At 43.9% G+C, this 144179-nt stretch overlaps 2 protein-coding genes across 7 annotated transcripts in view; one reads left to right on the top strand and one right to left on the bottom strand.

Moving 5' to 3' along the window:
* Positions 1-30534: 30534 nt before the first annotated feature.
* Positions 30535-104991, top strand: NR3C1 (nuclear receptor subfamily 3 group C member 1). 5 transcript variants are annotated; one of them, XM_041119300.1, is made up of 10 exons: positions 31884-32116; positions 32564-32711; positions 33234-34422; positions 74283-74446; positions 78527-78643; positions 83414-83692; positions 86702-86846; positions 96201-96331; positions 99517-99674; positions 100609-104991. In XM_041119300.1, exons 3-10 carry the CDS (start codon positions 33248-33250, stop codon positions 100759-100761), a joined length of 2322 nt encoding a protein of 773 aa, XP_040975234.1. In that variant the 5' UTR covers positions 31884-32116; positions 32564-32711; positions 33234-33247; the 3' UTR covers positions 100762-104991. The 5 variants fall into 5 exon arrangements, with proteins under 5 accessions (XP_029853857.1, XP_029853858.1, XP_040975234.1 ...); XM_029997997.2 differs by lacking the exons at positions 31884-32116; positions 32564-32711 and adding an exon at positions 30535-30852; XM_029997998.2 differs by lacking the exons at positions 31884-32116; positions 32564-32711 and adding an exon at positions 31676-31842.
* Positions 104992-120386: 15395 nt separating this feature from the next.
* The window catches only part of ARHGAP26 (Rho GTPase activating protein 26), a 155695-nt gene continuing 131902 nt past the window's right edge, over positions 120387-144179 (bottom strand). The window contains exons 21-23 of one of the 2 annotated variants that reach the window (XM_029997867.2): positions 129843-129953; positions 126962-127053; positions 120387-122168 (exon numbers count right to left, since the gene is read on the bottom strand). In XM_029997867.2, the coding sequence (XP_029853727.1) occupies positions 122080-122168; positions 126962-127053; positions 129843-129953 (292 nt within the window). In that variant the 3' untranslated portion in view covers positions 120387-122079. The remainder of the gene's footprint in view (positions 122169-126961; positions 127054-129842; positions 129954-144179) is intronic. The other variant, XM_029997869.2, reaches the window with a different exon arrangement.

Genomic DNA, 144179 nt, shown 5'->3' with positions numbered 1-144179 from the left:
TTCCCTGATCCAGTGGGGACTGGCTCCTATGGAAATATTTTGGGCATTAGCCTCTCTCAGTGCTCGGGAGCTGGAGGCAAACACGCTGATTGCTGAGCTTGAGTCTTCCCCTATCTGCAGCTAATGCCTTTATGCTGAATGAGTAAATAAAGTGTGTTTCAGACTTCTGACCCTCCTGGGGGCTTTTACCTCATAGAATTTATGGAAGGTAATTCTATGGGAGGGTTGGTTGCACTCAAGTCTTAGTGTGGTTATTTATGAAGCCAAAAAACAAATACATCTCTAGACCGGTGTGTACAGCTTTTCTTTTTTTTTTTTTTTTTTTTTCTTCCTCCTTTTTTTGGCCTGCTTCTTGCAGCTCTAGGCAGCATGAGCTGTGCCTGCTGCATGGCCAGTATGGCACTGGGATCCTGAAAGGTGACACTTTCTATAGCATTACTCTAGCGATGGGCTTACCTGAAAAACAGTGGTAGGACACTTTAGAAATAATATTTTTGTTTAAATGACTAATTCCACTTAATTCAGAGTCCCACTGACTTCAAACACATGTAAAGCCTTCCTAAGGAATGAAAGGCATTGCTGACAACTTCAATGTTTGGAAGCATCTGTTACCTTACGCTTAAACTAAAAGTATTTATTTTTGGACGTAATTTGAAATAATGTATTTTGGTTTATATCTAACTTGAATAATTCTTGTAAATGAATCCGTGGTAAATAGTTTCTTCCAGTGTCAGTCTTGTTCCTTTGGTGCTGATAATACTGATAGAGCCAAAGCTTATTCAATCTCATAAACCAAATGAATGATTCACAGGCTCTGTCTCTACACAGCAACTCTATTTATATGATACGAGAATATTATATAAATACCATGTCGTCTTAATCATACATCTGTATTCATTTTGATGGGAAGGCAATTATTTCTCTCTAGCACAGTTCCGTTTAGTGACTTCCTAATGTGACAGAGATAAATTATTCCAGAAACAAATGTTAAAATACACTTTCAGTGGTCAACGATGTATTGCACCACGTTGTCCCCATCGCTCCCCCGGCAGAAACGGGACGTGTCCCTGCAGTTCCGCGCTGGGGAGGTGAGCAGGGGTGGGCACCTCCATCTTCTGGCACTGCAGTGGCGGCACACAACGGGGATATCGCATCAAATAATCTTTTTTAGAATAGGAAGGACTCATGGGTGGGTTTATATAATAGACCTGGGGGAGAGACCAACAAGTTCAGGAAAAAACTTGCATCATCCTCTGCAAAGCTGTGTCGTACCAAGCAGCACCTGGTGTGGGGGACCTGAGGGTGGCAGGGTGCTGTGTCCTCAGCTGGGGCACGGGGGCCTGGGCTTTTATGGCTTCTGCCATCACCATATAATCTGCTCCTCGCCACAACAGATGCAGAGGAAAACAGCATCTGGTAAATCCTTAAGCCCATAACACATGTCTCGGAGTAAACAAGTGCTTCTATAAGTGGTCTTTTAGCCATTCGAGTTAAAGCATCTCTGTGTCTTCTGGAGTCATTATGCTTGTATAAACAAATATTCAGAGGCAGGGAGGGATGATCCTGACTGATGAGGAGCCCAGGCTTGGCTTGTGGCCTGAACTATGCCTAGAACTAAATGGACAGACTGAAGAGGTGCTGGAGACATGCACAAGCTAGTGTCTGAGTTTTCTCCCACGTTCTTCTCTAACTGTGCCAACTGCTGAGGCATCCGGAGCCGATTGCTGGGGAGTTTTGCCATTTTGTAGTTCTCTGGAGGACAACAGAGTCCCACCGCTGTGCTCGCATGCCCCAAGTGCCGGACCCCAAATGGGAAAAACAGTAACCGCAGCCGGGGTCGTACGTGGTTGTGCCTGTCCTGAACGCGCCAACTGCCCCGCGCCGATTCCTCAGCAGGGGACGGCACCGGCGCCGCTGGTTGCTCCTCTGTACAGAATGCACATGATGAGTCAGAAGGACCAGTGCAAGAGCAAACCAGCCGGTTGGCAGTTAATTGCCTCTACTATCAGCAACTTCAGCAAGAAGCAAAAAAAAAAAAAATCAAACCCATGTAGTTTGTATTTGCCTGTTCTGGGGCTGATGCACAAAATGTTCTCAATGTTATTTCTACCCTAAGTAGTGGTGAGGAGAGTTATTTCTCTGACCATCGCATGTTTGAGGGTCACCAGTAAGTGCCGAGAGCATCGTTCTTGTGGTACACCCACTCCGGTGAAACGCAGGAGCTTGTCCCCTTGCGGCGACGGCTCCTACTGTGCAGGTCCTGGCTGGAGGGTGGGGGGGATCCCGGGGGGGTCCAGCCCCCCTGGAGCCATGGCCCCACATGCTCCCTGTTTTGGCCCTTTAGTTTCTGCTGTGTGCTTGCCTGCTCTCTTTTTTTTTTAAGTAGGATTGGAAAAGGGAAAATGAAACTACATAATTGTGCAGGCTCAGGGAACAAAGTCAGGATCAGTGAGTGTGCTCTATCATTGATATTTTTAAAAACATCAAAATGGCTGTGAACAGAGGAGTGAGTTTGCAACATGGAGTCAGGTTTCATTTTAAAATATTTTTTTTCAATATACTAGAATTAATGTTAGTCTAAGGCCAGTGACAGATGTTATTTAAAAACACTTGGGTTTGTTTTCTGAAGACCAAATTGTAGATACTCTAGATTTAAAAGATGTTTTCTCCCAGAGTCTGTGTACAAAAATACTAAAGACATCTTCTGGGCCAGTTTTCTGGTTCCCATAATTGCAATTCCATAATTACAAGCTAATCTGTAAGTGCAAAAGAAATGGAAATACAAAATAGATTCAGCTTTAACAGCTGAAGGAGACCAGGGGGATGAAAGGAAACATGCAATGCTTTAAATATTAAAAAAAGAGAACAGGGTCTCTAAGAGCTTGTGAGAAACTTCTCACCAGTCACATTGCCAGTCTGCATCCAAGCAGAAGGCTCCTCTTTTTTTGTGTTTTGCAGGAGGTTGGTATGCATTTTCTCTTTACATTTCTTGTTATCCTGTAACTCCCAAGCCATCCTCAGTGTGCAAATAAACACCTGCCTGGCAGACACGTGGGAAACGCCAGGCAGCGAGTGCTGGGACGGCAGCTCGCCTCCGCAGACACCACTGCCCACCCACCTGAACCACAGCGGTGTCAAACGGGAACCGAGAGGGGCCAAGAGCTGCTTTCTGGGTGCTCTGGGTCACCTTTCGGGTGACACCTCAAACAAAGCAGTCTGGCAGCTCTGAAAAATTTTCTCAGCTTAACCCTTACAGATGCATTTCTGATTTTTTTTTTTTTTTCAATTATATAGCTACTTGCCAAAGCAAACGTGTATGGAGTGTGCTTTACAGCCCTCCATCAACAGAACAGTGATCCTTTGCTGTGCAAGCATCCAGCGAGAGCTGGGACACTGCCCCTTCAACAGCAGCACCAAAGCCGTGCGCTCAAGCCCGCTCTCTTCCAAAGGCAAATTACTCCTGTTGATTGCTGTCATACGTGGGTAAGGAGTTAATTTTCCTTTGTTTCAGGTTACATGTCATCTGAAATCCCAAATACAGATTTAAAGCCCAGGTAAGGTTCTTGTTGAAGTTTATTGGACCAGAGTTTGGTCTGGGAAAGCCTTGTACCTCAAGCGCCTGAATGCTGTGGAACGTCTCGTGGCAAAAATGTTGCTGTAATGATGCTCTTGGTTGTTGACGTTTCCATCCCTGAAACTTCTTCTTAAGCACTGAGATCTGTCATAATTATGTTTACTCTTTTCATTACCCAGTAATATTGTTTTCAGATCTAAAGCATCCTACAGCGTGCACCTGCCTCACCTCCTCCTGCGAGCGATGCTGGCAGGCACTGTGCACTGAGGGCTCTCCGATTTTGTGCAGAGCTGTCTGCTGCTTTTCGGCAGCAGAGCATGATCACACTGACACATGGATTGTTTCTTTTAAAGATGAAAAGAGCAGTTTCTTTAGAAGTTTCTTATTAAATGCATAATCTTGTTGAGCAAACCCATCTTTCTTTTAACTTGTTTAGCCTTTCATCGCACATTTGTTCATGCTTGATCTACAAAGTGTTTTAACTTTTGCAAAATTTTGTGAGTGTTGTAGTTTGTTCTCTCTTAGTATTTGGCTTGGGGAAGTTAGAATGGGATTTACTGCAAAGACAAAGCAAATGACACAAAGCCAGGCTTGTTCTCCAGACAGTTGTTGCCTCCGACTTTGTTGTGTTTCCTTCTCATAGTAAATGGGCCGGGGCAGTAACCAAAAAACAGGGTAAGGACTGGAAAACTCCTGTGCTAGACCCCGGGCGGTGAGGAAGATGGAGCTAGTTTCCAGCCTGCATTTTATTGTAAACTGTAAAATACGGGACCTAGAAAATTCAGGATGCCAAGCTGTTAGGATTGCTCCTACGGTCGCTCAGGCAGATAATTAGCTCACTCATTCATGACATTAACAGTAGTCAGAAAATTTGCATGAGTTAGTCACTGCGGGTTGAATGTCTCTGTTTCTACAAGGCAGGGGCTGTCTGGAGTCTCTGTGTATCCTGGACGGAGCTCAGGCAGAGCCGGGGCACGGCGAGGGGTTGCCCTTTGCTCTCTGTGTGCGTTCTGCGGTGGCCGGGACGGCGCTGCGGCTTGCCGGGGTGCTCTTTGGACTCGGATGTGAGCTAGTTTTTACCTAAGGAAAAACAGATTGTCAAAACAGACGGGACACATAAGGAAAAAACAGATGGGTTGTGTAGCTGCCCAGCTGCCTTTCCCGAGCGCTGCCCAGCGAGAGAAGTTTATGTAGGGAATTGCAATATAGTGGCAAGCTATGATAACCAGCTAATGTTCCTTCTTCGGGTAGATAGCATCTTCCTGAATAGATAGACAACACTCCCTAAACAGCTTGGCCACCAAGGCAATCAGTAAAACTGACAAAATTGTGTCAATAATGTGCTTGCTGTTTCCATGATTCTATGTCTCACTATTTAAAATATTTAGCAACCCAATGGATGCTGTATTTTAGCGTATGCGGACTTAATACATACTCTTCTGGTGGCCAAGCCTTCCGAGGACCAAAACGACAGATGCTCTCAATGCGAGGAGAGCTCTTGCTGTGTAAGAGAGAGGCAGCATCAAGGAAACGCCGTAGTGCCGTACCGCTGCCTCACCAAATGCAAAAGTGACAGCATTCCCCAGCGGAGAGGCTATTTGATTGCAAGACATTTGGCTGGGATGTGCCACCGTTTCACAGCTCTGCCTGCTGGGCTGCGGCAAGGGAACCAAACTATTCCCCAGAGCAGCTACAGTAAACGTCTTTTTGTTTCTGACACAGCCATTTTCCACTTGAAAACACCGTGCCCATCTGAGCCCTGATCTGGACAGCGCAATGCAATGCCTGTTCCTCTGTTTCGGCCAGCACTACCACGGGTTACTGTCGTTATGGGCCTGTTAACAGGCAAATGCCCCGGCGTTAATTGCAGTGGATCTGCACACATGGTGCCCTGAGCATGCCTCCAGCCGGCACTGCCTCTGCACCCCACAGAAAGGACATTTCACCAAAAAAAAAGCTCTTCTCAGGCCACAAAGCTCAGCAGTGCCCGGAAATGTGGTGACTGCATGACAGGAGTCATGTTCTTTGTACCAGTGGTCACGCATGAGTCATGCAGAGTAATGCCCGGCCCATGTGAGCTCAACTTCTGTGCCGGCGGGTGCAGCTTGGGCCAGGGCTGTCGGTGGTTTTGTGCAATCCTAGAGCTGTTCTGCACGACCTGCCATCTCCGAACTTCTTCAGCCCTTCACCTGTTCGTGACCAGCGCAATACCCTGTCCCGGGGAGCTCCACTTCTTTAGGTTAGGTGAAATTCATTTTGTTGTTGTCCCTCTTGCTGTCTATATTCTAAAACTACTTAATTGTATAGCAATTAAATATGCCCTGTAGAAGAGCTATTTCAGTTGCAGAGTTAAGCCTCCTCTCACTTATCGTGTTGGGCTACTGCCCATTGACAGACTATTCATCATAACTTCATTTCTTGGAAAAGGTCTTTGCAGAAGTAGGAGTTGTGCATGAAGCCAGGTTCAGGTTCCCCAGTCACAGATGACTTGCTGACAACATCCTGATTTGGCCAAGATGAATTTCAATTATTGTAGCTCCTCAAAAAAACCCAAAACTGACACCTAGATCAAATATCTAGGTTCTATCAAATATTCCCACCATAAATTAAGGTTGTTAAGGTACTAATTTAAATGACCTGTTCTTTTTTTCTTTTTTATTTTTCCCAGCACTTATTAATATCTCTCTAAACCCTTGGAATACATACAATTTCATCTATATTTTAGCCAGGCAAAAGCTGTTACAAATATTCTCCTACTGTTGGGGGGGGGGGGGGGGGGGAATCCTACCAAAGGAAGAGTTTTAGTATATTACTTCTGCAGCGAGAGACCACATTGCTTTTAAAATATATCAAAAAGTCCCTCTCTCAGTGAATTGTGTACATTCTGTCCCTGAAAGATTTAAGTGCAGCAGTGACCTTAGAGGGTCTTCGGAAGAGAAGCCCTTTATATTTGAATTGGTATCCTGACATGAATAGCAAATACGCATTTTTTTTTATGTCATCAGAGAAAATAAGTGAATAAACCATGTAAGTCAGATTCATAAGTTACTGCTGCTCAAGCCAGTAGTAACCCTTCTCTACCAATACATGGTCAAAGCTTTTTTGGTTAAAAAAAAAAAAAAAAAAAAAGATGTATTAGTTAAATTTGAATAAGGCTATTTGAACCCAGTTTTGCTTCCTTTGCCTTGCAGGTTTAGAAATGTTCAATTACTGTACAAAACAAACCAAACCCCAAAAAGCTTCCTGCTTAGCTTCACAGAGTATGTACAAGCATTAGCACCTACAGGTCTTTTGTATTATTCTACTTCTCTTCACAGGGGAAAGAAAATCCACATTGTATATACAAATAGCCTGAAAGCACCTTACATTTGGCACTATTATCTGATTATATCCACATAAATCTGCTTATATAATTCTACTTGAACAGCAGTGAATTGTTTTGCCAGCAATTTACACTCTCTAGCTGAGCCCTTGCAGACCTACTTTAAAAACTGACTTAACTCTTTGAACTCTCAGTTACATCCAGTTGAAAGTATCCTCTTTTTTTAATCTAAAGTGTTGGCGTTTTATTTCATTCAAAATGGTCCACTAATAGAAAATGTTAGATCTTTAGTGCAAACTGTAAATGAAACAATTTCCAATTCTGTCACCATGCTTCCTTTTTCATTGTAACTTTGCTGATGCGTAACTTGTAGTTAATGAAGTCCCATGGCAGAACTGTTCACGGTATTATTGAAAGTAAAATGATTTAGGCCTTATTGTAGTGGCAGAGCAGTCCGAGACCTGCCTCCACAGGGAGAAAAAACATGATCCGGCCTTAAGGTGGTAGAGTTTCAGTCTATAACTGGTAAAGTGAAGAAAGTTTTGATAAATAAAACAGGACAAGAAAATACATTTTTTGGTGGAAATTTTGAACTTTTTCAAACCACCAACACTTCATGTGGAAATATGACTCCTTCTGACAAACGGCTTGCAGGGGATATTTTTTATCTAATTTGGTGGGGAAATAAGAATTGCCAGAAGAGGAGCCAGGATGCCTGAGGTCCCAGGGCAGAGCTGCCTGCGTGGGAGAGGCCCCAGTGCCGGGGGGATGTGTGTGGGGATATCAGGTCCCCTGTGCCAGCCCCGTCACTCTCGACGGGTGCGTTGCCGACATCTGCGCTAGCTGCAGTCACCAGATGTGTATAAATGCATAGATGTGTGCGTGTGCGCGTTGCTTAGTCTGCTTCTCCAGTTGCTCCTTCCCTAAGTAGTTTACACATTTTCCAAAAGGTCACTTAGGCAATTAACTCAGTAGTCCACAATGTCATTCAGCAACTATTTAAACTCCCATAAATGAAATGACCGGAGTCCAACTGTTCCTTCCCCGTGACCTTCGTGTACTTTCACTTTGTTAACCCTTTTCACCGCTCAGTAAATACTCCGGGTGCCGAGAAGCGTTGCTCGGCCAGGAGAAGTCACCGCCGTTCACACCTGGACCGCAGCCCTGGTGCAGCCGCGTGCTGCCTTTAATCCCTGCCTTTGCCTCTGTTTCGGGAGCGTTTCGTGGCTGTGCCTCGCCTGCCGCTGGGTGTCTGCTGTTTCCCTTTGCACGTGGATCCTGCAGTGTGGAGCCTGGTCCGAGGTCACGCAGAGAGACGGGGACCGAGGAGGTTGCTCGGGTTTCTCTGGGGGCTGTTCTGCCCTCGGTGTGTCCTTCTCTGGTCTAACGGTCTCGTAGGACTGGGAGGGGGGTCCTCATTAGTCTTCTCCGTTAAATGACCGAGCTCCACTTTGAGAGCACTGGCCCTGTAAAGTCCTTACACCGCCGCTGAAAGGCCAGCAGACCGCTCTGTAATGTGATTTTTGGCCAAAGGCTTCCATCGCCAGGTGATAACAACCTGGTTCTCGGTTGGCCTTGGGAGTATGGCACCGGGCATTGCTCCCTACTGGCTCCTGCAGAGAAACGCTGCCCTGAAAATTGCGCTGGGGGCAATTTCCGCAGGAGTTTCGGTTCTGCTCCTCTGCTTGACCTCATCCTTGGCGAAAAGGGCCTGATCCTGCAAACCTACATGCTCAGGAGTACATGTTTTCTCTAGACAGAGGAAAAGGTCTGGAATCTGAAGAATCCAGACCGTGTTCCTGTCTGAACCCCTGAGGCTCCTTCATGATCCCCTTGCCTTGTCACATCTCTTCTGAGGGCTTTACGCTCAGCCCAGATAAAAGCAAGACAAGGTCTCAGCTGCTCTCCACGTGCATGCGTGCGTCTTCAGAGAAAGCGGTGTAATTAGTGCAGCCCTTGTCAGACACATTGCTGCGTAAAGCTCAGCTTTATCTTAATGATGTTCCATCTAGTACGAAGTGGGTTAAAAGGCAAAAGGAGAAAGGAAGATAAGAGAAGGTAAAAAGCTTTCTTATCTTTTTTTAAGGCAGGAGACTCCATCTAGAAAAGACCCAAATAATTCCACTAAATGGAGATTTAGCACCATATTTGGTACAGAATGTTTTCAAATAATCTATAAGCTTGCTTTGAGAATATCAAGCCCTAAGGCTCCTATTGACTTCCACAGGGCAGTAGTTTATCCCCATGGTGGAAATTTACTTGTTATTATGCAATTTGCAGGGACCAAACCAGGGAGTGGGTGGGGAACTGATTGTTGTGGTTTGCTGGGCTGGCCAGTAAAGAGAACTATTTACAAAACCTTCTGCCCCAAGAAAAACAGTAACAAATCAAGTGTTTACACGTTCAACAGGTTTTGTGTATACAAGAACAGGCTGGTTTGCAAAAATTGGTGTTGTGCTGCAGAGAGAGAAACGTTCTCATGCTTGGAAGGAGCCGCTGCGAGCGCAGAGGTCTTTGCGCCGTCGGCGCGCGTGTCGCGACGGCCGGCGGCACGCGGGAAGTGACTCGGGTGGAAGGGAAACGGCAGCGGCACGGCGAAGCTCCGGCACCGGCAGAGGATGGAGACGGGTGGTGGCGGGGAGGAGGGGAAAGCTGAGCCCAGAGGAGCCCGCGACCAGCCCGGGGGGCTCGGGTCCCCGCCGCGGCCGGCGGCAGGGGCTCGGCGCCCGCGACCCGCAGCAGGAGGGATGAGTGCCCGGCGGGGACGGAGGCCAAACGCCTGGGCAGGGACGCTGGGGGTCGGGGATCCGAGGACGTGAGGGACGGTCGGGGTGGCCGGGAGGGGATGGGGCTGGTCACTTACACCGGCTGAAGTACCCGCGCCAGCAATCCCATGCAAATTTTTTACTAGGCTGCTGCTTCTTCCAAACTGCGTGCAGTTTTTAACCATGCCCAGTAAGAATATTAATCCCTACGTAATTAGCCGCATGGTCTATGGTTTCCTCACAGAAGGAGGCAATGCCTTCGCCCTCATCTCTACCCTGGTCTGGGAGGCAGACACTTCAGAACTGAATTTGATCTTTTTAAGCCTTATTTTTTTCCTTTTCCAAGTGATGCCGTGAGTTTTGCTGAGGATGCTGCCCTGGCATGAGGGCAGGGCTGCTGGCAGCGCAGGGCTCGAGCCGGCGTCTGCAATCAGGGACAGTGTCTGCGTGAAATTGGGAATGGAAACCACGAAGGCTGCGGGGCCAGATTCGTAGCTTTAACCCTCCCCTGCGTGGAAGCGCGGGGTGCTGCTCGCAACCAGAATGGAGAGTTAAAGGATGCGGGTGATTTGGAGGGGAACTGGTTGAGGTCTGCGAGGTTAAAAGGAGGCGATTAACCTCACTGAGTAACTTCATTATAAAGGGAAGGGCAAACGTCTCAGCTGTTACAACCATTACCCAGTTAGAAGGCCAAAAGTGACAAACCAGCAGAATTATTAAAAAGACTCTTATCGCATTAGTGGCAGATTGTTTCTGGAAACGGAGAAATGGCTGTGTAATGGGAACTGCAGGTTTTCCTGGAATTCTGGATGTTGTACAAAAACAGCTCTTTTCAGACCCAGCAGACACAAGCGAAGTAAAATAGGTTTTCTGAGTGGAAAACTGCCAATTATTCCAGATTGTTGTGATAGTTTAGTGATTCACACAAGACTTCAGTAGACTGTTAGTGAGAACGTCTTTTTAAAATGCACTATGGGTTACAAAGCATATTTGTGAATAAAGCATCCACATTTTAAAATAAGTCTTCCACGCAGTTTTTGCTGCTACCTGAGGACTTTCATCGGCACGGCGGGCAGAGGGTACGGCTCGGCCACGAGCACGGCCGCCCGCGCTCCACGGGCGTGCAGAGGGGGCACGGGGAAACCCGGGGAGCACGGGACCCGGTCCCTGACGGGTGCGTTCGTGGACAGCCCAGGTGTGCTACTGACTCCCAAGGCAGGGTGGGAAGTGTTTTGCCTACTGCTCTGCAGCTGCAAGAGCCTTATTAAAAAAAAAAAAACAGTCAACAAAACAAAACCAAAAACAAACGGACAAAAAACCAAACCAAAAACTAAAGCCAAAACCCCTGGACGCTATTTTATAAAAGCTTGTGATCTATGTAATTTAGACGGAAAGACAATGAAGTTTCTTTTTTTTTTCCGATGAAATCTTGCTCATGTGCAGGCTGCAAGGCCCCGTGTTTTCCAGCTACCCTCTAGGCAGAGTAAAAGAAAATTTACCCCAAGTGTTTGCAGCTAGGAAGAACAAAATTATGCTTAAAAAAGAGGCAATTAGGCTGAGGTAGGTTACCATGTATCATCATCTGATTTAATATTTAATAAGGGATTCTGCTTGTTGAGGAAGTCTTTTCGAAGGCGTTTAAAACACCACTTAGGCTGCAGGCAGGATCACCAGGTACCAGCCATGGAAGATGCGTCCTGTCTTTGGTCCCTCTTTTTCCACTTCTGTTGCAAGAGTTGCACTGATCAATAAGCACTATTGTCTGTCTGAAATGCACAGCATAGTACTTTAAAAGTATATAAAATAAAGCATCTAAAGCACATGACTATGATAGGAATCCAGAAAACATGACAGCAGTAGAGGATAAAGACGTACATTGACCTGGGAGTTCAGGCATGATTCATAAATACAAAACATAAAATAACATATTTAATTATTCTGTGATTACATATTAATTACCTTTCTGTGGCATGTACACCCAGGAGGAGTAAAAGGTCTCTAAGCAGAATGATTCTATTTCCTTTAAGGAAACAAAACTCAAAAAAAGACAGATGTGTGCCAGTGGAAGCTGATAGGGTTTGCTCTACCTCGTTAGATTTTCTCAAATACTCTTTTGCAGAAAATTACCAACTGCATAAAAAAACTTTTTGTTTAAGTCCTTGTGAGTTAAGATGAAAGGCAGAACGGAAAATAGATCTTGTGACTTAAAAGCAAGAGAAAGAACGAAAAATGTATTCACCTTCAGTTTGGAAAGACTAAAGTAGTCTGGTTCTTCAAAACTGGATTGAAAACTGGAGGTTTACATCTTCTTTTATTGGTACTCATTTTTCTCTAATGTGACTTCTTGATGTTTAAGTAATCAGTCTAGCTTGCACCTGGTTACCTCTATTTCCTAACAAATAGCAAGAAACAAGGCAACCTTTTATTAACAGTACGTACCCCTGCTCTACACATGCACTGTCGTTCTGGGTACTAGTGTCACGTTAAAGTAACACGATGAGCGCTGAGGGACTACAGCTAATACATTTTGCAAGGATTCCATATTGGGATATAGCAATGTGGAGGTCACAAACGCTTTCCAGGCCTTCCAGGGCAAGAGCAGATTTAATGCATCAACCACCACTCTAAATGCATCAAACTTATTCCAGAACTCGCAGTAATCATTCCAAGTGATTAGATCTACATTATTCACAATGAAATGTGTAGCCCTTGGAGCAGTACATGGATTTACCATCAGATTATTAAATTGATGGCCTTCTGTCTTGAAACCAAAGGTGCAATGAAACCCAATGCCTAGAAGTGAGAGTTAGACTAATTCTGAGAGAGACAGGCCAATACTTTCAATTTTGAAGGAAGCTTGCCACAGCAGGCGCTAAGATGCCTGTGCAGAAGTCTCTGCCACTGAAAAAAAAGCATTTAAAATTAGACTTTTTTTTACATATAGATATGTTGTTACTGTGTCTGTGTAATACACCCCCCCACACCCCCCCAAACCCCCCCAATAAAGAAATTAATTGCATTGCCTTTGGTCGTTTGGTGACCATTTTGGATGATCACAAGTGGCTCTACACTCAATGAATTACATAGCCCTAATTGTTTGCTGTATCCTTTGTAAATTATCCCTTCAGCACATATGTTATACTGTGAGCTATTTTTAGCATTCCTATAAACATTCGTTCCTATCGACAGTCAGCCCTTAAACTGAACTGGTCCTTTTATTGAAGCAAGGCTCTCTGGAGTAACAGCTCCACATTTAATCTTTTATCCTTGTCCTGGCTGGGAAATCGCTCCCTCTCCCGCTGTCCAAGACACCATCCTGCTCGGGGCTTTTCATGCTTGCAGTGTAACTCCGCTTCATACCCAGAAGATCTGTGTTTTGTGAAACTCACGTAGTAAGAAAAATACCAACTTAAAGGAACTTTGAAAATAAAGAAGGCTGGGCTTCTCCCTGTCTAAGGTGGAAAGTTGTCAGGGAAGCAGAGGAACTTCATCCAATTCTCGGTGACTGAATTTTGTTTAAAAATCTTAATCTAAATTAATACAAATTTAAGACGGGAAGTAAAGAGCTTCACAGTAATGACCTCTCTTTTCTGCGTGCTTCCCCACCACCTCTTCCAGCTTGCCTCTCTCCACAGTGCACAGCTGTGAAAAGTGTTCAGTAGGGGGAAAAAATTACCGCTTTTTAGAAGCAACATGTGATGCACGTAGCTGTTCCAACTGCGCTTGTCAAACACCATTGGTTAAGGTAAGTGGCAGACCGGAATGAGTGCAAGGTGTTTCCCTTGGAAAGCAGCAGTGCTTTAGTCAGATACGTAATAAAATTTATTCTCTTCGCCATTAAACACGTTCCAGCTTCATTTCTGTCCACTGAGCGTGCCCATGGCGGCTCTATCGGCTCCAGCCCGGCCGCTGCCGCGAGGGCACCGCGGCCGGTCCCGGCAAACGTGGAGAGGGAAGGAAACGCAACCGCCCTGAGCGCCAGCGCGGCTGTAAGGATGCTCCGTGCGCGAGGGGTAGGGGGGACGGCAAAGGGGAAACGTCTGCGGGAGAGGAGAAATCCCCCGGGAGACTGAGGCCGGTGGCCAGGCAGTGCCCGAGGGTTGGGCTCCAGCAGCCCGGAGCAGGCGCGGGGTCGGCGTGCCCCGGGGTGGGCACACGGTGCCCCCGGCCCCTTCCCAAGCTCGGGGCCTGGGAACTGCGCTTGCTGCAGCATCGGTACCGCAGAATAGATCGGGAATGCAGTCGCCAAAGAGGCTGCCGAGAAAACAAGTGTGTCCTGAAGCGTGCTGCCTAATAACATTAGTATCGTGACTTGTATCCTCCGTGCCGCAGAAATATGAACAAGGCGAACGTAAAGGGGCTTCTTCAAAAAATCCAAAGATCCTGGATAGAGTTGTCCCTGTTGTTAAAATGAAGGTGGTAGGAAAACAGAAGCACTGTATTCACTTTTTTTTTTTAACCTTACTTAAACTTCTCGCTAATGCAACTGATAGAACATACATGTGACATCAATTTTGTTATAAATGCCAAAAAATTTCTATGCAGTTTATAGAAACCATGACAGATCTTTAAAACAAATGCTTTTTTTTTTTTTTGCCTTTTTTTTTTACGACTTTTCAGTGTTGGCAGTTTAAAGAATCTGAAAATTGAATCCATCCATCTGGCACTGGGAAAACAAACAACATATTTGTCTCTGTATTCTCTCTTCACTCCGATGGTTAAAGATCCTAAACACAAATAAGTAAATGTGAAATGGTAGGGGAAGGGAAGGTTAAAATCGCTTACCCCTCAGTCTATTAGCTTGGTCATGTTCTAAAGAGATTATTTGAATTATTTACCAAAATTTCTCTTGTAGTCTTGAGCATTCAGAAAATTATAGAACATCTGAAAAATGCAGTTGGTAAAATACCATGAAGTAGCCTGAAAATGCAGGGGTCAGTCTTGTTCTCTCACGTGCAAGGCTGCGTTTCTTGACATGAAGTCATCGGAGCCATAGAGGGCTCCAAGGCTTTTACCCACACCTGTATCTAAGTGTGTCGTGAGAGGCTTTTTCAAGTGAGGGTAAGAAGTAGCAGTCCTGTGCCAGGTTAAGTATTTAAAACACAACAATCTGATGATGCTCGCTAAGGACTCCATAGGTGTTCAGAAACAATGCTATCGTTCTCTGCATTTCACCAGTCTCCTTCGTCATGATTCCTCAGCCATTTCATGGACTGATGGAAAGTCCTTACCATCGCTTTTTTCTCCTTTTGGACAGGGGGAGCAAAGCCAGGAAATATGTGATGGTGTCTCACCATTGAACCCAACTGGTCCCTCTCTGAGTTGTGCTTATTAGTAAAATGGAACAATCCACAAATTCTCTTCTTCCACATGCAGAATGAAATAGTTTCAGAAATTCAATTATCTCTGGGCCTCCATTCTGAAGTGACAGTTCCCAGACCCCCTCGAGGCTTCATGCACTCTGCTGCATGTGGTCTTACATATGCTTTCTTTGATTTTTGTTTTTTTCTGGAATAATAATAAATATTTTCATCAAGAAATGTTTGGTTGCAGAGAGCAGGTGCTGATGCCGTGTGTGCGTGCGCTCCCTGAGCCTCTGAGCTGAAAACTTCATACGCTCAATGTGTGCAGCTCCACGTCAGGAAAATGCAATGATTAGCCCTGTCTAAGGATCTGGCCTGTATTTTCTCCCTTTCTTTTGCCTTCTACGTGGCAATGAGTTGCTTTACTGGCCATCTAAGCAACATGCAGCTCTTCATGTAGGGGTTTGAAGATTTAGCATCCTCTCATATTGAAAGATAACCCCGATATTGCTTCCCTCTACAGAAGGTATTTTGTCCTTCAACAGAACGAAATCGCATCATTCGGATACTGATTAAATTTTGAAGAAAGCAGTAGGAAACTGAGGTTGTCAATTTTTATATCTGTGTTCAGATCAATTGGGGATTGATCACTCTTCACCTTGCTAAATGAGAGAAAGCTGTAAAGTGCTAGTCTTTATCAGAAAGGCTATAAGCACACTAGCCAAATTATTTTCATTAAACTCCCTCCCCCTATCTATAACCTTGGTCATATAATCAGGAATGAAAATCATTATCTATTTCATTCACATCTGTTATTAATGTTTTGAAGCCTGCTTTAAATCTGATTAGAACTTCTCATCTAAACCAAACAAATTCTGAACTCAAGGCTAAAATGTATCAGGTTAGCTTAGTAATTCACATAATATTTTTATTTTCTCTTCCTAATTGAATTTGTACATTGATTTGTGTTGCTGTTCTCCTGACCAGTTATTATTAACTCTTTATAAAATGCCAAGGGTATACAACGCACTGTGAAGACACTGACAGCAAATTGCTTTTCCGGTTAATATAGCCCATCATTTCTGTCCCTTGCCCAGGCAATTTGCCGTGCGTCTACTCCAGCTCTTCCTCGCCATTCAGCTCTAATAAGGCTATTTCTTTGTGACTTACTGGGAACGTTATCTGAAATGTTACCTCTTGAGGACTGGCCTGTATGAGTGTCATGAATTTTGAGGGAACATCCCGCTCGGCCAGCGGCAGTACAGGTAAAAAGATAAGGCGATTTAATAGGTTTACTTCATCTCCTCGCGAGCGAGCATCCCCGCTGGCGTGCGTTGCCTCGGGGTCGCCGGAGCAGTACGACAGCGGCGAGAAAGGGCAGATGCATGGGAACGCACCGGGCTCCGCTCCACAGCGCTGTGGTTTCCTGTTTTCTTTGTCAGTTATTTAGAAAGGTCTCTCAACAAAAATAGCCACCGGTCCCTCCGGGGAGATGCCTTCTCACGCAGTCCAGCATCCTAGAGAGAACCCCGCTGCCGACAGCGAGGCAAGGGCTGGGGCTGAGCGTCCGTGTCCCCCCTGCGGAGGGACAGCAGGGTGGCTTGTCCTGCTGCTGGGGGTAAGGGGGGACAAAAATAACCTGTCGAGTTTCACTTTCATTCTGGGTGACGAGAGGGGTAGATGCTCTCGGTTGCAGTATCGCTTTGTGGCAATAGCTGAATAAAGGCACTAAAACCTGCTGCATTAGTTGATTGAGCGTTTTACGAAGGGCTGTCCCGGAGGAGCCGGTGGCCCGGCTACGGTGGAGGCGGCTGGGAGCCCCTGAGCCCCGAGACAGCTCTGAGTCAGGCTGATCAGAGCGATGATGGCAATTGCTGTCATCCGGCCTCTAATTTTCTTGTCTCTTTATCTCGGCTCTTTGAGGGCTACAGGCATAGCAGCGTTTTGGCAAGGAGACTATACCGTCATGCCTTTTTCTTTCCTTTTGCAATTGTTTCAAGTCTTGTGCCTTGTTATGCAGTAATGGAAGAAGTCAAATACTGACCTTTTGTATAAGCACAAAAGAGCCTTTGGGGGCAATATATTAACCTCTGACGATTCCTGTAGTTCCTACAGAAGTCTGTATATAAGTTACAGTTCATAATCTGCTCTTTCCTTCCTCTTTGATGGTGACTGAAAGTTTTTCTAAAATTAGTATGCATTGTTTTATTGATATTTCTCTAGTCCCTACCTTCTGTGGATCACAAGGAGCTTCACAATTATAAGCTGTTACAAATCTTCTATTAGTCTTGTGAAGCAATGCAAGTTTGTAGAAGGCAGAGCTGAGGCATCAAGCCTCTCTGCCTTCAGCCTTAATCATTCAATGTATTCCTCCCATTTTTAAATTCTATAACAAAGGGCTGTGACCAACATGGTGATTCCCGAATTGTGAATCTGAAGAGTAAATCTGAAGTGAGAAGACAGAGCGTAAATTTCTCACTGGACCCTTTCCTGAATTGCGTTAGTTGCTCGTATGTTTTTCTGCCAAGGCAGATGCCGGCTGTGGTTGCCCCACTGGTACCTCTGGGGACTGCCCTGCGGGTTCCTGGGCACTGGTACCCTCTTTGCAGCAAGCAGGCATGCCCAGCTGCCTGCTGTTCCCACCCCCTTCTCCGCACTTCCAGAAGGAATGCTTTGGGAGAGAAGGGATGTGATATTTCTCAGTCACATGCGCTCACTTGGTAGCACCCTCTTAAACTGCTCCTTTTCTCTTTCCCTTCCCTAGTTCTCTGTAGCACTTTATCTTGTGTGACACCAACTGCTCTCCAGTGACCTGGAGGAGAAAGGCATCGAGCCCCGCTCTACCCTGCGGCAGAGTTAGTGCTGCCTCAGCTACGCCTGCTGCCCAGCTGGCCCTGCGACCAACCGCGCAAAATCGCTGCAAAATCCTGCAAGGCTCACGCAGCTGCAGGCAAAGCCGAGGCTCCTCCTACACACACAGCTCCACACTCTGCGTCTAATAATAGCGTGCTGTAGGGGCCAAGGATGTTTAGGTTTAAGAAAACAGTTTGATAGTTATGCTGCACTTTGATCCTACTGTCCTGCAGTCCTCTGGAAGCTCGCATTTGGAAACATGGTCGATCATATCCATTTTGATTTTCTGGGTTTGGGGTTTTTTTCCTCTGTTGTTATTCGCTCTCTGGTTTGTTTTACTCCGCACTCCAGAAATTTGTCACATCCCAAATGGCCTTGATCGGAACCATAAGGCAGTTAACGTTTCCCTTGGCTTTCCCGGATGAGCCAAATGCACACTGTGAGCCCTCGGAATACTTTGAAGAGACTGTGCCCATGGATGCAGGTGACGTTGCAGGGCTGCTAACTAATACACCGCAAAAAACAAGCAATATTAACGTTTGGTTGGCATCAGATCATCTCTCATAGATAAGCGATGTAGCAAGGCTTAATATTTGACCATTCAAAGCACCGCATGGGCTTCAGCTCCTACGAGATGAAGCAGCTTTCCAAAATAAAGGAGGTGCAGAGCCAGAGCTGCCGGGCTCCGGCGTGCGTCTCCTCTGCGAGCTGGCCGGGAGCCGTGCACGTCGTGCTGAGCGCGGGTGGGAAGCACCTGCAGCCTCACCAGCTCTGGGCGAGAAATTGTTGTAATAATTCATAGCGAGTAATAAGCCTCGCCTTCTCTTCGTCTGTGGTAAGCCCCGTAAACCATCACACTTGCAGGACTTCTGCCATCGCGTAACCTCTTCTGTTGTGACAGCATGGGTGTGTCTGGCTGTTACCCGCGAATTAATGAGTAGGTTCGCACCATACCTGAAAAAAACAGAGAAAACCTGTTTCGTAGGAGAAACATTTTTTTTTAGAAGGTTTTGCATTGATCCAGGAGAGTCAAAGTCTACAGCTCTGTTAGTATTTCCAACCCAAGTAACCTCACTAACATACTCTTGCGTAGAAGTTTGCAAATTCAGGAGTTTAAATCCTGCAAGCGAGCCTGTGCTTGGGCAAAACATCCGATTCTTCCTAATTAGCCAGGAGCTGAGAATCGCTGTCATTTGTCTGCAGGGGTAAGTCAGGCTCTTGTTCATCTCAGCATGAATCTAGTGATTTCCCCAAAGCTACTCCAGCTCCATACTGACACTGCAGACAGCAGAAGTGGGCCTATCATCTGTCTTTGCTGGTTTTTTAATGAAAGGTCAGATTCGTTCCTCTGCTTTCTATTTCTTGCTAATTCAAGACAGCACTCACGTAAGAAGAATTGAGCTATCCAGGGAAAGTGAGAAGATTCTTTAAAGGGTCAAAAGGTGGTTAAAATATGGAAGCAAAAGGTAGGAAGAAATAGATCATTTCACAGCAAAAGGAGATTATTAGTGGAGTCCCACAGGGACCTGTGCCATTCCAAATATTCATAAGTGACTTGGGAAAGGGGAGGACGTGGCAGGAGGTGACAAAGTTGGCTGCTGAAAGCAAATTATTCAAAGTAATAAAACCAAAATCTAACTGTAAAGAGTTGCAGAAGTATCTCACCACATACTGTGTGACCAGGTGATAAAATGCCAGGCTGAATTTACTGGCAGTAAATTATAATACACACAAGGAAAAGCAAAATGCACAAGGAAAAATGTATGAATGTGTGCAATGACAAGCTGTAAATTAGGTATTACACCAAGGAAAGAGTTACTGGAGATACGTAGTTCTATGGAAACATAGACTTACTGCTGGCTGTCAGAAAAATCAACTGGAATGTTCGGAATTATGAGGGAAGGAAGAGAGAACAAAACAGAGAACATCATTGTGTTACCACGTCTTGTGTATTGTATGTACTTCTGGTTGCCCATCTCAGCAAGTATATTCTAGAACTAGAAAAGGTAGAGAAAAGGTCAAGAAATATGATTAAAGCAAAAGAACAGCTTCTGAGAGTCTGAAAAGAAGGGAAGCCTCAGAGGAGAAAAGGGGTAGCAGTGGGAGGTCTATAAGATAAGAGACCTCTAAGACAGATCTGTCAGGAGGATAGGGAACAATTACCTGCTCTTTCTAATAGACAAACAAGTTAGCAGCATTAAGTTATCATTTGCAGCACAGAGCAAACAAAAGGAAGCAATTTTTTTTCACCCAGAGTGTAATCAAACTGTGGAACTTACTGCTGCAAGATGTAGTAGATAACAAAGAATAAGAAGTTTTAGAAAGAGAAATTGCAGAAAAATCCGTCAGTGATTACTACCCCCAACTACGCCAATTCAAGAAGCCCTGACGCTGCGTCTCCGGGCTGCAGAGGGCTGGAGGATGCACCCCCAGAAGTGATGCCGTATGACGACCTTTGGGCTTTGCCAACATGACGAAATGGCCCAGCTGCCTGCTAGTTTTGTCTGCTCGTTCCCTCTCCTGATTTTCCCCTTGTGCCAGTGCAGCTGCTTGGGTGACCGCCTGGCTGAAAATAAGCATTTAACTTGCTGGGAGGGGACGGAGCCTGGATGAGGACGGCTCCCTGTGGCATCAGTGCCAGCTCACGCCATCAGAAGCGTCTACGGACCGACAGCCCCGCGCTCGTTCTGTCGTCGGCTGCTGCTGTCGCGGGCTGCTTTCAGGGACAGGCTTAGAGCCTCGGCAGACACTCGGTCTGATCCAGTTTAGCCACTACATTCCTGTGTGATTCCGTGTTCCTTGGTGTTGGAAATAGGGACGAGGCTCCCTTCTACTGTACTCACGTGAACTTTGTGACATATTGCATGGCATAATACCCACATAGGTGAGAGCGTGCCTGCAAGGGTGCCATTGTTCCCACATCCCTCGATAAAACTTAAAATAAAACCCCAGATGCCCAGGCTGAACCGAGGCACAGCTGTGTAACACATCGTAAACCACAAGCTGCAAGCCAAGATGTTCTTATTACATCACCCAGCCCCCGCCACTGTCACACGTTCGGAGGAGAAAAATCTGAGCCGAAGGTGGCTGGTTTCAGGCTATTTCTGAACAAAAAGTGGGAGAGGCACTACTCTCTAAAATATTTTAAGTGAAACTGTTTCTGATAGAGCTGTCTGTTCATTATGCTGAAGTGTTTAGGATCCACTGATGAGCCTGGGTCTCAGTGCTCCTGGTAATGCAGAACCTCTCAGGTGGGAAAATAAGCAGCTGTTTTAAAGTGCTTTGCATTACCACAATGTTTAGATCGTCTTTAAACTTACCTTACTGCTAAATAAGAGGCAATACGATTTTCTTTTTATTTGTCTCTCTTTTTGACACTGCAATTTCAGCACCAATTTCTGTGATGTCAGACTGATGCCAAGTATAATCTTAACAAGGAAATACCCTTTTAAGTCATCAGGTTTTTTATTAGATCTCCCAACTAAAATCACAGAAGAAGCCTGTTTAAAACTGAAGTCCTTTAAAAGTTATGTTCATGTAAATACTGTAACAGTAAAACACAGGGAGTAAGTAAGATGGAGCACAAAGCATAAGGACAATTGTCTACAAACACTTTTTCCGTAAGAACTTAAAAGATCAAGACCTTGTCTCAAATTCATTTATACTGTGTTCTTTTTTTCTTTCAAGAAAAGCATTTTAATTTTCACGTCGCATCTCCTTACTTAACTCCCTATGAATTCTTCCATTTTAGGTGTGTGATATTTAAGAAAAGATTTAAAAATCCTTTCTTCATACATAGCACCTACTGCAATTCAAAGAATTCTTCCCTTCGGCTCCTGGGTTTGGGTCAGACTCTAAATTAGGACCCATCTGTGGTATTAAATGTGGCAGAGTTTGGAATTATGTTTTCAATTTAAAGAGGTGTCATATCTCTTGCAGTAAAGACAGATGTTTTACAAGGTATATGACATTTCATAAAACATGTTTTTAGTGGTAACATTTCTCTTTTGCTTATGCCTTTACTTGTATATTTTACTCATGAGTCTGAGCTTAAAACTTGCACAGCATCACATCCTGAATTTGTTTTCATTAGAGAACCCAGTTGCATATAATTGTTTTATTGCTGACAACCCCTAAATTTAGAGAACGTGGTTTGAAATCGCTAACATGGAAAAGTATGACTTGCTTTAAAACAAAAGAAGTGCAAGCCTACTGTGTTGTGCACTCCTGAGATGTGTCTGTCATGTCAGAATTACACGGTAATACACACCTCCATTCACACACGTTCCCAGCATGTTGGTACTGCGGCTGCCTTGGAATTGTGTGTTGATTTGCCCCTTTGCGGCACCTTTACCACCAAAGCATTCCAGAGCAAACAAAGGAACGTCAAATCCTATTTTTTATCGTTTCCACTTGACTAGCTCTTTAACACATGGCAATTCATGGACCTCTCACAAAAACTGGTGAGCAAGGTCAGACCTTCATCCCGCAGTAAGATTTACCTGCCTAGGTAACTTCTACCTGTACCAAACGACAGTTGAGCCGAGAAGACTCCGCAGCAGCACAGGGTGTTCCCACACTGATTTCTCTGCCGCACACAGGTACTAGCCACGCACCAACGCGGCAGAGCGAGGCACCGACCGCCCCACACCTCCAGCAGCAGCAAGGCAATGCTCCTGGCCCTGCATTCCCTCCTGCTCGTACCAGTATTTTTGCCGTGTGGGCTCATGAGCATGCGAGGGGGTGCAAAGGTCTGTGCACAGACCCTGCTCCCCGCCGTACAGAGCCGCAGTCGGGCTTCTATAACATGAAGAGCCTGTACAACCTTCCTGTCTGGTGGAGGAGATGCACGGGTAATGCCACATAGCCCAGACTGTGTTAGAATCTGTGTGTCACGGGCTACTGATTTTTATTAGGCATTGTGTTGCAGGAAAAAATACTGGTGAAATCAAAGGTGGTTCTTTTCTTGCAGGCATCCTGTAATTAGCTAAAGTTTTCTTTTCTTCATAGAGAGGTCTTGATGCAGAAAACAAAAGTTTCCTCTTCCTTGCATGTTGTTGCCAGATGTGTCTGCAAAACTTAAAAACAACAAAGTTATTTGTGTGTACTTACATATGACTTCACCCCAATGCCTGTTGCAAAGTGCTCCTCCTCCTCCTCAATTAACCCAATTAATTCTCCCCCCATTTCTGAACAGTGCATTTCCATTGTCTGTTTGTCCCAACATTTTAGAATTTCAGCCGTTTGTTACAGATCTATGTCCTAGCATTCAGAAAAGCTCAATAGGACCATAACCTCCTCAGATTAATTTCCAGTTGCAGTTGTGATGTCTTTTTTACACAAAACAGCTGCAGAAGAAAGCAGCCCTCAATGTTTTGTCAATATAGATCCAGAGACAGGCGGATTCAGCGCTCGCAATTGTTCTTATGGCTTCAATAAACACCAAGGGCCAAACTCTCTGCTGATGGAACTAGGAGTTGATATCACATTATGCCAGAAAGAGATTTAACCCCATGTGGGGCTTTATCAGTTGGATACAGGCTTCAGTTTTTTCCAGTTCACGATGAAGATTGAAGGTGTGTTTTATTCAGGCGTTTGTCATGAGTTCTATTTCATTGTATTGTTACACACAAAGTTTCCCTCTGTACTCTTTTCTATTTTAAGATTTTGCTCTATTCAGGCATGAGCCTGAGAGGGGCCAACAGACTTCACCTGCCCTGGTTACAGTTCTGCACTTCACACTGACTGCTTAATACCGCTATATGGCAATTAGCAATGCCCGTGCAGTCTTTCACTGTTCACTTTTCTGAGTTAGCAGATTAACATGTTTCTAGCCTCAATCTAATCACAACTTGTGTAAGCTAAGGCATGCCTTGAGAAGCTGGCAGAGCTCACTGCCCCAAGACACCTCCATTAAAGGCAGCGAAGGTGGAAGGTGGCTGTGGTCTGGGGAAGGATGTGTCAGACTCCAACTCTGGGAGAGGGAAGGACTCCGGAGGGGACGTATTCTGTTCTCAAATGGAGAATGAAAACTCTGGGAGAGAAGGGAAAGAAATAAAGGGATTCAAGATGAAGCAGATCAACACATGTAAAGAGGAAGGATCCAGGAAGGAGAACGGCACAGTGGAAGAACTAAAACAGTGGTTCATGTAGAAGTGAAGGACCTGATGGGAAATCAAAGTACAAAATATATCACAACAGACGGAGGACTAGCACAGGAAATAAAGACAGGAAAAAACACGAAGACAGGAGAAAAAATACAAAGAGTTATTAACCTGAAGAGGATGAAGGAGGGCATGGCACAGACCCTCTGTGCCTCAATCTATGACCTACTAAAGTTAATAGCAAAAGCATACTTGGATTGAGTTTGGACCCAGGAGTCCCCTCTGACAAATAAATTTGCAGTCATGAGGATGCTGCTCATCGCATACTCGTAAGGAAGCGTGCTCCTGCGCCTGTGGAAACAGCAGCTGGGGAACATTGTTTTTCCATTCTGGCTTAGCTGGAAAAGTATTGACAGGCTGCAGTCACTGGCTGAATGACTTTGATGTATATTCAAGAATTAAACAGAATTACTTACAAGCTGATAGGAAACAAAACTGACCTCCTTACAAGACAACTAAGATCTTAAAAGACTGATGTTTGTGAAGAGCATTAGACACCGGGCATATCACTGCTTTTTTGTAGAGAGACAACAGATTGCAAAGGGAGGAAGAGTTCTTCCTATAAAATTGTAGCTTTACATGAGCTGTCTTTGATGCACAGCTACAGAATTAGCATTTCATAGGAAATGACAACGCAAACCCGTATTTTTGGAAGTACTTCCAAGTAGGCTTAAGGACTTTATGATTTGTTATTTGTGGACTCCATATAGTATTTATTGCAAAAGTGCAAATTCTTTGTTGTGTATAATTCTGAACAATTATCTTCCAATTCCTGATATCTCTGCAAATACTTCAGTAAGATTTTATTTCATTGATGCGACTTTTTGTCACTGGTGCTACCATGTCCTTGGTTTGACTAAATTCTTTCCATTCCCTGTTGTCTTTGATATGTAGTTCTTGTTCTTCGGCATCTGTTTTTTTCCTTTAGCTTATCTTTATTAATTGCCTCAGAGATCAAAGATATCATTTGTGTCCATTTCAGTACTTTGAGTGAAATACTGGTAAGCCAATCCCTTAGCCTGCAAACTTCTCTGTCCTACCAAGGTAAAGTAGATCCAACCAATTAAACCTGATCTCCATTAATTGCTAGCGCCATTTCATACACTGATTTCTTGAAGGTTACAGAGAAAGTTGTTGCTGTTCTATTTCATGAGCACATCACTTCATCTGGAAAAACTTCAATCATTTTTCTTCTAGCACTAAAAATGATTTAGTACAGATCCACAGTGGCCTATATATGTTTGCCAACAGGGACCCATGTGTCAGTTCTATTCTTACTGGGCCTGTCAGCAGTTCATAACCAAAGAAATTTCCCCATATTGTAAATGTACTTGTGTATGATCATTTTACAGTTATTTGTTTCCTAGAGTCTAGAGGGAGTTAATTTTTTTCCCAGTGTGACTCCAGACCATTTTTATACCTAGATATTTCCTGTGAATTATGTTATGCATGCTCACTTCAAAGTTGCATGTGGCATGATCTGCTTCTCTTCAGGTCCTCTGTATTGTCCATGCTACCCTCCAGAAAGACAGATTTGGGCCTGCATCTGGCAGCCACGAGAGTTCCCTTCGGTGCATCAGATGTTTCTTTCTGACATTTGGTTTGGAAGGCTGTACACAAATCTGAAGTCGGTTCTCAGTTTCCTGATGCATTGCCTGATCTCCTCTATGAGAGTCATAATTATATTGTAACGATTTAATAATGGTCTCCACTTAGATATATATTTTAATGCCTATATTTAGTGTTTGTTAAGGTTGAAGATCATTATCTTTGCAATATTATTACATTGTGGCATAGGAATGCGCAGTCATTTATATATTTTTAAAATCTATTATATGGCAATTCATACCACTCTTCCCTTCCTGTGGCTCCACAGAACTACTGGCTAAGCTGGATACTCACCAGACCTGCAGTTCCATTTGCTGAAATTCTCTTTCAAAATTAGGCATTGATCTGCAGCCAGAATTTTCATTGTCAATATGATGCGGTAGCTGAAACTATATTTCAGTCCTTCTCTTGATCCTGTTTTTCTCAGGATATTTATTAGTTCTTCCTCAAATTTCCTAGCTTGTGGAAATAATTCTTCCCTCTATTTTCCAAATATATTTTATTCTCTACACAGAATATTAATACACATGCCATTTGTAGACATTTTGAAATGGACAAAAAACTCCTGTAGTTGAAATCTTTAGTTAATTAACTATTCATCTGTAAAACAGCCACAGTATTCTTATGATGATTGTTATAGTGCATAACTTGTGTATTTAGAAGAGAACTGGTGGAATTTTTGAAAAAAACAAACAAAAAAACCCCAACCAACCAAACAACCCCCCCCCCCCCCCCCCCAAACCATACCCAAACCTTCACCTCTAAATTTTAAGAAAGAATATACAAATTTTACCAAATTACCACTCTGCTCAGGTTAGTAGAAAATAATAGAACAATGCTTGACATTTTGTGGAAGACATGGTCTTCTTAAGATTTGTATCAAACAGGAGCCAAAGCCATAAAAACTGTTACCCCAAACAAAACTCACTACCTATGTTGACACTTTCAGTGGGGTGGAGAAATCCTGTGCTGGACTGACACAGGATAAGATGAACCACATATTCTGAGGTTGCAGTAAGAATTTTCTTAATATTTTTTCTTCCGGGGACTAGTGAGGTTCCTGTGGTAAGAGACAGAGCAGCAGTGCTACTGCCAGCTGTACTCTGGGAGGGATGAGGTATGCTTTCTGATCAGTGTCAAGATATCTTGATATCAGGGTTGGGAAATCTATTAACAGAGGATTTTGAGTACAGTTTGTAACAACAGTGCACTCGCTTCTAAAACCTAACACCACCTTCATTTTCATCTGACCATAATAAGCATTTATGTATTTTAAATGTGAATGTAAAATAAAACAGGTTGAACTCAAGAAATAGAAAACTCATATTTGGTAATTAAATTATTTCGAAGGTTGATTATGTTCCAAGAAGAGTTGTCAATACCAGTTGTTTAAGAAAGTCATAGATTTTTAGGGAACAAAATAATCAGCAGCATAATGCAAGCCACAGACTTTCAGCCAGTCAACTTCTTCACCTTCTAAACATTTAGTTGAACAGGAACAAAAATCGCACGTCTTTTAAAGCCTAACTTACTTCATACTTTTTTATAAACTAGCAAAGATGGGTTTTATTTAACTCTGGCCATCATCATATAATGCATTTTAAGTTGTTATGTACAGGGTAGCATGTTACTATTGTAAAATGTTAGCCAAAACATGCACGCTTACCAAGTTTTTACATTACATTTATTTTTACAATGTAGGAGTGCCCTGGGGAACATTTCTGTCTGAAGGAGAACAAAGAGAGATGGTATGTTCGGGTTGTTCAGTCACATGGGATAACTCACATGAAGCCAGAAAGAGTTGTCCAAAGCCACGTAGCAGAATTATTCCTCTGACACTGCCGTGCGTCCTCCTCCAGGCTTTGCGCTCGTTCTGTTTCAGTAGCACTTGTAGCTAAAAGAAGTGAGAATCAGTAATATTCTTTGCCTGGCTTTATATACTAGAAGGAGAAAATATCTGTGGTTTTTCATCTGCTCAGTTCAATACCAAACATTTAAAAGGGAACAAATCTAAGAGGCAGCATTCACATGTATTGTAGCAGCTTGAAGACAATGAACAAATCTAACTTTGTAGTTGAACATGACCGGTGCTACACAGTTTAGCGACAAATCCTGAGTTTTACCAACAACAACCTTGCAATGAATGCTGCTGCGCTTAGCAACAAGTGAAAAACATCCTTCAGGACAGTAAGAACGTGAATCGTTCTGCCCTGGCCAGATCCCACTTCTGCACATGTTGCACTCTGGCCTGCCTCGGTATTCCCGGCATGAAAAGCCTGTAAGATGTCCTCTGCTCACTCTTTTGCACTGTTGTACGGTGTCCCTGGCCGATGCTGGTGAATAAATTCTGTATAGCGATCTAAAATTGGGTCCTTTTGGATAAAAGATGATATTAAGATATGGAATTATTCATTAGAGAAGGAACGTCCTACCCATTACCATGCAAATCCAGCTGTAATTAAGCATCTGAGTGTGTGTTTATAAACAGATGTTCTCATCTAAATGTCTTAGAAATAAACAGCTTTGTTATACAAGTTCTCTCAAACTACAGAAAGTTAAGTGAAGCTAACATCCAGCGGTGTTACAGCTCTCCTCCGCAGGCTGATGTCCTCCCATACATACCCTATATTTGGGTTTACCAAATTTCAGTAGTAGGAGAGGTCCCCAAATGCAAGACAGTTCCTGTGGTAGAATATTCACAGAGCAATAAAGTGAAGTAAACTTTCCAGGTATAGTCGCAGAAGCACATTAGGATTTCATGCTTCGAGAGACATTCTTGCCTTTAATATCAAGGACCTCTGCAACATTCCTGTACCTGGTAACAAAGATTTCATGGCATTTGTGAATAGTCTGACTTCTGCTATTCTATTTCCCTTGTATGGGAAGAAGTGTTTCCTGTTAGCTGTAAATTCATTGCGTCACTCAAAAAGCACCAGAAGACAGTTTTGAGTCTATTTTAAATACATCTTTCAAAAATGCACTAGATTAAGGGACATTGCAGTGGAATATCTAGAATTTTTAGAACCCTTTTTCATAATTCGTGAAATAAACAAATATTAAGCTAACATTGCATGCATTTATTTTGCATTTTTAAAGTAAATCAGCATCTTCTAAAAGTGAATGGGACATGTAAAAAACTTGTAACTTAAAAAAAATTAGGGTAGATTAATTGTGCTTTAAAATCTGTGCGTTTACTTGGCCTTGCCATTCCTTGTAGAAGAATCCCCAAATCTCTATTTAAACAGCTGGAGAGACAAAAACATCTTTCATTAATGTAACCTATATTATGTAAAGCAATTTATCGGGTGCCATAATAAGCATTTCTAGATACTAACTGCTTGTCAACACAGTCCCAGTGCAAGCATTATCTGGTCGTTATCTCCCAGCTCATTTAATTGTCCCAAATCAGAACGATGGATATCTTCATAAACGGATGCTTGCCGTTTCTCTTCCCCCATCACCTGAATTTCTGACAGTTCCAGGGAAAGCCAAAACCAAGAGGATCGCTTGTTCTACACTGAATGGGCAACCTCTTCCCCCTCAGCTCTTTCCCCACTTCTCCAAGGCAGCAGAATTTCCTACTTTGCTGTTTTACTTTATTGATATTTTTAACTTCCGGTCTGCTTCCGTACTGACAATTTCTGGTCTTTTCTTGCCCAAAAATGTGTCGGACAGGAGCGGCTGGTGAAGCAGGGCTGTCCCCGGAGCGGGCACCATGTCCCACCATCAGCCCTTCGATGCCTCTGTGGTCTAAATCCAACTTCAGACCAGCGCACGACCTGCTTGGGTTTTTTTATTTAAAAAATGCCCAAATCTGTTAATTTCTCAGTGAAATGCTACCGTAATTTGTGGAGTTTAGTCCTGTTTCTCAGTGAAAACACCCAGACTTCCAGCGCTTGCCAGGGGACCAACGTGTGTCTCTCCCTGCCCCCTCGGTGCCTCTTCTCGTTCCCTCAGCTACTTTGAGGGTTTGGGGGGGGGTTTGTCTCTTTTCACGGATTTGCCCCCAAGCCCTCCATCCCAGCTCCTACCCGCCCCTAGAGCTGTCCAGCAAGCTCCACGGTGGCTTTCCCATGACTTTTTGCCCCTCTCCAGCGCAGCCCCCCAACTCCCCGCAACTTCGCTTCGCGGAGAGGCACTGCCCACGGGGAAGCGGGCTGCCCCCGGGAGGGGAGCGGGGCCCACGCGCGGGGGCTCGTCCCTTCCCCCGTGGCGGGGACAGCCCGGGCAGCCCTCGCGGCACAGGTGGAAGGTGTCCGCTGGCCGGGCCGGGGGCGAGAGCCGCGGGGAAGCCGCCGAGGCCCGGGGGAGGGCGGCCCGGCCGCCTCAGAGCTGCCGCCCGGGGCGCTCCCCCCCGCCCCCCGCCTTCGGTTGGAAGTTGAGGAAGTGAAAGAGGAAAGAAACGGGGCGGCCTCGCGGCTTCCTCGGCGCGGTCACCCCGGGCCGTCGCCCGCCGGCTCCCCGCGCCCCCTCCACGGCACCGGGGGCGTGTGTGTGTGGGGGGGGGGACTGTCAGCCGCGGCCATCGGGGAGTAGGCGAGAGCCGCCTGACAGGAGAAGCGACGGGCGGCCCCTCCGCGCAGGCTGCAGTTGCCCGCCTCAGCCAACAGGTTGCACCGTTCCCCCTCCCTTGGGCCCGGCGGGCGCTGCCCAGCGGAGCCGAACGGGGGGCGGCCGGCACCGGCGGGCTGCGCTGTGTCGCACCGTGCCGGGCTGAGGCTGAGGCGTGTGGCGGGGCGCGGGGCGGCGGGAGCGGGCGCGCTGCTGCCGCTGCCGCCCCTCTCCGTGCCGGCTGTCTCCACTCCCTCTCCACGTCGGGGAGGCGGGAGGAGGGAGGGAGGGAGGGAGGGGGAGGAGGCCGCCGCCGCCGTCCTCCATTTTGTGGCGGGGGCAGAGCACCGCCGAGCGCGGCGCTGCCCGGCGGAGGGAAGGCAGGAGCGGGGGGGGGGGGGGGGGGGGCGAAGTCCGCGGAGGCAATTAGCGCCAATTAACGGAGAGGGCGCCGCAGTGGTGGTGGCGGTAGCGGGCGGGGACGGGACTAGGTCAGGGTCTCGGGTCGGCGGGAGAAGAGGAGGAGGAGGAGGAGGAGGAGCAGCGGCGGCGGGGGGAGCGGTGCTGGCCGCCGCGGCCCCCGTGAGGGGCGGCTGTTGACTTCCTCCCGCCCGCTCTCTCGCCCCTTGCAGCCGGCTGCCGTCCCCCCCCCGCCGCGGTGCGCGATGGCAGTTGGCGGCTGAAGGAGCCCCAGCGCCCCCCCCTGGACGAGGTAAGGGAGGTGGGGGTCCCGCGGGGGGCAGGGGGCCGAGCCGTTCTGCGGGACTTCGCCCCGGCAAGTTCCCCGGGGGGGGGGGAGGCGGTGGCCCCGCAGGAATGCCCTGAGCGCTTCGGGGGGGGGAACCGAGCCGCCCCCGGAAGGATCCCGGGGTGGGACGGGACGGGAGGGGGGGCACGGCGGTGCCCGGAGCTGCGCGGCGTCCCCCCGCGAGGTGGGTGCCCGGGGTGGCGGCGGGGTCCGCGGCCGGGGGAGGCAGGGACCCCCGCTCCCCCCCCACCCCGAGCCGCGGGGCGTCCGTCGCCGGCCCGTCAGCCTGCCCGCCCCTGCCCTTCGGCCGCCCCTCGGCCGGCCGGGCTGCTTGTCTGTTGTTTTGGGGGAAAGCGGCGCGGGGTCCGCTCGGCCGGGGGGGGTTGGGGGGGTGAGGAGGGGGAGCCGAGCCCGGAGTGCAGCCTTGCAGCCATGGGCTGGTCTTATTTTGCAGAAGTGGGTGTGCCAGGGAGACGGCTCAACAGGTCTCGACACATTTCTCTGAAAACTATACTTTGCGAAGGAGAATTTATTGTAATCCGGCCGATTTTAAGTATTCGCAGCTTTTTCCTCCTTTGGGCAGGCTCTCGCATCTGATTTTTGACGCGTTTCCTACGCTGGATGGGCCGCTGCTTTTTTTGGAAATTTTGGGGGGGAAATTGTCAAATGGAATAAGGACATTTTTCCTCCCCTTCATGTAAAAAAAAAAAAAAAAAAAAAAAGAGCAGCGAAACTGGAGGTAGATAGCTACAATTTTTTTTTCCGGTCGCTGTTGCCGTGTCCTCCTTAAACGGCCCAGCAATATTCCCGTGCCATTTGCAATCTGTGAGATTTCGGGGGGGGCTGCCCCATTCCCGTTTGGCGCTGCGTGCTGTGGTCCCGGTTGGCAGGCGGCTGGTGGGAGCGTGGCTCGCCGGGCATGACCCTGGAGACCCTGCGCCTCCGCGAGCACGGGTAAGGGACCCTCTGCTCGGGCACAGGGAACGGCTGTACGCAATGGTGTCAAAGGACCGAGAAGGGTTTTCGCATTGAGATTCTCCCACTCTGGACGCTTTCACCCAGGCTGAAGCTTGCTGGGGCCACCTTAAAATTTTTACACGTGGGGACTTTTTGTTGATCTCAGTCTTAACTTTGGCATACAGAAAGCAGCAGCGTTCATCGGCAGCCGGGAGAAAATGGGCGGCAGAGACGGCGGGTTTATAATTAAGACGACCATAAACTTGTTGTGAGCACTCTTGGGTCGCTCGGTTTAATGGATAATTCCGTGGCCAGGCTTCAACTTGGGCATTGCCTCCTCTTACGGGTTGGGGAGGGAGTGTGAGCTGATCACTGTTGGCTGTTTGCTGTTAGTGTTAGGCCATAGACAAACAGTATAGAAAGCTTGCCTAAGAATTTACCGTTATTCTCTAAATATTTATGCTCTGTGCTGAAAATAAGTTTCATCTGTTTGTATTTACTACATTTAGGAGATTTGTTTTCAGTGTTAGATGTGTTTGGAGAATAGCTGTGAGCTGTTGAAGTGTTTGAAGCTAATAAAAACTACTTTATTTTTAGTTAGTTCTTATTTATAAATTTGAGATCTATTTAAGGAATTGTGTTGAGTTTATTTCAAGATTCACGAGTTGCATTTTAAGCTGAACCTATGCAAAGATAGCAAACTTTCTGTTTTGTGGCAAGGAGGTTGTCTAACTCCTGGACAATAACAAGCCGCTTAGATTTTGTCTGGCTGGTAGGTACCGCCTTTGAGAGCTGGCTCGGGAGGCTTCAGTACCTGTTGTGGGTGATGCATCTGAACCTGCAGAGAGGGAAATGACTCGGGAAAGGTGATCAATGTCCTTCTCCCCTGCCCTGCTCAAGATGTAATTAAATACCAGGGAAAGTTACCTTCCAAAATTTGTAAATTGGATACTTTTAACAATTCTTATGCTTCCTTACTTGCTAGGATGCGTAACAGAGCTACAGAGCGTGTTCAGAAAGATGTCTTGTGCTGTAGTCTGATTGTTAGTTGCATGCAGGCAGACTTACCCCTTCATCCAGGTTTAGCAAAGCTTTAAAAAATACACTTTCTTGTTACCAGTCAGAAATTAAAAACAAAACAAAACAAAAAACAAAACCCCCCAAAAACCCCAAACCAAAAAAACCCAACTAAACAAAAAAACCAAAAACAAAACCAGTGGGTTTGAGAAGGATGTGGCACATGTCAGTTCGTAGCTTGATTTGCTGTGCTTTCATTCTCAGGGCAGCTGAACCAGGTTTGCCAGGCTAATGATTTAGACTTTATTTTTTAAGATGTTATTAAAATATCCTTGCCGTGCTAACTTTGAATGCTTCTGATCTTTTTATAGCTAATGTTACAGTAATGGATTCCAAAGAATTGCTTAACTCGTCGGATCAAGACGAAACACGGAAAAATGCGCTCATCAGTACCAAAGGAGGGATTGTGATGGACTTTCATCCACCCTTCAGGGGTGGAGCTACTGTACAAGCCCCTGTGTCTACATCTCCTCTCCCTGTGTCTTCTCAGTCAGATTCCAATCAGCAACCTGCTTTGGCTGACTTTTCAAAAGGATTAGTAAACAATGTGCCTCAGCCAGATCTTTCCAAGGCAGTATCGCTCTCGATGGGACTGTACATGGGTGAAACAGATGCAAAAGTGATGGGAAATGACCTTGGATTTTCACAGCAGGGCCAAATCGGCATGTCTTCTGGAGAAACAGACTTCAGGCTCCTGGAAGAAAGTATTGCAAGCTTGAACAAGTCCTCGAGCCTGGTTGAGGACGCAAAGGGAGCAATATCTTCTGAGGTGCCGCTGGAGCCGGGTTTCCCAGGCATGGCTGGCCGCAATGTCCCTTTAGAGTCAGGAACTGCAGTCCAAAGCCAGGTTGGCTCGAATGGTGGCAACTTGAAGTTATTCTCTGAAGACCAAAGCACCCTGGATATTCTCCAGGATTTAGAATTGCCGCCGGTGTCGCCTGGCAAAGAGCCCAATGGGAGCCCGTGGAGGCTTGACCCGTTGCTAGATGACGGTGGCTTGCTGTCCCCTATATCTGCAGATGATTCATTTCTCCTGGAAGGAAATCTCGGTGAAGACTGCAAGCCTCCTATTTTATCTGACACTAAACCTAAAATTAATGACCGTGGTGACCTTTTACCCAGTTCCAAAATGCCAATGCCTCAAGTGAAAACAGAGAAGGAAGACTTCATTGAACTCTGTACTCCTGGGATAAAGCAAGAAAACATGGGCCCAATTTATTGTCAGGCAAACTTCTCTGGGTCTAATCTGCTGGGTACTAAAGTCTCTGCCATATCTATCCATGGTGTCAGTACCTCTGGGGGACAAATGTATCACTATGATTTAAATACTGCATCGCTCTCTCAGCAGCAGGATCAGAAACCAATTTTTAATATCATTCCATCTCTTCCTGCCGGTTCAGAAAATTGGAATAGGTGCCAGGGATCAGGGGATGAGACGTTGGCTCCTTTGGGAACGCTCAACCTTTCTGGCAGACCTGCTTTCTCTAATGGCTATTCAAGGTAATTAGTTTTTGTTGCTCTTTATTAAAATACTACAAGTATGTTTAGCACAACTGCATGTGTGCTGGTTTGGGTTTTTTTGTTGTTTGTTTGTTTGTTTGTTTTTCATTTTGAAGTCAGTCATCCCTTTTTCGTTTGTTATGTATGGGTGCCTGATCAGACATCACTGGTGTATATTTATTCCGTAGTACGATAGTAGCTTTAACCAAGTACTCAACTATTGGTATTAAAGGGAAGAAAAGAGGAGGGGAGCTGGCATGCTTTAAAAAAGAAATAAATGGATAACAATAAAAATTCTAAGATACAACCTAGAGGGAAAATTGAGTACGTGGTAGAAGGATCTGCACACAAGGCAGTATAGAAGGAAGGCAGTATAGAAGGAAGTATTTAAGCATATACAAAAGCTACTTCATTCTCAAGGGTTAGAGGATCAATCACTGTGGGGGTTCTTTTCTTCCTAGTTTTACTTAAATGTTATGCACAAAAATAACTTGGTTGCTGGGTAAATTTCTAGAATTACATTTAAGCTGAACTAGAGTTTTAGCTTTACTTGGTATTGCATTTACCTTACATGGACAAGGAGATTCAGAGTAGGAAATATTCAGCCGTTTGTTTAATAACTGGATTTAAAGAGATAAGAATATTTGCAGTAAGTTTTAAACGTACCTGGAATTTAGCTCTTAAATAGAACTGCGGGAGGTCTTGCTTATAGGTGGTTTTTTGAAAGCAGGGTATTTTAGGGGAGCTGGTTAGTACGTATTTGAAGTGACTTTGTAGTAGTGTTTCCTACAAGTAATTTGATGGTGCAGATATTCAAGTAAAACATGTTTCCTCTGCCCTTCAGGAGTAAGTGCAATGGTGGCAGCTTTCTCAATGGGTAGCTGTGTACATCTCCTCTCACAGCTGGGGACGGGTTCTGGTTTCAGTATGAACACCTACTTGTATATTTTCCTTAGCTGTTCTTTGTTTAACATATACTTGCACAAGCACAGTGTTTGGTCTCAATGGAGGAAGAGATTTTTGCTGTGTTTCTGTGGAGTCTTAGTTAGAAAATGGTTCTTCAAGTCCATATATGTAAAACCAGTGATTGTAGGCTTCTAATGAAGTATCTGTTTTAACTTTCTTTTTTTATTTCCCCGCTGACAATTGATCCCCAGAGCGTTAGCTGCCAGTCCCGGGGCTCTCCCCACATGTTATTTGCTCCATTTGCCACAGTTGGAATGAGGTGTGTGAGGATTTCTTCTTTGTTTCAGGAAGACAACTTTTAACTTTCTTTTATTCTAGATTTCTTTCATAGTTTTTGATTTTCATAGTGAAGATGTGGGGTTTTTTTCTGTGAAGTGTTTAAAGCAATTTGTAATGTAAGGAATCTAGAAAGGAAAATTGGAATTTGTGGATAAATTCCACTTTGATACGTAAATATTGAATGTGCCTTATCGTTTATTTTGACAGAGTAGAAATCCTTTGTGCTAACCTTTTGCATAATCAGTCCAACTTCCATGTTAGTTTGTTTCATGGGGGTTTTTTGGTGTTTTTTTTTTTTTTATTTTGCTCTCGCTATCTCTTTAACGGCAATCATCATAAAATCTGTATCAAAGCAAGAAGAACTGTTTCTGAGTTGGAGGTGAATTTCAGTGACTGTTTAAGTAAACAGACTCCTTGTAGATAATGGAAATGTCGCTTTTGAGAATACTTCTGTAAAGGTCATGCATTGTTACTATTTTGCAGAACTATTTAGGTAGAACCAAGCGCATTCATAGGTGAATGGTTTACACGTAGATCTTTGTCCAGCTTTTGGGGAATTTCATAAACGCTGATTTTATATATTATGTTTCTGATAATGTTGTGATGAAAAACCCACTCAAGCTACTAATGTGTACAGAATACATCTGATCCTAGAGTAAAAAGGACAGCAGTGCTAAATGTTATCATTGCTTTTATGAAGCAAATTTGAGGAGTGTGTTTGTGTTGGAGCTGAGCAGGCAGCAATAGGCAGGCGTGCTGGGGAGAGCTGGCAGAAGCCCTCGGCGGAGCTCCTGTTGTAGGTGAGGGAGCATCCTCAGCATCGCAGGCAAAAGTCAGCCTCCACCACCGGATAGTATTAACAACGTTGTGCTGCAAGTGTTTACGTTCTTGCTTCCTGAAAGGTTGTCTTACATTTTATTGCTTTGTCTTGCCTTAAGATAATTGAGGGGGTTTTTTTTCTTAATTTAAGGAATGTGTAAAGAATTTTGGGGTGGCTCCTAGTTGAGTTTTGCATAAAAATTTATTATTTCTAGCCTTTATGGAAGCTGTTCTTATTTCCCAAGGATTTTTACACACTAAAACTACAAAGTCCAATTCTAAAAACAACATTGTTTGAGTTTTCTTCCCCACCTCCACCCCCACCCCCCATAAAATAGAGGTAACTCCATCTTCTTTTTAAGATGTTTGAGATACTAATGAACCCTTGGTTTGAAGCAGGAATTCTCTTTCTTCCTGAACATTGTCAGTAATATTTGGTCTAAACTGGGTTAGTTTAAGGTGATGCATTGTGGATTTGTTTGTTTAACTTACAGAAGACTTAACAAAATTGGCATTTGTTTTAGAAACAAAGGAAGGACTATCTTGCCAGGTTCCTGTGGTCTTTTTTTTTTTTTTTTTTTTTTTCCTTTTTGGTACTAATTGTGTGAGATGAAGGCTGGGATTTTGAGAATTCAGAATTGCTAAACTTCAATTTCCAGTAGGAAGTGTTTCTTGGTGTTGGTAGAATTATTTGACTATACAGAAAATAATTCTATACTAAACATATGCAAAGAAAAACTGCAGTTCTGTCCTGGTGTTCAGGTAGTATTTAATCTGACTGTTTTAATGGAAAGCATGTAATGTCTCTTTATAGACACACAGTCTTGAATTGATGTCATGTAATTTTTGAGTGATTTTGCTTCTAAGGACAGCACAGTGTGCTGTCTTTAATGAGACAAGTGATAATCAGGACTGAGAAAACTAATCAATTTTCCTATGAAAAGTAGGAGAGATTCTGAAGATAACAAGCAAAATACGAACTTCAGAAATTTGTTCGATATGAATGAATCTGCAATAGTCGTTAAATTGCTGTCTGTATCTCAGGGTTGTAGAAGAGTCTGCCAGTGCTTGTGCTGATGTGCAAAGCTTGGAGCTGCAGCTCAGTGCTTCAGCAGCTAACACTCAAAATCTTCTTGAGCAGGAGCAAAACTCCAAAGAGGGCAGGACAGCTTCATTCTGGGGTTGCTTTGGTGAGGTCTCCCATCTGAGCAAGCAAGCTGCTGACTGATTGCAGTGGAGTGAACTAAGGAGAAGGTGGATAGAATAAGAGGGAGGAAAAAAGTAGGCTGAGACAATTTGCCTTAGATTTTCTTTAGTAGAAGTGAGACAGCATCTGGAAGAGGAGTAAAACAGGCTGAAAGCATTTGGTAAATGCTTCACTGAAGAATTAGAGGATTTGATGGTGTCTGATGGGATATTATTTGTGATTTATTACACAAGCACCAGTGAAAACTGTTAAGTTTCGAGGAAATTATTTTAGCAACGCACGCTCGTAGGACTCTTGCGTGGTATATACATTAAATCCATTGCTCAACTTTTTTATTCCTCTGACTTCCTGGAGATGTGGCTTGTTTTGGGGGGAGTGAAGGACGATGAGAAACAACACAGCGACGCAGGGGTTTCTGTGTGCTTTTTCTCTGAGCCTACAGCCAGAATTTACAAAAACTGGGCCCCACTGGCAGTGTTACGGCTTCTCTTATTACATTTGAAATCATTCCTAGTACTTAAGCTTGTGGGGGATAAGGATCATTAAGGAAGTTTAAGAAAGGGCAAGAGCTGAGAGAAGCCATGAAAGAGGAGGAGAATCTGGAAGGGGGAAAAAAGTTTTGCTGGTCGGTCGCAGTCCAAAGCCTTGCTTCCAGGAGAAGTGCCTTTCTGCCTTCACTCTTTAGCTGGGGTTCTTCTTGGACGCGGACATTTACTAGAAGGAAGGGGGGGGGGAAAGTGATCTTTTGCTAGAAATGGTAAAGGTCAGTTGTCCGTTTGTCTTACTGCATTTTTTCAGCTTGGCTTTTGGCCAAGGCCAGTGGCTTGGCACGGTTGGATATAGTACTTTAAATGTTGTCTGACTCAGCAGTATATAATGTGTGGTACATATGGAAATATGTCTTTTTTCATAATTCTATTTTGATATAAAAAACAGACTTGTTATTTGGAGGGAGTGCTCAGGGTTTCAGTAGTCTATGTTGTGATTTGTCAGCTTAATGTAATACTGTACTTGGGTTTTGAGTCTTGGAAATGCACAACAAAAAATCTAATTGTTTTGGCAGAAAGGGATGAATTGGGAATGTCCTGCAGAATGCGCTATAAGGCACTATGAAAAGGTAGCTAGATAAATGATAGGTCATGTAAGATATAATCCACGTGAGATGTAATCCACTTTTTCAGATTTTAGCCGATCAATTCAGCTAGCTGATAGCTGAGGAGGTTTTTGTAAGTGCAACCCAAATTGTTAATTTCTGCTGATTTATTTCCCCCTACAATGATCTCTATTTTAAGCCTAGCTCTAGCTTATAAAACACAAGTTGATTTTTGTTGCCCATTGCAGTTTTTTAATCCATTTTAAATAATGGTTGAACCCCCTGTACTCTTCTGCTGGCAGTGAAAGCAAAACTATAGTTGAACCAGCTCTACTCAGGAATCTTCTCATAAATGTGAAATACATGTATTACACAACTCCTCCATCATATAGTTACTGTGTTAAAGATGACTTTTACACAGTGAAAGTTAATTGTCTTGGGGATGCAAATGTCACTTCTTACTTTGACTGTTGCCGCTCATTCTGGTAACGAACAAGTGGTTAGCTCCTCTGTACATACATGTAACTGTAACCTGGATGATTTCTATGTTTTAAAAGGTTACCAAGTCTTCCTTTCTTCCTAGGTCCCCTTTTATAGCCCCCACCTAGCAGGTGGGCTTTAGGGGGCTTCATTGGTTTTTTTTTTGGTTTTTTTTTTTTGAATGTTGCCTGACTTCAAGTAGTGAAAATCGTAGAGGAAGAACCTGGCACTGTTGCCTTGAATATAATGCTTATACCAAAGTTGGACTGTTGGTTTGTTACACTTTGCAAAATTAGATATGTTGTTTCTCTTATTTCCACGCCAGTTTCAGTGTGTCTGTCCCTGAGTACTGTTTACCAGTGCATATGCTTAACTTAATTGTTTCCAAGGCAGATACTGTTGTTCTAGCAATCAAAACTCGCAGTTAGTCTGCAGTGTGATGGGAAAGGCAGTGCTCCTACCAGAGTGTCTTTGGGCTCAAGTAAGGATACCTTCATAACTCTTCACTGCCTCTTTCATAACATGTGGTTCAGTGGAACGGATGCTGTACTGACGACTTTGACTCCTCTGATATGGTGGTTGCAAAAACTTCAGCCATGCTCCTTTATATTTTCTTTTTTATTGAGGTACAATATTTAATCAAGAAAGAAAACTTTTAACTCATTATCCTCTTACCTATTGTAAGCTGGTCATAAAAAGAAGCTAATAGTTGTGTGGTTTTTGTTTTGGTTTTGGGTTTTTGTTGTTGTTTGGTTTGGGTTTTTTTAGTAATCTGCAGCTACTGTGGTCTCTTCAGAGTGCTTCTTTTTGGAGCAAATGAGGGATCCAGTGTTGGCACTTTAGTGCAAAATGTCTTGGAGCCTTTTTCTTAGGACATTTTGTTTAAATCTTTTTACCACTGGCCTGAGAAATGCTCATTCCCACACCATTGGATGTTACGATCAGTGTCTTCTCCACAAGCTTTACAAGAGGAGAGCAAGTACTCAGCACTCAGAAATTTGCCTGGGAGAAATAAACATATGTTTCTCGGTAGTAACTTTTCTCCTCACAAAACCCTTGCATGTGGAATATTGCAAGACACAGTTATATCTCCATTCATTTTCTGGGGTAGGTGAAGACTGCCTAAGCCAATACCCTACCACTGATGTGCTGGTGTAGTATAATGTATGTATGCTGCAAGTGGTTCCAATGTCATTATTCTTGACATAAATAACGTACCAATAAAACCCTGTTTTCAATCCAAGTTATAAGCAATGGGAAAAGCTTTGTAGAGCTGTAGTTACAATTATCTTGGTTTTGTGTTATTGAAATAACTGAAAGCATGTCACCTCTGGTCTACAGAAATGAATTTTAGAATGTATTCATAAAATGATCAACTTCTAACTGCTTAGAAACACAGAAACAAGTGTGTGTGCAACAAGGTAGTTTCTGGGAAGAATATTTAACTGTACAGTACACTGCACAACAGACCCAGGGAGCTTGTTATATTAAGCTCTCTTTGGTTTTATAGTGTTTGTCTCCCAGAGTCTGGCAGTATACACAAATTTTAATCTGATTTACTGAAGTATTAATGTATTGCATTGTTGCAAGTACAGATTATTCACGTTCTCATTACAGCAGTTTTCTGACTGATTCACTGTAGTATGATACCCATTTAAAATACAGCCTTTGCTTAAATAACCAAGACATTTGTAGACCAGGAGTTAATCCTGATCTCAGTGCTGGGTTCTGGAAATACTAGGCAGATACTGTCAGTGGATGGCCTCATCCCCATGGGACAGAAGTGAACCAATACAGCTGGAATAGATGGCACGCAAAAAAAGAAAAAAAATTATTTCAGCTCATTGTCTTGGCACTGACTTCACATCAACTAGTTTCAATTATCTGTCGGAAAAAAATGAAATGCAAAAATTATAGTTAACTTTATCCATATCTGAGGGTGAGAGAAATTGTGACTATCGCTTTGCTGGTCACCTGCAAAGGAATCTAAGCAGAAGTACGGTAACCTGCACAGAGTGTACTCTATCTGCGTGTTGGAGCACTTAAGTATTGTAGACTTAATTAAAAGGAAACCGAAAGACTGTGGACGTGCAACTCTCGCTGCCTTTTTGCAGGAGTACAGGAAGGTGCGGGTTGTCCCCCGTGCATAACAAGTCCAGCATCTTGAATTATGGTAGTTACTGGAGGGGTGAGTAATTGTGCTTCCAGAAGCAGTGTGTCGGGTTGGGAAAACAATTTAGTGCAATTACTTTGTCTCTCTTGGAGGTTTTTCTTCTTACCTCATCTTCACTACAAAGAAGGTGTAATGTTGTGCATATGCCTCCTACGTCCTTACCTGACTCAGCTTAACACTAATCTCCACTGTGACGTTTTCTGCTAGAATTATTTTCCTGGCTGAAACAATGTCTTCCTGCATGCAAGCTATGCACTGTATTGCTTGAAATACAATAACTATGTGTACTGTGGCAAAAGCACATCCCATCTAGTTTTGTGGCCCGCACCAGTGGATTTATCACATGGCTGTTTCACGTGTCCCAGAGGTGCGTTTTGGCAGCAGTGGTGAGGTGTAACTGCAGCGTCACGAGCTCAGGGAGAGGTAATGCTGGCTAGCACCTGGAGTTCAATTTTGTAATGTAGATGATGTCAGTTTTTCTTGCTGCTGTTATGTGAGACTTAAGTTTAGATTCCAGGACACAGTGTTACTTATCCAGGATATCATGTAGAGTTTTAGAATAATGGTTCCTTAAATCAATAATCACTACAATTGTGTGGATTTCTGGAGGAAATCTTGCTCTTCAGAAGCCATCTTGACATATTCTTATAAAGTATATTTCTGTGCTAGCCAACTGCGTTCTTAATATAGTCTGTATCAATTGGTTATAATTAAAGCTCCATATTCCATATGTACCTATGGAGCTCTCAGTCCATGTTAAGTCCTCCTAGAAAATTACAATTCTGATGCAATTTGAAAATTCATATCCCACAAGCTGCTAATATTTTGTTGTGGAGATGCAACATTATATGCAACTTCCACTTTTTAATCAAAGATCTCAACTATCCTGAGGTCACAAAGGCAAAACTGCTGTTGGGGAAGGATTTCCAAAATAATAATAATGTCTTTCTTGAATTCAGTTCACTGCTACTGTAATTTAGTTAAGAAACTGAGTTCCATATTAGATTTTACAGTAATACATTCTTCATACTATTTGTAATAGGTTTGTACAGTTACTGTGTGTCAGAAAACAGCTGGAGATCATGATCGTATTTATGCATCATGGTCACACAAGATTTAATATGAAACGTCTGAGCAGCAGGACACAATTTACTCTTCTGTTGCTTTATTCAGATACTTCATATTTCTGGTTGCTTTCATTTGTGTAACTAAGTTTTAAGTAAGGAAGTACTGCTCAGGATGCTGGTTTTCTTTTAAAAAAGAAATCAGGTCAGAAATGAATAATTTGCCTCAAAATACTATCTGGGAAACTTGCTGTATTGTAAGGTAAAAGCAAATAATTGAGTATTGATGAAGTATGTAGTTTATTCAAATAAGCAAATAATGGAAATGATTTTATAGCTTTGTGGCTTAGTTTTCTTTTTTGTTCATTTTGGTTTTATTTTGGAGGATCTGAGATCTGATGCTTTGATTATCAGCCTCTCAATAAAACTGGGAAAAGTCCTGTAATTGTCCTTATCTAAAAGATGTGTTGTGGTGGGCTTCTGGCTGCATCAAGGACTTTGGTCTTGTCTTGTATTAGGAACTTGGGAGGTGTGGGGGGCCGTGTTTTGGGGTTTATGTGTGTGTTCCTGTCTCTGAATATTTGAATACCTGCTTCTCATGGAAGTACTCACTGAGAAGAGGGGTTCGAAGGTGGATGACCTCTTTGTTCACAAGTAGGCAGTAGCTTGGCTGCATCTCTCTGGTGGGGTGAGAGGGGCATGAAAACGGGGTGCCTGTGGTTGGAAATTCTGTGAAATGTTTAGAAAATGCATTTTTGGTCTTGGATGAGAATCCTCCAGCCATTTTATGACTCCTTTCCAGCTGTGTGAATTGTGTGTGACCGGGGAGGGCTTCGTTTGCTCTCTTCCTTCCCAGCTGGACGTTGAAGGAGGACACTGCTGCTGGGGGTGTGTGGGCATCTGGCCTTGCTTTTGGCTTTGGTGCATCTGTGAGTTCTCTAAACCCTGCATGGTGTGTCTCTAAACCATGCCATCCCATGCCGTCATAACCTGCTTTTGAGAGCACAAGTGTGAAGTTCTGGGGTTCTTTGTCATTTTTGTTGCCAAGCTTCAAAAGGGCTGCTCTGCTGCATCCCGGTCTGTCCTGAGCTGAGAGGCTGGTATCTGTGACAGAGAAGAGCAGCTGATGCAGCTTGTTTTTGTTGTCATCACTTGGAGAACCTGCTCACCTGGTGTGTGTGTGATCCTATGTGATGATGTAGTAATAGGGTCTGGTACGGCTTCGGTACAACTTCGTGTGGAAGGAGAGCTCTGCCAGGATAGTGCTGCCAGAATGAACACGTCAGATGCTGCAAATGACAATTGCTGCATGGTAGAGCATCTCCATGAAACACAAGTCACACTTGGGGTGTTTGTCACGGTAAATTGAATGTGGTGTGGCACTGGACTTTAATAGTCTGTGTTGGAGCCTGTTTCTATGCTGCTTTCCTAAGCAGTTTTTAACCACTTTTAATTCATTCACTGACACTTTTAAGAGATGAAGATGCATGGTGTGGCTTTGAAGGAGGTTGAATGTCAAATCGATGCATTGTCAGGAAAGGATTGTGTGATCTATCATATCACTTAAAAATGAGGTGTGTATGAATACAGTTATAATGTGCTATTGTAAATAAAATGTGTAGTTTTTCTGTACCTTTTCATTTGATCAGATGATGTAAATTAATAACAATATATTTTAAATCAATACATTTCCATAGGCATGTTATGTATTGCTGTGTACCCATGTATTTTTTCCTCTTGCTTATTTTTGTTTCTTTCTAAGAGTTTTCTGTTACCTTTCTGAAGCAATAACTTACTAAAGGCATCAGCTAAAGCTTTTTAACAAATCAGTGCTGAAAATGCGCATGTGCTGCATGCACACGTGTGCATGTGTTATGCAAGAATGCAGTTCATGATGTTAACTTAAAGAAAATACATACTTGCAGACTTCATTGTTTCATGTCCTGGTTTCACTTTGCATATTACTAGCTGTTCTTTTCTCTCTCATATTTTTTTCTTGGGTTTCTTTTGCTGTCAGGTCCTTTGATGGTTTATTTTGCCTGTTGAATTTATGTTAATCTTGTGCTATGTATGAATTGCTCCAAAATTAGTTGCATCGTCCCAGTATGAGGATGAGGTACTTGTAATATAATTATGACCTTTTTTTTTTTTTTTTTAAAAGAACTCTGCATCTTGGTTCTCTTAAAACATGGAGTAGATTAGAATATAAGCCAATATAAACTATTTAAGAAAAACAGTCTTATCTGAGAACAGGCATTTTAAAAGGCTTTAAAAATTAGAGATCCTGAACTTGGTATCCAGAAGAGCTTTTGGATGCTGGAGATGAGTGAAGGAGTATGGAATTTCACTTCACAGTTTAATTTTAGTAAGATAATAAATGTTTATTGAAATGATAGCAGACTGCATGTGAAATGACCAATTCGGATTCTTTCTGAATGTTAGAATTCCTTATAAATAGGTCTTTAATCAGTGGGAAAAACTTTACTTAAAGCGAAGATTAATTCAACAGGTGAGTTGGGTGAAATCAATTGGCATGGTTTGCAGCAGCAGCAAGAGCTGGGGGCAGGCAAAGGAGCCCTCTCCTTCAGGCAGGGTCCTGGTTTCTCAGGCAAGAATCAGCAGTTTGTGGAAGCCAGGTAGTGCGAACACTGAGTGCATAGGCTAATAACTAGAGGAGGGTGGAATACATTGCCAGTTTGTAAGCGGACACAGTAACGCAAATGATGGGATTGGAGGGGCCTTTGGGGATCCTCAAACCCAGCCCCTTCTGTTGTACCTTTGTAATCAGTGCAACTCACAAACCCTACTGCCATTTTTTGTGTTGACAAGTGGTGACACAGAACTTGCACCAAATAGAAATCTTCTGTCCAGTATAGGTGCCTTACTTGTCTGTAGGCTCTTAAAATTGCCACGGATTTCAGTATGGTGGCCTTACAGAGAAGCCATGTGGAGGTTGACGCTTGCTGCTGGCATGTTGCTGGTGAGCCTGCTGTGAGTAGGCGTTAGGGCCAACACTCACCAGCGAGGTGCTTGCAGTTTGATTTGAGCTATATTCAATGCAAGTCTGAACGAAACTGCAAATTCAGAATTTTCTGGGGTAGATATGCTGTCCTTCTATAACGCAAGTGAAAACCAAATATGGAGGGTAATTGAATTATGTAATATATGGGGCTCTACCTCGTGTATTCAAAGAGAAACTAGAAGTGGCAAGAACAGACGAATGCTATTAGGACTTTCTCTTTAAAGATTTAGGGCCTTATGTGCTTATATAGCCTTTTATCGGTGTGGAGAGGCCGACGGTCATGGCCCTGTGTGGTACGTGATGTGCGCCCCTGCCGCGGGGACCTGGGGGTCAGGGGAATGACAGTGTTTGTGAAGAAGGGGGGCTGAGGGTAAGGGCCTGTGCTCAAAAAGCAGAAGATAGAGAAGTTTTCAGTGGCAAGAGATGGAGTTAAAGACTGTCCTGAGTTATATCTGAAAGCTGGGGGTTCATTTAAAATAGCCTAAAGAAAGTAGCTTTTTTTTTTACCGTAAGTACTATTAGAAACAGGTTCACCTCTGTGTAACAGTTTTCTCATGAATGCAAGAAACTGTTCTGTTAGCAAGCTTAAGTTTTAAAATGTTTTAAGATCTTGATAAGTTAACTCCAAAGACATACTATTGAATTATTTTTAGTATGCTGTTTTCATTTATTTATTTCAATGATCATCTCAGGTAGATTCCAGAGGAAAACAACTATGATGAGGCTGAAGGGTTGTACCACTTTTTCCTAATTCTTTAATTCCAGTAAAAGAAATTACTGTGTTTTCATTCAGCTCAGTAGGATTAGGTTTTAAGAATATGCTAAATTATTGTATTGAAGAGATACCTGCTATGAAAAGAGTGGTTTAAAATGGAATAAAATATAAAGAAAGAAAAAGTGAAAGGTTGTAAGTTATACTTACTTGAAAATACATTAAGCAAGTTTGTTTTCACTACCTGACTCAGATTTCCAAACAAACATAGATTAAACGTGAATTTGTAAAGAATGATGGTATGTCTTTTTTTGCCTATTAATTTTATAAATCCCTTTTTGTAATCCCTTTTTGGAGGAAAGGGGAGACTTGTAATACTTTGTGTTACTTGCTTTGACCCAATGATACTGTGATAAGCTTAAGGTTTAAAAGAAAAATGAACATTAAATTGTATGCTCTCCCTCTATTATTTGAAGTAGCACAAAGTATGGAAGAGATCCTGTATCACAAATAGTCTCCCTTGATGCTGCCGATAGACAAGAGAGCTGCTACTTGAATACATATTTCGGAAAAAGCATTTTCTCTAACCTGTTCTCCTTTCACAGCCTAGACCAGGCTTCTTAAAGGTCATTTGGCCACACTGATTGTAGTGGGAAGTAATCTTTTTTTAAAATCTGAGTCCTGGTCTGTTGTAAAGTCCCTTGGTTTCATTTTCATACAGCTTTATGAATTCTGCCCTTCCTGAACATGTATTTCTACTAAGCCCCACATTATCTGCCATTTTCTAAACTGACCAGGAAGCTTTTCTGACACCTTCATTTTTAACAAAACCAATCTAACAAGTTTTGTAGTGAATTAGCTTTCCATAGTTGAAGACAAGTCTGTTCAAATGAAGTGCCATGTTATTTGCGAGTTATGTGCATGATTTAATAAAAATGAAATTTAGTGCTAGAATTCCTTGTATAAAATGTAAATGTTGTAAAAATCTGAATGCTCAGAGTTCTTTATTTTGAGTAGCAGAGCATTCCTTTTTTTATTTTGAGTAGTTAATATTAGGATGCCTGCAAGATTACATTCTTAGTCACACTAGATATTTGACAGCTACTTTCCAACCAGAGCAACTGGTTTGACAAATGAGCTTGGACCTATTTTATCACTTTAAAGGTTCTTCTTTAATGACTCTTTTAACACGTTAAAGGTTGGAACATCTGGTATTTTATTAAATAACAATCAGGAGGTTGGAATATTGCTAACAGTCCACTTGTTTTTGTGACTTGGTTTGTTCCATCTTGCAGATCGAAACTATATGGTTAAGTTGCACGGCATACCATACCATTGGGGAGGGAGGAAGTGAGTTATGTTTCTATTCCTGGCTGACCCTAGCCTCTAAACCGAGGAAGAGCTTTAAAGGAAATGCAACATTTAGCTCTTTGAATCTTTCCAAGCATTCGTAAGTGCTACCAACTCTGTCTTCCTGTATGCAGCGTTTCAAGACGTGGACATCTTAAAACTGCTGTCCTAATTTAAAAATGAAACAGAACATATACCTAACAAGGGAAGCCCCTAAAACTTCATGGAAATAGACAGCAGAACTCCAATTCCAAATTTTATCAAAAACATCCAAAACATTCTATTTCAACAATCACAGAGATGTTTATTTCCCAAACTGTTCCTGCTCTTGTCTTGAGGGGGATGCATATTCTTTTGGCCCATTCTTTGTTTAAGAACAAACTTGGGTTCCTTTTTTTGGATCAAACTTGGGATCCTTTTTGGGAGTCTCTTTCTAGGTTCTGTATTAAAAAAGGGAAATAAGTGCTACAACGTTTTTTGTTCACTCGTGTCTTTCCTATTCAAAGCTATTTGTGATGGTTCTGCTTTTGTGAAGATGGTGTAACTCCTTGTCCGTGCATTGGAAGTTGAAATAATGACTTTGAAAATGTGGTCTGAGCATTACGGTGCATGTCCCCACTCTGATAGAAGCCACTGTCACGGGATGATGTTCTTCTGTGGGATGGGATCAGATTTTTGGCTTTGGTTTGGCTGTGTATTCAAAAGATCTCTAGAGTTTTAAAAACCCTCAAAGATGCAAAAGGTGGTTGGGTGCCACATACGACGACTTGTGACTTTGGAGTATCCCTTCTAAACACATGTAACTTGCTTATGAAATGATGCCTGTTCGTTGGGTGCTAATTGCAAGGTAGATTTTTTCCAAATTGTGTTTAAATCCCATGGTTTAGCAATGATGATTCACTATCATATTGTAAGAAACTCCATAACTAAACAGTAAACTATGTCAGGATATTTATGGGATTGGGAAGCTAACGGCCTTCCACAGACTATGGAGGGGTCCACAGACACATTGATCACTTTGTATTTCTGGGAAGTTTCTGTCCGTGGTACAGATACAGCTGTCTTACCCCAATGGTGTGTCACTGGCTGCATCAAACTCTCCTTGCTGGAACTGGCATGGCCTCATTTGGTACAGCTTGCTTGAGATGTCCTGAAAGTCTGTGTGTAATGCAGCAAGGAAAGGCAGACTTCCAGATTTGGTTTCGAGTGATGCCATAAGCTGGCTGAAGAGGGTCCTGGTAGGAGACCTGCTTTGCAGTAGCCATCATAAGGCTACTGAGGTAGGCACTGTTGATGGAGAGAGCAAGCCAAGTAAGTCCAGCATACAGACAATTGTAAAAAGAGGGAACTATATGCAAATGAGGCAATTGGCTTAAAAAACAGCTCCCCCTGCCCCAAGCCAAAACTTAAAGAAACGGCACCAATACCAAGGAACCCCTAAACAGCTCAGAGACTGGCTAACAATATTGTGTGCCAGAATTGTATCACTTTGTGATACACTGATAGCTCCAAGTAGCTCCATTTAATAAAAAAAAATCAAAAAAAAAAAAATTATCCTTTTAAAACAGGGAAAAGCTTGCCCAAATGTGGTGAACAAAAATCCCGTAGAAAATGCAAGTTCCACTGTAAATAGGAAATTGAGAGGGATTAAAAGAAGGAGTTTGCCAAGTGCCTTGCGAAAGGTGCTCAACCCGGCAGGCAGCTCCCCGAACCCAGCTGGCGAGGAGGCTGGAGTGGGAAGCGGTGGAAGGATGTGGGGCAGCGGGTGGGCAGGCGAGGGATGGCTGGAGCCCAGCCATCGCCTGGTGGGGCCGCTGGGCACGTCCTCTGCCCCTGGCTGCGCTGGGCCCCTTTGGCACAGGCAGGGGGGGCCTCCGTCAGGCTGAGGGACGGCCGGACAGGTCAGTGCAGGGTTAATGAGCCACAGGGCCTGGGTGGCATTCGCCCAGGAGTCCTGAAGGACCTGCCAGCCAGCAAAGACGGTCTCTCCGACAAACCAGCCACCGTGACGGGGCTGCCGGTGTGCCTCCCGTTCAAAATGTGGCTCCGCGGGACCTAGAGTGGTGTGGGTTCATGAGTCCGACTTCTGCCCTTGGCAAGGTGGCAGATTGTAAAGCTGTAAGGTCACTGAGCACGTGAGTCCCTTGGGAAAGAGCTGTCCTCGCTCCTGGAAGGAAAACACCACCTCACCCGATGTCCTGGGTTTCTGTGAGGTTGTCAGTGAGCCTGTGGACAGGGGAAATCCAATTGACCTGAATATATTTGAATTTTTTTTTTTTCCTTTTAAGTCTTTGACATGCTTCCTTGCCAGAGGCCATTTAAAAAGAAAGAAACCAACAAAACCCCCCAAGTTGTCATGGAACTGGAAGAGTGGTTCTTTTGTGGGCTTGAGAGCTGGTTAGAGAATTGGAAGCGAAGGGTAGGATTTAGTGGTTGCTTTTCAGGATGAGAAGTCGACCGCCTGGTTCCCTGCGGGTCAGTGCTGAGACGGGGGCCTGAAAAGGGAGCGTGCGGAGAGGTTTCTGGGCTAGCTGATACGAAGCTATTTTGGGTAGTTGAGTGCCAGGCTAGAAAGCTCTCTGAAAGCGCAGTGAGCACAGGGACAAGCCAACGGGGGAGCCTCCATCTAGAAAATGTAAGGTTGGGTGTCTAGGGGGTATTATCTATACATTGCTTGTACAGCACGGAGCTCGGAGCTGGCAGCTGGGACTTGGGAAGGGGTTCTGAGTTGTCACTGATGGTTTTGTGAAATCTTAGCTCAGTGTGCTAGAGCAGCCCAAAAGGTAAACGAGGGGGTTTATTACCAAGAGTGGCCTCCGGCTTGTGCTTTGTGAGCCTTGGTGCGCTCGCATCCCCGTGCTATACTTGTCCGCTCCATACTGCCTGTTCTTGAGGAGGGTTGGGTTAAGTTTTTAATTTACTACCAGAACGCTTTTGTCAGACGTATTTGTCTCCAATGCTTAAGAAATCGTCCCCAAATGTCAACAAGCTAAACAGACAAAATGGAGGGGAAAAGTGTCAGCAAAGAGAATGCAACGTATGGTAGTATTAAACATTAGTGAAATCTATGGTGGTTGTAGCGATGTATTCCTGCACAACATTTTTTTTTCTCATTGTTAATACTGCTATATTCACGTGTGTGTGTATTCCCCCCACCCCATGTGTTAAATTCCATACTTCATTTTGTCTTTAAAATTGCAAATAAATCAAGGTAATTATAGGAAGCAGGCTATTCAAACTGCTGCCTAGGGAAATTCCTACATGCTTGAAAGCTATCCTTCACTTGTTTCATATGGTAGTCATAGTTTCAAAGACATCTAAGAAATTAAAATCTTCAATTATAGAGATAGGTTGCTCTGTCATATATATTATCGTCAGTAATTTTCCCTAGCTGTCCCTATTGTCCCCCCCGCACCGCCCTCGCCACACACACTCAGATTGCTGTAGCAGTGCTGAAGAACGTTGTTTTGACTCCTGTGCTGCTGCCAGACCCATCATCAAAAGCAGTCAGACCCACAGTTCTGCAAAAATAAAAATTCTTACCACTTACATCGCTGCTTTCTCTCCAACTGCAATGCATTCATAGTAACAGAATAAATATAAACTTAATAGATTTAATACAAATTTTTACAAATCTAAATGTAATATTTAGAAGTATTTTCCACAAATACAGCAGATATTGTCAGTCAAGAAAAATTAGAAATTGACAATGTTTTAGCTATTCCAATAATTTATTTATGTTTATTTTCTAATAGCAAAGGATAGAACTCAGTGATCTTGTATTTATAATCGTTCTTTCCTAGGGAAGATGATTATGTTTGTTGTTCCTTTGTTAGCAAAGCTTTCTGGTGCTTCTAAACTCCTAGTTTCGAAGATGCATTACATCTGGGGGGTTTTGCAAGGTGAAAAAATTGGCTATTGGGAAAGAGCTTCTAGCCAGATATTTCAGCTGTAGAGTTGTGTCCATTTTGGAAAACGGTTTGGTTTGGGTCTGGAGGTGCAGAGTCAGTGCTGTCGGGCAGGTCGACAGCAGCCTGTTGCCATGGGATCCCGGCAGTTGTCGTTACCCGGCGCAGATCCGAGAGGACTGGTCAGATCCCTCTTCACACATTCTCCTTGCGTGCAGTACCTTGTGTTACTTCTGTATGTTTCCCATGACAGTGAATCTGTAATAGTTTCCCCAGAATTGTAATTTCAGCGAGTAATGCTGTTCTTGATGCATAAGCAGGGAATGGTGTTGCGAATCTTTTGTGTGTTTCTTCCGTGAGGGTTTTTTCTAACTCTTTCTAAGCTGAAAGAATCATCGTGCAGATACTGGAAAGTATTAATTGCTTGGACTTACCCTTACACAACATGTGGAAAGTTAAGAGTAATTCAAACAAGCTGATGACTAGATGTTGTGTTGGTAGATGTTGCTGTTGAAGTGAGAATTATTAGCTTCTCCAGCTTGTATTTTGAAGAACTTCTCATGCCCGTAAATGAGACCAGGCTGGGAGTAGCTAATGGCACCATCCTTGCTGGATGTTGCTTCGCTCCAGTGTGCGTTGCTGTGCTCTCTTGCTCATATTTCTGGAGCTCAGTCAAGTACTATTTTCAGATAACTTCAAAAGAAATATTTTTTTAAATTAGTCTTTGAGCAGTCAGGTCCTTACTGTAATATGTCACAGTTTGTTCATAGAAATGGAAAACCAAAGCTGTGTAACTCCACATTGTACAGCAGTTTCTCAAGGAAGAGGTGTTTTACCTTTCTCACTGCCCTGGACTACCTGAGATCCTTCTTTTCACAGCCCTGTCTCTTGGTCTGTGTGTTTGAATTTAAACTTTTGACTTCTCCAGCAGTAAGTGTTCATGTTAGTTTGTCTCCATTATTTTCTGTTTACGTTGCTGAGTAAGATGATTGTAAACTGGAGAACATTATTACTTTCCTCTTTCTGCAGGTGTCTGTGTTGTCATCTGCTTTTATTAATACTTTTGTAGCATCACGCTCACCAAACTGTTGCCATTTGGTGGAGGTTGCTGTAGTTATTACCATCCTGCATCTCAAAAATCTGAAGTCAAGTATTTGATTATAATTTTGTAACACTCGTTAACATTGACACATTCACCTTTTATTTTGGATCTCTGAGTTAGTCAAGTCTCTGCTTCCTTTTTCTGTTATTGGCAGCACAATGAAGACAAGATCACTCTCAATGTATACACTAGCTTTTGCAGACAGGGGATGCTTTATTTAGTTCAGTGCTTTTTTGTTTTAATCCTTCTGGAAGCTATTGACATAAAAATAGTTCATATGAACAAAGATGCAGAAAAATGTAAAAATTTACACATATACATGCAAAAGGATATTGCTGTACCTTACAGATGGTGGTATCTTAGACCTCTTTACTGTTGAGTTTAGCCACGTTTAAAAGCTAACTACCATCCTCATGGTACTGCTGAGAAAGACAAATGGAAATTGAGATTAATTGTATCTCCTTTTATGTACTCATGAAAACTAGATAAAAATATTTCTAATAAATCCTTTTTTGCTTTCGCCTTCAGAAGGTCTTTGAAAACTAAGCAGTGTATGTTTGCTACAGGGCATGTGTGTTTCTTAAATCTGAATTTGCCTATTGGGAGAAGCACAGATAATGAGGAAAAAAACATTGTTAGGAGGTATGAGCCAGGTGTATGTCAGCCAGTATTTTAAAATCAAGACAAAATAGGATTTGGAGGAGGAGGAGAATGGACAGGTGAAATGGAGAAAGAGGGCAATAGAAAGGGGAGAAGATAAGTTGGTAACTGGGGGGAGACGGACCCAAAACATGAGTTGTACATGATTTCTGTTCTGCCAGGCGTGCAGGCAGGTGAATCCTCAGTGGGGTGCAGGGAATTCTCAGTGTAGAAGACTAACCTTAAATTTCTAAAAATTACAGTGATCATTAATTTAGAAAGTTAAAGCTATATTGAGCATTCAGACAACACAATTTTTGCATATTCAACTTCCTCTGTCTCTTATTTATGCATAAATGCAAATAATAAGTAACCGAACAGCCATACGCTGTATAAGCTCTTCAGATCTGTTACTGCCCTGCGTCCCTGGATGCATTGCTAATCAATCACCCAGCTGCTGTGGGAAGACAGCCCACTTGTGGGATCACCTCCTGGGCTTCCACACAGCCGTATGCGCACAGTGATGATGTCTTCTGCTTCCTCCTCTTCTACTGAGCTTGAACTGAAACTTTTCTGCTACCTGTACTTCTGGATTTAATATCTCTTTTTCTGAGCTGGAGTGTATTGAGGCATCCAGCTTGACCTCTTCCTCTTGTCTTGACACCTTCTTTATTACCTGTGTCTTTTTGTCTTCTTACATGTAACCTTTTGCTAGTCCAAATTTCAGCTTTCTGCAGGCCAATCGGTCTAGATTGCTTATTTATCAAACACAATAGCACAATTTCTAGGTTTGCAATTGACAGGATAGGCATGTTGGAATTCACCTGATGAAGTATTTTGGCAATGAAAACTGCTTTGTTCCCATCGGAGTAATGTTTTTTTTCTGTTGTATCACGAGCTGGCAATTACTGAAACTATATGCAAGTATATTTTAAAATTTTCAGAATGAAACTTACATTTAATTAGATTAGAAGGTACATATAGAAGGGTGATATTTGATACGTAATATTATTTAGAGAAGTAACATGCCAGTTTTGTCTTGGTGTAGACATGCAAATGTAAGACAAACATTTTGAGTCATGGGTTTGAAGTCTGTTGGTTAGTCCCAGCATGTAAGACAAGGATTAGTTTATCTTGTGAAAGATAGTTTAGAATAAAGTCTTTTTCTTCAACCAACTACAATTTTTGTAACTGTCCATCTAAAGCAAGAGGAGATCTAAGCGGATATCACCTGTCAGCTACTTATCACCTCTCAACCAAGACAAAGTTTCTGGCTGTAATCACGGGAGTGGGATTAGTGTGTGCTGACTGACATCAAATGCAGATGCGAATTCAACACAGCAGCACCTGCTGCTCTGTAAATGACTAACAGAGTAAGGATCAAACATCTTCTCCCTATCTCTTTACATCTGTGATGCCTTTTAGGCTTATTAACAGAATATCCATAACATTAGTAATGGTTTTTTGAGTCAGTGGTGTTTTTACGCTGTAGCTTTCCATTTGGCTTAAAAATGCCGGGATGGGGTTGCTGGTTTACAGCAGTCTGTGCTATTGGTCACCACGGACCAGCTGGCAGGCAGTGCCCAAGACGCTTCCACGGCTGCTCTTCCCAAAAGAGTCCTTAGGGCACGTTTGAGCAGCAGCCGCTACCCCAGTGCCTACAGGGCCAGTGAGTGGCTCAGACCCCAGAGCTTTGTCCACTCTGTCTCCCTAGAAGAAGGGAAAAGGAGCTCCTTGGAACAGTCTTGAACCGCTGCTCCCTGTTTGGGAGGGACAGGGGTGCTTCCCACGGTTCCCGCAGTGATCCCAAGGCTGCAGCTCTCACCGGCAGGATGGCACGCACCGTCTGGTGAAGCCGGTACCTGGGCAACAGAGCTGCAACTCCGAAACTTCATGTTCAATAAAACTGCCGAGAAAGCTTTATATGTATGGTCGGTTTTACCTGCCTTTCAGCATTTGGGATATTCACAAGCGCCCATCAGCAGGTTTTTTTTCTCTTGAATCACAAGGTTAAACTTAGTCTTAAATAACTGAGAATTCTTAGAAGGAATTCAATGTCTGTGATGTGTATCTTCTTCAGTTTCGCACATACTTTGTACTTGTTCGAGGAGCACAGACCCCTGAAAGCTAGAGTTTTAAATGAGGGACATGTACGTAGCAGCATTGTTTCTCTTTAGTCATACAGTTCCTTCCTGTATCTAAATGTTTTTGCCTTGTTTGATACATAAGGGCTTTAATTTTACATTAAGTTTTTTTTAGTCAATTTTTTTTAAAAATTCAGATGTGACTGTAGTAGCCATCAGTGGTGAATATTTTTATCATTGTCTGCTTTTTTTGTTGTTCTCTGAACAGAAAACTTAGTTCTTTTTTGGATTCATGGATCCACTCTCAATAGTTATCAGTGGTTAGACAACAAGTAAACAACTTACTGTAAATGGGCTGCGTGCCAGCTGGCCTCCAACTATCCTGCAACTTGTGACTTGCATTCAGGCTCAGAAGAATGCCTTTTTACTTGGTCATTTCCTTTCCTTTCAAATACAAAAAATAAAACTTTTTTCCCCTCCAATTAAATAGCTTTCCTGGCCTAAATATTAAAATTAGGGAAAGATAGTAGAGCTACTCAGATACTGGGTCTTATGCATTTTGGAAGGAAGCTTTTGACCTTTGCTTAGAAGCCTTCAAGAAACGGTCTTGCAAATGCTGGACTGAGAAGTGGCTGGTCTTGAAATTCCTTTTTTTTTTTTTTTTTTTTTTTTTTTTAATTATGGAGCAGTTTTACACTGATTTTCTTTCTCTAGTTGAGACATTCATTGTTTGTGAAAACTATGCTTGCCCCAGAGGGAGGTATTCAGGGCACATACAGAGTCTCGGCTAGCCCTCTGTAGGTGACGGATGCTGGGGGAGCGCATGGCCAAGCCGGCACTTGGCCACTCGTGCACAGCTCCTCGGGGCTGCTGCCTGACTGCTTGCTTTCCATGTACTTGAAACCGAGAGCTTACTCTACTTTGAAAATCACCTTTCACAATAGTATTTTCTGTGTATTTTGAAATAACGAGGTGGGGAACGACAACTCAAAAGGTTAAATGAAGCACTCTAGGTACCAAGACACATCTGGCCAGAATAACCTGGCATTTTGCACTTGTGTGGCTAGATTTCTTCCAATATTTGAGTGATCTAATCTATGTAATGTTAAGTTAAATATGTCTACGCTGTAAGCTGGAGAATAATTAGCCTGAATGAATGTCTGTAATTGATCTTTTTGCCTGTGTCATTACACTAAAGATCTGCCAGGAAACTTGCTTCCTTTCTCGCGTCCCTTTCCTTCCCTCATCTAAATATGCTCACATACTCCAAAACAAAATACTTACACTAGGAAAGCTTCAGCACGTGGACTGAGGCTCATGGTTGTGGCTCCCCTCTTTGAAGAGAGAAGGATTTTTTCAAAGGCAGCAACACAATGTGTATGTTATTCATTCCAGCTCATGAATTCTTCAGTCTGAGATAAATGTATGGACAGGTTATTTTGATGGCATCCTTTCACCCAGTGTTACATGCACCAAGGAATTAGGACTGGATGTTAAAGTAAATCTGCTTTTACAAGGAACTTTACAGTAATTGTTTCTTAAACAGCAGTCTTAAATATAATCTGTTTTCTTGGCCTTTAGTTTGAGGTCAAAAAGAAGTCAGAGGATGCCTTGGCAATACAATTGAAACAGCGACACAGGTATTCTTGTGGTTAATTTACTTATTCTATAGAACCCTATTTCCAACTTAATTTTATCTCTTTCTGTGATCTGCATAGGTGTATATCTGTTTAAAAAAAGACTACCTTCATCCAAGTAATGCTGGCTTGTACTAGCAGTTGCACTTCTGGCAACTACTGGGCTTGTTTTGCCTTCTTGGGGGTAACAGAGCTGACTATGAACACAGGCAGTCAGTCACGCTTGTTTGCAGTGACAATGGTTGGGGAGCGAAATTCTGGATATTAACAAACGGATGCATTTTCTGAGTTTCTTGCAAGGCTTTAGAAAGTCTAAGGAAGAGACCCAATGTTCTGCATCCTGGAAAATAAAAATAGCAGAGATTTTTAGAAGAGTGGAGATTGATTATAGGAGCCGCCTTCTTTTCCAGTTACTTCAAATAAATGTGAAGTAAAATGCTTATTTTACACGAGAAGGGTGTGAGGAGGCTCTCCTTTAAACTTGTGTGTGAAAACTTTCTTTTTATATTGTAATTCAGGACTGAATTTAAAGGATGCTTTTGAAAGCAATAGACCTTAGTAGAAACTGGCTTTGAGTATTTTGGATGGTTTTCTTCATTATTAATTTTCCATTTTAACACTTCAACACTTTAGAGCATATCCAGTCCATTTCCTGTCTCCACAATCAAGTTAAGATTACTTAGTGGTTTCTCTGGTCTTTTCAAGGCCTTGGTTTGTGTAAATGACAGTCCCTGTAATGTTTATAGAACTATGGTTTTTGCTTGGTGGCTTTATTAAAAAATGTTGAACAGAAAAAGTCAGTCTGAAAGGAATTAATTCTGTTATTTCTGACTTTACAGTGCTCTCAAGTGACTGTCAGCTGGGGTAAAGAAGCTACTGGTGGTGCAGTAGGAGAGCAGTAAAGATTGGTTTATTCCATGTCTTTAGAGGTTTTAGGGGAAGAAAGCTAAAGATGAGCACACACATTACTGGATGCAGTTAAGGCTGTAATTAGTCCTCTGCCAGGCTCTGCGATATGTAATCTCTGAAGGGCTTCAGGCATCTGAACGCATTATATTCCCATAATACACAGAGCGTGGAAAATACCTGCACGTATATCTAGGGTGTGTGCACGTGTACACAGCCACACGTACATGCCCTCAAGTCTGGTCGTTAACTGCTTGAGGTCCGTTAACAACGTGCTCTGTCGGTCTGGAGCTGGAATTTCTTGCACAGTGTTAGCAGAGAGCTGTGGAATTTGTTTCCTCCTTCATCACAGTCCTTAAAATATTTTAAGTTTTTCTTTTAAAGCTTAAGACCACTGCCAGTGCCATGGTTTGAGGCTCAACTTAATCATGAGATGCTGAAAATTACTCAAGTGGACATGCTGCTTTACTTTTTTAACCCTTCAGTGCCTATATTTTTCAGCTCAGTACAGAAAAAAGAGAGATTGTCACAATTGTAAGCCCTTAAGCGTAGCTAAAGGAAAAGTGCCAGATGCCGCAAGACTTGTGATTAAAATTGCAAGAATAAGAAATATAGGGAAACACTTATCATTCTCTCCTTGAAAAGGCTGGCCTGCTTATCTCCAGTTCTTGGCCTCACTCGAGCCATCTACAACTAAGATGAAAAACTACAGACCTTTGGCTCTATTTGTTATTTCTTTATGGATTGTTGCAGTGGAAAAATGGTTTAAGTCATGACCGTTCCAAGCTTTTTGAAACACCACAGCTTCCAAAATACAAAGAAGTAGCATAAATAATGGAAGTTGGTGGTTTTGTTATTTTAATGTTATCAGTTAGAGACAATTATTGTATTTCTCTCATGGTGCTTGCTTTGGTTTTCTTCTGGAGCTAGGGAGTCCTCAGTCTCGATAGCTTTAGAAGCCACTGGGAAGTGACACTAGGTCAACACCTTGGAGAATCAATTCTTATGTCTTGAACAACAGAATAGGGGTTAACAGGAAAATCTGTATTACAGGTAGGAAAAACTATATATAATGATTATGCATTCAGCATCAGAAATAAAAAAATAAAAAACTTAAGAAAATAATTCCTTCTTATCAATTTGAGTATAATTTATATCTAGGCCTTGGTTAATCGCATCTAAATTTAGATTTGCTGAGGTCTCAAATTTAAGAGCATAATTATCCAAAGTTCAGTTTTCTACATTAGGCAGTGGGGGTGAGAAGCAGGTTTGCGTTATTCTTTGCTGTTTAGTATTTCTCTGTATTGACTAGGTAAGTGTTCATTGTAGCAATGCTTCTAAAATTAGTACCTCCTTTGGTTCCTCAAGTTAGGTGAAGTTATTTTGGACTGTAAGTCTGACCCTAAATTTTAACTTTTTAAAAACTTTATTCTTAGGATGTGTTAGTTCTTAGTTACTTTCATTTTTCATTTTCGGTGGTGGTGGTTTATTTGTTGATACCACTCAGTTATATTTTAAAAATCAGTTATTTGATACACTGAAACATTAAGAGGGTGTCCATTTTGCATGGTTCAGATATTGCTTTAACACTTAAAATCTGGTTTGTCTCTCTTGGCTAGATCCTGTTATTATATTGTTATGAGTATATTAAATTGAGGAGACTTCCCCAGGCAAGGTGAAAACCAAAAACACTGCCTGTGCAGTGGGATGACTCCATAAAAATGAAAGAAAGGCTCCTTTTCTCCTGGGAAGGGCCAGCATAGCAGAGATTCACAACACCTCGTTGTGTAACGACAGTGGAACTGCATGTACAACCATAAACTTGTGCAAAGTGAATCCCTTTTTAAACATGGGCTTAACCACAGGCTTTAAGAAGAGCTTACTGAAACAAAAGAGTTAAGTGTGCAATCAATGTTCAGTTTGTTCCTATTAGCAAACTTTGTTTGTCAGTTTGACCTTTGTTTAATGTGTCTCAGATGAAACATGTAAGTGACATAACAGAAATGTTGGGCTTGGTCATTGCTTCAAAGACTATATAGTCTAACAAATTTTAGTACAAAGTGGAAAAAAATGCAAGTCTTTGATCATACAGTTATTTATTTTACCTTAAAAATAGTCCTTTAGTGATTACATGGTATCAGGGGCTATTGAGAATCTGGATTGGGAGAGAGCAGTGCTCTGGAGGAACCAGACTGATCCTGGTTGCCCTCTAGTTTTGGAACCCTGTTTTTGTTGACATGTCTGGAAGCTTATGTGCTGCTTCGGTCTCAACCTCTGTTAAAAATAAGCAAAGATTAACCACTTTCCTGTTTTATAAAGATGTTTTGTTATTGAATTAATTTATCTGAAGCTCTGTGAATCTGAGAAATGTTTTACAAGGGTAAAAAAGCTTTTGTATGAGAGAGAATCTCATACAACTTTGAAGTTTGCTGAACCATTTGATCGATGTCTCTTGAAGATGCAGTAGCAGTACAAGTTATTGTTACTGCAATACGAGAAATGCGTATTTAAAATCAGAATGTTGTGTTTTAGATAAAAGTGCTATAATGTGCTTTTTATTTGAAAAATCAAGACTTTCTGAATGTCAGCATCTCTTCTCTATTAAACGCTGTCTGTATGTTTAAGTATCAGTTATGGACTTGACTTAAAAACCAAAGCCAGACTCAACAACTGATGCTGAGGGCAGAAAGAGGTGCAGGTATTCTCTTGATCATGGCACAGGGGTCTTGATGGATCTCTTTAGTGTATCTAGGAACAGGGCATCAGTATATACTGAAGAGCACTGCCTGCTGCGAGTGTCCATCAGAGCAGGAAATGTTTGCGTGTCCATTGACTTTGTCTTAGAAGGTGTGCTCAACTATCTAAAACTGTAACAGTAAATTATTTGTAGTAAAAAGCTTGTTCCTGTGTGTATGATTTTCTGCACTTCTATGGGGTCTGCACTGTGGGAGTTTGAATGCTGGTGTGTTTTGGTTTTGTAGTACTCGCTACTGAAAAAGCTGATTGTGAAGCTAGGACTTCTGTAAATGAAAGTTGTATCACAGTGGGGTCTTCTCAATAATGTCTGATTGAAATTAACTTCCCCCCCCCTTTGCTTTATGTAAATATTTTTAAAAGGTAGATTTGATTGACTGTTCATCTGACAGTTAACAGAAATGTTTGAAAGACTTGGCAGATGAACCTTCATTTTTTTTCCTCCCCTATCCTGTGTCTTTGCCTTTGCCAGATTTTCATCTCTTGTATGCTCTTTTCAGGTTTTTATAGCACCTTCTGTGCTTTGAACCCGTTCCTAGCTGCAGCTCAAAACCCAGTATTTTTGTATTGTTTGGTTTCATGAAAAATATGATGAAATACCTGTTTTATCAGTAGCCTTTATAATTACATTTTCGTGAGGAGGTAAGGACCTAGTGGCTAATCCATAGTCTGAATAAAAGCTGAATTAAACACCTACTTTCTTCAGATGGTGGCGAGTAGAATGATCTCTAGCCTCTTTAAAATCATCATGCAGTGAATTCTGCCTTATACCATATTTCAGTAGTACACAGCTTTCCATCTTTCCATAAAGAATACTAAAACTCCATTACTGGAACAGAATTTATAAACTAAATGGCAATGACTTAAAAACTTCTTGCAGATGTGAACGCAATACACTTTGCATTAAGTAAATCTTGAACAATGAGCATAGTTAAAATTTTCTGTTTGAGATATTGTGACCTATTCTACTAGCAAATCTGAGTGACCAAATTGTTAGTGAAAGATACTGAAAGATAATGATAGGTAGTGATGGGTTGTAAAAGATTTGTAATGGCCATCAGGACCTTTGTAAGAGTGCATCTAGTTGTAATGAACACTGAAAATCAGGAAAAGAAAACATAGTATCCTGCCAGGAAAGTTTCTAGTACTTTTCTGAAAGAGTGTTGGAGTTCCCACTGTTTGAAATTTGAAATAACTGCACAATATGCAGAGCAGTCCTTAAGACACACAAGATGCTCTCAGAGAGAAGAGGTGATGGGGAGATAGGTGTGTACGGACTCTAGGATTATCTGACTAGTCACCTTCATGATAGTTATGTGAGAGAGGTAAACAGCCTGTTAATGAAGTTTACAGATGGAGTTTAAACTGGGAGGGGTTCCCAGTGCTGCTCAGGAAGAGAAAATATACAAAGAGGCAGAGATGAACAATGTGGCCAGGAAACCCTGTGAGGTTCAGCAAGGAAGGAATAGAGCTTCCTTCATCTGACAGGGAGGGGTAAAGGAAGAGGACAGAGGAAAGTTGGTAAAATAATATGAGAAATCCAGGAGAGAGAAAGAAGGCAAGGCCTAAAAGTATCGGAGCGGGGGGGGGAGCAGAACAAGACAAAAAGTGCTTGTAAAGTCCAGGAGTATGCAACAAGAGGGATGTGATGAAACATCTTGATAGTCTTGAGTGTGCGACATGGATGCCAAGTGGAAATAAAAGCAGATAATAACCTACTCCGTATGCATGGTATAGCAGAAATTGTATCTGTAGTTGCTTAACAGTGTTGACAAAAGTAATTATAGCAGTCTACTAGATAATTAATAAAGGTGACTTAAAAGTGCCATGAAAATTACATACAATATCTATACACATCTTACAGGTCTGTGGTACTACTTGTTGCTTGTCCTTATGAAAATATTACACAAGTTTAGATGGCTGATGTTGTGTCAATAAACAAACTTACTATATGGTCGTCTTCCTGTTCATGTGGGGAGGAGTGGTTTCATATATATTCTTTGCATCAAATGTGTCAGAGGCCAGATGAAATGAAATAAAATTTTGTTCTTAAGAGTGTTAAAAGTGTTTGTAAGGCTTTGGAGAATACCTTTTAGACAGGTTTGCTTCGTTTTAAGCTATGTCATGTACACACGCAGGTCTGGATATGAAGGATAAAATGCACCAAAGCCTACACGTAAAACACGACAGAAAACCTTTTAGTAGCGTTCAGAGTGGGAGATCTTAGCCTCTCCCTTGGGGAACTTCGCAGCGTGCCATCACAGCGTTTTTGCCCTTCAGCAACTTTCTGACTTTTAAGTCACCGAGAATTTTGTATTTACTCCTTATCTTTCCTGCAAGAATTACTGTTCTGTCTCTAATGTGGTAGAAAAGAATCTTTACCCTTTCAAGTGAAGTTACTGCTCATGACTAAGTGGGGAACATAATCCACATGCATCGGGGGGAGCACCTTACACAATTCTTTATACTAAGTTGGCGCTGAACCTCAATTCTGGCCTTTAGTACTGAGAAGAACATCTTGTCGTCATCCTCCTCTGTGACTAGGATCTCAAAAATCATCAGAAGTATTTTTGTCTTCCAGCGAACTACCCAAGATATGATGTTTTTATTGTTTTTTGTTTGTTTTTCATGCTCTTGGAAGTTGTTATGAAAGCCAATTCCCTCCTTGCTAGATTATTGTAACAAAGCCCGGTCTCCCTTCACACTGCATTTCTCTTATTAAAGATAGCTCAGAGTTTTTCCTCTGCTTGTTTCTTTAGCTGCTGATCAGTTTTCTGGAAAGAAGGGACTGTAACATTGAATTTCCCTCACAGGGGATCAAAACCTACTGAAAACATACCTGCTATCTGAAATTGGGGTACAGTGGAGTGGAAGAACATGAGTCAAGTAGACATGTTGAAAATAAGTGCAATCAAAAAAATTTCTGTTAAATGCAATGCATCTGTATAACAAGTTCATTTCTGATCACATCCATGTGAAACACACCTATGTTTAAAAACATAGACGGATAGTATTTATGAGCTTCTCTTACCCCAAATAGAAGTCTACCTTCAGTACTGAAACAGTAACTTTTGGGGTTTAAATTTTTTCATTTTCAGTTTTAGATTGAGTATTGGCTGAAGTGAATTAACAGTATGCACATTGGTGATCTAATATTTCAGGAGTATATTACTGTTATAGCTGTTAAAAATATAGTACTCATTCACTGATTTATTTATTTTGGAGGGGAAAATGTTTGCTTCTCCTTCCCACCTTTATGTTAATGGGGGGAGGAGGATATCTCGGAACCTCTTCAGTAATTCTGAAGTTAATACTGTATGTTACAGATACTTGGTAATATAACAGAAATTTTTTAAATTGTGAGGTAGGTTTTTGGTTTTTTAGCTATCTCTGCTAAAGGTAGATGTCATTTAAGGAGAGTAGATTTCTTGCTTAAGAATCTTGTTTAAACTCTGCTTTGGCCCCTTTCTTTTTGGTTCACTGGTGGTTTTTGAGCTTCTGGACTCCTGTTCAAAGTTTAAAGCACAATAACTAGTCAAATGTAAAATAATGTCAATTGAACCAACCTATGACTCAACAGTCAACTAAGTCATCCTGGATCCGCATCAAATGGACTGAGGCCAAAACCTAAAATTGGCACACATCCCCGTCCCTCTTCTCCATATATTTCCACTGAAGCAGAGCCCAGAATGCAACACATTGGTTAATACTCCATAATAAACTGCTCCGCATGTAAATGTATTATTTTCATTGACAAAAAAAGTGTGAAAGCCTGTGCTAAGGGTAAAGACACATTGTGCAAGGCTTCATACAGACTGGCAAGAAGATGGAGGTTGTGCACTGAAGAATTTACCATCTTGACTTTCCTTTAGTATCAGTTCCACTTTTAAACAGAGCTTCCTTGAAGGTCTGTAGAAGGAATTAAGGAAGAAACATTCCTTTTTGCTTCTCTTGCCCTGTTGCCATCTTTCACTCCTCCTCTTCCTCCTCCTCCTCAGAGTTAAGGTTTTATTTCTACTTTCTTGTTTGTGTTTATTGATTTGTATTTCTTTTAATTGTTATTTTTCTCAGCAAAGCAGAAAATAGTTAGTGCTAATAAAAGCACAAACTGTGTTGAATAAGTCTGTGTGTACACCTTGATAAAAATCAGTGTCTGAATTACTGCTGAAGGGTTACACTGGCAGCAGAAGAGTCTTGATTTTTTTTTTTTTTCAAAATAGCAGAAAGGAACTTTCTAATTACCGGTCTAAATTTATTTATAGCTTTATGACTCAATTTGACTATGCAAGTATTATCCTGCAGCTTTTAAAATACTATTCTGTGACTATGGCAGTTTTAGTTTAATCTTTTACTGCATTTCTTACAGTACCATTAATATTTTCCCATGTACGTTAGAGTCAGCTTTCCAGATGTGTCTTGCCTTCTTTCCTAGCAACATCTTTTTGGCAGCCTGTGACTGCAGTCCTTTGATTGACACAAGCATTCACATTAAGACGACCAGAGCAACGTATATAGCTCACGCTAAGGTCATTAATGGAACAAATCCTGTTTATATTTTGAGTTCAGTTCCTCTGGTACCACGTTAATAAGGGTGCTGTAATAAGGAGTAAAATACTTTTCCTATACATGCGGACTGTATAGGATAAGCCAAAATGCTGTGACTGATCTAAGCTCAGGGTCTGTTCTAATAACAACAGAATATCTGTATGCAAGAGGTGTGCTGTCTTGTTGAATTCGGTGTGCTAGCAAATGAAATTAGTATGTTAAAGGACCTATGTTAAGCTAATAAATTTTTGGTGGGTATACTGGCTCTTGGTTAGTTTGCAAGGTTCAGAAAACTAAGAAACTGCTTCCAAGAAAGTGTGGCACAGGTAAAACATACCTCTGTAGCTGTTGAGATCGGAAACGGTGCTTCCTGCATTCAGAGATTGAGTGGACTAGGAACAATTTCATGTATTGTGCTTAAAATGGGAAGAAAAAAAAAATTACAAATCTAATTCTGATTCGATTTTTGAGCTTTCTTCTACTGAGCACATATGAGTCTTGCAGCCTTCCTAATTAGGCTCTCTTTTTGCAGACACCTGCTTGCACCTTAGTTTGTAAATGCAGAGTGCATATGTATGCATAGAAAGCTGGATGTATCGCCAAGATTGAGTTCTTGAAAATCAAGTTTTTAGATGATCCACAACCTGTCTGTAAATATAGGTAGATCAAACGCGTATTTTGTTACCCAGCAAAGCTTAAAGAATTAGGATGGCCCAGGATGATTTGATTCCATATTTTTATGTAAAGTTTTTATTTAAGTATAAAGGTACTGGCTTCTGTCTTACTTTTTTTTTTTTTTTTTCCCCTGCCTCTTTATTTAAGGAAGCAAGGATGCACAATGAAACTTAAACAAAAACAATAAAACAAACCTTTGGAAAAACATGCATAAATTGATTCATCTAGAAATTAAGTCCTACCCTTGAAGGTAAGACTTTTTGGCTGCTTTACTGGAGCACTGTAATAAATGTAAAAGTTTAGAACATATAATTTAATTATCATATTCTGGTCATAAATACTTCAGGGCTGTAGTACATTTGAAATCCCAAGAGCTCTAGCTAAGGTTGCAGCTGCAACATCAATTACCATTTATCCATTCCAAGAAAGCTTTGCCTGTGCCCTTGAAACCTTTACATTCTGGAGAGTATCCAAAAGGGGAAAAAAAAAAAGTCGCGTCGCTCACTTGCGTTAGTGTTTCTTTCTCGCTCCTGTGCGAGCTCTAAAATGGTAGCGGACGCCATTTCGGAGCGGGGAGAAGGGGTGTCTTTGGTGCCAGTGGCTCTGGAGCTGCCGGAGGCTCCTCCGAGCCTGCCCGGCGCTGGCGTGTTAATTAAAGAGAGCGCCGAGTCACCTGCGGTAGGACGCTCGTCCTCAGGTTTTGGAATAAATATCATGCAGACTTGGAGAGATGAAAGGGCCCGATGCCCACAGGGAACCTGCGCTATTTAATATGGTGGGTTTACTTCCCTTGCGCTACATCGGGAATCTCTCCAAATTATTATTCTGTTAACATGCTATTTGTATTTGTCTATGCTCTCAGGGTTTATTTTTGTTTAATGGAGTATAATTTATGAGAAATGAAACGACAGCGCTTCGAATGATAGTTCTTGCTGCGTCTGCCTAGCAGTAGAGCGACACAAGCTCCCTGTGAAGCCTGTTCTTAACAACACGTGTTTGTCACTGAAGCTCTACTAAACACGTGTAATTACTATATCTGCTTCTCCAGAGTGGCAGATTGTGTCAGCCAGCCCGTGGTGTTGGGGGTGTGTGTGAGCAGTGTTCCCGTGCCGGGGGGTGTGCGTGTCCCCTCTCCAGCAGCCGCGGTCCGCTGCGGTGCCCGTGCTGCCGCCGCTCTGGCGAGCTGCTGGGAGAGCGCTCGGTGTGGAGGTGCGGGCTTGGGACGGTCATGGGAGAAGGCAGGAGCTCCTGTACATTCAAAGCTTGCCTGTACTGGGTTTTCTAGTTAAATACTATTTCTTCATATACTTACGGAGAGCAGAGCTTAGGTTTGCAATTCAGGTTCTTCTTAAGACCTCTGGACTGTACAGGGATCAAAACCTCGGCAGTGCCAAGGTTTGACTGGTTCTATACAAAAATACTTACGGGAAAGATACTAATTCCAATTTATTTTGTTTGCCAACCATAAGTGTATTTTTATACATAAAATCTTTCATAACAGATATATGTAAAGCCTTTTCTTGGTGTGAACTGAAGTCACTTTTTTGTTCTGAACTCAGCCTGGATACTTTGGTCAATGTCCTTGTTATGATGTACCCGAGTTGTTGGAAACATAAGCAAAAACGTTTATGGTATTTGAGGTGACTTTATACACAACAATGAATCCTACAGTCTGCTTTAGCTGTATTAAAGGGATGGTAAAATGTATGTTGCTCTGCAGATGGAGAGGTTAATTATGAGACCTTGGTGCTTTAGGTATGTCTCATATTTTAAATATTTCTGTGAATTAGAATCCCAGTACTCCGTTGTAAGTTAGAGATAAAATTTATCCTCATGTAGAGACAATGTCAGGAGGAGGCACGATGGTTACCTGCCCATCTGATTGTAAAATAACATGTTTCTCTGCCATGAGTTTCAGCATCCAGCAATGAAGCAAATTTGGCCACGGCCTTTCTGGGTGACTTATTCCTAATGTTGGTGTTATCTTGGTCTTGTTATAGGCATGTGCACAAAACCAGACCGTTAGTTCAAAATCTGGTTTCCTGGTTTATCAACTCATGATATGGCATTTATCTGGGTATGTGATATAGGAAATGGTGTTAATCATCTTGGCTTTCAGAGGGGCTGTAAACCAGTAATACTGGTTGCTTTTATTCACAGGCTTTGGTTAAATACTGTAATCTGTAGTAGATTTTCAATTTACTGTGGCATCACTGGGGACATGCTGGTAATCAAGAACAGCGTTTTTACCAAAGCAGTTCAGTTCTCTGTTTTAAGTACGAAACAGGAAAGAAAACTTTTATACAGAACCTAGCTATTCTTAAGTTATTTGGAGGGCTTGTTTGTTTGTTTGTTTTGTGGGTTTGTGGGTGTTTTGTACATTCAGGCAGTCAGCAGGAATGTTTGAGTCAGCACCCCAAGACACCTTTGACTTTGGGTAAATTGCCGTGTGTTTAATGCCCACCGACAATAGTTGCGCTGTGTGCACCCTCGGCAGTGGCTGGACAAACCAAGGGCTGTGTGTGTACCTGCATAGAGTTTGTAGGCAGCCTGGGAGGAAAACTTTGGTTCTTACCAGCTCGTACCAATTTTCAGTCTCTTTAAACTTCAGTGAGTACATTGCAAGAGACAGAAGAGACTGTTGTAACCAGTGGTTCAGGTTCTCAGCAAAATGCATTTTTGAAATTATTTTCAATTGGCAAATATACTTTTATTTTAATACTGTAATGAAAAGTATAGTATCAGTAACGTTTTAAATTTTTTTCGGGCTTGAACTGAAAACTACTTTCCTGCCTAAGACGGTATAAAAAATAATTAGTACTTTCTCTATTTAATGAAGAAATAAGCAAGCAATTAAAAAAATGTAATCAATTGGTGTATACAGCTGAGTGTTTACATTGTTCACATGGCTAGAAGATAAGAATGAGGCCCAGATGGCAATGACATTGAAAATCGTTTCTTTACTGTTAGTTTGGTGATACTACTTAAGCAGATAAGTAACTCGTTTTTAAGAATGTGTTAGTTCAATACTAAGGTGACTTATGCTGGAGAACCAAGACTTACGGTGTGCAGTATTTTGTGGTCTATATCATGCAGAGCGAATGCAACTCATATTTGTGAAGCAATAGGTTAAAGGTAGGAGCAAAATGAATAGTCTTTTTACTCTGCTTTAAACTTAAATGAAGTCAAATTTTGAGCTGTTTCTTCCCACCCTAGACATATTGCATCCATTTCTTTCCTTGGAGTTAGCAGTTGGACATGAATAGCATTTTGCTAGACGTTTTTAGGAGCCAGTTGCAAGTGTTATGGGTTTGTAATTTATAACAGCACCAGGGAATACCTTAGCTGTCCATATGTCTGAAAAAAACTTGTACTATGCATTTCCCCTGACCTTGTCTTCAGGGTAGATTTTTTTTTAAAAGGTGAAAATTGCTAAGGTGACAGCTGCTTCTTTGCCTAGCAGCCCCACAGATTTCCCGAGCTGCTTCTTCCCCTGTTCTGTAGCTTGCAGCCGTTTTCCTTAAATACAATTATTTTTTAAATTGTTAACCAAGTTCTCTTCTCATTGCATGTGTGTAACTTGGTATTGGTGCTAATTTAATTTGCATTTTTTAAAAGAATTTACCCTTCAGCAGAACTGTGCTAGGGCTGGGCACTGTTTCAGACAAAATGTGATCAAGGCTGATCATCCTAAGCTTTCATGCATTGGTAAAGAGTTGCAAGTTGTAGACTGTAAATGACTAATACTTCTAGTTGCTGAAAGTTATTTGTCTCCATTATCTTACTAGAGGTTTTTTCTGTTTAATAATGTAAAGTGACAGGAAGGTTGTATAGTTTTTAAATAATACTATAGTGTTAGTATGTTAGGCGAATGGGAGTATGTGCATCCTGTGTTGCATCGGGGAGGTTTTATATTCTTCACAGTAAAGATAGAAGAAAGAGGAAAAAGCAAATGTTTTCTTCAGTAATGAAAGACTATGCTGGAGGAGGGTTTCTTCAGAAGAGCGAATAACTTTCTCTGCCACATCTTTCTGCTCAAACGTTTATAGCTGATTACAGAGCTGTGAGTTTCTGGCCACCCGTATCTGATATCCCGGCCGTAATAGCCTTGCCGGAGGAGCGTGGTGCTGGTGCGAGGGACTCACCCGGCCCCTGTGAGTGTGTCCCTCCACGGGAGGATGACGTGACCCACAGTGGATGGGGACCCCGAGAAAGGAAAATTCACACCGCCATAAACCTTACCACACCTGACTTTATTGAAGTTTGAACCTTGAGCTTAGTTTGAAAGTCTCTGGTAAATGATTAACACAGAAATGGCTTTGGTTAAGCAACTTGGACTTCTACAGAGCTCATTACTGTGGCTGCATCTTCTTTTCTTTAAGTCTTTCCATTTTACTCCCATACATTTCCTTGACTGGGAACAATAAATGGATCTATACAAACAAATAGAATTAGGTTATATATAAATAGTTTCTGAAAGTACACGGGAATGGAGCTCAGTACCCTTAAACAAATAACACTTGCCTCCCAAAATAAAATTTAATTAAAGTTTTTACAAATTTGGAACCCTTAAAATTTGGAATTTTTTTCCTCTCTCATCTATGCTTCTTGACTTTTGTTTAGATGAGATTCATAGTTTATTGGGGTTTTGCTGAGTTTAAAAACATTTCTGCAAATAACTGAAAGGTAACTTTTATTATTATATTATCTCGGAGTGTAATGTCCCTCCCTTACCTCTTCCTTAGGAAGTGGCTGTTTGTCTTTTACTACGTATAACTTTATAGGTAAAAGATTTATATCAAACCTCAAGCCGGTTTGTTGTAGCTCTTGCAGGAGTCCTTATGCACTATAATCCCTCCTGTTCTCCATGTTTCAGGCAAGCAAAATTGCGTTTTACACAACCAGGGGACTGTCAGTGTCTGGCAGCTCTCTACACAGTTAGTAAATATTGGCCTTATCTGATGTAGCCAGGCTTGAAAAGATATGCCAGAAGCCCAGATTAGATTGCTGACTACTGCTTTATTAATCAATGTAATAATTTATTTTTAGTTTTGTAAGTCATATCATCTGTTTTCTTTCTCATGTTACGTTTTCTATGGTACTGGTACAGAAAATGAGCCCTGTTTAAAAATTAAAGGTGACTGAAAAGTTTCAGTGGAATATGTTTGGCACACCAGAGTTTCTGACAGTTGATGAATGTTTCCTTAAAAATGCTTTTGTTGGAAATTCGTAAGGTATAAAGAGTTTCATTTTTGCTAACTTAGCTGTCTTCAAAACTATGCATAGAAAGATGTTTCCATATTTTTCTAGTTTTAATCATTTTAATGAAATTGAGTTCTCCAGTTATATATTCCTTATTTAAAATCACAGGCTCCTAGCCTGTATTTCAGTGTTTAAACTGAGATCTTTAGTGTAAGAAAAGGAGCTAGTGGGCCTAAAACTTTAGAGAAAATAAGGCAACTTACAGTAACTTTTGACTGGCCAGTGATTACTGTTTTTAATAGCGGGGGTTTGTTTGTTCTTAAGGTAAGTGTTGGTTTTGGGTTTTGTTGTTGTTGTTGGGTTTTTTTTGCATATGACACGGTAAGTGGACAAACAATTTAATTCCTTTTTCCAAATGGATCAGTGAGCTGGGGAAAGCAAACAAAAAAAAGAATCCCACCACAACAAACCAAACAACAGAAGATAGTAATTATGTATTGCATGAAAGGAATCAAAGCTTTGTAGTCAAAATTATTTGTCTAATTAGACAGGAAGGCTGTGAGGGAGTGAAGAACCAGGTACGGGTTCTCAAGCCTGAGGTTGCCCTCTCGTCTCCGGATTCCTTCTGAAATCTTAGTGGAGCAGCAGACCTGCCCCAGTGCGAAGATGTGCATGCTGAGTGAAGCTGAGATCTTCTGGGAAAGGCAGGAGCGCCTAAACTGTGATCCGTGTTGAACATGTGCTCCAGTTCCAGTCGTGTGGCGGGGAAGGGTCTTTTCAACCAGAGGAGCTGGGCATCACTCAGCTCAAAGCACAGCTCTGTTGACTTGAGGCTGTAGCATGCCTTTCTTCAAAGTATGTGCCAGACCTCAAGCTGTGTGTTAAGAAGGCAGGATTTCTGAAAAGGCTGTTTTGTATTAACCAAATACCACCACACAGAGCTTTGTGATAAGAGGCAGAAGTAGATTTGAATCCTAAGCTTCCTTAACCTTGAGGTTTCTTTTCCTGCAAACCCATAGCCATTAGCTTCTATCAGCAGATTTCTTCATTGGAGGCGATGGGGCCATGCAAATGGCTGCTTCTGTCATTACAGTATTCATTCCTAGAGTGTCTCTGCACTGAGGAAGGCAGGCGTGCTTTGTAGAAACTAGGATGAGCGTGTACTTAAAGGTGCGTGTCTGTAAGGGCATCAAATAAATGTAACTGGGTTGTATTACATTCTGCCATTACTTGGATGTTGAGTGCTGGATTGTGCAACCTTAGTATTTTATTATAGCTTTCTGCTCTTTAAAAGAAGACAAATTAATTGGGAAACACAGAAAAGCCATCATATGGATCATAAACAGGATTACAATCTATCAGTGACTGCCACTTTACTTGACAGACTAGCTAATGATGGTTGTCAGCCTCTTTGTAGAGTAATAGAGTAGAAGAGTTGCAGCATTTCACAAATATTTTCTGAACGCAAAGGAGTGATGTGATGGATTTGAGGTCTTTTCCAAGTTCTAGAAAGCATTCTTTCCTGGATGGGTTTTCTTCTTCCCTTTTTCCTCAAAGTTGACTCATTCTACTTCATTCCCATTGCCAGCCTTTCTTACTGAAACCTTCACCCTTGTTCTGGTCTTATTCTTCTCTCCTTTTTCCCACAGCCATCCCAGCATGTTTGAGCTGTTGCTGTGATCTTGTCTGTTTTTCACTCTTCTGCTCAGCCCTCTCTGCTCTAGCTTAGTTACAGCTCACCTTCTCCCCTAGCTGATGACAGATTGTTTTTTTGGGGGGGTTCTACATGTACCTTACGTCTTTGCATGCCTGTACTGTCTCATTTTTTTTCCCCTAACACAAGTAATTCTCACTTTTCTCTGGCACCTGGTTCCGTAGTGGAAGCGTGGACTTCATTGACACATTTATTATGGTTTGACTTTATCCCTCTGTATTCGAGTGGTAGGATTCCCACTCCTTGTCTGCTTTTATTATCAAATTCCCTCTCGATGAGAACAAACACGACAGCAAAAGTCCTTTGAATCGCTGGACAGGCCATTTCTCAATTGCTCTCTGGGGATGGGGCATATGGAGGTGACCTGTTCAAAAGTAAAGCCTCCCAGGTGTTGGAGTGTTTTAATTTGGGCTGGAATTTTAAGGTTTTTGTGAATGAGAACTGTGTTGTTTTTTTTCAAATGTGTGACCAAATGTGGTCAGACTTTCTTGAGGAGAGGAAAAGGAATTTTCCATGCAAAAGGCAGCCCACATACGAATGTTGAGCCCACACCAGGGAACGTGGAGGTTCTGGAGAGTTTCCGAGTAAAGGCACCAAAGTCTTTAAAAAAGTGTTATTTTCTAGCTTCATCTGGAAAGTGGCTGGAAGCCTGTTGGACAAAATTTTCTGTGAAAATCACTTTAAGTTAAGCATACGGTATAGAAATGGCATTTTAATAGTGTAAAACTTTGTGAAAATAAACTCAACAAAATGGGCCTTATAACAGGAGGTGTTGAGGCAGCCTTTAACAGGTAATGCATGAGGTTTTTGGCTATATTGTTTACACATGCTGAATAAGATTAGCCTCTGAACTTTCGCACAACCACTGTTGGTTCAGCCCTTATGATTAGAAGCAGCTCGAAGGTGATTACAATAGATTGTCTATTGTTCTAATGATGATTTTTTGTTGTTGTTAACTAACTAACCCTTCATTTGTAGATGGCCTTTATAGTTTATGCAGGAAAACCAGATCCTGAAATTAGGAATATATATTCTTTTTCTAAAATGCTGGGGTGAAATGATCATTTATTGCTGTGAATATATATCAATAGATGGCTTAATTTGCACAGCTTCTTGCATAATAGTATCCCAGTTGACAACTCTGTGATGAGACTGGAAATGAAGCTCTTGTAGGAGTCAATGCAGACTGCAGGGAATGTGACAGTAATGAAAACAATATGGAATAAGAGCGTGTTTGAAGAGTCAAATTTTAAAAGCTAGGATAATTGTGCAAGAAACTTGGCTTCAGAAATGCATAAGGGAAGTAATCTTCACCTAGTCAAATAGGCTGTGAAAAATCCATACAGATTTACTTACGTTTTACAAAATTCATTGTTTAACTGTTTCAGAGTCTAGTGAACTTTGTGTGCAGAAGTGTAATATTTAAGGATAAGGGCAATCATTTCTTGCAGTTACTAATATTATGTTTGCCCATATCCCACAGATCTTAATTAAAAGTATTTTTATGCCTTTTTTTTTTTTTTTTTTAGCCCTGGAATGAGATCAGATGTAAGCTCTTCTCCATCCACAACCTCAGCAACTACGGGACCACCTCCCAAGCTTTGTCTTGTTTGCTCTGATGAGGCCTCTGGGTGTCATTATGGTGTTCTTACTTGTGGCAGCTGCAAAGTGTTCTTCAAAAGAGCTGTGGAAGGTAAGACATGTTTTGATGAATTTGCTGTTTAAAAATGTAAAATCCACGTACATATCATCCACATTCAAAAGCAGTCTAATCGTAATGGAATCCATGTTTTTGCTAGAATCCTACTGGAAAATCCCATCCATTATATCACTGATCTTTTCATAGTAAATAACATTGATAATGGTGTATTATCCGAAGCATAGATTCCATTTACATTTATAAAATGCTCCCATTCACTCACAGTGTAAAAGGATGTATTGTTGTTTTGGTTTTTTGTTTCTTTTGTTTTCTTTCACTGTTGTTTTTGTTTGTTTGTCCTATTTACATACAGATATTTGTCTGTGTGCATTAGTTTTGTAAAGTTTGTGATTTTTAAGTTTAATGTTAGCTGTTTTGTGTATAAAACTGTACGTGAAACTTGATAAAACTGTTGTATGTGAGATTATGATAGTATTACAATTTTTCCTATAAGCAATATTGGTTAAATTACATACGTGTCCATGTGTATTATTTGCAGGGGTAGATAGGTAACAGGAACATGTGTGTGGTTTTGGATCATCGAGATTTCTCTCTGATCACAGGAAGAAAATAATTCTGGAAAGCAGATGATGGAAAACTAAATGTGAATGTAGTGCGTATGGCGGAATAAGTAATCTGTGATTTTTGGGCTGCATAAGTAGCCATTTTGTAAATAACTAGGTTGTACCTCAATATCTGGCTCTTTGCTGCAGTCTCAGAGAGATGCAGAAAAGTTAGAGTATATTCTCAGTGTCTCTGAGAGGATAGCGATTCCTCTATTCTGAAATTGTCATTCTTAGTTACAACCTTACAGGGTTTCCTGTCTTGTGCCTTCTTAATGCAGCTATTTACTGGGTTTTTTGAAGTGAATCAGACTATCATTTTTTGCTAACGTTTTTGCAAGTTGGGTTTCACTGGAGAAGAGGGAAGGCTGTTTTGACAAAGACAATTCAGTCCTTCAGAAGAAGCACTTTCTCCCAATTCCCAGCTCACTGGATGCAATAGGGAGCTCCATGGAAATGCAGAGCCTCTCGGAGGGATCGGAAGAGTCAAGTTCATATCACAGTTTTTGTAGTCACAAGGGGAAAGGATGTCAGTTCTGTGGGAAGCTGAGGCTGTTTCTGAAGTATAACAAGACAATAAGAGCTCAAGTGCAAAGCACTGAGCTGCTTGGACTCTCCATGACTCCCAACTAGTCCTGTCGGGAGTCTCCCATTTAGAGCCAGGCTCTTTATTTGAAGCAAATAATCATCTGTACCTTTGATTAAAATAAGGCCACTGGGTATGCCTCAGAAGAAGTATTACATGGCAGCTGGATATATGTCATAGCGATGGTTTTACCTGTCCTTAAGCTTAAAACAAATCACAAAAGTATCGATACATGAAGAAGTCAACCCAGTAATTCCTTTTGATCAGTGATGTGACTTGCCGCATCTTATATCAACTGTATTAATGTTAAAAACGTAAGCAGGCTTGTAGCTGAAAAATTGCAACAGATTCCTCAAGGCTTACCTCCACTTTCATTTTTTTATTGTTCCACAGATTATCCCAACCTTAATCCTTCTGATTTAGATATCATGGATCTCTTCCAGGATCTGTTAGTTCTAGTATTCACTTTAAGGAACAAATAATTTGCTTTTGTCTCTTACAGGCATTTTTCTTATTAGGAACATATGTAAAAAGAATTTGTTTCTGCAATATCCTTTTTATTAATAGCTGCCAGGCACCTGTTAGTATACAGATCAAGCTGAGTCTGCACATTGGTTATCCAGCCTTTAGCCTGAAACCCTTTCTTGTACCTTCGTCTACATATACGTGTACTGTGATAGAAATAGTCTCAGAACCTGGAAGTATCTAGAAAATCAATATAAAATGTATTTCTTTCAGCGAAGAGTAGAATGAGAGAAGAGGAAGGCTGAAGGTGGGACAGCAACTGTGTATTTGTACGCAGTTCTTCACACAAACAGGCCTTTGTTCGGGAACCCAGGGTGGCCAAAGCCATCTTATTCTAGTTCTTATTTTTGTGGTCCTTCAGAGCCCTCCTGACCCAGTTTCTCTGGTCCCAGAACCAACCCTGTTCACCTCCCGGCGTGTTACCCCCACCCTGCTGCCAACCCAGATCTTCACCGCGTCTCTCCACCTCCGCTTCCTCGCCTTGCTTCAGCTCCTCACGCCTCCCCTCTGCTTCAGATTCCCCCAACACCTCTGCCTCCTGCTGTGCTCCAGCTTGTCCTTGTTCTTCGGCATTTTTAATTCCATCTCCCCAAACCCTTCTTCTGTAATTTCTGACCTTTTTACACACTGGTGTGCTCAAACGAGCAAAGACTCGTTCAGTCTCGTAGTGCTTCAGAGCCCCAGGTGCTGACTTGGGCTGTGGGTGCTGCAACGTTGAAGAGTGTCCGGCCTCTCTGTAAAATGCCCCTGTCTGCCATAAATCCCCTTGGAAACATCTCCATTTGCTCACTACCGGTTTATACCAGTGTATTGTTTGTGAAGTGTCTTTGATTTTTGAGCAGCAAAGATAACTGAAATGCATTCCTCTGTGCAACTGGCATGTCCTCTGGGCAGCAGTCAGACATGAAGCAGAAGGTGGCATCACCTTCCCTTCATTTTTCCACAAAATGTTCATGTGACAAGAAGGCTTTAATATAACGTAATACAAAGAAATAGTGCAGCTTTCACCTAAAAAAGGCAAGAATAGTTAAGTAGTGAATCCAAGAAACCAAACAGTACCTTCACGGAGATGAAGCTCTTTGTTAGGAAAAAAAATGGAACAGCTCAGGAAAATCTACACCTGAAGCATCTGTATTGACTATGTGAAACCATGGTCTCATTGAACATCTTTGTGAGACATGAAATTGTAGCCTCTGTTCTACTACAATGATGACAGATACTCATCAGTTTATATTTCATCTGTGCATGCATGTGTATTTGTTCTATACATATTAGTATGCTAAAGGCAAACAGAATTGTGATTCATGCATCTATTTTCTAAGTTACCTTAAACACAAAGATTATACAAGGGTCAGTAAGGCTTCCTCTTCTTCAAATGAAAAAGGTAGGGGTGTTCATTCAGAAAAATGTTCAGGGCTTCCTTGGAATATCAACTTGAAACACTTCACTGGAGAAGTTCAACTAAAGCCATAGTAATGGACTCCACATACCCATAATTTTCACAGCTGACTTGAAACAAATTCCTCAACCTTCCTCTTTTTCTGTGAGAAGACTCTTAAGACTCTGTTGTTAATAACTCGGTATTTGGAAAATATGTTTGTTCTTGCAATATTATGCTATCAGGAATTTGAAATATAGTGTAAAAGCCTAGGTTGCAGCTTTCTGCTCTCTAAAGAAATATGTTTCTTGGTCCCTGTCTGGGAGAAGGATGTATCTTTTAGTAATACCTTTTGCTAAATAAGTTATATTGAGACATTTATTCATATAATTCAAATAATTAAGAATAGATACTACTCTTCTGTTGCCCTGCTCATAACAGCTAATACAGTTATTTTCATTTATGTAGTTCAAGTTACCATATTTCTAGGGTCCGTTCTGCTCTGAATCTGTGAATCCATAAAAATATCAGAAAAACTTGGTTTGTCCAGTTCGGACTCCAAGTTAAACAAGGAGGAGGTGTCATGACTTTCAAAATGATGAAAGCTGTGTCTATGTATCTGTAGAAATGTTTACATGTATACTTTCAAAATGTGTTTATTAACATTACTTACATCTCTTGTGAAACTCTTTAGGGAAATCGGAAACATGCTATAATAGACAGCTTTGAGAACTGTAAGAGAAAAATAGTTTTAAAAATAGAATTTGTCTGATATTAACAAATAGAAAATAGGACTTCTACTTAAATTTATTGGCTTTGGTGTCTAAATATGAGAAATCTGTTTGGTGTATAGATATATGAAATCATATGGATACTGATCATATTTTTGCAAGAAACGAAGTACAGTAAGTAAAGGTATTCCGTAGTCCCCAGATCCTTAAGGTTACTGAAAGAATGAATGACTTCATCTACTACTATAATTGTAGAGCTTATGGTTATTTTGTTTGTCTTTGTGAATACAGGGCAGCACAACTATCTGTGCGCTGGGAGAAACGATTGCATTATTGACAAAATTCGGAGGAAAAACTGTCCAGCATGCCGCTACCGGAAATGTCTTCAAGCTGGCATGAACCTCGAAGGTAACTTAAAATGTTCAAATCCCTTTTTCAGTTTTGAGTCCTAGACAATAAAGGTTCATGCTTATGAAGCTAAAACAGTTATTTGAGCATCACTTTAATATGTTAAAAGTAAGTATTGCATTTTAGGGTGTGTATTAGCATTTTAATGAAAATCAAGATTTTTCTGTTACACTTCCCTAACTGTACTCAACTGCACTCTCTCTCACTATGTTCAGCAGAAGCGAGTCATACACACAGAACAGGGCTAATTTTTTTTATTCCTGTCAGCACATACATCTTGTTGCTTTTTCACTGAATCTGAGACGACAGAACTCTAGAACTCCTGTAGGGAAGTGTGATGCCTGTCCATCCTTACTCAGGAGAGTGACCTGACACTGAAACTGCAGATCAGAGGGAAAGCCCAGAGACACAGATCTAAAGTTGGAGTGGGGCTTATATCTTCAAGCTGAACAAAAGGAAATTATTTTTGTTCTTGCTGTGGATTCTTCTTAAACGTCTGTCAGAATCTCTCTAGAAAAGACAGGTTAAATAAATAAATGTAAATGTACCAGTACATATTTGTTCTCTGCTAACTCCTGTATGGCTTATGAGAAACTGAAAACCACATCGACTAGAGATTTAGCAGCAGTTGTAAAATGGGATAAAACATTTTTATTAGTGTCAGCTACATTTTATGCTTGATATTTTTTCCTTGAGCTGTAGAGATTAATACAGTATTTACTAGCATAGTTATCATGGTGATACTTGTATAATCAAAATTGTCAGATAAAATAAAAATGTCAAAAATTTATTTGTCAGATAGAAATATGAACAGTTTCATTTCAGTCAGTGATAATATCCTTTGGTAAAATGTAAGTGGTGCATTATGTTAAAGGGATAGATGATACGCATATTGGAGTCTCTGTTAGCACATCGTTTCTTCCTCTTCTGCTTCCAACCTCTATCAGGATGATGAATCACCAGTTTTTCTGCCCTGCAGGTGGCTCGACATGCCCCTTCCTTCAGAGCAAAGGGAAGAAACCCAACAGTCTGAAATGCTTCCCCTCCCATGACACGCTTGCAAGTACATCCCATGCTTCATGGTAGAGATTTGCAGGGAAGAGAGGAGGTTGCTGGTCAGTTTGTTGAGGTGTTACTGTGATCTGTGTGCAGGGTGTGAGGTTACATCCCTTAATAGCCAAAATCTACAATAGTGGGTTCTAAAATAAATCCTTAAAGTACATGAGGTTGTCAGCGAGTGTCTCCCTGGAGCTAGATTTAGCTTTTAGGTACTCCCAGTGGGCTGAACCTTGCAACTTCAGAGATAATAGCAGGGTAGTCCACTTGCCTACTCTTGGTTTCCAATGGTGGAAAGATGCAATGCCCTGCTGGGGCTGGTGTGGCCAGTATCAAGTAGAGGTAACAGCAAAGCCTAAAGAAAATTTAGAATAATGCAAAACCCCACAATTTTCACTTTTGGGTAGGAAAGAATACATTTTGGTTTAAGACTTTTTTCTACTTTCTTCTCTCCATAGTTGTGTTCAAAATACATATATTCGTATATCTAACTATATGAATAAAGCACCTTACTATGTATATTACTCTATAATAGTAAGCCTTTCCGCATCAATTTATGTGAACTCTTTTTAAAGTAGACACGAATATAGCTATCTCAGGCTCTAGGACATGTTATTTGAGTTGCCTTTCTGCACCAAAGAAAATTAAAACTGAATGATGTCTGATACTTGCCACTTTTCCGCATGTAGTTTGGAGCCCTTCCAACTATAGTTTGTTTGCCTGAATTTTGGCACAGAGAATCCTAGAGAATAGTGACTTTCTGGAGGATGGATATTGTTACATAAGTTGTTGGAAAAAGGAAGGGGGGGGGTTTTTATGACTGAGAGGGAAAAGAGATCTAGAAACTCAGCAATGCAAAAATGGAAGAACCTAAGGTAGTGTGAAGCAGGGAAAAACAACCATGAAAATGGCAATTTATTGGACAGATCTGAACAGATGGTAAATTGGTCATACAGAAGAACTCATAGAAAAGAAAACTGGAAGGCAGCATAAGGTGCAGAAGAGACTGAAAAAGAGTTCCTTTTATCTTGGCTATTTTAGGGTCACAGTTCAGGAATTACTGTTGTTTAAAAGATAATTAAATTTGCATACTTTTTAGACAGGAATTTCTTTTTGAAAAGTCATCAGGTGTATCCTCGCTGAGTAAATAATGGTTATGAGCAAACCAGTTAATGAATAGCAAGAGATCAAAATATCCTAGCATGTCAGTCTGAAGGGCCCTTTCACTTAGCCTTACTTGCCGGTAGATTTCTTCCATGAATCTGTCCAGTCACGTTTTTAATATCTCTAGGTTCTACTACCAGCAGTGAATTTCACTGTTAAGTATTGGGTAGAAGACTAACTTATTTATAAATAAATAAATAGAATTTACCATGCAGTATTTTAATTCTTACCGGCTCTTCTGCTTAGAAAAAAGTGGCTCCTTGTACAGTAGAAACATGTTACTTGATAATCTTCTGTTATGGTCTGGTTTATCATCAGTCATACCTTTGTCCCTACTTACCACCCTTTTCTGGAACTTTCTTGTTTCTGTTACATGGGGTTTTTGCATGTAGGGGACTGGAGAAACATAAAACTATCAAGCTGCAGGTACCAGAGATTTATACAGTAGAATAATGATATTTTGTACTGTAGCCTTTATTTCTTTGAATTTTCATTTCCGCTTTCATCGTTAATTGACCTGAGGCATTACTTGGCACCCTTTCTGATGTGTTTGAAAAAAAGATCTATTGTTGGGTTTTATGCTTGTAAAAAGTAATCTCATAATTTTCTTGGCCTTTCCGACTGCATTTTATAGTTGGCCATTTATGGGGTTTTTCTGTCATCTTCATTTTGAATTTATTTTGATTTTTTGAAGGATCTCTTCCACTTTCTAATAATATTCATTGCCCTGCTCTGCAAGTGCAGTGTTTTTTGTCATTCTAAATCCCATTTTAGAAGTGAAGTGCATGGTCTCCATGTCTATCTGGCAGTGCTTGGTCTTCGGCATGGTAATGGGAACATTTCATCACCTCCCAGGATGGTGAACTGCCTGCGTGGTTCAGGTGCACAGGCCATCTGCCCAACGGGCAGGAAATATGTGCAATAAAATAGGAAGCCTGTACAACCTTGTTGGATGCCAGACTGCAGGGGGTTGGGGTTTGGGGGAGTTGTTTGTTTTTAACAGAAAATCTTGGATGCTTTTATTTCCATGCCGAGTTTATCTGTATGGATTATCATCTGTAATTTGTGCTAAGGAGGTGGTTTTAAATTTGTGGTATTTTTATATTTGAAAATAAATTGTAAAGAAATACATTATCTCAGCATTGGTTTTTTTGTGAGTTACAACTATGTATCAAAGTCAGGTCTGGTAGCATAGCCTAATAAAAATTCTTGCATAATACTTTGTCTTATCAGATATATTTCTTTTGATTATAATTTTACCAGACTTTCTGGGCTGGAAATACTCCATACCAGGTGTCTGCATTAAGCTGAAGGCATGTGCATGTAAATTTAAGTCAAAGCAGTTTGTTTGCTTTTGAGAACAAGGATAATAGGGCAAAAAATGCCAGAATGGTGAACGGATTTGGAGCAGCTATTTCAAAATTTAGATGAGAATAGCAAGAAGCTTTTTGCTCCAAGGACGTAACTGTTGCTATTCCCCCATGACAGTCTTGGCAAATGTGGCCAGTGTATAAGCCTCTGGGAAACTGCAATTTATACAAGGTCCATAGAGAATTTCTTATCTTTAGCAGTTAGTTTCTGAAGTCTGTCCTAGCCAGTGGGAGAAAAGGGGTCAGGAGGGGGGTTTTATATGTTGTTAAGCTACAGAGTTGGTGTATTTCTGATGATGAGAGATTCTGAATAGGTCAGTAGAAACTTTGACTGTGAAACCACATTACATGATGCTTTTATGTGCTATGGATTTATCTCGGAAGTTCCAGAACAGAAATCAATTAATTAATTGAGACACAGGAAAAGAACTGGGTTTCATTTTGGTCTCCGTTAAATAGTGTGTTGAGTGTAGCAGACTGCATCCAGGAGAGCTGAAAGCCAAGTAGGAGACTCCATTACTGACAATATGCTAATAAAATTGTTGCTCCAATTTTTTGAGTTAACATCTCTGTGTGATGTTTTATTTGTTTGGCAAATGAGTTTTATGGTTTAATTACGCAGCAATGATTTATATGCAAGAGAGTTGGCAAGAGAAAAATCTCCTTCGGCCCAGCATTTTCAAAAAAATGTTTTCCCTGGCTTGAGAGATTGAGTACCTATTCTTACCTATTAAATGTATTTTTTTCTCCTTTCTTCTGCATGTTTTCCCTACTTGATATTTTAAGGAACTTAATAAGTGTGCAGTCCTGCAAATATTTCCAGACAGGTGTCGTGCTGTCACATGAAGTTTCACTGAAATTTTTCATGTAATAGAAATCGTAGGATCAGGCCTTGTATTGTAGGATCAGCCTTGTAATGTACCTGCAGACTTTATTTAACATTTTGAAACATTAACATAAATGTGACTTTCATTAAAACAGAAAATAAACTTATTTTCATGGGGAGTTTAATTAGAATTAATGTGAAATTACTTACAGTTCTATGAAAAAATGCTTTAAAAGTTTCAATTGCCTGATCTACAACTGCAGGAAAATGAAAGCAGCATTTCCTCTGTTAGGTTTTTATTGCTGTGTGGTCACTTTCCATTATCTAACCTGTGCCTTACCAAAACTTTCCTAGCTCGAAAAACAAAGAAGAAGATAAAAGGAATTCAGCAGACTAACGTAACAGGAACGCGGGATGTTTCTGAAACGCCTGGAAACAAGAGCATCGTTCCTGCATCCCTGCCGCAGCTGACCCCGACCCTGGTTTCTCTGCTGGAAGTGATTGAGCCGGAGGTGCTGTACTCAGGCTACGACAGCACGCTCCCGGACTCCAGCTGGCGGATACTGTCAACTCTCAACATGCTGGGGGGACGGCAAGTAGTAGCTGCAGTAAAGTGGGCAAAGGCAATACCAGGTAATACGCAAATACATTCGTTACAAAGTGCAGTCTTTTTATTGTACTTAAAGTCTGTCTTTGTATTTGGTGTCCTTTGAAGCCTTCACAGATGAAGTTTTAGTAGTATCTGAGCTAATTTGTGTCACAAATACTTTTGGAGTGGAGAAGCAGAAAAAAATGCAGATGCAAAAATTTATTTACTGTAGTTACAAATTAGGTCATTTTACTTGAACCCTTTGACCATTGAGTGTTAAAATTTATATTCAAATGGAGATGTGTTTTTAAGAGTAATATAGAGAACTATTTTTATTAGCTCTAGCTGCACCTCTTAGATAATTATTTCTTGAATATTTTTGGCAATGAGGTTTTCTTGACTTTAATAGACTGGTGCTGCTGTACTGGCTTGTCTGGGTCTGCATTCATGGATGGTTCTTTTTTCACTACCCCTCACCATATCTGTAGTTTCTTCTTGACTGGCCATAGGCATTTCAGTGTCCAGTCCCGTAGTGGAAGTCAAGATGTTCATTTTCTCTCAAGCACTGTAGCTACACGATTAAACTGCCTGTCACCTGGGGAATGTGGAAGGTTTGTTGCTATTTTGGCTCCCACCTGAAGACACAGCTAGCAGTTGCCTTACAGGAGAAGTGGTGTCAAATCAGCCTTGGACATAATGCATCCTGTAGTATGCCATTGGGAAAGGCCAGGGCCGAAAGTAAAGCTGAAGATCTTTTTATTCCTGACAGAACAAAGGCTAGTGTTTTTCTCCCTTTCAATTCTCAGTACCGTTAACTACCTGATTTCAAAAACCCTAGCAAAAACACCTCCATAATGCATATGATGCCCAAGAATAACATCACATAACAGGTCTGCAAAAAAAGAAAAAAAAAGTCTGATAATGAAATTTATGAGTCATAATGGTGTCTCTTTTGAGACAGGGGAAATAAATTAATAGTAGGAAAGAAAGGCTAGTAAACTCAAATATGTATGTTCAGCAGAGATGTGAATAGAGAGATTTGTATGTCTGTCAGGGCTTTTCTGCAATGGGGAATTACGCTGAATTAGCTAAGGTCTATATTAGGAAAACTTCAAGTGCATGTGCTTTCTTCTGGGATAAGTCTTTAGGAGACCATCTGGTATTTGCAAATACAAATTTAGATACCATTTTTATAAAGCAGTTCTGTGTTCATAATCTCTTCTGAACAGTTTCCCTGATTAGACAAACCCTGCAGGTTAGAACGTAGCTCTTAATGAAAATGCCAATCTTCTCTTTAATAATTCTATTAATAGGAACTATTCTTATCATTTTCTTATCTTCTTCTTTTTGGTTGCTAAGGTGGTTCTTCATGAGTATTTAATTTGTATATACTTCTGCTAGTTGTACACCATCAGACATACTAACAGTAAGCCAGCATTGGTTGCCAAACCCTTTAGTTGGGATTTCAAAACAACCTTTTCCTGAGGAGGGTTTGGGCAAAGATTTCAAGATTGGATCCAGTAAGTTTGAAATAACTTTGAAACACTTTGCTTGTATTTTAGGGGTAGTAAATAGTAGTTACTGCTGTCTCCAAAGCCAGAAGCTTTTTTTGAAGCAATCAGACATATCAAGTTTTGTTATATATCCATCTACTGAATGCTATCTATTTACGCATCTTCAGGAAGCAGCACTGTTACGAGCTCTTTAGATGTCAGATACTTAATGAAATTAAATAAAATCAACTTGAATTCAGACTTTAGTAATGATTCAATATGGTACAGTATTTTCTTGTTAAATGTAGGCAGGACCTAATAGGAACTAGTGTTGCAAATTAAAAGCTGCCTACATTTTAAGACTGTTTAAGAGACCAATTTTCAGATTTTACACATTTCCTCATTGTTTAATTGGCTCTGTCCATGCTACATGTTCTTGTGAGATTAGAAGCAGTTAATGATGGTAACTAATGCAATCATATTTTGTAAGTTCAGAGTACAATTGTTGTTGAGTAAGAACAAAATTTGACATTAAACCGTTTATTGTCTAGTGGACTGCTCTCACAAACAGTAAAAAATACTGTTATTTTTGGAAGATAGCCTGCGAAATTATAGTTTATATTAAATACAATTGTTGTCTTTAGTAATCTGTCTAACTGACCATCAGTTCCAGATAAGCACATGCATATACTCTGATTTTTTTTTTTTTTTATTTATTTTTTTTTAAATGTTACATCCCCTTTTACTACATGTAGTACCTACCATGAATTATCCATCTGGTACTCTGTCCGTCCAGAACGTAACTAACATCATGGCTGTCAGGGTCCAGAGCTTTCAGTGTGCATGCAGTTTTGTAGATGGGGTGCTGAGAATTTATTTTTGAATGTATATAGGTTAAGTGTGAATATAAAGTATAATGCAAAGTTCAAGAGTTACTCTTTCTGTTGCTCTCTTTTGCCTATTTTTCTGTGTTATATATGTTTTGTATGCTTGACAGTTACACATTCAAACCAGCTCAGGGTTGAGTTATACTGGAGCTTTCTATTCAAACCTTTCAAGTCTCGTATGTAGTCATATTGTCCAGAAGACATAACTGGAGTCCTATGGTTACAAACACTTCATTTCTACCTATGCAAAATTTTGAATAGACAAAGGATTCCCTAATGGTATGCTAAGTATTTGAATGTAACTTTAGTAGCTGGAAAATGTCACTGAAATTTTGCACCCCTTTTAAAGTGCATTTTTGTTGTCCAGCAAGAACATTCTCATAAGAAACCTCTTACTGTTCTAATTTCTTTTTTTCTTCTGCCAAAAATCTAATCTAAAATACTTGATTGAATCAATCAGATGATTGTAATATGGCAAGAAATTTTGTTGTTATTTCAGGTACAGTGATCGCAGTTACAGAAACTTTTATGAAATACACTTTTAAAAGTGGTAATCTACATTGGTGATACAGAAGTTGTACTGATGATAACCATGGTCCTTTTCCAAGTTATGGGAGGTTTTTTCTTATTTTTTGCAACTGGTACTGTCACACCTCAATTTTTATTTTTCCAGGTTTCCGAAATTTACATCTGGATGACCAAATGACCCTTCTGCAGTACTCATGGATGTTCCTAATGGCTTTTGCTTTAGGATGGAGATCATATAAACAATCAAATGGAAATCTCCTGTGCTTTGCACCAGATCTGATTATTAACGAGTAAGTAAGACATGAGTCATTTTCCAGGTTTCTTGGGGTGATACAAGACTCTGCGCAGTATTTCTGGGTTTTGCACTTGAGAGGTGAATCACTGGGTAGCAAATTTGTGCAGAGATCACAAATCAGTCTGTCATTTGCAACTTGTTTTTCTTTTAGCAGATTGCTTAGCGTTTTTAAGTAAGTCAAATGAAAGAAAGGTATTTTAGATATTAAGTGTATTTATATCAAGAAGTTTTTGTGGGAGATGTTTGTACTGAAATGTTCCATATTGTGACTGTTCCTGCACCATTCATTATAATAATTCCTTTTATCAGAGCCAGCACAGTTGAAGCAAAAAATATATCTGTGATGGAGAGAAAAGTTTGGCAAATTGCATAATGTTCTGTATGTTTATTGTATAAAAGTGATAGTATGGTCCTACCAGTTTCACAGAGTTCTTGATCAGTTAAACATTTATATCTGAGCCTGATTAAAATCTGGCTAAAAAGACAAGGTTACAAATGGTAAAACTAGCCTGATTTCTATTTTCTTGTTGAACTTTGTTGTCAATTTTTGAGATAAGTTGAATTTGCTAGAATATTTGGACATCTTTTTTTCTTGCACTGTGCATGATTTTCCTTGTATTTTTCAAATTCATGTTGTGCAGTAATTCTGTGTCGCAGAGGAGTGAAAGAGGGAATTCAGGGTTGTTGAGGTGCTGGGCGGAAGGCTTAATTGGAGTTGCAGTGGGGATAAACATTTTGCACAGAAATATGCATAGTTATATTACTTTCTATACACTATTTCAAAGGTATAGTAGCAGATCAGTTTAGGTTATGCCTTTCTGCCTCCGGTCTGGAAAGCAAACATTTTGTCTAAACCCTTTCCTGTAGGGATGTATTTGGGAATCAGTCCCGATGGACTGTCACACTCTCCCGCCTTTTACTTTGAAGCCATTTAGCAACTGTGTCCTTTAGCTGATATTTTAAAAAGCAGCTTCTTCAAGCAGGTGGAAGAGTGTCTGCGTAGTCTGTAACAAACGTTTCAAGTGATCTTTCAGTCTTGTAATTCCAGTGATGCTAGCAGTAGTCATAAAGCCTGTCAAGGCATTCTGTCTGTGTTTTAAATTAGTTGCTGGAAATATTCTGTGGATATAAATCTTTGAGGTTGCTGGCCAGAGCCATTCAAAATCTAGGTTACCCATCTGCAGATTCCTATTAATATGATGCTATCACTATGGATTTGCCATTTCTTTTTTCATGAAATGGCTTAGTCCATTTGTGGGAACTAAAACTAATAAATACAATTACATGGGGCCTTTGACATATACAATCAAAAAACTTTTTTAGCATCACAATTTCACTGACAATAATTTAAAAAGTGATGCAAGTGATAAGGTTTTATTCATGTCTCTGCTTTCATGTCTTTAAAATGATGGCAATACTAATACCCTTTGGCATGCTTTGAGACAGTAGTCTTAATATTTTTGTTCCTATTGCACTTCAGTATCAGATCTCCCAAATCTTTTCTCTGTTTAAAAAAAAAAATAAAAATTGTTGCATTTGCTATGAGATTAGCCATTTACATTTCAGACTAATTCTTTTTCATGTTTATTTTTTGCCTTTATTTTTTTCAATGTAAATATTTGTCCAGGATTTTATAAAGTGTAATCATTTCTTTAAAATAATAATTTTTCAAAAAAAGGTGAGGAGCAGATGACAGGCAAGGGCCCATCTGTGTACTTATGTTTATGAAAGTTCTTAGAATGTGTCTCTGGAGTAAAATAGTCTCTGTATGGTGGAATTGAAATAATTGATGGTTGTGACTAATAAGCCTAATAACATCTAATTTGCTTTAAGTCAGAGGTCTCCTGCTGTTTTATCAATGGGTCAAAACCATAGAGCTTTACAGCTAAGTATGTGTTGGTACTCTTAAAAAACAAAAACAAACAAACAAAAAAACAACCAACAAACCAAACCAACACCCCCCAACCCCCCGCAGAAAACCCACGTGCAAGGGTAATCCTATTATACTAAATATTAATTCTCAAATTCATTCTAGTTACAGTTTTGGTACATAAATTGTTTATCAAAATGACACTTGTTTTCAATAAAATATGTAGACTGAGCGAACTGCAATTTCTTCTCCAGTGTGCTACAGGTTCCCCATAAAACTCTCTGGTCATAACTTCTTATGTACCATTCATCAATAAAATACAGCCACCTCCAAGTTAAATGTGACCACTACTGAATAATACATAAAACCACCATGTAAGTTGTAAGAAGCTTAGGAAGCGCAGTACCGCAGGGAAGGGCAGAGGGGCAGTGCTATTGCGGAAGCCTTGCTGGTGCTAAAATGTTTGGTAGGGCAAGAGAGACATCATGGACATCAAGAAAAAAATGCACTTGGATTTAAATGATCAGATGTGTCCACTCTCTCTGCTTGATACATCATTCAAAAGATAGTACTGCGGTACATAACATTCCCTAAAAACCACTCAGGGGTTTGGTATGCATCTTAGTGATCTTTCACCCAACAACTCCTTTCCACCCCTCACCCTCCCACCACCCCTAAAGCTCTTGCTTAATGTTTTAGGTATGCTAGAAATAGGTCCAAGGTAGAGTAATAAGTTAACTTTATTTGATGTAAGAATCAGATATTTATTAAAACACATTAACAATTAGAAAATAAATAGGTAAGGTAGCATCCTATAAAAGTCAAAACAACTCCATTATTTGATAATCTAAAAACAAATGTAATATTTAATATCATTACAGTGAATTCTCTGGAATAATAGGAAAAAAGTGAGTTTTCCTCATGAATTTTAAAGCTTGATTCCACTAAATACAGTTACGCATAGGTGTTGTGTGTGTAACAGAATCAGAACCTTCATTTTGATTGTCTGAAATCTAGGATCATGGTCACTTTTACAGTTAACTGAAGCCGTCTGCATCAGATTTTTGGCTTCCTATTCAGTAGTTTCAGATTTCTGCATGCAGATAAAGAGGTATAAGTTGTTCAAACTTGTAATTTTTGATATCTGCAAATGACATTTTTACAGGTCTCTTCTTTATATGAACATTTTTCATTTGTAACTAAGAATTTGTTCTGGCTTCATATTTATTAATTGCAGCTTCAAAGCATTATTTCAGTGGAGGACTAGAGCAAAACTATAAGTCTTTACCCATACTGTGCTAGAATACAATAATTCCAGAAGGTCTTCCATCCTTCAAGCCACAGCCTTTAGATTGATGATGTACTTGTTTTTCTTAAATGGAAGTATAAACAAGTTGAGGAGTTGGCAAAAACTTGCAAGCCTCACATGAGCCCTTCATGCAGACTTGTGTCGTTTCAGCCTTAACAAAATAGTGGCAAATATTCACATGGATGGGTTTTCAATTCTGTTGTGTAATTTGAGTTTACGTATCAAACAAAATTGTATGTATCACATTATGCTATAAGTGATAAACATCTCACTGTGTATATGGAATTACACATACTCGAATCTCAATTAGTATGATTTTTTTAAAAATATATTTAGCCTACTTTTCACCCCCCAAATTCCTTTACTTTTACATGCAAACAATTGACCTTCAGAAGGGTCGTAAGAAAAGTATAGGCGTTATTACATACAACGTAAATCAAGAAGTGGAACAGACAAGCATCTTATAATCACATTATTTCTTTATATTTCTTTGTATCTTCATTACAGCAATAAACTAAAGTTGGTCTCAAACCACTTCCACTGTGCCACTGTTACCTGTAGCTTGCAGCAGCACAACGCAGGTGAACTATTCAGGAATGCGAATGCAGGATAAGTTACTGAGTAGTGGTTGCAGAGAAGTCAGTAATACTTTATATCTGCTGCTAAGAGCTAAGGTCACATAGCTAATGTTAATGGGGGCAGGGGGAATAATATGTAACAACAGAGCATACAGTGCCTTCTGCTGTGTTAGTTGAATGGTTACAGGTAAGTGCAATTACTTCTATTTTAATTTTCTTCAGGTTTTATATGGATTTCTAGAAACCATTTATTGTATTCAGTTTCTGACCTTTAAAGACTTGTCCTCATATTTGGTACAATTCAGTGTCTTCAGCTTCAGGAAGAGAAACTCTATCTTTGAAGGGTTCTCTAAGCCTAGGTGATTTAAATGAACATAACTGCAAAATATTTTTTTAAGATTGAATTCTTTATAGGGATAGTAAGACTTTCTTTAGTTTCATGTATCTGCTCAAGCATCAGAGCAACATCAGTCTTTCATGCATTTATCCTTGCACCAACCCTGTGTCCAGTATTATTCCTGTGTAGTTACTACTTACTTACATGGAGTAGCAAGATCCACTGGCTCATGTTGCCACTTTTCAGGCAACTGTGTGTGACTGGGCTGTACATAAAGAGCCTGTCTATCCTGTTAAGATGTTTGTCATGCTACGTTTTCAGCTAACAGATCCTTAGCATTTATAAATATCTTACTGTGAATGCACAAAAAGCTTCCCAGAAATCAGTGGATTTGTTTTGCTTAGTGCTCAGGTAGCTTTCGCTGTGGTAGTGCTGAATGCCACTATTCATTAGTACCCTTGTAGATTCCTCCATAATTGAATTTTCCGAGTATCCTCGATGCAGTCTGTGGCGGGAAAGAGAATTAAACTCTGTTGTATCTTATCTTCTTAAGTCTTAAGCTGGTAGCCTAGTCATTTGACCAGTCTTCTCATAAAAATTGAATATTTATTGAGTATTCCATTTTTATGTCTGTACTCCTATCATTTATTGGCAGGGGGGACAAAAACAAAGAGAAAAACATCCAATATATTTGAGTAACGTTTATCATGTACTGGCTATCCTAAGTTAATACATCTGATAGGGTTGAGTAGGGTGGATTATAAAGTTGCTGTGGTATGAAAATAAATTATTTCCCATAGAATTTGTTGAGTGCAAAACGCTTCACCATACATATACATAGCATTGTTTTCACTTCATATGCTTATGCTGCATCTGTACAGCTTCTAACTTTTTTGTCTGCAAAACCAAAAAGAGGGAAAGATGAGTTTCTGAAGATGCAGCTATCATTTCTACAAGAATACAGGTCACTTCATCATTCTTCCTGCTTCCGTTTTTTCTGCACTCCTGGCTTGTCCAGTCGATTGAGGTCTTGAAATGAAAGCCTCTTTCTCTCTCTCCCTCTTACAACTAACTGGTTGTAGCTGGAGGTGGGGTGATCCGAGCAGCGTGCTGCGGATGCTCACCCGATGAGGCAGTGAAGGTAGCAGTGGTCCCGCAGCCAGTTCTGCCGCAGCCTTCAGGGAGGGAACGGCATCGAGGGCTCCAGACTTGAAGAGCTGGTGCTGGTAGACCTGGGCAGGAAAATGGCAAACATTTAGTGCTCCCTTGGGTCGATAATCTGTTGGATGGCGATTACTCTCCGATCCCGTTTCCACTTCAGTCGATAGAAAAGCTGCCACTGCATTGCATAGGCACACCTTAGTCCTCTAGTGTGTAAAACTGGTATTTCCTTCCCCAGCTAATGCTCTGCACCGGGAAAAACTACAGAGCAGCCAGTGATGGGTTTTAATCTCCAAACGGGGAGAGGGAAGTCTTATTCAGGTCTTCATCAAGGGAGGGGCAAAAATGTATTTTAAGTTATTTTAAAGCTTTGGAAAATATTTTAGACTTACATTTCTATACTTCATTTCTGGATAGAAATAATATACTTTAATGGATTAGTGTGTGACTATTCAGTAAGCTCATTTTACATTTCAAAACAAGAATTACTTTTTTATGGAGTTATGTCTATATCAGCTGGCAATTTCATATATAATGTATGTATCTTTTTAGAGATAGAGGTATATACACACAAAAAGCCCTCCTCATTTCAAGTTGTTGAAAAGTTTGGCAGCTTAATAAATCTTAGGCTTTAAACCATCATTTAGTATTTGGAGAGTGTATAAACCTGTGATTTTGTAGTATTGTATAATCGTTTCCACAATTTTTGATTCGCAACATGCTTTTGTTGGAACTGGCACTATCATTATATCAGCTTTAGGTCTCTAGATATGTCACAGTGTACATGAAATTACAGTGAGCAACAGTAAGTAGTGCACGGTTGTGTTCATCAAGTAGCAAATGCCATTGAATTGCTGCCTAGCTTTAGAAATAAGTTCTTGGAAGTTCCGTGTCTTAGGATTTTGACTCTGTTTGCATGCTTATCTTAGCTCTTTGCTCTGTTTTGTTTAAGGTCAACTCCTTGGTCTCATTTGTCCTTCTAATATTATATGTCATACAGAATTTCTGTATTTGTATTATTTGAATAGAAAGAAAATAACAAGCGATTACAGTTTATAAGCAATGTTTTATCAGTTCTCTTATTCCCAGAATTTTTTCCGAATGTACTCTTGTAACTAATTCTGTGGAATCAGTATCATCTGTTTTTCAGAATACCAGCATCTTGTTTACTGATTTTAATCTTTTATAGACTTAGCTGAACTGAATGACTCACAGCAGTGTTGAAAATCATCACATGCTTTTATCATCAACATGCATCCCACACAGAATGCATATGTACAGCCCGTGTACCTTACATGGGCTTTCACTGAGCTAAAACTTGCAGCTAATGCCCGACTTGTGTGCTCTTTTCTAGGGTAGCTGGTTACAAAAGCAGAGGAATATTAGATACTTATAGAACAAGAAGGCGATTCAAATCGGACTAGATTTACAATCGCTAAAGCAGGATCACTTCAAAAGTGATAAAAAGCTGTCAGTCGGCCGTTTAAGTCTCAGTTTATATGAGTGGCAATAATTGCAAAAGCATCAAGGTGCTGCGATCCACCCCATGTCACCGGGGAGCTCGCTGGTGCTCCCCCGGGCCTCGGCACCGGCTCTGCCGCCTGCCTCAGCGGCTCCCGAGCTTTTGAACACAATCCATATTATCCTGGTTATCACCAGGGCTTTGCTTGAAGGCTCCACAAAGTCAGTATGGTTCTGTAGGTAGCTTCTGCTAAGAAGAAATCGTGTGTGATGTCATCGCTAAGTATAATATCTATTTTACTTAGCTCAGTATGGTACCTAGTTTAAGTATTATATCTGGTTTATGTGTGGGTAAATTAATTCATAAAGTTACTAAATGCCCTCTATAGGGAGGGGTACCAGTGAAACCGAGCAGGGAGCAAGACGAGAGCCCCGAAGCCCCTGCTTTTCGCTGGGTCTTTGGTCCGTGACTCGACCTGGACCCTTGGACGGCCTCCCTCGGCGCACAGCCCTGTGGCAGCTGAGATCATCTGATGCACTCTGGCCAGGAGATCTGCGGGGGGAAATGTCTGGGACCTCTTCCCAGACCCTTCGCCAGCATTAAGGACTACCCAGTGAATCAGCTTCCCTCTTGTTCTGACACAGCCTGGATCCGCTGCCCTCCAGGGCATAGTGCAGAGCTCATCTGTGCACTCATGCTTCCCTGAAGGGAGGGGGGCCGTGTTTTATTCTCGGTTTTTGAGGACTGCAATTTGCATAGCCGTGGTATTACCAAAAATCCGCATGTCTTCATATAGGTTCTCAGACTTGCAGATGTGATTGCACTTATAGCAGATAGAAATAAATGACAGGCTAACCCATTTCATAATGTTTATTTTAACCTTCTGCCCAGAAATGGTAATAGTTTTACATGAGGAAAACTGCTGAGCCCTGTGTTACAATGTGTTTAAATTACTCAATTTGAAACATCTAAGATGCCCTTTGATACAACCCAGAGAAGTTAGGAGAAAATTTGCCAAACAGCCAAATAGTGGCTTTCTGTCAAGTGCCCTGAGAAACATCCTACAACTGAGCATCTTGCACTTATTCGTATTTCGTGCAACTTACCTCATGTGTACTTTGTATTCTCTCTGTTACTCCTTGATTATTGAAGTCTAACACAATGCCGGTGTTTCTAGGTTTGTGTATGTGCATACGTGTGTATAGCTGTAGATACCATTTGTGTATAAGGCAGTGGCGCACGTAGTCCTGTTATACCCAGAAGGAATTGTCCAACAGCATGCATTTGGAAATGACGGGGTTTTAGACTTGTACTTGATTTGGGTTTAGTACAGTTTCAATAGCTTGTATTGCTTTATGTCTTTCAAAGCCCATGTGAATTCCTATTATTCTTAGGTTTTTGCACCTTGAGAAAGGTGTGTGTTTCTTCTTGCTTTCACTTAGGGTTTCTTAGGATGCTTGTGAGGGTACATTATATAATTCTCTTGCAGGGCTAAGGAAGGGAGAACTGAAAAATGATAGCAGCTTTGGAGGAACTGGTGTAGTTTCAAAACCCAGTCTTACTCTCAACTTATACTGGGGTTCAGTTCTATCTGTGTCTTTGTTTAGGTTATAATATTGAATAGGTAATGTCTTAGGAAAGGTGACACATCAGTAATGAGAAATAAATTGCTGGCATCACTGTAGAGAGCTTGTGTAGTCATTGCATTTGAAATGTACTATTTTGCCTATCTTTTTCTCTCCAAAAGTTTACATGGAAAAGCACAAATCTCTCTTACGCTTTTCAGAATTTAATCTGTTCTTTTTTATTTCCCACCCAAAACTGTAATTCTGCAGTATTCGCAGTAACCAGCTATAAAAGTACATGTAAAGAGGATTGTTGTGCCAGGTGAGGCACTAAATAAAAGGAGGGGTTCCTGTCTTGATTCCAAGGAAGTGCTTTCCAAGATTTTCCTTTGGTTGTCAACATGTCTTTCCATTTATGGTTAGAAACCTTATTGTTACTGTATAAAGGTAACAAAATTTAATTGCAATACTAGGCATCTTCTTAAGAACATAAAAGGAACATGAGAAGTCTAAAGTCACTTTGAAAATCGAGAAGTTGTGGCAAGGTGATGCTATCACTAGTGAGCAAATATGTATTAAATGTAGGTGGATTTCTCAAAGGTATTGACAGAATTAGAGAAATCTCATCTCATCTCTTAGTATAGTATACCATCATGTTTCTTTATATGGATTAAATACTTTGGGACTGCCAGACTTCAAGAAGTTGGTCGCACAGTGCCTAAAGTTGATTTTTTTTGTCAAGTTTGTGATGAACTGTTATGTGTTGTCTGTTGATAACAGAGCTTTCTGATCAGTCCTTGTCTTCCTTTATAACACTGGGATTTCATACGTCATTCTCCCCTCATGCTGCAGTTCTAGGCCAGTGTTTATATGTGGTGACAAAGGCAATTGCCCTGAATGTGTTCACTAGAGAAAACCAAAGATTGTTTTGCTGCAAGATAGATACATACTAGTTTGTCATCTGCCTCTACAACCCCTGCTGCTCTTGAATGAAACATGGAAAAAGTTAGATTTAGAATTTTTAGATGGCTGGACATTTAACTAATTTTTATACTCTTATTTCTCAGGCAGAGAATGAATCTACCCTGTATGTACGAACAATGCAAACATATGCTTATGGTTGCCCGAGAGCTATCACGGCTTCAAGTCTCATATGAAGAGTATCTCTGCATGAAAACGTTGCTTCTCCTCTCTACTGGTAGGTGAATAGTTAAATACCTATGTGAACAATGTAAGTTTAACTTGCCAGTATTCTGAGTGTGCATGTGTAGTTTAAAATTGTGTTTAGGTATCTGATAGCATATAAAAGTCAAAATGTTCTGCTTGGCACCTGATCATATAGGGTTAGTGAAGGAAATTCTGCTTTTAGCAGATGCCAGACATTCGTGCTAAGATATTATGGATTGTGTTCAAAACTTCCCAAGTGCAACAGAGGGGCCTAACTCAAAATTGTAATCTGAAATTCTTCAAAAACACATAAATCACAAACTGGCTGAGGAGTTCAGGACCAAAAGAAATGGGCAAAGCTATGACTTTGTGCCCATAAAATACTTTAAAAAAACCCCAAACCCAACAACACTCAAACAAGCAAAAAAACGCAAACACCAAAATAACAACAAAAACAGAAAAAGAAAAACACCAAAACAACAAAAAAAAAAAACCCAGACAAAAAAAAAACCTCACCACCACCTGCAAGGAAGTTCTGATCCAGTGAAGCAGTTTCTCCCAAAAAAGTTATCAAACTCCCCCAGAACTTAACTTAAAATTGTTAAATACAACTACAGCTTTTTGCATTTGCATCTTAAAAGTATATGGTAGTTTTATGGTAGGTATCATAAGATAGATTTATCTAATATACTAAAGCCATCTAATCTATCTAATCTATTACATGATGGTTTTTATGTCTTTGATAGGATATGCTTGTTGTTAAAACAAGTCACAGCTTAGCAAAATTCTGTTGTCTGTACTGCATGAAACGTCAGTGTCAAAATAGTCCTTTTTAGAATACACAGACATACACCAATATGAAACACTGACAGTGTTATTTTTACCCTGCATTCATACTCGTTGGTACCTGGTGGGTGGTTTTTTCCTCTTCGTGCACGGTAGGGCTGTAGCCACCTGAGGAAGCTCAGTTGTAACCCTGCCTTGTTGCAATCCAGGGACTCTCAGTAGTAAAGTGTGTGTCTGTGTGCGCGTGTAGGCATGAGCCAGGCACCTCGCCTTGCACCACTCGGTCTGTCTGAGCCGTTACAGCGTGTGCCTGGCCTGGAGAAATCCCGTCCCGTGGCCGTCACACCGACACCCACGGTCCCACAGGACTGAGAACGCCATGTCTGAGGCAGTGACTGTAGTTTCCCTGGAGCCGTTGCTGCTTCTGCTTGACAGAAGATTATTTTTGCTTTAGTGTAGCGACAGGTATGCTAGTATGTTTTAAAAGTATCAGTAAGAGCAACAATGCAAGTAAAGACTTTTCAGCATAGTACTTCTACACGATTAAAAATACATAGTTTTAAATATTTTAGACAGTTCATTACACTGAGGGCTCAAACATTCCTTCTTTAATATTTCCAGTGAATAACAGCATTAATTCTTGGAAACAAATGAGAACTTGGTAGCTTTGGGCTTTTCCCTAATGAAAGCAGGAGGATCTTGCGCGGTAGGCACTGCAAAGCCCCAGGTGACGCGTGCAGGCAGGAGAGATGTCGGATGCGGTACGCTGCCGTGACCAGTTCCTCCCCGGGCCCGTCACCTCGGCAGCCTGGCAAGGACCAACACAGCCTCGCCTGCCAAACCCAGAACTGGGACAAGGGCTCTTTTCAGAGGAAACTTTCAGCTCCACACTGCCACGAGCTTTGTAGGAACTTGAAACTTCCCCAAAACTGCAGATTTAAAGCAGTTTCTGAAATCTCTCCCGAAAATTCCTCAAGTGTTTTGGATGTGGCGTAGGCCAACTTTCCTTGCAGGAACTGGAAATTTCCTTAAAGGAATTTCCATGGCAGAAATGGTGAAGAGGCAACACTCGTAGAATTAAGCCCATTCATAAGTGAAGTATGACAAGCACTGGCGCTAACCAGCAGAAGGCCTCTTTGTTATATTTACAGTGAAAGACAATATATTTTCACATCTCTTTTTGAGTACATACATTGTGTAAGTGGTACATTGTGGAGCTTCTGAAAATTGAATAGCTGAAATTTGTACAGCTTTTTAATCCATGACTTCACAATTTTAATTTCTGTTTATTGTGTTTCTGTGTAAGTTTTCCAAGAGAAGAGGAGGAGGAGTAAAACAGGAATCCCACGCGGGTCTAGACACATAGCTCACACATAGATGTAGCTCACAGGCCTTTTCCATTTAAATTATTGAAGCAACAGTTGACATGTTGTCATCTTCTGTGTAGGCAAGGCAGTCAAGATACTTCACTCCAACATCTCATGGATGCTGACAGTATAGTGAGGGTTGGATTTTTTTTTGAGGATGGAAGTGTGCTTTAGTCGCCTCTTTCCTCTTCTGTTGCTTTCAGTCAGCTTTGTCTCAGCTCTCTCGCTTCTCTATCTTCAGCTCTTTCCATTCACTTCACCAAGGTAATCAAAGGCTTCAAATCAAGCATCTTAAGGACCACTGGAGTCCATATGCTTGATTTGTCCTGATTTGTTCATTAGTCCTTGGCCTTTAGAAGGACCATCCTAGTAGGAGAATGTAGGCACAGGAACTTAACATGGATTTGAGTGAATACGGGCCTCGGTCCCCACACCTTGGGTCTCTAACCCACAGCTCTTCATCTCTTCAGTGCCATCTCGATGTCCCATCCCTATTCTAAGAAGCTCCGCCTGGGACCAGCGTCCTCTTTGGCTTGGGCAGTCACTTTGTTGTCCAGTCGCTGTTACTGCCTTGCCTGGACGTGTTACTTGATCCATGTCAGGAGGCTTGGAACTAGATGATCTTTCAGGATCCTTTCCAAGCCAAGCCATCCTGTGATCCTACCCTTGTTCTTCCCTTCGCACACAGACTTTTTAGGGAATCTTTCCAGTGTGACGTTTCCCCAGGCTTTGAGAACACAGGAGCTCCAGCCCTGGTGGTTCTTCATCAGGGCACTTCCAGGGCTTAGTGTTGTTGCCTCCATGGTCTGGTTCCCTTCCCTCTATTTCTTGTAGGGTTGCCTTTGGGGGTGTTTTATTTTTATTTTGCCAGCAGTCCTATGCTATTTGTTCAACTAGTCATCTCTCTCAGTTTCTGCTCTCTTTCCTTATCTCTCAGCTATCATTTCATTAAGTCCAAGTCCTTTTCCTTTTGGTCATTTTTGTGTAACTAATGTAAGAGAACTTAAATAATGACACAATTCATAGATGTATAATGTCTTAAAGGTTCATATCAATGTTACAGTTCCTAAGGAAGGCCTGAAGAGTCAATCTTTGTTTGAAGAAATCCGTATGACGTACATTAAAGAGCTGGGAAAGGCCATAGTGAAGAGAGAAGGGAACTCAAGCCAGAACTGGCAGCGATTCTATCAACTGACTAAACTGTTGGACTCTATGCATGATGTAAGTTCTTAAAGGAATGCTGTAGACGTTCCAGATAAATAAGTTTGGGGATATGACAGTAATCTCCTCTATCCTTTTATTTAAAGGGATAAATATCTGGAAGGGGTGGGGTGGAAGAGGTGGTCCTGCTCCCCTACTGTCTAACTAAAGGCTAATTTAAAGAGGTGAACATGGTGCTTTCAGACTACTTTTGCAGTGGACTCCCCAGCAATTAATTTTATAATTAATACAATTTTCAGTGTCTTTAGTTTTTAGAAATGATGTTGCTTTAAAATGGAGGAACTCGGAAATTGTAAATGATTTTGCAGTAGTAGCAGAGATGTGAAGTGTAAAAACAGTACTATCTCAGAGGCAAACTGTTCAAGAATCTGTGGAATTGTTTGAAAATACATTAAAATAATGCATCAGTGCTATTTTTAGTATTAGTAGCGGTCTAATTTTGCAAGGAGTTTCAGAATTCAAGCTGTCTCCTTTTTGCAATATGTACTCTAAATTGTGCATATAGTAGAAAGTAGTCCAAGTAGTCTTTAAGCTGGATAAGGCAAAGGAAACTTTGAGACCTCAAAATTTTTTCTTGTTAGTGTAACAAACACCTGGAAAGATCTTATTAAGCTTATCCGTATATATGTTATTTATATGCTAGAATGGGAATTGATACAAAATCTCTTCAGTATTTGTAAAGATCTTGCCCAATCTCTTCATTTCTTCTATATTAGAATGCCATTTACAAGACTTACAATTAAATTGAGGATAACTGTGCACGTCTGCCCTGCGTTGCAATTTATTATCTGAGCAGGGTGTGAGGCGTACTTAGGGCAGGTAGCTGGCCTGCGCATTGTAGCGCAGGCAGAAGTTAGGAAAAAGGAAGGATGTAGGTTAATAGTTCTTCTGTATGTATTTGTGTGAAAGTAATTCTTTGCTTTATCACTTGTAGGTGGTTGAAAGTCTTCTGAGCTTTTGCTTCCAGACATTTTTGGATAAATCCACAAGTATTGAGTTCCCAGAAATGTTGGCAGAAATCATCAGCAATCAGATACCAAAATATTCAAATGGAAATATCAAGAAGCTCTTATTTCATCAAAAGTGACTGCCTTAATATAAAAGGGTTGCCTTAAGAAAATGTCAAAATGATCGCGCTTTTTTTGTAAACAAAAAACCTACAGAACTTGTTAATTTTGTCCTTGCAGCGTGTTCCTTTTGTAATTATGCACTACATGTGGTTTACAGAGGGCCAAGATTTAGGCTATAGAAGCAGCGGATTTCTCACATTTGGTAAATAACTGGGGAGAAAGGAAAGGAAAATAGATCTTATTTGTCAGAAATTATCTCTCTCCCCTCGTGCAACATCCATGGATGCATCAAAACCACCGGTGACAAGATCTGAGGCTGTGTTACGAACATTCTGCTAATTAATTTCTGCAGTTGGCTGGAGACAATTTTCTAGGCTTTTTTTTTTTTTTTTTTTTTTTTTTTTTAGTAAAGTGTTTCGGATTTTTTTTTTTTTTAAAGTTAAGGTAGCATTTTGGTTTATGCATGTAACCTGAAGAAAGTTTACAAGTGTATATCAGAAAAGGGAAGTTGTGCCTTTTATAGCTATTACTGTCTGGTTTTAGCAATTTCCTTTAACTTTATATACCGTGAACTAGGCTTGTTCATTTTTTCTTACATAATTTTTTTGTAATACTTCAAGATGCCTATTGTACAGCTGGTTTTTTAAGGTGGGGCAGCTCGTAGCTTTCCTAAATGACCTCTAGACCGTAATCTTTGAGTATATTCATGTGAAAATGGGTTGGGCTTTTCTAACCTAATAGCTTTGAACTGTCAAAGTGACCGTAAAAATTTGGCATTTTGTAAGGGCCGGGGTGGGTGGGAGAACACTCTCAAATCTAATTTAAATAGATGCCAATGAAACAAATACTTTTGGTATATGTGCAAAAGTGTTGGATATGCAGATTCATAGAAAATTAACCCAGTCCTAACTGGATGTAAATGAGCAGGTTATTTTATATATTGAAAAAAAAAAAAAAAGCCTGATTTTTGCATATAGTGCAACAGCCATAACTATAAGAGTCATGGGCTGCATTGATGCCAAGAAGATCAGTCCTGACTGCCCATCAGGAAATTTTCAGGAAAATATGCATAGCTTAAGAAAAGTTTACTTCTGTGTGGAGAAACTCACATTTTATATACACTTAAATCTATCATCATACAAGTATATATGGAAAAATACCATTGAGTTAAGAGGCAGACGTGTAATTATGCCCAGTGGTTTGGTTTTGTTCTGTTTTCTTGTATCGATTCTAGAGATCTTTTCTTCGGTGAGATGTTTACCGTCATGCAGGCAGTAAAGCAGAGCAGCTGCGCTGACTGACTGTAACTCTGGATATACAGGCTCCAAACTCGTGTGGTTAGAGACCCATTTTCACATCTCCACCTGTCACTGACCGGTTCATCCTCTTTCCTGGAGAGCAGGAAAGCTCCGCTACTGATTTTGTGGTCTTAGAGTCGTATGTCAAATTTTCTGTCTTTGTAAGGCTGCATCCCTTCATATCAAATTACTAGCGTGCCATAAAATTACCATAGGTCTTGTGAATTTCTCCTTGTTGCCATTGATAACTATATTTTAAAACGTTTAGAAGCTGTAGTAGCCTTTTCTACGTGCACCTTAACAATTTTCTGTATCTCAAAATTTAAATATTTACTAAGCCACTCTAAAATTTGATTTTTACTCAAAGTGGCCAGATTATTTGTGTAATAGAAATGAGAAAGATCACCTGATAAAATACAAAACCTAATATATTTTTATATTTAGTTATAGTTTCAAATATGTATAATCGGTATATTCGCTGATCGGAGAAAAGAAGGGAAGGGCTACTGCAGCTTTAAAAGCAATTTATTAAACGATTGTAAAATAGCTTGTATAGTGTATAATAAGGATGATTTTTAGATGACAGATTGCTTTATCATGATACATGTAATTATATTTTTTGTAGGGGTCACAAGTATGCTGAATGGTAACCCGTACAAGTTGTGGTTTGTCTGGAGGTAGTACTGAAGGCATCGGTGTTTAGTATCCAAAGAAGTACTCTGTTTAGAAAGGAAAACCTGTGTTCAGTGGATGTTTTTAGGGTTGATTTTATGTTTATCAAATCACTGTGTAAAAATTCAAGTTGGAGCTTGGATGGAATACTCCTATCTGTATGGTTGGTTACCATTCACGATTCGTTGCTAAATCAGACCTCCACTGCAAAAAATGTAAGCCAGAAAGATGCGTGTGTTCGCATGCATACATACAGCTTTGAACATACGGGGTTAATTTCATATACAGCCTCACCTACCACAGCAAAAACAGCTTGAAAAATTTGGCAATAATAGGCATACAGGTACCAGCAATATGTAAATATAGAGCATAGGTTGTTCACAATACACTAGTACGTTTCTATTGTTCAGCAAAAGTTTGTTTCCAAGTGAAATAAGAAACTAAATTTTCATCCTTTCTTAAATCTCTTTTTGAATGTTATACCTATTAAAAAAAGATACTATATTCAGTACTTTGGAGTAAAATATCATCTTTAATAAAAAAAAAACGTAATCGTTCTCTTCTCTTTGATCTGTAAAGAATATGTACATTTTGTAACAGTTAAGGTAAAGTTCAGTATTTTAATTACTACTTTCAGCCCAACTCAATGAGAATATTCACGCGACCCGTTTGAGATACAGATAGGAGTTTCATACTGTTTGGTTTCAGGTGGGCTCTTCGGTTAAAAGGAAAACTGTTTTTATTTTAGAAAATGTTTTTAAAAATTGCATCCCCAGATACCTCGATTTGAGCTTGCGTGAAAGAGTGGGTGCGGGTGTGCATGCGTGCACGTGTGCAAACATTTGCGCATTTGTATACACGAAGATACAAAACTTTTTTTTCTTTTTTTGCCAGCAGAAAAGTAACTACAGTGAACACGAACAAATTATCACCACCTTGAGAGAACTGGTAACATAGGAGAAGAGAGGCTCTCTACCCCCTTTTTGTCTATATGCCTGTATATTCATTTTTAGCTTATGGGTTTAAGGAGGAAAAAAAAAAAAAAAAAAAGAGGAAACTGTGATGTTAGAAGAAAGCAATCGTCCTGTACGTGCTGTTGAGTTTTGAACTTCACAATTAAAAATACGTAGTGCTTTAGTAGGCAGTGAGAAGTCCATGTTCTGTGTATCCGTAGTCCTTGTAGCAGTGGGTAGTATCTGCACTCTGGATAAAGCAGGGAGAATTCTGACTTCGTCTCTTCAGTGCCTTATCACAAAGTGCATGCATCCGACCGAGGGACGGCCGCCGCCGGCAGCTCAGGACACACACGTGCTGCGTGGTGGAACTTGCACATAACAAACGCTAGGAATGGCCTTACGTGGGAGCAGCCAGGGAGCGGGGATGGAGAGGGAGCTGCTGCCGGCCTCGCACAGCCGGGGTATCGCCCCGCGCCGCAGCGGCAGAAACCGAGGGGGTTAGGAGCTTTGCAGCTGGGAGGGAGCGGGCTGGGAATAGGTGCCAATGGAAGCCGAAAAAGGACCTCGACATTTTCACAGAAGAAGCTAGAAAACGGGAGGAAGTGCCTGGATGAACGTCAGCTCAATCCCGTTTCCCGTAGTCGAACTTCCGCGAGTGAGGACTTCAGGGCCATACCGTAGAGTGAGATTTTTAAAAGTCCATATGTATTACATACTAGTTAAGCTCTATCCCTAGTCCAGTCTGCAACCGGGTGTTGCTGAGCCATCGATGTTACATAGGAACCAAATTTTCAGGAAAGGATTAGGGCCCCTTTAAAACAGCAAGAAGCACTCGTTTTCTGATGAAAGGCTGTGTGTATGAAAATATCCCCCACCTCCAAACTAACTCGCGTAACAGCATAGAGTCAGCGATGTGTCATTATTCTATTTTGTATATTAAACAAAAGATATATACTGGGGACAAATCCTATATCATACCGGTGTATGGCATTATTAAAAAATCATTATTTTTATCACAGTAATTTTAAACAGCATAAAAAAATTAAACCAGTGACTCCTGTTTAAAAATAAAAGTTGTAGTTTTTTATTCATGCTGAATAATTCTGTAGTAACAAGTCTGTAGTTTTCACCTACTCAGTGAAATGTTGGACTGTAAAAGCTTGTGTGGAATTGTTGAACATTTATTTTTTCATTTAAATTTGCTGTTCTGGTAATACAAAGCCACACATCTGTACAGAAGTTGCAGTAAATGTGAGCCATTTACAGCAATGCCGAATAATGGACAGAAACCATATAATAAAATTCTGCTTTTTTCATTAAATGGCTCCAAAATGCTTTTGTAGAGTTTTTGCTGTGTACCTGGAAAGGATTGGTTCTGACAACCGAGTCAGTTTGTTTATGTTGTTTTCATTATTCACCTCATGCAAAATTTATTTATACTAAAGCTAATTGCTGCCACAGTTAAGTTCTAGAGTGGGGGAATTTCTGAGAATTAAGTTCAGATTAACAATTTAATTGAAAATCATTACTTGCATTTCCCAAACCTTGCCGGGTTTGCCATTGCATTCATAAATCCATTTTCTGGAGGGGAGTCTGTACCACAGTTTTCTAATCAAATCAACAGCAGGGCTGTGCATCTGAGCAAATTTACTTGTGCACACATCAGATAGATGGGCGTAAAGCTGTCAGGACAATTAAACTAAGAAAAACAGCACGCAGTGTATTTATAAAAAGAAAAATAATTGACTAAAAATTTATTTTGTTACTGCAATGCTTCTTAACCATCTCATAGTTGTCAGAACGTTGATGACCGCTCCTTACCAAGGCAGGTACCGGATGCCTAAAAGTTAGCGATAGAGGGAAAACAAAATATAACACAAAGCATTGGGTGTTCACATTGTAAGTCTTCATGTTTGCCATGCGTCTCTGCCTTCGTACCTATTCGGGCATGATTTCGACTCGCGGAGTGGCCTAGAATTGCGGAGCGGTAATCAAAGGACAGCAGCGGGGCGGGGGCGGCTCTCCGGACCCCCCTCCCCGCTGGGGTCCCAGTCCGGGTTTAGATCCCTCCCCGAGCGGCCGTGGTCGCGTCGTCGCTCGGGTGTCTGCCCGTGCTGGGCTGTCCCGCCGCTGCCTTTAAACCCTCCCATTGGCGCTGGGGTACTTTGCATGGTACGTTTGCTCTGGGGGATTTTTGGTTTTGGGGGATCAGGGGCCGGGCTGCGGGAATCCAGCCTAAGGGGTTAAACTGCCCTTGGGACGGGACCCTGCGTAACGAGGTCGTAACTTCCCAAAAGCAGAACTTAACTGAACTTGTGAAAAAGTATTTCCTAAATTAGCAATGCTGAAAAATACCTCTGTTCAGCTTTGGATGGGTGGTAAAGATGTTGAACTTTGTACTGAGAAAGTCTCACAGCCCCGGAACAAAAAATGCTGCCATAAAATTCCTTTCTTGCCATGTGACTGAGTTTTTAAAAAGCAATGTGGCTTCAAACCATCAGTAAATAAAACTGGTGATTTTTTTTTTTTCCTTAACATAGCTCATGCCTTTACCCCTATTGAATGGCAATGTGAGATTCATGCTATAATAAAATCTCATTTAATAGCAACATAAAATGCCAACTTCCCAGCAGGGAATGATTTCTTTGAATTGTTTGCAATTAAAACAAAGGCTTACATAAATTTTACTTTGGTACTTTCCAAGCAGGATGGCTGTAGATTGGGGTCAGAGGTGATACAACAGGATTTATGATAACTACGTTTATTCGTGTAACAATTATGAAAAACTGCTTTAAGGAGATACATCAGCTATTAAGATAAAATAACCGCTTTATGGCTACAGTACCAACTCATAGTCTCCAATACACTTCATGGCAGAGTACATCACTTACTAGATGTCTTCACATTCCACCCAAAATCTGATTTGTCCTATTGTATTTAAAAAATCATTTACATGAAAAGTATCTGTGAAACAAGTGGTACAAAACCAGAATCCGTTTCGTTGTAGGGTTTCTGCGTCTCCCATGTACCCTTCCCACAATGTTGGCCGTTGCTTGGAGCGTGTCCGAAGGGGATGCGGAGCTGTCCTGCCCTGGCAGGGTGGGTTCGGTGTGCGTGGTGCTGAGCCGCAGGGAGACGGGCAGCTCTCCTCTCACCTGCCATCTTACTTTGCAATGCTGTCGTGGGCTCTGTCTTCATCTTCCAGGAAACTGGGATGAAACCCAGCATGAGATTGAAATTTGCGATTTTTGTTTTGTTCACACTAGCCCAATAAAATGATGGCATTTCAGACTGGTTTGGAAAAGGTGCCATTAAATGCCATTTATACGGTTTTGTCATTGAAGATGTCCCAGCTCGAGCACTCTTGACTTTGTGTTTGCCTCTGGGACAGCCCACAACATGCCGATTTATCCTTAGCTGTTCTCCCGCTTCAGTGTGAGCGTGTGCTGTGCTCTGGGCACACAGACAGTTTTGCTACGTAAGGCACAAGCACTGGGATTTTACAGAGAAAAAAAAAAGTCTCCTTGGCTGGACAGTTACTAGTTATCCCATCGCAGGCTCCAAGTTGTTCCTAGCGCTGGTGCTTTTGCCAAGCTCCCGTTGAGGGACCGGCCTTGGAGGACTCCTCGGGCTCAGGTTCTGCAGTGCTGCCGTAGCGATCCCAACCCTTTCACGTCCATAAATCCAAGATTTTGTCATTGCTGCCTCCTTCATGTCATCCAGCTGCCCCTCATTCTGGGGTGCCTGTTTCTGCCGGTACCTGTGCCCCGTCCCCCGGAACCAGCAAGCAGCGCGATGCTGGTCCTCGGGCTCCCACTGCTCACCCTGTCCTGCCCCTTAGACCCAGCCCCAAGGGAGCCGCACGCTCAGACCGGCCCAGGATGAGGCCCCCGGGGCTCCCGGGCTGCCCTGGTGCCTCCGAACGTGCTGATCCTGGTGCCCATCAGACCATCTCCCGTGCCGCAGGTGCGTGTGTGCCCAGGCTGGCTCCAGCATCCCTCCGGTCATCTACCCGCTGCCCCGACCCCAGCTCCCCCCTGGATCACTTCCAGCCCCGGGAGGCGACAACCGAAGCTTGAATGACTTACTGGCTGTGGGATGGTGACTCCTTGCCAGGAGAAGGGGCTTGCTGTGTCCGACAGCACATGGGGGGGTCCCTCCTGATGCCCCCAACACTGCCCGGGCAGAGGAGCTGTGGGGCTGAGCTCCCGGGCACCAGCATCCCTGCCTGCTCCAACCCTGCCCGGCTCCTGCCCTGGGAGAAGGCAACTGCATCCCGGCACCCTGCACGGGTGCAGCACAGACCTTTCAGGAGCATCTTCGGGGGGCTTTGCCGGGGCAGCTGAAGGTGAAGACGCGGAGGAGACCCAAACGGCCGCTGTCCCTCGGGGCCGTGCGCCGGGCGGGCGCCCGTCGGTGACAACCCGCCGGGTACCTGGCGTTGGACCGCGTGCCCCACGAGGGCACCGGCCGGCTTCGCTGCCACAGGGTCACGCGTCAACAAGTTCGGTTCGTTTCCTTATCAAGATTACCAATAATTTCATTTAATGGTGGACCTGAAAATATTATATCTAGGACATGTACCTTTTAAAACAAAAAAAGGGTAAATATTGAACTTGGCAAAGCATGACTGGAGGAGCGGTAACTAGAGAAACCCTCTGCAGGGGATTAAAAGTTTGTTGATCTCAAATGCTCGAGCCCATGGAATACCTGATAAAAACTTGCTCTGAAGCAAGAGTCAAGGAGCGATGGCGGTGGTAAATATTCTTATTCAATACATCATAGGCTTGGCACAGCTCCAAAACATAATTAAGGATATTCTCTGAGGTCACAACAGGGAACTTTAAGTTTAAAAAATAACAAGTAAGTGGAATCCTTCTAATTATAGGCTCTGTTCATTCAAGATCAAGCCACATGAAAAGACTGAGGGAAAACTGCTGATGCAGCATCTAATACAGCTACTAATTGCGTTGCTAATGCGCTAGGACAGGGGTTATACTTTCTGCTTGATGTGATACATGCTGAAAAAAGTGACCCATTGTGCCCAATTAAGTGAGGTGGGCATGGCTGGGAGCTGGCTTTCAGTGGACAGAGCTGCAACTGCAGGAGGAGCTGAGCAGGGGGGATGTGGATCCCCTCCCAGCCCGCTGACAAACGCAGCTTCTGCTCCCCCCGGCAGCTCAGAAAATCCATGCTTGTTTTTTTTTTTTTTTTTTTTTTTCTTTCCTAACACTTGCTGGGAGGTTTTCTTAGTTTTGGCTCAAGTGGGATGTTTCTTTAAGAAGAATGAGTGCGAGTGGGCTCGGCACCGGGCTGCAGGACTCTGCTCCCCGGCCCTGGGCAAAGCTCTCGGGTCCAGCGAGCCGCAGTGGGAAGGACTCGTGCTCGCAGGGACGGCAAACTCCTGCTCGGTAGCATCCCCGGTGAGAGCCACGCAGTGCTTGGGACGCCGGGGAGCGGGGCCAGCTCAGCTACCCCAGTGCCCCCTCCAATGGGGGCATGACCCAGCAGGGCCAGGGCATCATTTCTAAACTCTTTTCAAGACTTTTTTTTTCTCCTTTCTTTTCTTTTTTCCTCCTTCCTTTCTTTTTCCTCCCCATCTTCTTTTTATTCTCTTCTTTTTACTGAAGCAGGCCAGGTTGCATCCAACGCACAGCACTTCCCAGCTTTCCCGCGTGCACCCAGCGTCCCATTCCCTTTTTCTTTAGTCCAGACAAATTACAGTGACAGTGACAAGTCCCCTCTGCTCACGGCTGGTGTCTGAGGGAGGGCAAGGCCAGCGCCGGTGCTTTGCAGTCACAAGGCTTTCACACACACAAACTTAGGTGTGTACAAGTCTCTCTCTCTATATATATATATCTCTCTTGTCATAGCTATATGTGTATTTATTCCGTGACTGTCCCGTGGCTGCTCCCCTCTCCAGGGTGGTGGGGCTGTTCGGGGGGGGGGCCGTGCACACCCACCCACCCACCGCCCTGCACCCCGGTGCCGTACATCACCCTGCAGCAGCGAGCGATGCCGCAGCCCCCGCTGCACACACATGTGCCTGTACTTCAGCGCTGACAGTATTTGCAAGGGGGGGGGAACCCAAATAAACCAAACTCTGGCCTGAGGGACTGTGAACTGAATCCCAGCGGTTACGAATAATGCAGTAAAATCCAGCAGAGCGTTAATCCCGCTGAACGATGGCGAGAAGCCCCTCTGCTCTCTGCAGCGAGGGCGTTTCATGGGAACCATCGCGCTGCTCCTGCCGCAGGAAAGCATCCCTGGTCACTGCCTGGGACACTGAGGAGCGGGGGGACGTGCAGGTAAAGGGCAGGTACCAGGGACATCTCTTGTGCTGTGGTTGCACTCCATCCTCTTGCTGCAGACGCTCCTGCCTGTTCTGTGTGTGTATGTAAAATATTTATTACTAAGAATAATATTAATATCTAAAAGTTTTATGCAGCATATATACAGATTATGTTATATACATCTCATCAGAAGAACCCTCTGTAGGTGTTTCGGGTTTGGTAGCTGGTCCATGTGCATCCCCGCTCCCCTCCCACCCCGCTGCAGCCCCACACCCCGAGGGGGGGGGGGCCCGGCTCCGCGCAGCCACCCTGTCCCCCAGGTAGGGATTTTCTTTCCAGTGGGAACAGCCATTGCCGCACAGTGAGCCCCAGGTGAATGCCCTATGTAGTTTGCTACGCATGTCTTTCTAATTAATTACCTTAGTAGAAACGTGCCACCTTAGTTTGAAGATGACTGTGAGCAGGCACTAAAAGCAAAGCAGCCCCACTCAGTTACAAAGGCTGACAATAAATGGGCACAAAGCGGGGGGGGGGTGCGGGGGCTTCGGGGTGCAGCAGCGTCAATGAGTGCCTCTGGGAGGGGGAATAACGCTTTGTGCAGCATAACCGAAGAGCCCCTTCTGCGAAATACAATAATGCATGGATGGGTGATTAGTCAAACACCTCCCAAACGAGCTTCACTTCGAGAGAGCAGCAAAAAGAAGGGCAAAAACCAGCCCAAAGAGAAGGCTAACTTGCCAGGTCACACGACAGCCCTGCCGAGCTGCCCACCGACGGGCTGCCCCGGCGAAACACCACTCAACAGGCTCGGGTCTTGCCCCGCTCTCCTGCTGCCCGAGACGTCCCATGGGAGCGGGTGTTAATCAGCCCGGCAGCTAACGAGACCGTGCACAAGGCGCCGAGTCCTTCAAACCCCTGTGTCCCGGCTGCTGCGGCGGGGAGCTGCCCACTCCGTCCCGGCCGGGCACGGGCACCCCGGCTCTGGCTGGGGGAGCTGCCTGGGAGGCCCTGGGTGGTTGCACCCACCAAGAGGGAGGACCGGGCTCATCCTGGCCCCATCCCATCCCCTGAGCCCCCGGCACCGACGGCCGCACCGCGCTGCTGATGTGCTGGAAGGCACCGGGAGCACAGGGCAAACACCGGGCACGTGCTTTACCCGCAGGACTCGCGGCTGCCGGTGCTGCCAGGCCGTCGGCATGGAAGGGCTTCCCTGTCCCCCAGCAGCAACACAGCGGGGGACATGGGACACGGACCGTCCCAGCGAGTTGGACCGGGATGAAGTCACTGATACAGTAATGAACGAGGGAAAACAGAGCTGCCAAGGGAATCAGGAGCTCTGGAACCATAATATTTGTCCAATAAGCTATTAAGAAATATTATCTGCCTAAATAATATTCACAAACAGTTTGACAAATATTTTTCCCTTGCCAGAAGTACAGCACTTTTGCCGTTTCCCCTTATAGATGGTGTTATTAATGCTGCTCTACAAATGGTCGACTCATGTTTTTCAAATTACTGAGCCATCAGTCACCCTTTAATTGCAGCTGTGTCCGAACCACTGCCATCCACCGCGGAGCAGGAGGGGTGCGGGCAGAGACACATCTCTGCCACCAGGTCACAGAGGGCTGAGCCCGCTGGCCCCGTCCCACCACGGGTGCTTGCCTTGGCCACTGCCCCACCACATCCGCAGTTGTGCTCCTGCAAGAAGCAATGCTAAATTAAAACCCAGCATTTTTTAATTCCTCATTTCTCTCATACTCTCTTCTTTTTTTTTTCCTTTTTGGCTTGCAGCTTTAGCCGAGCTGCAGCAGAACTGCACAGTTCCTACCACAAACAAAAAAAGTACCTTTCTACAAGGCTCAAACCAGAGCAATTACCAAAAAAATTAAAAAAATCCAACCAACCCAATGCTTAGCAAACCAATAGAAACTTGATGGATGTTGCTTCCACACCGTCTCCCTTTTGTGGAGACGCTTATTCCCAGGTGTGGGTCAGACCTCTCGCCAACCTGCACCCCCCTGCCCCGCGGCCAAACCTGCCCCGCTCCAGGGCGAGGGGCTGCCAGTGCCACAGGCTCTCCCCAGCTGCTGGGGCTGGGGGGTTCCATCTTTGGGAACTGGGGGGCTCATGGCACCGGCACCCTTTGGTGTCCCCCCTCCCCATGGCCACTGCTCGCTCCTGTCGCAGCCACCCGTGGCTGCTGGGATTTGCTGAGCATAATGGGTCTGAAAAAGCTCAAAGCTGTTGGTCTAAATATATCATTGTTGCTGGGGAAATAAATAATAAACAGAGGAGTGATTATGATCTTTTGGTTTAATTGGTTCTCCTTACCGTCGCTGGAGGGCCGTCCCCGGGTGTTTCGGAGGAGCAGGCGTTTCAGGTACCAGGCCAACGCAGAGCAACATTTATTTAACAAAAAAACCCAACCAAAACCAAATTAAAAAGAAAAAACAAATAAAATAAAGGCAGGCGCAGGCCAGACAACGCACGCGCATTTCCCAGGCCCAGAAATATTTATGATAGATGATGACTGCAGCAAAATTAATAAGCTCTAAAAAGGCACGTGCAGAACTATCTATCAGGCAGGGATGGTGTTTTTCCGTCCCTCTCCTATGCATGCGGCTCCATGACGGAGAGCTCTGGCAGCCAGGACCAGGGTGGGGGAGCACAGCCCTGCTCCCGCAGCCGCCCCGGGACACCTTCCAGCCCCTCGCCGTGAGCCGGACCCGGGGCAGAGGAGCCACCATCCCGGGCTCCGGCGGGACGAGGAGGGCACGGCGTGACACTCTGCTGCAACAGCCAGCCCTGGCTGCCGGCCAGGACGGTAGTCCTCCCTCAGGAGTTAAGTTATAGGTAAACAACATTAGAATAAGCTTGTTTGCACAAGAGCTGCTCTAACAGCAGCTGGAAATACGAGTTAAAAACCAAAACCCACAACCACCTGCTGCAGCAGGAGCAGCAGGTCCGGCTGGCCGGGCTGCGGGGTCACTGGCCCCACCGGCCCCAACCCCTCTGTGCTGGCCCTGGGCACCTTCTGCCACAGCAGAGCGAGCCCCGGCGGCATTTCTCAAGGCAGCCTTGAGAAAACCTCTTTGCTGGCTGCCTGAAATAGCAGGAACCGGCCAGGGAGGTTGACGGTGTTGTCCCATTGACTACAAATAAAAACTTGCGTTTATGTTCTCCCAGCAAGTTTTGCATGGAGCTAATTGTTTGCTTTGGTTAACAGGAGAACTTGCTTCTAATTCCATTTTAATGCTTTCTGAGCCTGCTGCAGCCGTAGCAAGACACCCCAGCGAGCTGCGAGGGCAGAGGGATGGTGGACGTGAAAGGGCACGATGTGAAGCCCTGTCGGGGTCCGACGGCTTTCGCAGAGGCGACCGTGCCGTCCGCCGCAGCCGGACACGCCAGCACCGGGGCGGCCGTGCCGCCGCTCCCCACCCGGGCAGAGCCTCCCCGTGCCCCTGAGCGGGATGTCGTCCGAAACGAGAGCTGGGATTAAAACCGAGCAGAGCAAAGGGGCCAGGCTGGGCACCGAACCCCCCCGCGCCGCAGCACCGCTCGCAGTGGGGGGGTCTGCCGTCGCCCTGATTCCCCTCTCGGCCGCTCTGGTGCTCCTTGCGGTGCTTTTGTCATTGCCCATTGCTTCTTCTCTAGTCTTAACTCACAGGTGGTTGTTAACGAGAGCTCTGATCAATTTGCAGATATTTAATTATCTAATTGTCTAGGGTAATCGGCTCGACCTTGGTGTAAAGCAGGGAAGGGGGAGCAGCAGGTGGGTCACGATGCTCTTGCGGAGCCGGGGAGCTGTGGGGGGCTCCCGGGGAGATGGGCCACGCGTCGGCAGGGACACAGAAATCTCGCTATGGAAATGGATTTATTTGAACTCTGCCAGTGCTCCCACATCCAGACCATCTTCCCTGTCTTCCCCATATAATTTGAGCCTGTGGCAGACTTCCAGGGTGCTGGGCTGCTGCGGCTTTTTTTCCCCTTCCTGAGTGCGTCAGTGAGTTTTAGAGCACAGGTGCGATTTTCTGGACCCCTTTGTCTGAGGTTTAGAAGCAAGAATAAGCTTCATTAACAGAAGGGAGGATTTATAATAAGTAATAGCTAGGTGCTACCTCACGAGCCGTCAAACAGTTGTGCTAAATTACAAGCTGCTTTGCTGTGCTTGTCTTCAAATAATCAGCTCCTCACCCAGAGAATAGAACTTTAAATGGCTATTTCTTAAAAAAAAACCCCTTGCTTTTAATCTTCATTTCCCAAAAGCTAAAAATTTGAATTAGCCCAAATGTACAAACTATAATTGCTTTGAGGTTTCTGGTTCGTTAGAATAATTAAAATACCATGCACTTGCTAAGGAGAACATGTCCCCTCAGCACTGGGCTTTCTTTTTTTGCATAGGTAACTTTCCTCAGCTACAGACCAATCTGACTCCAGTCAATGCTGCACTGAATGGGCGAAAATTTGACGGGCGCAGGTGCTGCTTGGGCTCTCGCCGTCAGCCACCCGTGCAGCCCCGTCCCGCGGGTGCCAGCCGGCCGTGGATCCCCGCGTTAGGCGAAGCTGCGTGGTCCTGGCCATCCCGCTTCCCGCGGAGCTGGAGCAGCAGACGCCCAGGATCCGGCGGGGAGAGCAGCGTGGGGATGCAGCCTGACCCTGCCCTTGCGGGATGGCTGCAGGGGGGATTGCTTGGTGCTCGCGGGAATCACCAGGACTGCGGGATCGGAGAGCACGTGGTCCACGCTGAGCCGGCTGGAGCATCCACCGTTCCCGTCCTCGTGTGTCACCACGGGTGGGACGGATGGAGCAATACCACGCGCGGTTCCTCACACCTTAAGCAACGACACGCACGCTTGGTGTGTCCCATCTGCTTGATTAAACCCCACGGAATGCGAGGGCCCCGCCGCGGCGCGGAGCCGTCGCTCCCTCCTGCTCCTGCGGGTCTGGGTGGGGAGGGACGTGTTGCTTCCCCTCGGACACCACCGCCTGGGAAGCACGGCCTTTCACAGCCACGTGCCCGCTGAAAGTCTAGCATGTATTTATGGGATTTAAAAACTGGGGGAGATGGGATTTCTTAAGGCGAAAAGCAAGTGAGCATCCCGGCAGCGATAAACTCCTAAACTGAGCACAGGGAGGGCGCAGCCACAGCCAGCACCTCCTGCCAAGTGCCGTCATCCATCAGGAATGGCCCGGCCGGCTCCCGCTCAGGCACCGCCAGGTCCCCCCGACACGGGAGAGAAAATCACGCCGCTCCCCTCCCGCCTCGCCCCAGCCGCCCAGCAGGGATGCGGGTCTGCCGGGGTGCTGCCGTGGGCAGGCGCCGTTTGGGGGGTGGTGGGACCGAGCACCCACCACGGCCCTGCAGCCCGTCCCGGTGCGGGTCGCGGGGCCGGGCTTGTGTTTTGTCAAGCAGGTCTATGGGGTGTCACTGCTGCAGCATAAAAAAATACCCCAGTGCTTCTTTTAGAGCATGCCCTCCCGCCCCAGAGAGGTGATGGCAGATGCTGGGCTCCTTTGGCCTTTAAATATGAACAGCTATTAAAATAAAATTCAAAAATCTTCCCAGAAGGGTGCTGGAGGATGCTCGTGCCTCTGCCTGCAGCCGGCACAGCCGTCCCTGCTCCGCGGGGACGACGCACCCACTGGCAGCTCCACGGGTGCCCGGGGCCACGGGCGAGGGAGAGCCTTCCCCTTCCCTGGCTCCACTCCCTTTTAATCCCGTTCAAAGCACATCACGCAGAGCCCTCTCTGACCCACTGACACGGATTGTGGGCTGAACATGCAAAAGCCTCTTTTTTTTTTTTTTTTTCACGCTGGCATCGCTTGCTTTGTTCACGCCTCCATCCCTGACTCCGAAGCAAGTGACAATGTTGAAATGCTGCTGGAAAAAAGATTAAAAAAAAAAAAAAAAACAAAAAAAAAAAAGGGAAAAAGAAGAGACTTGTGTCCCAGGTCCCATGGGGCAGATGCCTCTGGCAGCCCCAGGTGCGGATGCCCTGCTAAAGGGACAGGGCTCCCCGGGGCGGCTGCGGGATGGGGCAGGGATGGGGCCCTGCTGGTGCCCAGCAAGGCTGCTGGAACGGCCTCGGAAATGCTGAGCAAATGCCTTCTCAGCCAGTGGAAAAAAGCTTATGGGTAATCAAGCCTGCACCTACTTCCAGGGAAATGAAGTTTCCTTGTTTTGAGTAGAAACACAGGTTTGCTTTTCTGTCGGAATCTGTTCCCGTGTCCCGCTGCACGGCAGGCACAGCCGCTCGCCGGCGGCCCGGCCGGGAGGATATTTCTGTGCTCTGTATTCTGTTACCAAGCGCTATTCCAGGCTGACCGTGATTTATTGCGCGCTGCTCCTGAGAGCACTGGAATCACGAGTTTTGCACTATATTTCAATCATTTCTGGAGATCACACCAAACACTGATAAGAAGCAGGGATTGGGGGCCGATTTCCCCAAAGGCTGTCAGACGGGAGCAGGGACCACTCCGCTGGGTGACAGAGGGATAGTGCTGAGCTTGACGGGGGAAAAGGGTTTCCTCGGTGCTGAGGAACATTTGTTTTTTTGGCCTTTTCAGGACCATGCACTTGAAGGCTGAAAAGAATATGAATGGCATCACTGTAAGAAAGATGTGTCACTGCAGAGAGGGAAAGAGCCTTTCTGAGAATGCTTTGGGACAAGAAAAATCAGGGTTTGGGGTGGTTTGGGTTTTTTTTCTTATTCCTTTCTCCTTCTTGTGAAGCAGCAGCTATAAGTTAGCTTTTCAAAGCCTGCCTGGCTTTCTCAGGGGTGCTGGGGAGCGGCGGGTGCTCCGCTGGGTCTCAGGAGCCTCGCACGGGCTGGATGAGCCCGGGAGCCCCGGTGGGGTCTGGGGTGGAGGGTCCCCTTTCAGCAAACACAGCTTGAAAAGGTCAATATTGCTAGAAAGTGCGTGGCAGAGATTTCTGTGGACATGGGGAGAAGCAGAAGACCCTTTTCATTTTCCCATGGCAAAGGACGATACTGATTTTTCAACTTTTGTATGGTGGCCATCAACTCATGCTTACAGCTTAAAGAGTTCTGACTTTGGGCATCAAAACAACAGGCTAAAGTAGTGTATCTATCTGTGAAAAAAACCCATTCCATGAGCTCTCACCCACTGCACCTCCTCTGACCAAGTGTTTTGCTTTTTTAATTTCCTGACATTTGTCCGCTGCTTGTGGCTCCCTGACACCAGGACGGCCGCAGGTGTCAAGGGAGAAGGGCAACATCCAGCACGGTGTTTCGGCTGGCTGTGATGAGCCCACTGACCGAATCCCACCCTTCCCTGGACAGCAGCTCCCAGGAAACTCCCCGCTTCCCCAGTACTGTCCTGAGAGGGGTGCAGGCCGGCAGAGTAGAGTCCTAATGCCAAACGAAATCCTCCTGAAGAGTAATCTAAAAGAAAAAGATGAGGGGAATGCAGCTCCTCGTGCCTGAGCATCACCTGCAGCCCAGCGCTCCTCGGGGCAGACCGTGACCAGAAATAAAGAAAAGGCTCCTGGAGGCACCCCGGGGACAACTATTACTTGAAGCTGTTTGGACTTGTGCTGTGAAATCTCTCAGATAAATCAGAATAATTCCTCTGCAGTATTTAAACAGGGCTGCTGCGGGACCCAGACGTGACAGCGCTGCGAGGCTCTAACGAGCAGCCTCCTCCCATCCCTCCCTGGCACCCTCTTTTAGGCTGTCAGCAGAAGTGAACCTAAATAAGCAATATCCCTCTTCGAGGGAAAATTCCAGTGCTTTCAACTGCAACTTACAAAATAAAGCGGCAGCAGAGCCTGAAAGAAACATCACAAAACTTCTGTGTCAGGATCACAGAGTGCAGTCCGCTCCCCGAAATGAAGGCGTTTGTCTTGCCATGTCCCAGTGCAGACGGACACATGGACACACGGCTGCGTACGCACCCATGTGGTCCCGTCCGCAGCCGGAGGGCACTCGTGCAGGAAGGTCCCATCCCTCCGGCGCCCAGAGGAGCTGTGACATTTTGATAGACGTTCACAGCATCTAACTCCATCCAGCGTACGACGGCCGTTCCGTCTAAGCCTGCATTAAGCAGCAGCAGGGCCCTGCAAGAGCCCGTCTGCAGCTTAAAGCGTTGGCGCCGAGGACTGAGCATCCACATACCCCCGTGTTACAGCAGTAACGGAGCACTGCGAGCGACTAAGGAGCACGGCTGTAATTAGCTGTAATGGTCTGGGCTGCTATTCAGGCCACCGAACGCGGCAGAAGTCTTCTCGAGACAAGACAATTACCAGGAGGATGTTTTGTCTGACTGCGGAGCCAGATGGGAATCTGAAAAATTCATGGCCAGAGTCTGAAATTGTTGCTCTTACTGAGTAATAGCCTGCTTGAAAAAAGCCAGCCAAGCCAACCCCAACATCAACCGCAACCCAACCCAATCCAATCCAATCCAACCCGATCCAAAACAATTCAATCCAACCCAACCCAACACATCCCGCCCCAAGCCCCCAGTAGGGCACTGGGAGGTGACAGGAGCACTGGCAGGAGCCTGGGTGCTCCCAAACCATCCGAGGCGCTTCACTTCCTGCTGCAAAACCCCGCAAAATCAGTAAAGAGGCAAGGGCCAGCAGCTCGAACATGGGCCCGTGGGGACCTCTGAAACGCCATGCGTGTCGGTGGCCGCCGGGACACGGGGACCAAGGCTGCTGCAGGGTGGCCTGGCCACAGCCAACCCGTGGGACTTGTGCCATTGACTTGAAACGTGTCAGGACTGCACCCCGAGACTTGTCTGACATTGTTTCAACGGATATTATTGCACCGTGTCTTTTTTTTTTTTGGTTTAATACCTAAAATGATGGGACAAGGAATACAGGAGAGACTCCACCTATCGGCAAGTCTGGCTATCCTTGCTTTCTTATAATTTTGACTGATGACTTTAATATTAAGCATTAAATGCCATGTCAAGCTGGTTTAAAAAAATATTTTCTATCTTTAATTTCTCTTGGAATAAACCAATGCTTACTCCAGTATTAAAGCTGGCCCAAAATGGGAACATTTAGTAAGCGTTTCAGCCAAATTTTTCTTTTTGGAAAGTTCTAATTAAAAAAAAATATTCCGCCAGCTCTGCTGTAAGAGCAATAACTTCTGCTTATGCTTTATTTTCCTTTCCTCCAGAAGGCACCTTGCAAATATGTTTGCGTGGGACTTCTGTTCCCAGTAACTCTCTAGGTAGCGTATCCAAAAGCTCCTAAATGCCTAGGAAAAGGAATTTACTACTGTCTCAGAATAACTCAAGCATCTGAAGAGCCAAAGGGGGACACAGCACTAAAAGGTTTTCTGGGGATAAGGACCGGCAGCAGCCTGCTGGCGCAGAGCAGCCTGTGCTGGTGCTCGTGCAGCATTACTAAAGAGGTCCCTAAATACCGTAGCCCTTAAATGTGCCTTTTAAGGTGTTTCTGATGGGTTTCAAATGCTCATTTGTCCATAGTACACTTTCTGTTCAAAGGCTAAGAGTCACATTTGAGACAGAAGGCCGTGCTGGAAAACCCCCATCTGAGCTGAAAGCCACCGGCTCCGGCAGCGTCCCAGGAAGGCAGCAGGGATCCCGTTGGAGGAGCGGCTCGGGATGGGACAGTCCCAAACACAAGCAACTAGTGCTGACAGATGAAATATTTAGCCTTTTTTTTTCTTTTTTTCTCCTTTCCATTTAGTCCTTCCTCTCCCTCTCCTACACCCCTGGAAGGGGGTTTCTGTACTGCCTGCCCCGAGCAGTGCCGGTGCCAGAGCCAGCTCGGAGCAGCCCCCCTGCGGTCCCAGTACCGGCCGGCAGCACCGCAGCGACTGCTGGGGCTGGATAAAGCCCAGCCTGGTCCCCCGCTTCAGGAAAATCAACAAATGGTACAAATGTTCACTATTAAATCCAAGGATGAACATGAACCAGCAACTTGCCAGTGAAACACTGGCTTTTATCCCTACAAACCTCTTGGTCCTCTTCATCCAACACCTTAAAGCAGAAAACATGGGACAGTTTGGAGGCTTCACCCCTACCCAAACAGCACCAGCCAGGTGATGTGCCCATGGCATCCCCAGAGGGGTCCGTGTGTCGCTTATGGAGAGGTTATAATGCCGAGGAGATGAGCTGTACCACACCCGCCCTAGAAATCAGGAAAAAAAAGATCCGACTTTTTCTTCTTTTTTTTTTTTTTTCCCCAAGACAAAAGTCCAGGAAGTTTAATTACTGCGAAAGAAATGTAAAGAGGTCTGAAATTTCAGTTGTTTCCCTCATTTCTAAGTGACACCACGAAGCGAATGAAAAGGCAGCCCAAGGCCCGGAGGGTGGTTGTGGATGCGAGTGTGTTTGCAAGCGCTTTTCTGTAACCGGTTTCAAATGTCCTTCACTTCTCTTGTTACAGGTCTTCTAAAAATATCAAATATAGATCTTTCCCTCATAATATTTTAAGATACTCTATTTATACATTAATTCTTTCAAAAATAAAGTGACACATACAGCAATTCAGTCACTCAGAGTCTTTAAAATTATTACAAAAAGACACGACATCCATCCCCCACCAGCGTGCGACAGTGTCGCTTCTGCACAACAGAGTCTCTCTGCCAACAGGCTGGGGTTTCTTTCACGATTTTCTATGACAAAATATAATCATTCCAGTTCTTGACATGCCACCCGGCCAGCCTGGCTCTGCAGTCATGCAGGGCTTCTTCTCCCACCCTCCCCCTTAAAAACAACCCGAAATGGCGAGGGATTTGCAAACTCGCTCTGCTGACCACTCGCCACATGTCCACGGAGGCACAAGCATCCTCTCCAGGGCAGGAACAGAGGGGTGCTGGAGCCGAAGGGCTCGTCCTTTGTTTTCTGTAGACTGTAGGTTGGCCACACCAACAACAAATGTCCTGTGAGTATGGAAATAATTTACCTTGCACAACCAGTACTGCACAGACTTGGCACGGACAGACTACACGCCAGGCTGCAAGCAAGGTGACCACCGAAAAAGCAACGGTGGAGAGTGGCAAACGCAGCTCCAAAATGGCACATCAGCGGCCTGGGCGTTCGCGAAAGCATGGATGTCTCTGTGCAATGTGCATTGGAAAGAGGAGATACAAAACAGCCAGTCAAACAAAAGGAGTGGTATTTATCTGGAGCTGCATCTTGCCCTCCAGGAAGGAAACGCAGACTGCAGAGATAACAGATGTTTACCTCGCAAAAATCTTAATCTTTAAAAAAAAAAAAAAAAAAGTTTGAGAGATTTGGTCCAAAATATTCTCCCCTCCACTGTGCTGACGCCTGCCGAGTCCTGACAGCTCCCGCCGGGTACCGTGCCCACCCTGCAGAGCCCACTGAGCTTCTCGCTCTCGCCCGCAAGAGCAGAGCTCTGCCGTGGCACGGCAGGACGGCTGCCGCCTCGCCAGGGCTGCCCCCGACCTGCCGTGGGAAGCTCACCCTCATGCAAACGGCTGCTGCAGACACAGCCCGTGGTTTGGCATCAGCCGAAAAAAAACACCTCAGCCCTTCCCCTGCCGCAGCGGCGCGGGAAAGGGCTGGGTTCGCTCCCCGGCTGCATGGGAGAGCTTCGCTCGGGCTGGTCGGAAAGCGGAGAAGGGCCCGGGAGGACAGGACTCCTCGCTGCTGACCTCTCTTCCTCCGGCGGGGAGGTGATGGGTTGGGGTCCCTCAGCTCCCACTAACGCTCTTCACAGCTGGTAAACCGTCTCACCGCAGGGGACATCGGGCTCGGTGGCTCTCTCGTGCCGGTTCACAGTTTGCAGGCTCGTCCCCTACGAAGCACTCGGGCTGCGGCGCGGAGCTGCTGCGTTGCTGGGTTTTTTTGATTGCTGTGAGGGCTCCCAGCTGGGATGTGGGCTTTGGGCATCGCCGGCCTCTGCTCGGGGCTGGAGGAGTCGAGACATCTCGCCAGGACCGTTCCCCCCGCAGCCCCGGCACGCGCCACAGGAGCGCGGCAGGAGACACGAACGTTATTATCCGCGCAAACATTCATCTCAGTGGGTACGGGCAAGTCCTCACCCTGCGTCGCACAGTGGCAAAGAGCAAAATGGTCTGCAGGACTCCTGCCAGCAGCTGCCATGGATACCATGTAAAGCTCAGCAGTGGCACTTCTTATGGCCAAAGTTATAGGAACTCGACGTAGTTCTCGGGGATTAATCCTGTCTTCCCGTTGAGGGTCCCTTCCAGCCAGCCGGGCTCCTGGGATGGATGAACTTGAGGAGAGAAGGAAAAGGCAGGTTACTACAGGAGGGGGATTATGGTGTAGGGGCTGTTGCTCTTTGTGTGCTGACAATGTCAAAGTTGCTCTTGGGAGACAGCAAGACGTTTAATTCCTGTTTATTTTAAAGTAAGGAAACTAATATGCTAAGGAGCTCAGAAAGCTGAAGTGCTCTCTCCCGCTCACTCATGGGACTCCTCTGCATCCCCTTTATCAAAGTGTCAGAGATCACACAGCGAAACCAACAGAAGGACCACGTGAGCTGCGCACTCAGCTATGGACTGGGTTTCCAAATACTAGCTGGTGCTGCAGGGCTGGTGTAAGTGAAGCATTTGGGATAAGAACAGGGGCTCAAAACTTCCTCCAGATTTGGGCTAAAATCTCTTTGAAGTTCGAGAGAACGTGGTTAACTCCATCGCCTCGTAACCCTGCACGTCCCGGCTTGGCCTCGCACCAGGCTGAGAGAGAAAATGCATTAGCAAACGCTGCCGGCAGGAAAGCAAACACTGCAATCTTATTTCTATCAAACGAGAAACCTGATCAGTCCTCAAAAGACTTCTTTATTCAATCAACTACTGAAAATTTGCTGATTTTACAGGAACCAGGGTTATGCCAACGCAGGCAGGAGAATATTCCCCACACCTCCCACAAGAAATGGTGGCAAGCCAGTATTTCAGAGCCACCCAAGCTTCCCGTGACTCTCTGCAGGTCCGCTCACTTACACGTTGTCTGGCACCAACTGCAAAAGCGAAGCGAGTCCCCCCTGCCCCAACCCCACCATACCCCCTGCCCGCTCCCCTGCCCTGCCAGCACGGTGCCTGCGCTCCCCGCTGCTCCCCGGCTCTCCATCCAGGCACCCTCCAGCCCACCCTCGCTCAGCTGGGGGGGTGAAATGTGTTGAAAATTCACATTTCAGTACAAATGCGACCGTGTTTCCACCCCAGAAACGGCTCCGACCGCTGCACGGGGCCTACATCCCCCCAGAGCAGAGCTGCGGGGATGGGCTCCGCGCATGCAGCCAGCCCCCAGCCAGCAGGTACAGGCCACACCAAGGCTCCGGCAGAGTCAGAGCAGAAACAAATGTTTAAAAACAGAGTCGTCTTCACCCAATGGCAAACACAGGTGTGCTGCTCATCAAACCAGCAGAGCACAGCAGAGCAGGGCTTCAGGTTCCTCTGCGTGCCTATTCTCCTCTGACAGCCCCATCTATTGCAGGATGACCATTTTCTCTGCAAAAGTCACCACTGACATTGACCGGTGAGAAAGAGTCAGAAAGACAGAAGTGTTTTAAGTCCAAATATCTCCATGCTTTGGGAGACACCAGTCCTCACCAGTGTGGCAAAGTCCATCACTACTGGCTATGCCTGCAGAGCAGTATTGCACGTAGTAATGTAGTAAGGAAAAAAGAATCCAAACCACAGAAAACTAGTTTTAAGAGCCACAGTGTTCTGGCTCCTAGAATAAAGTGTTTACCATCTTCGGGTTTTACTTGTGCCAACTTCTTTTTCCATGTGTACACCCTCTCACACCCAAGTCTTGGGACTTTTCTATTACCAAAGGCTAAGGCAGTCTGCACAGAGGAAAAATGCCACCTCCAGCCTGCAATGAAAGCCCCCAGGGCAAAACTGCATTAAAAGCTATTGCGTTACCTCCCTTTGGGTGGGACTAAAGGCTTCACAGTGCCCCACCAGTGGACGATGGCCATCAAGAGAAAAGAAATTGTAAGTGGTATGTGTGTGTGTGTCTGTGTCTTCAGCCCTCTGGTCTCAGCAAACGGGCTGGGAAAATGCTTTAACCAAAAGTCACGTGAGTTCCAGCTATTGCTTTTCCCTTCAAAAATCACTTATGTCCCAAAGACAGCCATTTATTTCTGTGTAGGTACTGTCAGATAGAGCAGGGCACATGAGCAGATAGGGAGGAGAATCTCGTCCTCTCTCACAGAATTAGAGCACAAATGCAACACAACTTTCCTAATATAGCATAAAACTTCAGTATCTAGCAGCAGCAGCACAGGTTGGCGGTTCATTGCTTCAGAATATGGCGTTTTCCATTTCAGGGGCAATTGCTAGTTAAACACACACGTGAGCATCCCTTTCCTGACCCGTGACTCTCACCTTCCCCGATTTCAGGCCTCCACAGACCCAGGACGTCCCTCCCATTCAGCACCACAAGGGCATGCAACTATCAAGTGCACAAGATCTGCTGGAAAATCCAGGTTTCATGTAACTAAAAGGAACAATGCTACGGAGTTTAAATGTGCTTCTCAAAACATGGTGTTATTTACTATGTGGATGCCGCTCGGTGTGGGCAGCAGCACCTCAATGTCCCAGTCAGACTGAGATGCTGCTCTGCCATGTGCAAGCTCAGAGAACCTTAGAGTCGGACAAGAACCTGTCTCTAAGTATTTCCAAGAGCCATTTGCTTTTGCTGGGTTTTGTAAAACCCCTTCATCATAACATTTCTACCAAGCACTGCTGTTTCTAACTCACTTCCCCCCAGCTAACGTGAGCCTCGGCTATGCTGCTAAGTGATTAGAACATGCTGTATATTTTTTCCCTTGAATAATCCATTGATTTTTATCTAGCAAACACAATGTATTTAATTCAAACTTGTTCCCCTCCTAGCTGCTTTAATTCCCACAGGCTCTCAAAGGGGAGACCATGTTTATTTATAAGATATCTATGGAGCTGCTTAGGAAAAGTATTTTCTTTAATTCACATGTATTCATTCTCTTCCCCCTTCTGCTATATTCTCATATATATCCCAGGGCAAAACCAGTGCACGTGGTAGCAGTTTCCCAAATGACAATGCTTAACATATAAAAGCCAAGAACTACTTGGAAAGTAGTAAAAAGTCTTTTCTTTACATTGGGATTATATCTAAAACAGAGCAGCTTAATTCCATGGGGCACAGTCTCTTTCCCCTGATGCAGGAAACAGAAAATCTATGTTCATTAACATCATCTCAAAAAATCTAACCAGAGCCCACCTATTCCAGCTCTCAGTATCCAGAGGCAAAAAGCACACATGCTGCTTTTCCATCTCCTGCATGAAACATTATGGCAACTGCATAGAGTATTTCTGGTGCTGATACTTGGAAACTAATCTCTCCTACCCAGAAAACCATTGAGGAATGGCTCTGTATATGGTAAACGCTGGTGTCAGTGAACCGCTCACCAGTTTCTCCCTTACGTTTAGATTAAGGGTCCGTGCCCATAGGAGGGAGGCCGGCGCGGCCGCGCAGCCCGGCGCAGCGCACGGCACAGGCGCACCGGGCTCTGCGCGGTCCCACCGGCGCGGCGCGAGCACCTCGCTCCGCCGGCAGCGCTGCCTGCTGCAGCACGGGCGGCGTGCCGCGTATCGCTGCGGTAAAGAGCCGGGGTCTGTGTACTGCAAGGTCTCGGATAACTTCAGCGACCAGCTGGAGCGTCGGGCAGCTGCCAGGAAGGCAAACGGCGCAGAACCTGGGGTCGGCACTGGGCACCGGTCCGTGCTCCGCGACCCGCCGTTGACGTAGCATGGCACAGAGGTGACGCCGTGCCTCGCCAAACTTCTTCCTTGTATTTTCTTCTTTGGATCAGAGCCTGCACTTTGTACGCCCAAGCGTAGCCTGGAGAACCTCTGCACACCCTCCACGCAAGGCTGCGCCTTCCCCTACCAACCCGCCAAAACACAGCTCTGACCTAGACACACACAGTCTCGCCCTCGCCTTGTGCCCTGTGGATGCGCGGCCACTTCCACTGCCGGGGCCAAAATACCCGTCACCCCAGGCTGGCGGCTCGGACACCGCGGGCACAGGCAGGGCGATGAGTGGGACGTGGAGCGGGACCCGCTGACCCAGGCTGCAGGTGGCAAAGTGGACATCTCTGCCGGAGTGGCCTCCCGTGCTCTCCTCTGGGGGAGAGGAGGGGTATCGCCCCTATTCATCCCTCCTATTTTACACGTCTCCCTTAGGATGAAATAAATCAGGATCTCAGAAAGGCAGTTTTCACACTGATCCTAAAAGGGGGCTGGATAATCAGCTGCTTTCAGCATGGATATGAAAGTAAGGCAAGATTCACCTTGGATTGAATGTCTCTGTGTTTCAAATATTTCTGCTTTCTTCTTTCATGGGATTTCTAGTGGTGGAAATGGGATAGTCCTTAAACAGAGGACTAAAAGGAAAGCTGTGAATTGAGAGTCAAATCATTCCCTGGGTCACAGGAAGAAAACCAGTAATTTGCAAAACTCAGTGCTAAAAATAGTAATAGCCAAGTGTCCTTCCCTGTAGCTTTATCCGTATTGCTGTTAATACTGGCTCTGTAGCATCTCACACGTACGTTACATGAAAGGAGAGATGCTGTTACAGAAGAAGAGTGTCCATTTTGAGGTGAAGGGGAAGTCTCCTGCCTATCTACCACCCAGGCTAAGAGCTGCACTCTCGGCTTCCCACAGCGCTTCCCTGGCAGGCGAGGTGGGTGGCTGCCAGCGACAGGCAATGTCACGGTCGTTAGAAGGAAGCTAATTCGATGGTGTGTTACAAACACCCTCGGTACGTCCCCCACCCTCCCACGGTGCTCTGCCCTTGCTCTGCAGCAAACGCTGCTCCAGGTTTGCTCCGTGGAAGCCCAGCACCGGGCATGGAGCAAGCGCGGCTCCTACAGCACCGGGTGCAGCTCTCCCAATCCAGCTTTCCCAGGACACCGGGAACCACAGCCCGAACACTGCACTGAAAAATGAGCCCATCTCCTCCCGCCCCCACGAGGTGCCTGGCACTGCCCCGTGCCCTCCCTCCAGGTCGAGGACTCACCATTATCAAACACAGTGCCTGCCGTGAAGGAGAGTTCCGAGTCGTGTTCTGCTTTACAGGCGTACAAAGCTCGGGCTTTCCGCAGCGGTGAGCTGCAAAAAGAAAGCATTTATTGGCATAAAAAATACTCTACTCGTACACAGCAGCACTCCCCTCCCCACTGTGTCGAAGAGGGGTCCAAGGACCTCTACCGCTCTGCAAGGGTCCAAGGTTACACTGCTCAGGGCAAGGGTGAGGAAGATGCCAGAGGAGGCTGAAGGCTCTCGGGAATGAGCCTCCAGCGCCACATTTCACCACGCTGCAAATCCCAGTCCAAGCCCAGCTGGCACTGCCAGGACCAGAGCTGGTGCCCGGTGCCCACAGGGGTTCCCGGCAGAGCTCTGGGCGCTAGACAGGAGAAGTACATCAGGGAGCTGGAAATGTTTTGTGAGTCTTTGAAGGGCCATAACTGACTGGAGGGCTGGCGCGGAGCAAAGGTGGGCAGCAGGTGCTGGCAGCAACCCGCTGCCCACTGGCCCCGCTCGCTGCCAAACCCATCGCTCTCCGAGTGCAGCTGCAACCACAAGCAGAGTTTCATGAGGAAGAATTAGCACTTGGGGAAGGGTATTTCAAAACAGAAAAACAAGTAGGTCCATGAAGAATTTGCTGCACTTCTTTAGAGACTGTACCTGAGGATAAAAGATTTAACAACCATTAGATTTTACTGGGGAAGTGTCAGCGTGCCCACACTGCGGGGGAGTGAATTAGAGCAGAGAGATCCAGAAATGGAGCAAGTCACCAGCAGACACAGGGAGAAAATGAAGGACCTCAGGACCCCACCAGCAAACCACAGGCACACAGAGCTGTCCTCTGTGCCCAGAGCCTCCTACCCATCCTTCCCGGGTTTGGGCTCGGGCAAGGCTGGTGGAAAGCTGGGACACGGCCAGGCCACGGTGACGGTGACATGCAAACCTGCCCAGGCACTGGGCCATCCGGCCGTCCGGCCGCATCCAGCGCTGCAGCAGACTACTTGGCTATGGTACGGCCAAGCAAAGTGATGGAAGCACCCCCAAGAGCTGCTGGGGTAATGAACAAGGCATCACCATTTCTCAGTTCAGCGGTTTCACCAACTTTTATCTTTCCAAGGACTTGAACTTATTCTGAATTCTCTCCAAGTGAGCCCAGGGAAGCGGCACACTTTCACCTCGTGGTGAAAGCGGTTCACCTTCACACACAAACCACAAACCAGGGAAGCTGTGAATGGTTTTGGTTTTGCTGTGAAGACAGCCCCAAAGCAGAGGTCTCTCCTCTCTGAATTCCAGCTGCCTGACACAAGCAGCTGCCAAACACTTAAAAACCAGGATGGGCAAACACTCCTCCCGCTCCAGAGAGGGTCCTTTGCTGCTGGGGAGGCACTGCTCACGCAGAGTGCTTGAGGAGACTGTCAGATGAAAAATAAAAGGTATTTTCAGGCTTACTACCTTGAATTATTCAAGTTGTTGTTTTTCTCCCTAAAATGACCTCTGCAGCCCTGTGTCCCCATGGCCCCAGCCTGCCCCTTCGCCTGCCGGCTGCTCTCCGGGCTGCAACTGCACCCGTCAGAGCTCCATGGGGCTTTCAGGGACCGAAACACTGGACCCCAGCGATCGCTCATGTTAGGTTTCTGCCTCCAAGCATGACACAAGGCCAGAAAAGCACTCAGGAGCTTCACCCATCTTCCCTTGTGCAGTTTCGGGGATGATAAGCCCCTCTCCCCCAGAAGAGGAAGGCTGCTTGGATGGTTATTACACCATTGTCAGCCTTTGCAGATGCGTAGCAAAACAAATAAATAACTCTGCCAAACAGGCAGCCGTCGTACAGGCAGCATTTGTGTGGCTGTAGGTGCAGGGGAAGAGCTCGGTCTGTGCCTGTGATGAACAAACAGGTTTGACACATCTCTCTAAGAGGACGGATTGGTGCCCCGGCCCCACGCTTGCACCTGCCAAGGGGCTGGGAGCTGCGCTCTGCCAGCAACGACAACGGCATCTTGCTCCACTGCGCCAGCCACGGGCTCAGAGGAGAGAAATCCCACCCACGGGCACCCTGTGCGCAGACCAGAGGCGATGCTGCCCTGGCTTCCCCCATGTGAGCATCCCCCCATGCTGCGCTCACGGCACGACTGCACCTCCGATCCCAAAAGCCACGGGACCCCCAGGCAGTGCCTGCTCCCGCTGTGCCGCAGCCAGCGGCGTCTCGCACCCCAGGGCGAAGGGGGGTCGTCCATCCTCCTGCCCCGCGGGGCTGGCGTGCAGCACAGCCTGACCTGCTGCTCCGGGGTTCCACTGGAAATCTTCCGTTAGTCTGTCTGTAACTTTCAGGACCGATTTACTCCAGCGACGCCCAACCACCTGAGACACGGGCACCCAGCAGGCAAATGTCTGTGCTGGCCCATGTTCTTTACCTTCCTTAGACTCCAGATAAGAAAAGGAAGTGGCCAGAAAATGAGGTATCACAGCGTTTTACAAAGGCTTGTTATTCCTTGCAGCACCTGGGAAGGCAGTACACATCTTACCTGTTGCAGAGCGGAGTAAAGCAAACCGCAAGAGCTGAAACGGCTGGGCAAAACCACAGAAACCATCACCGACACCGAGCACTCCGAGTGTGACCTGCGAGCGCTGGCTCCCGCTCGCCTGACCACGGGGGCCAGCGGGCACCCGCCGGGGGGGTCAAAGGGAGGATTCAAAGGGTCTCCCCTGGGGCAGAAGGCATTTGAAAGCTCCTCTCTTGCTGAATGCAGATAGCTGCATTGGGGGAGTTTGAGCAGGATGCAAAGAGAAAAGGAAAGTGAAGCGGGGGGGAAACCGAGTAAATTAAACAGAAAATAGCGAAAGCAACAAAAAGCAAAGCGAATTCTGCAACAGACCTGATGGGGGATGAGTCGCTGGACGTAGAGGAGGTGGGCATAGGACTTGATGGCGCGGAGAACATGGGCCAGGACGGTGAGAGGGGTGACGTTGGGCTTGGATTCTGAGGGCTGCAAGACATAACCAGATACCTTATCAACGTGCAACCACAGAAACAAACAGCAACCAAGAGACAGTCAGACGACATTCGACGATAGCGAGTGCCTTGGGGAATATTCAGAGCATGAGACACAGCTACAAAATGAAGTGCCAAGACCTTGGGAAATGTTTCAAGGCCAGATCTGCATTTCTCTGGACAACAAGAGCTGGATCTTCCAATTAAACCCTGCTCCGTCATCCCGTCCAGTGAGCCCGATACCCTGTGTGCAAGAGCTGTCTCGCTGCTTGCTGCTGGCAGCCCAGCCACTTACCTGCCTTATTTTATTTCCCCCACTGCTGCCAGAAATAGTTGATGGTATTTCTGGATGTTAACAATGCTTGTGAGCAGCCTCCATCCCCCTTTTGCATGTCAGTTGTTGTGGCATCAGAGTCCGGGCTGCGATCCACAGTGCCCAGCCACAACCGCCTGTTTACATTTCTAACCAAACGGGTCTCAGAGGCTGGGAGCCCAGAGGAGTTCGTTATCTACAGGATGGAGACGGCCAGGGCTGGCGTTTGCATGCTATCATCCATCTGAAGACAACTAGTAGGAGGAAATCTTGAGCCCACACCACCCCACAAGGGTCAGCAGCATCAGAGGGCTGTGCTGGGACCCCAGTGTGAGCCGGCCGCCTTACAGGTCATGCAAAGGGCTCACATCGAGGTAACCAATGCTCCAGGGCTCCTGCCGTGCTTATGCATTTGGTACTATAAAACTTAACTGATCTGTTTTCCACATTTTACACTGAAGAACTTTTTTCTCCCCTCATGCAAAATGCTCTTGATTCCTCACTTTTAAGCTACGGCTGTCAACAGAAGTTGAATCCAGTTACTGCACTAGTAAATGCATGCAGAAGTCAAGCGAGAAGTGTTTGGTTCCTTCAAAACTGTTCAATTTAGGTCATTCTCAGGTTCACCGGAAAGCAATTATTGTACTAAAATACCAATTTGAGTCTGATTCATCTTCTACTGTTTCCATGCTTAGCAACTCATCTGTATTCTCTGTCTAATTCAGATTGTAAACTCCATCCCTTATAAAACACCAGAAGAACCTCTCCACACTGAAAGTGCTTCTGTAAAAACAAGAAGTTTTGCAAAAGCATCGTGATTTATGTTTTTTTGTTGAGAGGGATGATACCTCTGATCACACGGGTCTGTGATGAGGTGGGGATAGGGTGCTACCCCACAGGCAATCCCTGGGCTGTCCTCGTCCCCGTCCTCATCCCCATCCCTATCCCCGAGCTGGGGGGTCCTGAGAGAGAGGGGAGGGATACGGGGAGGAGAGGGCTCCAGAGCATGCGGGAAAACCTCAGCCTTGCAGTAACAGAGGTTTACGGGTCCCACCAGACCAAATGGATGTTGGAGGGAGGGAAAGGGCTGCACCAGGACTAACAGCATGTCAGAGGCCATCGCTTCACCTCTCCTCCCTCATCTCAGGGAACTGGCACTTCTCTGAGGGGAACGGGATGAAGCTGCTGAGCTGCTTTCTGACAGCACCAGGGTAAGTCCCAAGGTAGAGGGAAAGGTGGTCCATGCGTGGAAAGGGGCAAAGCCCTCCCTCTCAGCTCCAGGCTGTAAATATAATTTGTTCCAAATACCTGCCTGGGATTATAAAAACATCTTCTAGATGTGTTTTAACTCAGATTTCCTCTTGTCAGGGTGCGGTGTGCAGCGATGTGCCTCCTTCATGCTTGAGGAGAAGCCTCCCGAGGAGCATGGCTTGGACCAGTAGCGAACTTGGAAAAAAACCCCAACGTCCAGAAAGGACGAAAGCAACCCCCTCCTCTCCAAAATGAACAAAATGGGCAGCACCAGCGCACACACAGTGGGACAAAGTGTGGGCAGGCTCATGTGTGGGCAGCAGCCAGGGGAGCCTACGCTGCCTCTTAAACCTTTAACAAAAAGATAAAGTCTCTGTAAAAAGGGTAATGGGTTAATCCATGATCATTCAATACCTGTTAGATCACAACAGCAGAAGTTCATTGTTTCAGTCCCTGGCTTCTGCTCTTTAAGCCCAGAATGAAACGTTTCATATATTAACAAAGAAGAGAATATAATAAACATTTTTCTTCCATTTCAAGCCGAATGTAAAATGTCAACCTCTGTTATTTAAAAGAATCAACCTCCCCCAACATCTGAGAGGGTTTCCAGGAAATATTTATGATTAATCTTGAATTTTGTGTTTTCTTGTAATTTTCTTCCCTTCAGTTTAGTTACGATTTTGCACCTTAAAACTAAAATGTCACTCTTGGCACACCAGCTTCCCTCCAGTTCACGCATCTGCACAACCAACACCCTGAAGCCTTCCTCGCCTGCACCAGGCTCATCTCTGGGTATCTGGGTCTTCCACCAGTGCCGGCACTTGCCAAGAGGCCGGTGACTCTCGCCGGCGGTTCCCGCGTGCCCTTCCACGTGCCCGCGAGTGAAACTGGCAGCCGGCACTCCCTGGCATGCTCTGATGGTGACAACTCAAAATTGAAAGGATAGGGCTGTGGATTTAGTCCAATTTCTAGGGGGAAAGTGTCCATGTCATAAATACCACCACCGCAATGGCACCTAGAGGACACTAAAGAAGGTTAAATTGTTGGCCTGAACTACTCTGAGGTCTGTATCTGCTTAAGGCCAAACTCTTGGCTTCTTTACTCTTCGCAGAAGCTGTGTCACTGGATTCAACAGAAACTAATGCTTTCCCTTTGTAATTATGGGCAATACCTTTATTACATCAGAGGATTACATGCATATAGAAATGAGATACAGCAGTGCATCACAACTTTCACAGGAGGGCTGTAAAACAGGGGATGTTCACAGGCAGACTATTACAGAAATCCTCAAAATATTCTCCTAATAATTGTCACTATTTAAAAACAATCTTTTTGCATTTTTCTATCATTAAAATTGTCAGTCTTCTGGAAAATAAGTAATTACCTGTATTACTTGGTCTTTAACAAATCTGTTAGATATTGGTACTTACCACATATCAAATCTATTTCCAACTTTAAACAGAAGGAGGTGCTACAAAGACCACCAAGTTAGCCCAAATCGAAGAAATTAACCCTTGAAGCACCAGTTCTTGCTGCTTCTTTTTCTTTCTAGCAGGTGTAGTTGTCTGGTCATTCGTGATAATGCCCTACCTTCCCTTAACGCAACAAGCTATATGGCACATAGGGCAGGTAATTTTGTTTTATTTTATCCGTGCATAAGCATGCTTCTGCCCTCTAATGGAGAGAGCATGTTAGATGCATTTGAAGACATGGAGAGTGCTCTCCTCTGGGCAGCAGGAACTAGAACATTTCCTTCACTGTTAGTACTGCAAGAAGAACCAGTATATTGGAAGCCAGAGCCTGTCGGTTGTAATACCTGTATGCAATGTTCTCTGGCTCTATACAGCTAAGCTACTATAGCAAGCCTCCAAGACGGTACATGTCTGCATGGTAAATGGAATATGAATGGATGAGTTTATCACCTGGAAGGCAGAGGACCTGCTAGGTGTGCCTTTCGTCTTACCACGGCCTCTCACTGTTCACGTAGACTCCTCCATCCTGGTGATCTCAAAAAGCTCTTCATCAAGATGCACGTTACCTGCTCCATGCACGGATTTTCTGTAGGCAAGGAGCGTTACCTTGGGAAGCAAACCTCCCAGCCTCCAGCCCCCGGCTCCAGTGAGGTTCCTTTCCACTGAACCGTCTGCAGGGCAGGATGAGTCCTAAGACAGCTTAAACACCTCTAGCCATCAGCCCATCTTCTCACTGGTTAGACATCCAGCAGGCAGCAGTATCTAATGGACCGCAGAGGCCCCACACGGGGGTAGGAGAGAGCAAACGCAAATGCCCTTCTCAAAGAGGACCTTGGCCCACGGTCAAGGTGGGCCTTGGAGGGGACGATGAGCTGGTGACTGAAACGTGGCTGGGCTCGTCCCCCCGAGAGCAGCCACCGACAGCCACCAGCCCTCCTGCCGTAGCTCCCACCACCACCGCGGCCAGCGGGCTCCGGGGGCAAGGAGACATCTCGCTGGGTGTGCCGGCGGCGGTGTGCCCGCAGCGCGGGACGGCCAGCCCCTCCGCTGCCGACCCCGGTCCTCCCCACTGCACGACGGAGGGAATATCCGACCGCGCAGGGCTCTGGGACTAGAAATTCCCAATGCACTTTTTGAGATGAAATCACTTTAAAAGAATGCAGCTCTCGCTACTCATAAAGTCGGCTCTGTCATCGCTCCACCAACTGCACAGCCTGCTACACTAATTACAGTGCGTAATGCAATCAATACGATTCTCAGAGAAGAGAGTTATTTCTGTGATGTTGCGGTAAAAAAGCCTTACAGCAAGAACCAACACTCGGGCCGGCCTCTATCTAAGAAGCTATCAATAATTTGGAGCGGGATTTTGGTGTCTTTGGATCCCTGGTAGCAAGGAAAACACTCTCCATCCCCACCAAAGCAACTGAGGGAGCTATTAACTAATGACAGCATGTGGATTTTTAAGTATGAAGACCATCCTGTTTCAATCAGGTTCCTCACAGAAGAGATGAACGTGATCCTACGATGACCGAGCTACCCCTGCATAGCCTCACGGTCCTGCTCTGCAAGTCTTTCCAGCACATCTCCTCAAGAAGAACAAAAGGACGTTTCAGGACCCCGCCTGAGCTGGCCCTCCCAGCACCTACAGACCTCGGGGCTATGATGCGCACGAAGGGTTCATCTCCCTTCCATGAAATACAGCTATTTATTTTCAAGATACTGCTTGAATATCACCTTTTTGAGCTTATGTGACTGCAAGACCTGAGTCCTGTCTCGCTGGAGAAGTCAGTGCACGCGAGCGAACAGACTAGTCTGAGGTCTCTGGCATTTTGGAAAATGGTTTTCTTGTAGGATCCAATTTCCTTCCTGTTTCTCATGGAAAGAGCAGAGGTGGTGAGAGGCTTTGGGGAAATGTTGGCTGCTGCCTGCTTTCAGTTCTGCCTGCAGAAAGCAAATGTCATCTGGACCTTTTTTTTTTCCTTCTTCTTACTGTGGAGGACTTTGCGAGAGGCTCTTCCTGTTGGGTGCAGAGTGGGAAACAAAACAGAGAAAAAAATGCTAAGAACCAAAAATACCAGAAGCGGGAAACAAAGAAGTGGCTAAAATTAGTGTCTTCCGAGGCAGGTATGGACTTTTCCCCAACAGAAGCAGCAGAGGGAACTCCACAAGTCCGTAGCCCAACATGTCCCGAGACTTTCACCTTTCCTGTCAGTCCGTCTGTGCCCCTCGAAAGCAGCAGCCGTGACCTGCAACCCAGCGAGGAGGTCAAACTGCCCTGGAAAGGGCAGGCTGCCGGAGGACGTCGTGTCGCAGCGGTCAGCCCACCAGCTGCGGGGGCACCGGCGCCTTCAACTCCCGACTGCCCCTTTGGCAATCCCACTAGTCCAGTGTACTTAGAACAAGTGTACTTAGAAACCTCTTTAGAAGCGAAATCCTCCTCCCTGCTTCCCATGCCTGCTGTACACGCTGCCTTTCCCATTCTGATGTTTAGTTTGCTGCCTGAACATGCAAAAAAAGCAGCAATTCTCATTTCCAGACTCCAGTCTCCTTTCCAGTTGCTGTAGCTAAAAAATCTCTTTTCTAATCCCTTCTCATAACCTGCTTCTTTTCAATTCCTCTGCCTACCCAGACTGCCTCTGGCACTTTCTTTGTACAGCTCAAGTCCTCAAGGCATTTACAGGTCTGAAGAGTTATTCTCAGCAGGGTTTCCAGACAACTTCTGCTGCTTTGTTCTTCTGGCTGAGAGGACATCAGTTCCACTTCAAAAATGTTTACAACTTGTTCTTTATTCTTGTGGAACTCAGGGCTATTTCTGACACAGAACATCTAACAACTATGAATGGGCATAGTCTACTGATGAATTAAAGCCCTTTCATGAAATCACTTCAAGAATAAATAACAATATTCCCATTCTGACATTATCAATACCTGACTGCATTAAAATACATCAAGAACCACCCAGTCCTTTACCTCCTGATCCATTCCTGTAAAACAAAGCTGCAGAACATAAGGCTTTTCTCAAAGCTAACCAGAACGAAGTATTATAGCATCATTTAATGCCAGGGCACTTAAACTCTTCTAATGCAAGGCCAAGATTGCAGCTCACCAGCGGACATGGCTCTGTTGCCTAAATGAAATGGGAGGCAGCCTTGGGTTGAGAAGCTCATGAAGTTCATGCAATGCTGCACATCCTAGCAAAGCTCAGAGTGCAGATAGATGGGCTCTAGCAAGCAATTCCCCAAGTTCTGGCTGCACTGCAGGTTAGTGATGGTACCACACATGACCCCACACATGACCATTAGCTCACAGGGCTTCAGATTGGCAGGATTCTTCCTCTGGGACTTTAAATGCAAGAAAAATTATGTTAAACTCTCTCCAGTGTTATTCTTTCAGGAGTTATCTTGCTGCATAATGATTCAGGTGAAAAATAATGACACACTTAGGGAAATAAGCAGCCAAAATGCATCGTGGTCAACATCACTTGACCAAACAGGTCCAAAAAAGTTCAACTTCTTCAGCGTGGACTTTCCCCACATCTCCATTTACTAGTTCCTCTGTCTCCATAAGCACAGATTACAGAATCTTCTTTTCAATAATATGGACGTGTCTCTCTTTGCAATCTTGAAGATACCCAGCACATTGGTTTCCCTTGTCACTTTGCTGCTTGACTTATTTCCCATAGGTAGAAATATTTCCCTGCTTTAGTAATTTCATAAACCATCTAAAAGCTTTTCCGCTTGAATAAAAGAGAGAATGGGAAGAGTTCTGACTTTGGGAAGGAGAGCTAGAGTTTTTGTTGTCCTGCTTAATAGACATTTCCATTTCCAGATACAGACAGATGATGCTTGATGTTTCAAAGGGATGCAATGACATTGCTGGTTTGGTGTAGCCTTCTGGCATGAAGCTTAGAGACTGATGTTAATGCTGGAGAAAGGCTGAGTGAATAAGCAAAGGATCAGAAATGGATGCATTTTCAGCATGTGGAAGCGTTGGAGGCTCTGCAGAAAGGAAGCTCTCTGGACTGGTGCGTAGGTGTTTTCCCCAGTGGGTGGGATCCAGGCGATGGGAGCATCGTGCCGTCTTAATATGAAACAGCATTTCATTAACAGTTGTACAACTCATTTGAAACAGAGAATTTGCAGTATCATGAGCAAGTTACCAACCCACCAGTCACCGCTCTTACAGAAACGTCATACCAGCACTGGAAGGGGGTCAGGCGGGAAGAAATGGGGCAGGGCAGTGGAACAGAGGCAACCACAGGTCCACGCTAACGTGTGTCTGGGTCCTTCACGGCACCTAGCCTGGACACAACATATTCTGCCTCGCTCCACCATTTGCTCAGCAGCTCTATTTTCTGCACCCCCTCCCTGCTTCCTCTCTGCTCAAAAGGCTCTCAGCAGACTAAAAATCAAGCTGGCAGATTTTATGTTGAACCAAGTGCTTTCAAACGGTGTCAAAGCTCTTAATTATTAATAGAAAAGTTATAATGTGCCAGTAGGAAGCCAAACAGCAGTTTAGGAGGGAAGTGTTGGTAAATCAGGAGCCAGCATCTTAGTCATATCTTTTCCATCACGCCACTGCTTCTAATACATGAGGTAATTCTGCAAGTCTGGATGCATTAGTCACCAACAAATTGTATTCACAATTAAGGAGAACTCGACACTCCTCCTGAAATCTCTCATTTTTCTCTGGCATTCAATCCACTGCTATCTTACGTCCCCCAGAAAAGAAAACTCTCCCATCTGCCACCCCAGCAACCATATGGGATTCTTGGAAAATGAAGGCAATTAAAGTCCCTGTGGGATCACAGCTCCCAGATCAGCTGGGGGGTGTTTGGTAGGATCAAATATTTGAGGTAAACACATCCTGTGCACAGGGCGGCCCTGCTTCGCTGCTTCGCAGGGTTTGCCAACCATAAGCGTCTCAAACCCACCGTACGCAGTTGAGGGTGGCCTCGTTACGGGAAGTCGGAGCCGAAGGAAAGCTGACCGATACGTAACGAGCCTGTCCTTGCTGCCAGCTCTCGTCACCCTGAACCCAGGGCAGGACTCCCCCAGCCCTCTGCCCGAGGCTCCTGGAGGACCTGCACCGCAGCCCCAGCCCCGCATCGCCCCATCGCCCCGGCCCCAGGAGCCCGCAGCAGCCCGGCTTCAGGCTCAGGGCAAGGGAAATCGGTCTTTATTTCCCAAAACCAAAACTCCCTTTTGCTGGCAGAGATGTCCTGCTGCAGGGAGCCATCGAGGGGACGACCGTACTGCCCGCAGGGCGGCAGGGACAGCTATGGAGGGAGATGCCAGGAGCTGACTGTTTTGCCCCATACGCTCTCAGACTCTAACATGAGCCCCAAAGAAAAAGTAATGTTCTGCAAATGCCGAAGGAGGTCAGTCATTACGGGACAGGCAGCAGCAACCTACCCCACAAGCTGTTACTGTCAGCTCTCCAAAGGAAGAAAAGTTTCTTTTACTTTTTAAGTAATTTCTGGAAATGGTCAGAAAAGCTACTGCACACCGTAAAAAATTAATTCCTGGCTAAGTAATCTTCCTCGCATAATTTGATAGAAGGCCATTTCCAGACTCAAATCCTAACAAAAAACAAAGACCGTTTATTTCAGCCTTCATCAGCACCACAAGCTAAAACTCTTATTTTTGTATCATGCAAATATTCCTCATGCAGCGTAAAGAACTAACACCTGCCCACATAAGTCATACACATTGGGAAAAACAATGAGGATTATTTTGGCCTGTAAAAGTAATTTGAGAATAATGGGTGAGTAAAGTCACCGCATAATAATTTTCTGCATTTACTTGATTTGCCTGATTTCCGTTTGTATATTTCTTGTGCTGCTTTTTTTTGCAAGTATTCTGCAAACATCAGTTCTAGAGAGCTGATCAGAACATTTCACTCCAAAACCCAAAGACTACAATACTGAAATGATCCAGTTTGATCATACTTATCAAAAGAAGTTCCGTTTTTGTTCTGTTCTTTCTTTTTTCATCTTTTTTTCACTTGAAAAGCCCGAACTTTGCAATAACATTTTTGTCTCATCAGCTCTCATCAGTAAAATCCTCCTCCTCCAGTTGCACATCCCCTCCCAGTGCAGCCCAGCTGGGAGGTGTGAGCACGACAACCCTCCCAGTTTACTGGCCCAACCTCAATTCCTCTGCCTGCAATCAAGCTGAAAATGTAGCCTTTTCTCCCTTCCCATTAATCAAATACAGCAAAGATTAATACATTCAATTAACTTTTTTTTTGTTTGGTTATTGTTTCACTTCTACTTGTAACATTTCATGTGCTTTCCCAAGTCTCCCTGTGGGCTGCACCCACTGCCGTGGCCAGAGCACCCGAGGTTTTTTGGGGGGACCCTGGGAGGTCTCTGACCCAACCTCCTGCTCAGGCGGGGGGGGGCTGTGAGACTGGGGCGGGTCGATCCACCGGGGCTTGGAAACCTCCGAGGACGGAGACTGCAGGCATGGATACCATGTTAGTATTACACCATTACACGTGGAAGAGTCTGGCTCTTGTAAGAGGCCTGAAGAACACTTTTTGTCATGTCAAACGTAACTAAAGCCGCAGAAAGACACATAACTTCAAGTCCCACCTTGGGCTGCCATACTTAAAAGCTACAGATATATTGGACAGAGATGATTAGTTGGTGTCATTATTTGAAGAAGCAGCGGTTTTGGGGCAAACCAGCATGGGCTGAAGAGCCCCAACTGCCCAGTGGTCCTCAGCGCACAGCTGAGGCTCAGCCTTGGCTTTGTCACGTGGAAACCTCTTCGCCTTCAAGCTGACGCGAACACGGCTCCGCAAACCCTTCCTGACTCAGGCACCGCTCCTCCAGATTACAGCAGTGCCATCAGGGAGGCAGGGGCAAGGTCCATGCCGCTAGCCGAAGGCTGATGCCGTTGAAGAGCACGCGGAAGGCTGCAGAAGCTTTCCCGCATCCGCCAGCACCACGATGCCACGCGGCAGCCTGCAGATGGATGGGCATCCCGGCTGCGCTTAAAGAGGGGATAAATTAAAGAGGGGATAAATTTTCCCTCCCCGGCAGGGTCTCCAGGAGCGAGGTTTGGGCATTTGTTTAAAGCAGGCGGCTCCATTTCCACGCCTGCGGCTCCCTCTCCTCTCCCCCCACTCCCACCCCTTCAGCCCGGCGTCGGCAGAAGCCAGAGGGGATTTTCCTCTCCTCCGCAGGGGACGCGGCTGCTTGCGTTCGTGTTTTTCCAAGCGCCGGTGCAGACAACAACAAAAGACGAAATACTGCTCCTTCCTCCCATGATTTCCTCTCCCGCTGTCCGGTAAACCCAGCTGGGACACCTTCACTGCAGGAAGCCTGCAGATCGCTTCAAACCCGGCCGGCCTCGTCGGTGCCGGCTGCCACCGCGGCCAGGTGCCGGCAGCCGCAGGGCTGAGCCGGGCGAAGGGGGGAGCGATGCCAGCGCGCGGGGGCAGGCGAATAATTAGCGGCGGTTCTTATGCTACTGATAATTTCCCAGCTTAGCACAGCCCTGTCAACAGTGTCTGCACAGCAGCTTGTGCACAGCCAACGTGCAGCTGGACGGAAAGCGGACAAGGGCAGATTAATCGGCGGGCAGGATCCCTTACGGCGGCAGAAAGGACCAGGGAGATTGGGTTACCTCCATTTTAGGTTAAAGTGGTGGCGTTATAGCTCCAGCTAATTTATGAAGTTAATTAGGCACAAGGATCTTCTTTCAGAGGGAGACAGGATGTCTTTGTGAGCGAGCAGCCCTGTTTTCCTCCTGCCCCTTTGGGGGAAATTGTCAGCTTTCTGCTGGGAAATCGGATCGCGTGGGAGGAGGGGGTGGCCGGCCCCGGGACAGCCACCCCCGGAGGTGGTCCCCATCTGAACCCCGCTCACGCGCCGCTCCTCCGCCCGCCCCAGCTCATTCCCAGCCCTGGCAGTTGTAGCTGCTGGACGACTGGGGAGGTTTGGTACGTTTTCAGCATTTTCAGTGCCTGTGTGGTACGGCTGGAAACCAGCACTGCCTTCAGAAAACACTCCCACATTCGTCAAAAGACTTTTACAAGGGAGAGTCTAGGCTACATCCTTGATTTTGAATTAAATCTGCCTGCAGAAAGAGGAAACAAAGAATGCATTCGGCCGTTTCTTTAAAATATTTTGACTGTGGTGACATTTATAGGTGGCAGAAAGACCTAATTTACTATCATTTCGCTTTCAGCAGTCTCAGTAAAAAATTTGGCTAGGCTCACGCTTGAGACATTCTGCCCAAAAGAAACTTGGATGCAGACTGAGCAGAGGTGCTTGAAGTAGAGCCGCGATGCAGGGGCTGAGCGGGCTGGGGCGAGCGCTGCATGGCAGCCACGGAGCAAAACACACCCTGGGACCCACAGCTCGGCCGAAATCAAGGGGGAGAAGGGGGACACAAAAAAGAAAGGACTGGCCAGCAAGGAGATGAGTCTGAGATCTGCACATCAGCTCATAACAAAATACAGACTGTTCTGCTGGCTGCCCCAGCGAAGGCTTTGTTGTAGCATCTTCGATTCCTGCATCCATTTCCCCACAATGGCCGTAATGTATTTTCAAATACTGCTTTATTTGAAAGTAAAATTTCCATTAGCCAATATTTGTCTGAGGCAGTTTCTTTGAAGAAAATACTGCTATGCAGCTATCTCCACACTAATTACATGAATTAAGAAAGCAATGAAAGCACAATGTCCGTATTTTCTTTCCCGGGCTTTCATGAAAGCTGTCTAACGCATATGTGCCACTGAAGTTTAAGGTGCTTTTTCAGATCTTTTGGAGGGAGATCTAATTTAATTCAGTTTGCGAGAAGCACCCTTAGATGTTCCCAGAGCAAATCACACAGAGCGGTGCTGTTCAAAGGCAGAAACTTCTGAAAAGTCTCCCGAAAGGCAGCACTGGGAAAAGCTGCGGACGGCGGGAGTCAGGCTGGAGGACCTGCGGGACGGCCTGGAACACGGAGCCTCTGAAGAGGCTGTCCGTCCGTCCGTCCGTCTGTCTGCAACCGCCCATACACCCCACAGAGGCGACAGCACCCAGAGGAGCACACCCACGGTAACTGCAAAGCAGCAGATTCAGAGCAACCACATAACTCATTCCTGCTGAGAAAGGGAAGATAGGCGCCTGATCCCATTAGTAAAAGGGCTCTTAGCCTGACAAATTACCTTTGTTTTAATCGATGAGCCTGTAGAAAATATTTTGACGTATGACTACTAGTTCACATGGGGTTAGCCACAGAACTGGAGACTTATTTTATGAGAATATTTGGCTTAATTTTCAAGTTCAATTTGTGGAAAGTTTCTAGACCAAGAGCCAACTAAAAAGTGAAAGAGCTAAAGCTTTGAAAAGTTGTTATGCCAAACTCTGGGGGATATGAAAAGCCCACACAGCAGAAAAACAGATAAACCATCCATCTTCGACCTTTTCCTTCCACGAGCCCAAAGCAACGAGCCCGCCGAGCTGAGGTGCTGGAGGAGGCTGGCATTCTTTCAGTGCTGGACTTTTCCTCTTGGCCAAACAGCCTTAAATATCTCACCTCAAATGGAAGTTTGTAATTTCCCTCTGCCCTCCCAAAACAAGATCACTGCTCTGTCGCCTACAAGCATCGTTCTTTTTCATGTATCTTAAAATACCTCATGGAAGCGTACAGATGCTTAGAAAATAAATCCAGGATTTTTTAAACACAACACAGGAAAGAATTATGAAATATATACATATACAGGTATATATATGCAAGTTTTCAAATGTATTGCCATCAGCAACTAAGCCTCAAGTATATTTATCTGCAGAGCCTACTGAGTACGCTGCTTGTGTTTTTCATGAAACAGGTTTAAGGATGTTTGCCAGATCCTTGAGTCACTAAAGTTTATGGAGCTTTCTAACTGCAGGCACAATCTAGGACTCCCAAGTTAAAACTGCTTTAAAAAAAACAAACAGACACCATTATAACAGTCTGCACCAAAAAAAATAAGTCATAAGATACTTTGAATATTATGTCATCTGGAATAAGCCAAGCAACAGATTGGGAATTTTAGGATCTTTTCTCAAGTAAGAAAACTAGGAGATAGGCGGTTTCTGTTTTAAACTGGAAATAATCTCTACCCGTCTTGAGCACAAAGCCAACCCCACGTCTAAAATACAACGTGCAACCCCCAGAGACATCTGCCTAAATCCCCCTGCCTGGCCCAGCGCAGAGAAGCGCCCCTGGGTCCTCCGGCAGATAACTGGAGTAGGAAGCTCGCTTTGCCGGCTGGACTATCTGCCTTTTTGTTGCAGAAATTTGGCATTTTCCCCTCTCCCCAGGTCCCAGCCCACCCTGCAGTGCCACCAAGTGCCCTTCAAACCACGCTAATGGTGAGCCTCTGCAGCAAACTCATTTTTCTTGCTGGCACAGAACCTGACACCTCATTTTTGCTGTGCTGTCCCCAATCTTGCTCTTGTAGCCTTTTAATATTTCCTGTGACTCCAAACAGGAGAGGAAACAATTACATTTGGGGTAACTTCACCCCAATCTGCGTCAAATGCCACAGGCAGTTTCATGGCTGAGAACCCTCTGCCCCTCCAGACAAAATTCTGTGCAGATCAGTTATTAGGGGCGTCCCAGGGCTCTTCCCCATTTCCATGAGCAACACAGCAGCACCTCACAGCTCTGTTAGGAGACGGAAAAGACGCAAACCCCAACCAGACGTATGAGGAGGTATCGAGGGAAGGAAAGACGAAATAATTGTGTATCATGACACTGCTTGGAAGGCAATGCTTTGAGCAGCAGTTTCCCTGGGGACCTGGGGTTGGTGACCAAGGGTTGGGGACCACCCAGGGCACCTCTCACACCAGCTCCGGGCCATCCCACCCTGCTGGGACCACATATGCCGAGTGTAAAGCCCCCAATCCCAGCATATGACTGCAGTCAGGAACAGGTCTGCTCATCTTAAAAAGAAATTCAGATAAGGCTTTTCCAGAGGAGCTATGATCACAAGATTTTACCTAATCCCTAAAAAATGCCATTTTTTTGTTTGGCAGTCAGCAGATCCGCCCCTTGAGGCTGGCCTTCGCAATTAAAACCCAGATTAGGCAAAAGACCAGCATTTCAGGGTCTGGGCTGAGCTTTGCGTGGCTGCACAGAGCAGGGCTAGTGGGAGACGCTTCTCTCCAGCCCCAGCAGTTACCAGCTGCGGTTCGCTG

The sequence above is a fragment of the Aquila chrysaetos genome, chromosome 22 (genome assembly GCF_900496995.4).
Source record: "Aquila chrysaetos chrysaetos chromosome 22, bAquChr1.4, whole genome shotgun sequence".
Lineage (NCBI taxonomy): Eukaryota > Metazoa > Chordata > Aves > Accipitriformes > Accipitridae > Aquila > Aquila chrysaetos.
The sequence above is the reverse complement of the archived record's forward strand: the minus strand, read 5'-3'. Positions and strand labels throughout refer to the sequence as shown.

What these genes read in the sequence shown, in the direction of transcription:
- NR3C1 (XM_029997997.2), top strand. Translation starts at nt 33,248, where the DNA reads ATGGATTCCAAAGAATTGCTTAACTCGTCGGATCAAGACGAAACACGG. An exon ending in CTTCAAAAGAGCTGTGGAAG is followed by an intron (nt 74,447 to 78,526) that starts GTAAGACATGTT and finishes TTGTGAATACAG; the next exon opens with GGCAGCACAACTATCTGTGC. An exon ending in GTTGCTTCTCCTCTCTACTG is followed by an intron (nt 96,332 to 99,516) that starts GTAGGTGAATAG and finishes TCAATGTTACAG; the next exon opens with TTCCTAAGGAAGGCCTGAAG.